Here is a 144,179-nt window from a genome sequence, read left to right as displayed (position 1 = left end):
CTAACATGGGAAGTGCTTGGTTGACTTGGGAAGACATTTTTCGGCTCAAAAACATCTTGCTCCTCACATACATCTCTCTGCTCAAAAACATCTTGCCGCTCAAATATATCTCGCTGCTCAAACACATCTTGCTGCTCAGATACATCTTGTTGCCTTGGAATACATCTTGTTGACTTTGGAATACATCTTGCTGCTCAAATACGTCGCGCTGCTCACATACATCTCGATGCCTTGGTAAGATATTTTGCTGCTCAAATATATCATTTTCTGGTCTTTCACTTTGTTGAGTTGAAGGTATTGACTTCTCTACTAAGGAGACACATAGCGGGCGCGATGATTGGGCAGTGAAGACGAGAGTTCTTGTAAATAGAACGCCACATCGCTATCTCCAATGATTGTTGCATGAGGAGAATTGATCATTAACATATTATACTTTACCTTGAACAATAAGTCATATCTTAGTTTGTCCACACCAATAGAATTATAGACAATTGAAGTTAACTCTTCATATGTAGCATTTCGGGGTACATTCACACCACGACACGAACTTGAGACAAAAGTACTAACCCCACAATCATCAGTTTTCCAGTCTCCATCAAAGAGGAGAAAAACACCAACATTCATGTGATCTGCAATTGATAAAAATTCACAGAAGTCAGTGACAGTGACCAGTCAGTGTTAATTGCAAGGAGGAAAATGCAAGGAAAATGCAAGGAGGAAAATGCATCTGTCGCAGGCGACAGTGCATTTGTCGCAGGCGACGATGTATCTGTCGCAGACGACGGTGCATCTGTCGCAGGCGGGAAATGCATTTGGCGCATGCGACAGATGCATTTCCCGCCTGCGACAAATGCATCGTCGTCTGCGACAGATACATCGTCGCCTGCGACAGATGCACTGTCGCCTTCGTCACCTTCGTCAGATGTATATTTCACTGTAAAACAAATCAGCCAAGCTCTAAAACCATTATTCCATGACCTAACCTACATCCTAGACTCTAAACGACAAAACTCTAAAACGACGAAGGTAGGTAGCGTCTAACCTGAATGTTGAATACGTTCCAGTTTTGTTGATGAAGGACGTTGATGATGAAGGAAGGATCCGTTGATGATGAAGAAAGCTTGATGATGAAAAACCTTGATGAAGGAAGCGTTGATGATGAAAGAAAGTTGATGAAGGAAAGGACGGTTGGTGGAGAGGAGGGAAAGGGGAGAAGAAAAAACTGAAAGGCGCACTGACATTTTAATTTTTTTTTAAATAAAGGGTAAAACTGACCTTTTGCCTTGGCAAAAGGTCAAAAATGAAAAAATTATAAAGCGCCTGCTAAAAGTGGTAATAACCCTCTTATGAGGGTTATTCCATCAAATTCCCCGCCTGATCCAATCATACATCAGTTAAAATAAAAAATAAAAAATAAAATAAAAAATAAAGTAAAACTAATAAAAAAATTGTAATTTATTGGTTTCTTTAAGTGCACTTTTAATGGAAATTTTGACGAAATGATACTAATGATTTACTTAATTAGTTGACTTTTTATCCCGCGTTTAAAATAAAAATTAAGCGCGGGTGACACATTTTTCTTTATTTGAACAATTTTGTCCATGTCGCAAGACGTCCTTAATCGCGAGACAATTTTTTTTTAATTTTTTTCAAAAAAAATTTTTTTACACGACATCCGGTTGTGTCTCGTAACGGGGGCATTTTCGTCCAAAAAAAATAAATGTGTCACAAACACATTTATTTTATGCGATGACCAAAAAGTCAAATAAGCTGATCTTTAGGGTCATTTCATCATATTTCCCCTTCTTAATTCTTAATATAATGGTTAACAGTTCAATTGATTGAAATAATAAAACTCTACATGAGAATAACATTCTTATTGTTTTATGATTAACATTTAAATTTAATAATATTTATAGTAAAAACAATAGTAAACAAACCATTACAAATAAATAATATTTAATGATAACTTTTCAATTTATGGATAGATGAAACTATGGTCTTTTGCTTTTTTACATGGTAGTTACCTCCATCCATTTTCTTTTGAGAAGAGAAATGATTGGGCGAGGAAATTTGAGTGAGGGAATGACGTGACGTAATCTGATTGACAAAAAATATAAAATAATTTATCACTCTTCTCTCTTTGCTCACACTTTTTACTTTTTTAACCAATGAGGTGTCGAGGTGATGACACGTCATTTCCTTTCTTATTTCCCCCTCAAAATTTTCTCCTCCTATCCCTCCCCTTTTGAGAAAGTAAAATCATCTAGGTATTTAGTAAGGGAAAAAGTGTGAATGATCTGGTTATCTAGTGGCCATATGACTCAATAATTTAATTAAAATAATAATAATAATAATAATAAATGAAGAAAGAAATAAAGAAACAAACCAAACTAATCCTAAATCTTATTGTTTGTTTTTCCTCCATAAAACCCTATATCTTACAAAATGAGATTTTGGTCGTCGTTGTTCTTTGCACCTAATAGCTAGGTCGTTCAGTATCTTAGTTGATATTCTCTAATCTAGGTTGCTCAGTATATCAACTAATATTCCTCTGATCTAGGTCATTTAGTATCCCGGTTAATATTCCTCCGTCGTCATCTTTTTGCACCTTAAATCTTCATTGTTTCAATTCGCATCTCATATATTCTTAATAAATTAAATTATAAAACTCTGAATCTCGAATGGAGATAGACTTTTGCCGCCTATAAGCTTATTCTAGGGCTACCTTCTACCATTTCTCCGTCGTAGGTGCATTCATTTCAATACCTAGTCTAGATCTTAATTATACATTGTACTCTTGGATGTTATCATATTCATTTCATTTCCTTTTATGTTTATGATAATATGTTGTATTTTCATGAATTTTTGTCATTGTACAACAATGCATTTCTTTGAATCCTCTAATCCCCATCCCATATCTATAGTAAATGAAGAAATTTCATTATCAATTTGACGAAAGAAAGGCACACATTTCAGTTGTTTCTTGCGAGAGTGACAAAGAGTGAACAGATTTGAATGCCTGTTGTTAGATTATGGTGACCTAGATGAGTTTTGACCGGGCCGTGGACCTAGGCTCGCGGTGTAATAAAATAAAATAAAATCATAATTGTTTGATATTGGGTCCACTAAGCCCAATTATGTGACCTATAAATATATGGTCTTAGTTAGAGTTTTATACACACATAATATTTGTCATTATTCTTCTCTCTCCTTAAGTTGTAATATTTTATTTTAACCATAATGAATTGTTTCCTCTTTTGTTCGTGGTTTTATTGTTTTAGGTTTTTACGTAAATCTTGTGTTATTTGCGTATTTTCTTAATTGATACTTTATCTCTTCTTTATCTTGATTAGACTCAAATTCATATCTTGTTTTTCAACAACTATTGTAACCTCGGAGATAAAGTTCTCCATATCAACATTTGGATGTGGGATCCAATCATACAAATCATTGAAAACGACCGAGTGTTGTCACGAAAAAGCGACATATTATCATAAACATAAAAGAAAAGTTATATGATAACATTAAAGTGTACAATGGATAATTGAGATCTAGACTAGTATTGAAAGGAACGTTTGTGACGAAGAAAGGGTGGAAGGTGGCCTTAGAATAAGCTTATAGGCCTTAGATTCCGGAGCTTCCGACTTATTCGCCTCCATTGACATCTACACGCCATATTCAGTTAAATGAAAATGATAACATCCAAGATTACAATAGATAGTTTGAGATATGGACTAAATATGAAATTGAAACACACATGATACGGACAAAAGGCGAAAGGTGGCCCTAGAATAAGCTTATAGGAGGCGAAAGCCTATCTCATTTCAAGATTCAGAGTTTTACAATTTAATTTATTAAGAATATATGAGATGCAAAATGAAACGATGAAGATTTGAGATGCAAAAAGACGAGAACAGAGAAATATCAACAGTGATACTGAGCGACCTAGATTGGAGGAATATTAACTAGGATACTAAGCGACCTAGATCGGAGGAATATCAACTGGGATATTGAGCGACTTAGATTTGAGGTGCAAAGAACAACGATAACGACGAGAATCTCATTTCATAAGATTTAGGGTTTTCATGGAGGAAGAAAAAATAGTAAGATTTAGGATTAGAATAAAGTTTGGTTTCTTATTTGGTTCGTTTCTTTCTTTCTTCATTTATTATCTCTGAGGTGTATGACCACCTAGATAGCCAGATCATTTCTTCACTTTTCTCTTATTAAATTATCTTTTATCATCGCTTTTGAGAAAAAAAATAAGATAAAGAATATTTAACATCGATGATATTATAGTCTCAATATTAACAAACTCCTTAATTATATTTGGTCAAACTAGAGTTCTTTAATTGAGATCAATTAAAATTTTGGACATTTTCTTTTAAATTTTACCATTTATGGCTCAATTGTTAAAATTATACCAAACAACGGTTCAAATGTACAAATGTAGTTAACATTTTATCTATATTTATAAATTAATAAAAATACATGTCACTAATGATTTTTATGTTATATTTGGTGTCAATTCTTAGATGAAAATGAATATATATATATATATATATATATATATATATATATATTATTAGAGTGGAATTATTCAAATTATACAATATTATGTAAATACCTTTTATTATAAAATATTTTAAAATTTTGTAATCTTTAAAGTAAAAGAAACACATTTAATAATTAAGATTTTCACGATTATTTAGTGAGAATTTTGAATGACAAATTGAAACAAATGAGGATTGAAAATTGAAGATTTATGGTACATTATGTTTTTAAGAATAACTAGCGAGGTTTTCGTACATTTGTACTGTTAAAAACAAAATAAAAATTTATCATCACCTACTTACTGACTCATGTGATTCGTCAATCAAACGAAATATTCCTTATTAGTTAATCATCTCTTTTTTACCGAGCTTTATCAACTCACTTTCGTTAGCCAACATATTCTATATTACATAACCATATTCTCTTTACTGGGTTTTATCAACTCATTTCTGATAAACAACAATATTATTCTCATCCACTTACCAACTAACTTACGTCTAGGGCTGCAAATGAGTCAAGCTACTCGTGAGCCACTCGTGAGCCGCTCGATCAAAACTCGGCTTGAGCTTAACTTTGACCGAGCTCAAGCCGAGCTCGAGCCGACTCGTTTAAAATTCGAGTCGAGCTCGAGCTCATATAAAGCTTGCTCGATGGCTTGTCGAGCTTTTTCGAGCCTAAGTATTTAATATATAATTTTCTTTTATTTAATATTAAAACTCAAATAATATATTTTTTCCCTCTTTTTCTCTTCAAAGCCATATAAATATAAAGGCCCACAATCCATAAGTAAAACCCTAATTTCTAACATATCTACGAACTTCTTTCATTCTCATCTAACATAAAGCCTCTTCTTTCATTCTCATCTAACATAATCTTCTTCATCTAATCGCCTCTTCTTTCATTATTGTCTTCATTTTCTACCATTTCTTTCGCTCACTCTTCACCATTCTTTCACTCTTAATTTTTTCTTCATTAATTATTCACCATTTCTTTAGCTCTTAATCTCTTATTCTTTAGTCTTCACATATTTTTCACTCTTCATCTATTAATTTTCTTCTTTTTTTCTTTTTTGTTTCACATCGATCTCATTCAGATTCAGAAGAGGCTTACAGGTAATTAAATTTATTTTCACTTTTATGATAACTATTGTTTTTGCTTTTTATTTAACTTTGATTTTTTTTTACCTTAAGGAAATCCAAGAAAGGAAAAAATTATTTTATTGGTGAACTCAATGGTAAGGTAAGTCTTGTTCATCTTTTTTTTATTTATTTAAAGAAATTTATACTTATATATCTTTTTTTCATGTATTGTATTATGATAAAACTTCGATTATTCTATACATAGGAGATAAAAAATGGTTAATATATTATATATAATAAAAATAATATTAAGATATAATAATTAGTTTAGTATAAAAAAAATAAAAATGGTTAATATTTTATTTATAATAAAAGTATATTATACTTTATATTTTATATTGAAAAGAAATAAAAAAAGGTTAATATATTATGGATATAATAATTAGTATATTATAATATATAATTATTTACGGATAAAAATAGTTAATATATTATATATAAAAAATGTTTATTATATATAATATTGAAAGAGATAAAAAATGTTAATATATTTTATATAATAAAGATATAATATATATAATATTTAAAGAAAAAATAATAAATTATTGTATAATGTTTGAATCTCGTAAGAAGACTAAAATAAGTTTTCATTATTAAATTCTTATGATACATACTTAATTTTATCACCTATTTATTTAAGTTTTCACTTTTTCAGAAAGAAGAAGACATATTAAGAAATTTTGTTGTTGGGTATCTATATCTTAAAGTAAGTTAAATTTTAGTTATTTGTTTTAAAATTTATTTTTTATATTAATTATTTTTAAAATTAAACATTTCATATTATTGAATGCAGGTAGTTGTACGTGTGCTATGATTGAAGAACATGAGTTAAAAAGATTAATATATTGAATGTTCAAACAATTTTTATAGTTTTGTACTTTAATTTTTGAATTTTATGTTTTAGAATTTTGAATAGTAATGGTAATTTAATATTTTAGATTATTATGTTTTTGAATTTTGAATAGTTATGATTGTTTCATATTTTAATTTTGAAATATCATGTTTTAAATTATTAATATGTATGAAAGTTTGATATTTTAATTTTATAAATAAAATTGGTTTGAGTTCGAGCTCGAATCGAGTTCGAGCTTGAAAATTAAATTTTTGTTCAAACTTTCGAGTCGAGCCGAGCTTGTAGGTAATATAGTCGAGTCGAACTCGAGCTCCAATTTATAAGCTCGTTCGAGCTCGCGCGAGTTCGAGTCGAGCTAATAAATACTTAATCGAGTCGAGCTTGAGCTTCAGCAAACTTGAGCTCGACTCGGCTCATTTGCAACCCTACTTCCGTCAACTAACCAACATATTTCTTAACCCTCTTTATAATTATTACTATCTCTTTTTTATCGAGCTTTATCAACTCACTTTCGTTAGCCAACATATACTATATTACCAACCATATTTTTTTACCGAGTTTTATCAATTTATTTCTGACAATATTACGTAGAATGAACACTTAACCATTACACTATTTAAGATTATTAATTTCTTTATATATATTTTATATGAGTAACAATTATATATATATAATGTTATATATATATATAAAATAAATTATATAAACGAATTTAAAATATTATTATTTTAATTATTTAAAATGTTAAGTTATATTATTAAAAATGTTGTAAGTTTATAATTTTGAAGTTAATTTTAAAATATAAAGTAGTATTAACTTAGTTGGTTAAAATGTTAAATTATATTATGAAGTTCCAAGTTTAAAATTTGTGTATATCACATTTTTTATTTAATTTTTCAAGTTTATGGGTGGGCAGTCAACTCACGATCCGAACCAAATATTCATTACTCTCACATACATTTTCAAATTAACCACAACATCTTATCTAAATACTTTAAAAATTAATTATTATTATATATATATTTATATTTATATTTATATTTATATTTCTCTCTTTTAATATATTATAATATATGTATTTTTTTATTTTATTTTATTTTCTTTTTTTATATATATATATATATATATATATATATATATATATATATATATATATATATAATATGAGATGAGAGATAAATTAATTAAAATTATTTATAAAAATTAAGATTTCTCTCCTATTATATATATATATTATTTAATTTTTTATATAGATTAATTAATTTATTTTTCTCTCATTATATATATATTGTCTTTATTATTAATTTTATATAAAATATAATTTATTTATGACTAATCATAATATATATATATATATATATATATAATAAAATCTTACTAAATAAATATATATAATTAATTATATATATATTATATTTAATTTTTTTTATATTAGTTAATTAATTTATTTCTCTCATTATATTTATATATATTACATATATTCTCCCAACATTATTGATTTTATGTAAATATATTTTATTTTATCACTGGTAATCATTTAAAATATATATTTTTCATTCATAATTTTTATATTTATATATAATATTCAATAATTTATAATATATATATATATATATATTAAATGTAATGATCTTTTATTTATATATATATATATTATTTTTCATCATTAATTATATATAAATACATTTTATTTTTTATTATTTTTTCTTATACATGTATATAATATTTTTTTATGAGCATAAATAATTTTTTAATTAATATAAAAATTAATTAATTGATAATAAATATTAAAGACAAAATATATATATATATAAATACACAAAATAATAAAATTATTTCAATAATCTCAAGTAGTTTATCAGTTAAAGTGTTAATATTTCATGCTTAAGACTAGTGTTCGAATATAAAAACATAAAAACATACAAATTTATATTTTCAAGAATGCATTCTTGACTATAATATATTATGGCGCAATTTTTAAACAAAGATACAAGGCATCTGAAAGTGTGAAGTCGTAATTAGTGGTTAGTTTGACAAACATTTAAAAGTGTGAGATCACGAGATGGGTGAGGTCGAAATTAGTGATTGGTTTGGCGAGTATTTGAAAGTTTGAGATCACTAGATGAAGGTCGGATGGTAAGTGGTTTTTCGGTCAAGGGGATAAAGAGGCATATGAGAAAAGTGTGAGTCACAAAATTAGGGTCAATTGTGGGTTAGTAGTTGGTTTGATATTAGATAAGAGATCTGTGATCAATTAAGATCAGTTGTTGATTTGTTGAAGTGAGAGTAAAAGAGAGGTCAGCTAAGATTGGTGAGTGGTTTCGTCGAGAGATAAAGAGACATATGAAAAAATGTGAGTCGCAAGATTAAGGTATGTGTGTGGTTTGTCAAGGGGATAAAGTGACATAAAAAAGTGCGAGTCACAAGATGAGGGTCAGTTGGGAGTTAGTGGTTGAGTTTTGATAATGAATAAGAGGTCCGGTGGTGGGTGATTTGTCGATTAAGGGGATAAAGAGATATATATAAAAAAGTGTGAGTCGCAAGATAATGGTCAATTGGAGGATTAGTGGTTGGTTTGACGTTTGATAAGAGGTATGTGATCAATTGAGATTGGTTGTTGATTTGTTGAAGTGAGAGTAAAAGAGAGATCGACTAGGATTGGTGAGTGGTTTGTCGGAGATAAAAGAGGCATATGAAAAAGTGTGAGTCACAAGATTATGATCAATTGGTGGTTTGTCGAGAGGATAAAAAAACATATGAAAAAATGTGAGTCACAAGATAAGGGTCAATTGAGAGTTAGTGGTTGAGTTTGACGAAAAATAAGATAAGAGGTGTGTCATCAATTGAGTTCGACTAAGATTGGTGGGTGGTTTTACTGAGGAGATAAAAGAGACATGAAAAAATATGAAAAAATGTGAGTTAAGAGATAATGGTCAATTGAGGAGTTAAAGGATAAAATATATACTAACATTAAGTTTAGATTAAACTTAATTTTTATAAATTAAAACCAATTTTAAATTAAATAGATTTGAATAATATTAATTTTATCTAAAATATTTATTGATAGAAATATTATATATTATATATATTTTTATCCAGATTCAGGCTAGTTTATAAAATTTGTAATTTTTCCTATTGTTATTTTCTAATTAGAAGTTTTAAGCTTCTTCCCCTATTGTTTTACTTTTTCAAAAAAAACAATTCTTATCAAAAACACACTACCATTTTATTTTGAGATAATTAATTAGATTGTTCGAATAATTATTTAAAATCTATATTTTACTAAACAAACTCAATTACATTAAAGTTTTACCATTAATTTTATTATAGAGATTGTATATTGAATCTTGTCTATATTTTTGTAATATTTCTTTTGTTTAATTTGGTATAATTTTTTTTTAATAATAACAAATAAGAAAGAAAAAAAGAGCTTATTATGGGCCCAGGATTGAATCTGCCGGCATAAAGAGATTCGCCGGTGAGGATTTATCCTCCGATATAAACGCTCCTATTATTATTCTTTCTGCATTGGTTCGTCTTTTTTTTCTTCTTCATCTCTCTCTCCTTCCTTACATGTAACCGTTTTTTCAGAGAATTTCGATATCTCCATCTCCTCATCAAGGTAATCATGGATTTACCGATTGGAGTGGAGAACGTCAATCTAGCTGACAGAACCATTTCAAATCAGAATTCAGATTCCTTTGTTCATCATGCGAGAGACGACGGAGAATATAACGTGAATGTGGATCTACATGAAGGAAGAGGAGACAAAGTTCCTCAGATTGAACGATTGATGTCGTCAGAAGATGAAAATAAACGTGAGGTTGAAAATGCGGACGTTTCCAGAGCTGATTTGAAGGCAAATGCGGAATTGGAATTGGAATCGGTGAAGGTTGTTGTTCATCCTCATTCCGAGCTTCCGAAGCCAGAGCCACCACCAGGTATAGCTCAGTTTACACATGAGAAACCTAAATCTATACAGGAGAAAACCTCAATCGACATGAAGTTATTTGGTAAATTCTTCCGTGAGAAGAGTAATAGCTTTTCAGCGGCGATAGCGAAACGTCTTTCGTCTTTAAATCTAAAGGAGATTGACGATTCTAAATCATTCAAATACAATTCGAATTTATTTCCAAACGTCACGGAATTTCATCTCTCTGGCCTTAAAGTTATCGTCAAGGTTAAAAGTGAGTACGAAAACAATGTCGTGATTGAAGGTCTGATTAAAGGAAGAATAAGCTTCTTCTCTAGATCAAACTGCCGTGATAGCACTGCCGTCCGTACTTTTCTTAGAGAGAAAGGTTTCAAGTTCGTGGAAATCAACATTGATGTTTATCCGATGAGAGAAAAAGAGTTGGTAGAGAGGACCGGAAAATCAACAGTTCCTCAGATTTTCTTCAACGAGAAACTCTTGGGAGGACTTGTTGCGTTCAATTCTCTTAGGAAAAGCGGCTTGTTAGAGCAGAGATTGAAGGATATACTATGCCGGAAATGCCCTGACGATGCTCCGGCATCACCTGTGTACGGTTTCGATGATCCAGAAGATGAACGATTGGATGAGATGGTAACTATCGTGAGGGTACTAAGGCAGAAATTGCCAATTCAAGATCGCCTGATGAAGATGAAGATCGTTAAGAACTGCTTCGCCGGCGCCGATATGGTCGAGATCATCATTCATCACTTCCATTGTGACCGGAAGGAGGTACGATTCTCAATTATTATTTTTTTTTTTTTTTTGCATTGATGAAAGATCTTGATCATATGCTTTGCGGACTAGGACAATTAACATGCATTCGCATCTATATTACCTATTTTAAATTATTTTTTTTAGTTGTAAATAAACTAATAATCTAGGTTATAAGTTTTATTAAATATGAAATTTATTTTATAGATCATGGTTCAAGATTTAGTGTGATTTTTAACTTAATTTAATATATATTATTTTCTAAATTATTATTCAAATGAACTTTTAGATTATTGTGATATTTATGTATTGTAATATTGTAGGATCTCATAAAATAGTATAAAATGTCTATTTTTATTATATAAAAAAACAAAATTAGAATAAAATAATGAATCATAAATGATGATATTGAAGGTAACGCGCACACACCCTGTGCAGCGTGACAATAGTACATGGCTCCATGATCTATGCATATATGGTTTAATGCTTAACATGTTCATAAATGAAGGGTGTTAGAGGATATTTCATAATTGGTTTTAATTTTGTATTTTGAAACTTATTTTGAATAATTATGTGAGTCTTTAAGCACATTATTTTTTTTTTCCAACGTGCGTGGTTTTGTGGTGGATAGTTTAATATAGGGCTGAAAGTAGTTTAGTTGTTCGTAAGTCAGTTCGGTCAAAACTCAACTTGAGTTTAACTTTAACTAAGTGTGAGTCAAGTTAGAGACGTCTCGTTGAATATTCAAGTCGAACTCATTTAAATATTTACTCGAAAGCTTGTCGAGCTTTTTTTAGCCCCATAATAAATAATATATTTATTTATTTTATTATTAAAACCTAAAATTTAAAATAAATATTATTTTTAAAGAAATTTAATTTTATTCAAGTTTTTTGAGTCAAGTCGAGTTAATAGGTAATAGTCGAGTAGAACTCGAGCTCGAATTTATAAACTTGTTCGAGCTCGAGCTCGAGTTCGAGTTGAACTAATAAATACTTAATCGAGTTCGAACTTAACTCGAGCTCGGCTTGACTCATTTACGGCTCTAGTTTAATATAATATTTATCTATCATTTTCTGATATGAGATTCATTTGAAACTCTAATAATAATTTCAATTTATTGAGTAACTTAAGTGTACAAAAATTTCATCAAATAATTTATTGATCTCATTTGAAAAGTGGGATTTATCCCAACCTTTTTATTGTACCTTGATACCATTTTAGCTGCTAATACCAGATGTTTTTTTATATTTGGTAAAATAAGTGAATCAAGGGATCACACTTCATTTGACAAATGATTAATTGGCAAGATTGTGATCCCAAATTTATGATATATAGATAATTTTCATTTTATAGAAATATGTAAATTGATTCCCTACTTGAGGTGATTACGCCTTTACTAGAATAGAATTATGACTAAACAATGTTGATGAGGCTGAACAAAATTTTATAGGCGGTCGAGATTGGGAAGAAGCTGGCCAGGAAGCATTTCATACATCATGTCTTTGGGTATGAACATTTGGTAAAAATAATTATCCAGAGTAGATTATTTTCTAGGTTATTGTCATTTTTTGAAACCATGATAACAAATGTAGAACTTTTTCACATCATGATCTGAATAGTCCCTAGTTTTAACTGCATTAATTCTTGATGACTTAATGTACAGGGAAAATGAATTTGAAGATGGAAGCCATTGCTACAGATTTCTAGAACATGAGTCATTTATTTCAAGATGCTTTAATATCCGAGGAGTTCCAAATGACTTAGAGCCAAAGCGTGCAGCTTCTGTTAGCCATAGACTGACTAAGATAATGGTTGCCATACTAGAGTCATACTCCTCCGAAGATAGGCTTCATCTAGATTATATGGGTATCAGCAACAGCGAAGAATTCAGAAGGTAATTAGAGAATTGATTGGTGGTGGTTTGAACTTTTCTGATAGTGATCATGTTATGGTTTAAAATGCATGCAGATATGTAAATTTGGTACAAGATCTTCAAAGGATGAATATTGGTGAATTCTTGGAAGAAGAAAAACTGACATTCTTTCTGAACCTTTACAATGCAATGGTAATTCATGCAATAATAAGGATGGGAGCTCGAGGTGGAGTTATTGATAGAAGAACTTTGTATTCGGATTTTCAATATGTAATTGGAGGATATCATTATTCACTTGGTGCAATTAAGAATGGAATCCTTCGAGGCAACAAGAGACCACCTTATTCCTTGACCAAATCTCTTGGCTCTGGAGACAGACGTCTAGAGGTAAATTTAGTGTTTTTGAACAAATATCTAGTAACAAAACTAACAAGTAATTTAATTAATCTTTTCAGTTTGCATTTGGAAAAGTGAATCCACTTATTCATTTCGGGCTTTGCGATGGGACAAGATCAAGCCCGAGTGTGAGATTCTTTACCCCACAAGGGGTTGAATCAGAACTAAGAAATGCAACAAGGGAGTTTTTTCAGAAGAATGGAATGGAGGTGGATTTGGGAAACAGGACAGTGTACAACATGACAAGAATCATCAATTGGTAGAGAAAATTAATTAATTTGTTGTCTTTTTAACTTGAATGAATGAATGAATGATCATGGATGTATAATTACATGAAAACCAATATATATTGCAGGTTTGATGTGGATATTGGACAATCAGAAAAGGAGATGCTGAAATGGTTGATGAATTTCTTGGATTGTTCAAAAGCAGGTCTTTTATCCCATCTTCTAGAGGATGGTGGCTCCATCAATGTTGTTTACCAGAATTATGACTGGTCTGTCAATTCATGAAACAACAAATTCAGGTTTTGTTTCTTCTTTTGTTGTATATAAATTCTTAAATTAAGATAGCAGTTGCAGAGAATTATAGTTAGTAGTACTAGTAGTATTAGCATATATCTATATCTATAGTTTAATTAAACTTGAAAGAACATATACAATTGTTGCTTATGATTGTTTGTCAACATTTTTTCTTTATTAGGAGAGGTTAAATAGTCTAGGATAAATTTGTATTGTTTAGTAAAGTTAGGAAGAAGAAAAGAGTTGAAGCTATATACTTGCCAACAAACTAATTAAAGTGAAGGAAATTATTGATAAGTTTGTGTAACGATGGAGAGCCAGAATTTGGTATCATGAATGATGTCGGAAATGATGTGTCAACACTAGATTGAATTTAAATATAATAGGAGAGAGAAAATCCATTTTTCAAGTTCAATCATCATTCTCGACACAATTCATAAAACTAAGGGCTTCTCCAACCGGATTGCAAACTCAAACGCAAACGCAACTCCAAAATTTGCTCCAATTCGAACTGCAAACTTCCCTGCAAAATGAGAATGTAAATTCTCTTTCTAAAAATAAACTCATATATGCTATATTAATTTAAATATTAAACTTATTTAAATAAATTATTTGAAACAATTTATTGGTTTTTTAATTTTTTAATTCAAAGATAAAAAGTTATAATATTTTTTAAATATTTAATTAAATCATTAAATTGTATTATACTTAAAATTTTATCTAATTTATTTTATATTTATATTTTATTATATATTTTTACGTTATATTTTATAACTTAAATTTTATAGATTATAAATTTATAATTTTAAACAAGAAATGTATAATATGTTTGTTTATTTAAATGTATTATTGAATTATTTTGTTGTTTATGAATTATTGATATATATACTTAATTTTATTTTAATATTATTAAATGAATGAAAAAAGATTGAGGTTAAATATGTATAGTTGATAAATATATAGATAATATTAATAATGTTAAAAAGTTAGTGAATATTCTTTTGGGTTTGGAAATGAGTTTTTAGGTTGGAGATGAATTACTGTTTAATGTGACGTTTACTGCATTTTGAGTTTAAGAATGAGTTTGTGGGTTGAAGATGGTCTAAATAAGTTCAGCACTAAAAGCACTAATCATAGATTTTGGCTTAAGTTTATACTAACGGATCAATTAAACAACTTATAAGGTAGTTTCCATTAATAGAAAACTCATAAGGAACTAAACTAGATCAATCATGAAGTCGTCATATTCAACATATAATATCTATGATCTCTTTTTAATCTAGTAAAATAATTTAAATGATAAAAAAGAATTATACTAATTTTTTTATTAATGAAAAAAATAGACATCTTTTATTATAAGTTAACTTAAGTTAACTTCTATATATTATGCAACTATTTCAATTATTTTAAGGATTGAAAATTCAACACTATTATAACTTTAATTGAATATCAAATACAAAATTCTAAAATATTAAATCATTTAAATCTTCAAAAGTTATATAATTTTAATTCACTTAACACTTAGTTTCTCTTTTAAAAACAAAAGACACTCAGTTTCTCTTTAAAAAACAAAGGCTTTATATATAGGGGCGGATTGACGATATAGTATCATATGAATTGCCTTTTTTTATTTAAAGATAAAAATAATTAAACAAAATAAATTTGACATAAATTAAAAATGAAATTTAAGAAGAAAAATTATTTAAAAAATAAAAGTAAGAGAACAGAAAAAATAGTTAAACTGAAATTAAAAAAATGAAAATAAAAGAAACTCAATAAATAAAAATAATTTTTAAAAGAAAGTAAATAAAAAAACTATCCATTAAGAAACTAAACATTAAAAACTAAAATTATTACAAAATAAGTTAGATTCTTTTTATTGATATAAGAAAACTAAAATTAAAAAACACATGTTTAAAAAAAACAACAAAATATTTCTTAAAAATTAATTCTTAAAAGACTATATAAATAAAAATAACTTGATAAAACTAAAATTAAAAAAATAAACTAAATAAAGTTTAAAAAAATTTAATTGGTGCTAAATTGACTTCAAATCAAAGTCTGAGTACAAATGAACTAATAATGATAAATAAGTTGGGAATTATAAATAATGATTATTAGCCAAATTTATTCTATATTAAATTTGTGATCAAAATTAACTTAATTTAAAATTAAATTAAAGAAGCTATTTAAAATAATTTTAAAAAATTGAGAAAAAAAAAATTGTATAAATAAAAATAAAATATAAAAATGATAGAGGATAAATATGACTTCTTTACCCTCACTTCAACAAATCAACCACTAATCCAATCGATCTTTCATTTCATGGCCTCACTTTCATATTTGGGTTAACCAACCATCCTAGTCACATATTTAACCACCGATCGATATTCTTTTTTCCTATGGACAACTCTCATTACTAATATTGTGAGCTCACACACTTTCACACGTTTCTTATCCCTCACCAAACTACCCACCCAAATCTTAATTGACATTTTCATCTCGTGACCTCACACTTTTAGACGTCTCTTTATTCCACGGTAAATGAACTACCAATTTCACTCGATCTCTAATATCATGACATCACACTTTGATCAATCAACATTTCATTCATATATATTTTAAACCACTAATCACAATCGACCTCTAATCTCATGATCTTAGGATCTTTTTTTACCAGTACCTCAGCAAACCAACCATCAATCTCAATCTTACATGCCTCTCATTCCTTGATAAACCAACCACTAACATCGATCTTTCATATCGAGACCTAATACTTTCACATGCTTTTAATCCCTCGACAAATTAGTTACCAATCACAATTGACCTATAATCTCGTGACCTTATGATCCTCTATTACCAGTCTCTTATCCCTCGACAAACCAACCACCAATTCCAATGAACCTCTTCATCTCGTGACATCACACTTTCACACGTCTCTTATCTCTCGATAAACTAACTATCAATCTCAATCACACTTTCATACGTCTCTCTTATCTCTCGGCAAACCAACCACCGAACTAAATCAACCTCTTATCACTCGACAAACCAACCATCAATCTCAATCACACTTTCACACAAATAAATCACTCAACTTATATTAAAAAAAATATTATTCTCAATACCCAATCCTTCTCACTATATTATTCTCAATACTTAATCCTTCTCACTATATCAAACAAATTAATTTATTTTAATATAAATATATTATGAATTAATTTTTAATATAAATTATATTTATTTTTTAAAATATTTTTGTTAAGTTACAAGTTCGAAACATACATATAAAATTTTTTTATTTTATTTTTAATCGTTTCAAATTTATGGAGGAGTTAACCCACAATTTAACTCAAATATTCACCAACCTGTCAAACCAAACAAATTTTTAAACATTATTATATATATATATATATATATATATATTATATATATATATATATATCAAAAATGCATAAAATCAAATATATTATAATAAACAACAAAATACAACACAATAAATAATGCATTTAAGTTCCCAAGAAATGGGGAATTGACTAAGATTTCTCTTAAGCAAACTGTTTGTTATTCTGTCAAGCATGTTTCTATCTCATAGTCATAGTGTAGAAAGAGAAACAAGTTTAAGGATTAGATCATCCAAAGCTAGCAGAGACGATCCTTTCCCATCTCCTCCATCTTCCATTGCAACTCTAATCGAATCCCTAATCTTCTCCGCCCTCATCTTCATCTCCTCCATCTCCATAACCTCCACAATTATCTTCTCCACCTTCTCACAATCTATCTCCCCTTTACCCCCTCTAGTCAATTCCACACAAACACCCATCTCCTCCACCATCATCTTCACATTATACGTTTGCTCCGCCGCCAATGGCCACCCAATCAAAGGCACACCTTGACTCAAACTCTCCATTGCTGAATTCCAACCACAATGACTCAAAAACCCACCTATCGAACTGTGTTTAAGTATCTCCAATTGCGGCGCCCATCCTCTAACCAACAAACCTTGTTTCTTCTCCCTTGTTATTCTCTCCTCAAATCTCTCCGGCAACCATTCATCTTTAAATTCTCCCTTCACATCAAACCCAACTGGAGGCCTGATCACCCAGATGAATGGTTTGCCACTCTTTTCCAATCCTTTAGCCAATTCCATCATCTGGGTTTCACCTATCGTGTTCTGTGAACCGAATGAAATGTATAAAACTGATCGTTTCTCCTTAGTTTCTAACCAATCGAGACAATCCTTTACCAAGATGCCGGATTTTCTCCCACTGTGCCGATTCGAAATCGGAACAGGGGAGCTAGTTCCGAGCATTTCTGGAGGCAACAAGGGTCCGACTGCCCAGACAGGTTTTTTAATATACTTTCTCAGGATTTCCATAGCGGAAGGTTCGATTTCCTCTGCTGTATTACAAACCCAACCAAATGATTGAAGAGATAAAGCAATCTGTGGTTGGAAAAACAGAGACCAGTCATCAGTCCCATCAGCGGCTCTTATGAAAGGATGGAGTTGAGATCGATGAAATCTACTAGAATCCGGGAAACCCGGAACATGGAATTCATCAGAATCAGTTTTACGGTGGGGGAGATTCTGCCAGATTGAAATATACGCAGCTGTACCATACGCACCGCCGGTAGTGAATGAGATGTTTACGGTGGAATTAGCTTCTGCAACTCGATTAGCCCATCCGAGGAAGATATCAGAGATGATACAAAGAGGGGGTCGGCCTTCGTCGGCTGTGATTTGCTCGATGAGATTGTTTACAGGGGTTTCGAGAGATGTGGATGCGGTGAAGAGGGAGACTATTAGAGATAAAGGAAGAGATTCAGTGTTTTCGCAGTTTGGAGGAAGGTTGTGGGCGGATGTGTCGAATGGGAGATCGATGAGATGGATCTGATTAGAGCTGTTTGTGATGGTGGATCGGAGGTAGGCGATGTTGAGAGGGGTGGTGGCGATGGTGATGGTGAAGTTTGTAAGATGATGGATTTGGCGTGCTAATGCTAAGAAAGGGATGAGATGGCCATGGGCCATGAATGGTAGCATCACTATGTGCGGCGGGGATGGTTGCTTATTGACGTTGGCGGCGGCGGTGGTGGCTTCTCCCATTTTGGTTTTCTCTCTCATAGACTGACCAAAAGTAACACTTTTGGTCTTTATTGGTTGATGCAAAGTGAATTGTGTTCACATGATTTGTGAGTTATTTATAAAGAATATGTGTGTTTGAATGAATTGTATCCATGTCATTTTTCTAAATAAAGAAAGGAAATTTTGTTTGATATTTGTTTAATAAGCATGAGTACTATTTGATTAATATTATCCTTAACAACCATTTGGAACTGGGTTTATTTTTTTTTAAGGTTTTTTATTTGGGAAATTTGACGAAAATAATCTAAAAAATTGGGGTAGATGAGTTTTTGATCTGCGCATAATTTAAAATGAGCTGGTGACCACTTTATATTTTTTTTGACGAAATTGTTTATGTCGCGAGATGCAATCGAATACCATGTGAAAAGTCCACAAGCCCCTGTGAAAAGTCTACAATCGCGAGATTGGAATTTTTTTTTTGGTAATTTTTTCAAAAATAAAATAAAATTGTGTCTCGCGATTGCTGGTTGCGTCTCGTGAATGCCGGTTGCGTCTCGCGATTATAGACTTTTCGCAATGCATCTAGTTGCGTCTCGCAACAGGAGCATTTTCGTCCAAAAAAAAGTGGTCACAACGCATAAAATTAAATGCGCTGGTCAAAAACTCATTTACCCTAATCTTTAAGGCCATTTTGTCAAAATTTTCTTTTATTTTATTTATTTTTGAATTATTTAAAAAAAACAATGATAGATGATAATTTTAAGGTAGATAACTATATTGTATATTTAATGTGAAAAATATGAATGAGCTATTGTGACTTTGGTAAATGAATTTAGTCCAAATAATGACATCAAACGAGTCCTTATTTTTATTAATTATTTTATTTTTAATTCCAAATTTTATAAAATTGAATCTTCTTGGTAAAGACCCAGATCGAGGCAAAGATGTAGAATTCAAGTTGAATTTGGCCGCCACTATTGAATTAATGAAGACGACTAACAACTAAACAAATAGGTACAGATAACTGATGTATTAATATTTTTTTTTATTAATGGATTAGGTATCCATGAGTAACTATCATCGTATTACATATTTTGTTGTTAATTTATACTAATTAATAGTGATGTGATAATAATAGTTTAAAAATTAATATTTTTTAATTTGACCTAATTATTTTGTTTAAAAATAGTAATTATGATTATATTAATATAAACTTCAATATTTTTTTAAATAAATTAGGGTTAGTAGTCACATAATTTTTTAAGTGATAAATTTGTAGTAAAGAGCTTTTGAGTATAAGTCTTTATTATAAATAATGTTTATAAAAAATATTTAAGACATGTAAAATTAATTTTTTTTTTAATTTAAGAAACTAGTTAGTATGAACCAACAACCAAATTATTATATTATTTTTAATATAAATAAATACTAATATTGAACTAATCTACCATTTAATAAAAAAATATTTTTTATTCCTATACTATAAAATATATACCATTTATACCTATATAATATACATCATATAACTATAGTATAACTTGTAATTTTTTTTTTATTATGTTGCTGATGTATTTTATTATTTTTATCATGTTTTATTTCTCTAGGCTTAATTCTTAAAGAAAAAAATAATGATAGGAGAGCTAAAGATTTGTAGCGAAGCGAACAACGTGTAGTGCTGATTAAACTTGATGACTTGATATTTATTTATTTTTATTTTTTTATATTCATTAATAATTTTCTTTCTCTTCTTATTACTTACATTTTCTCTCTTTATCTTAAATATGACCTATTCGCTATAAATCTTTCGCTCTCCTATCATTACTCTTTTTGAATTATATGATTTTCACCGTACATACTTCAATAATACATACTTCGACCTCTCTACTATTTTTTTTAAACAAAGCTTGAGAGGGTCTACTTTATTATTATTTTTTCTTGATAGAGAGGAGACAATATATTATTCGTAGAGAGTTGAGAGATGGCCAACCTTTCTTAAATACTTAAATAAACTATGTCCATCAAAGTGTAGTGTTTGGGGCAGGACTTTATTTAAAAAAAAATCATAACATTGATCCAAATTATATAAATGATTTTTCTTATTATATTAAAATTTAAATGGGTGTTAGGCTTATATTCTTCCACTGTCATAAATATTAATATAATCATAATGCACACATAATATAAGATAAATCAATAATCATATGATAACATCATAATGTCATAATTAAGCAAAAGTACTAATAAGAATCTTAGCGGTTGCATGTCAATTTACCGACATAGTCCCTTCTATGTATCACATACTAGATTTTCACGTACTCCAACAATAATGTCTTTGTCAAAGACAAGAAATTATGTTTTATTCACTAATTCATTAAGTATATATATATACAAACATAAGTAACATGATTTATGCCATTTTATCAGAAACAACAAAATACATGAGTTATGAGTTTAGAGTGTGAAACACATCATAATTGAACATATATTACGTGTTTAATCATTTTGTCAAATGATCTGCCATCATTAATTCAATGCTCATATGTTATATTTGACACTCTTTATTTTTGAACTTCTTCTTTAACGACAAGATACTTTAATTCCATATGTTTAGCACCTTTGAAATACTTGTTGTTTATAAAAAAGAAGACCACTACGGAATTGCCACAATAAATTTTCAGCGGCTTGGTGATAGTGTCGACAAGTCCGAGCCCTAAAATAAAGTTCCGCAACCATAAACCATAAAGTGTGACCTCAAAGCATGTCACAAATGCAGCTTCCATAGTGAATGCAACAATGACAGGCTGTTTCACACTTTTCTATGAAATTGTTCCTCTAGCTAACATGAACAAATAACCAAATGTGAATTTTCTCGTATCAACACATTCGAAAAAATCTGAATCTGAGCATCCAATCACCTCGAAATGATCAGACCTCCTATAAATGAGCATATAGTCTTTTGTTCCTTGTAGATACCTCAACACTTTCTTTACCATTTCAATGATTTGTTTTTAGATTACTTTGATATCTAGCTAGTATTCCAACAACAAAATTAATGTCTTGTCTAATACAAGTCTGAACTTACATCAAACTTCCAAGTTCCAACCATAACTATATAAAGAATACGTTTCATTTCATTACGTTCCGAATCATATTTGGGACATTGATTGAAACTAAATTTATCTCCTTTTTTGAATTGAAACAACACATGCCTTGCATTTTTCTATCTTAAATCTCTCTAAAAACTTCATTAATATATGTTTTATGAGACAATACCAACATCAATGTGATCTATCACAAAATATTTCTATTCCAATCACATAGAATGCGTCATTCATATATTTTATTTCAAAGTTTTTAGAGAGAAAATCTTTAGTTTGACTCAACAAACTAAAATCATTAGTAGCAAATAATATATCATCAATATATAGATTCTATATTACATACTTATTCTCACTGATCTTTAGGTATATACATCGAACAAAAATGTTTTTCTTAAACCCAAAAATGTTATGTTATTATTAAACTTAAGAAATCATTGTTAGGGTGCTTGTTTAAGTATGTATATTGACTTCTTTAATTTACACACCATGTGTTCCATTCCTTCAACCACAAAACTTTCTAGTTGATCCATTAACACATCTTCATATAAATTATCATTTAGAAATACAGTTTTCACATCCACTTCATGAAGCTCCAAGTCTTAATGATTCTAAAAGAATCCATTTTAGAGACAGGAGAAAATGTCTCTTTAAAGTCAACATCATCTTTCCGAGAACAGTCGAAATTATATATAGTTGGATTAATTAAGTCTTATTTTTTAGAACAGTCATTGTTGCCTATACCGACAACTGGCCTAAGAACAGTCAAAATATCATCAATAATTGTTTGACTTATTTCAGCCCACTTGGTCGATGAACCGACTTTGGAAGGCTATAATAGCCTCCCTTGAGAAAACTGAAGGCAGGAGATTTTCCCCCAAGCCCTCAATCAAGCACATACCAAAATCCGCCATTAAAGCTTTAAGATTTTTCTGAAAATTTTGAATTTTTGTCTAAGGCCTTAAGGCTTTGATTTAGGCATTTAGAAATCTCCTCTAAGAGTTAAGGAGTGTTCTCCAACTCTCACTAAGCTTCCCATCACACTTTATTTCAAATTACCATTTTAGAATGAAATTTTAATATTTCAGTTTTTCTAGTTTCATATACTACTTGGTTGTTCGATTTCTTGATTGTAAAACGATCATATGATCATTTTTGAGCTTTATGTTGAAGAGAAACAAAATCAATCAACCTAAATCAATCAACCTAAGACCGTTTTTTAATATGTATAGAGGACATAGCGCAAAAATCCTTTCTTAAGTATCACCAAATTACGAACCAAAAAGTAACGCTGGTGAAAAATACGTTTGTATACGTATAATTTTTATTGATTTTAAACTGAAAATCAATTGGAGACTCTTTACCAAATAAATAATCTTTAAAATCAATTATTTTTAATTAATTTAAATACATATTTCTAAAAATCAAATTTTAATTTGATTATTTCAAATCTAAAAGATTATTTATTTGATCATAAATTAATTATTGTCATAATTAATTTCAAAAGGTCAGGACATATTCATAAATCTCAAAATAATGTTTTATTGTTGATATGTAACTAGGGGTGTAAACGAGCCGAACCGAGCTCGAACTAGTCCTGGCTCGAGTTCGGCTCAACTCGTTTTTTATTGGCTCGGCTCGAGCTCAATCGAGCTTTCAATATTAAGCTCAAACTCGGCTCAATCATATATAACCATAGGCTCGAGTTCGGCTCGAAAGATTCGAATTTAAATATATTTATATATTAATTTCTTATATTAAAAAATATATAATGGAAATCGAGAGTCCATTCATCGGACCGTACAATCCTTCGCATATTTTTTTGTTTTACGCCCCGTAACTCTTTTTTGACTAGGACTTGATTCACATAGAATCTTTTAAAAAATGGACGTATTAGTTCGCGTAAGAATACACAGAATACCTAAGAGAGTTATTCATGTTCAAACAAGTTTGAGAAGAATACTTTCAAGTCGTGTATTATATATTTGAGATGAACTTGAAAACATATTAGACTATATTATGTTTATTTAAAAAATTAAACATTTTATAGTGAAATAAAAATAATTTTATATCTTATAAAATATAATACATTGAGATTGCATATATTAAATAATATTATAGTATAATTATATTTTGATTTGATTTCAATAATTATGTTTATGTAATTAAATTAATAAAAAAAATATATTTTATAAAATATAATACATGAGATTGCATATATTAAATAAATATGCATGCAATATAATTATATTTTGATTTGATTTAAAAATTTATATTTCTATACTTAAATTAATATCAAATCTATTTATTTCCTTATAAATATTATATAATATTTATTTTTTAATTTATAAGTATATTTTGGGGAGGCCCATAAGCCATAACCCATAAGCCCATAGATAGTCTTATGGGTATGTTTCAAATTTTGATTAAAAAGTAAAATATAATAAAAAATATATATATGATTAGGTTCGAAAAAGTTCGACGAGCCATCAAACGAGTCTTACCTAAGCTCGAATTCGGCTCGAATCTTAAATGGGTTGGCTCGAGCTCGACTCAAATTCGATTTTGACCGAACTCGAATTGAACTTTGACCGAGCCACTCACGAGCGACTCGGCTCATTTACACCCCTATACGCAACAAAGGTTGAAAAATCTCAAAGGTCAAGCTTTTTTTTGGGAATTAAAGGAGAAGTAACATGACACCCCACAGTCATGCCCCCTACTTAAAATCAAAACGCTTTTAGATGAAATCGAACCCGTGATATTTTGGTCTCTTAAGTCGACTCTTACCACTGGGATACCTTAGTGGGGGTAACATCGAGTTTTTTACTGGGGCAAGAGTTTTCTGGGGGTTATACAATACAAATTAAAGCTTATTGTGAGTTGGAGAACACTCTTGAACTCTTTATAAAACCTTAGGATGATCCATCAATGAACCTTTGAGACTTACACAAAAGTTTTGAAATTTTCAAAATCTTAAGAAATTTTATTAGCGGATTTTTGAAGTTTAGATTGGAAGTTTGTCGTTGCGATCCTTGGTTTCGTTTTTCTGAGTAATGCTATTTATAGCCAACTATGGTTGGTTGGGTGATCAAGTGGACCGAATTCGAAATAAAAGATCAATAATAACTATTGCTTGTATTCGGTCGTTCTTATCCAATTAGGGTATCATTGTGCCTATGATCGTAGGTGAAATAATCACCATGTTAGGAAGAAGACAAGTTGAGGCTTAAAACGTCGTCGTTTCAAGCCAAAGCACGAACGCGAGTCTAGGCGCAACGTTCCGCTTCGTCCGTTGGTGTTTGGGCATTTTGTCTGTGTCCAGGCTAACTGTGTTAAGATGCGCGTTAGTTAATTCGGCATTGCGTAGAAGTGCTCAACTTTCGTTCTAGCGGGTGATGCGGTCTTTTGTGATCCGTTGGATGAAGCCTGAGCGCTCATCCAATGGTTGTGTGGTCTTCTGCAGTCGATCATTTTATTTTCGATTGTACTAGATCACGATCCTTTTCCCACCTTGTAGCTTATTTGAAATTGATTTTCTTCACTCATTTTGACTTTATTTTCAACCTACAAAATACATAAAATATTTAAATAGACATAAATATTTATTTTGTCTATTTATTTATTTTTGTATATTTTGGAGTTTTATAAATAATTAACTTGGGATTTAAATGGGATACAACATTCCTCTTAAATTATTTATTTAATTTATTTAAGCCCTTAAAATCAATTTGAGATAAAATGAATACCACATTTAACTCAAATTATTTTATTTAATTTTTCTTGGTCTTTGTTTTAATTAATGGAGGTTTAATTAATACAATAATTAATCTAATTAATTGTTTTATCTTAGTTTGGTCTTTATTTTCATTATTTTGAATTTTTTATTTAAAAAAAATTATTTTAATATTTATAAATTGGGTAGGTAATATTCTAATTCTTACAATGACAATTATTTTTCACATGCATACTAAAAAACATTAAATCTAACTAAATCAATATCAAAACAATGCTAGAAAGAGACAACTAAAATAAAACATTATCATAACAATATAACAAATTATAAATCTTAACAAAACAATAACACAACAGCACTAAAATTTATCAATTAAACTACAAAAGTAATAAAAACGGTACATTCTGAGTTCAATAGACGATTTGCCTAATACTTTATCTTTTGCGACGTTGTATTTGTTTTATTTCTGAACATGAAACCTAAAGAAGTTCGTTACCTATACAAAATAATAATAATAATAATAATAAAACTTTTGTATAACTAAAGCTGAAAACCTACATCGACGAATATATTTGTAGTCTTTGAGTTCACGCAATGAATAAATCTATAATTTTGGGTTTGGAAACGATTTCGCTAGTGAGTTGAGAGAGAGAGACGAATTGACGACAATGAGCGGGAAATGAATTAGACATAAATTTTTATTTTTATTATTATTTTTCTCTTGTAACATGGCATGTCACGTCAGATTCGTGACATCGCTTTCGTTATAACGGCGTTCCTCTATCATCTCTATTATAATTGAAAGAAACAATAATGTTTACAGCCACATCAATTCTTTTAATTGAAAGAAACAATAACTATCTTTACGAAGAGAGTCAAAATTTATTATTGTAACTTGCTGATAATTTTGACTCATTCAATAGTTTAATTATTAAAAAAAATTAAAAAACGACTTAGTGTAATTTTATTAGAAAAACCTAAAGTAGTGAATGAGTTTGAAGAAAAAAATCTAGAAAAGTCTTAACTTTATTGAAAACAAGAAATATGTTTTAAACAAACAAACAAACTGATTTATAAAACCATTTAATCAAGTAAGTTAATAAGACTTTTATAAACATATGACCGCATAGCGCAGTGGATTAGCACGTCTGACTTCGGATCAGAAGGTCGTGGGTTCGACTCCCACTGTGGTCGTTTTTTACCCACCAATAGAAAAAATAGTTAGATAACATTTATCAGAAAATGATAGGTTCTTAAATCATGATTTTTAGTTTGAAAACATTGTCAAGAATTTTAAATTATATGACTTTCACGGTACATAAAACAGTAATATATACATCGACTCATAGTTGTGCGAATCTTTATGTTATTCGTGTGAAGGTTCTTAAATTATAATTTTTAGTTTGAAAACATTGTCACGAATTTTAAATTATATGACTTTCATGGTACATAAAACAGTAATATATACATCGACTCATAGTTGTGCGAATCTTTATGTTATTCGTGTGAAGGTTCTTAAATCATGATTTTTAGTTTGAAAACATTGTCACGAATTTTAAATTATATGACTTTCACGGTACATAAAAGAGTAATATATACATCGACTCATAATTGTGCGAATCTTTATGTTATTCGTGTGAAGGTTGTGCTTCTCTTTCTACATTTTTCTTAATTTAGTGTTCTTCCTTGATGGAGAGGAGAGAATCAATTATCATAGAGAGAGCTCGACCTTTTTAAATACTTAAACAAACATTGTCCACCAGGTGTTTGTAGGTAGTGTTTTATTTTAAAAATTCATAACATTAATGGTTCAAACCATATAAATGATTTATCTTATTATATTAAAACTTAAATGGACCTAAGACTTACAAATAGAAAAGGAAGAGAAATAAAATAAGTTAGTGTTTTTTATGTGTTTTTTATAAGTATTCATTGTTAGAATTATCCTAATTAGATCATAAATAAATTATGAGAAATTAAATATGCAGCGGAATCATACTTTAATTCATAAGTTTTTTAGTATTCTTTTTCTTTAGACTTTTCTTAGATGTAATTATTTTTTAATCTTTTTTTCTTAGACTTTCCTTAGATTGAATGGTTTTTTAATTGATGAGTAGATCAATTAGTTTTCTCTCTCTGTCTATGTTGGTTGATGGTGAAGAAAAAAAAAATGACCTTACCTTTAATGAGGACCATTACCACTACAAAATAACCAATATATTAATTATTTTGGTTGAATATTCTAATTTAGCACATTCATAAAATTAGAAATATCACTTAGGGTGTGTTTGATAACCCTGAAATTGGCATTAGAATTGGAATTGGAGAGTCCAATTCCAATTCTTATGTTTGTTAGACACTTTAATATTAAGAATTGGAATTGGAATTGGAATTAGAATTCCAATGGAATTCAATATAGTGTAATTTGATAGTTCTCAATTCCAATCATTTTAGGTCGGAATTGTAATTCCAAATTAACAAAATTTTCATGGTTTTGATATGTTTAACACGTTTTTCACACATTAAACACGTTTAACACGTTTTTAACACGTTTTTCACACGTTTAACACATTTTCATATTTAGGCACGTTTAACACATTTTTGACACATTTAACACGTTTTCACGTCTTTGATATGTTTAACACGTTTTTGACACATTTAACACGTTTTTTACGTCCTTGATACGTTTAACACGTCCTTGACACGTTAAGCACGTTTTTGACACGTTTAACATTATTTTCACGTTTTTAACACGTTTAACACATTTTTGGCACGTTTAACACGTTTTTGACACGTTTGACACATTTAACACGTTTTTCACGTCCCTAACACGTTTAACACGTTTTTGACACATTTAACACGTTTTTCACGTCTTTGACACGTTTAACATGATTTTCACATTTTTAACACGTTTAACACGTTTTGGCACGTTTAACATGTTTTTGACACGTTTAACATGTTTTGACACATTAAATATGTTTTTCACGTCCTTGACACGTTTAACATGTTTTTGACACATTTAACACGTTTTTCATGTCCTTCACACGCTTAACACGTTCTTGACACGTTAAACACGTTTTTGACACGTTTAACATAATTTTCACGTTTTTAACACGTTTAACACATTTTTGACACGTTTAACACGTTTTGACACATTATACATATTTTCACGTCCTTGACACATTTAACACGTTTTTGACACATTTAACATGTTTTTCACGTCATTGACACGTTTAACACGTCCTTGACACGTTTAACACGTTTTGACACGTTTAACATGATTTTCACGTTTTTAACACGTTTTTGACACGTTTAACACGTTTTTTACATTATGACACATTTTGCACGGTTTGACACGTTTAACAAGTTTTTCACATATTTAACATGTTTTTGACACGTTTAACACGTTTTCACGTTTTTGACACATTTAACATGTTTTTTTTACGTTTTTGACACGTTTAACACGTTTTCATGTTTTTGACACATTTAACACATTTGTTTACGTTTTTGACACGTTTACAACATTTTTGACATGTTTAATACGTTTAACACGTTTTTCACGTTTGGGCACGTTTAACAAGTTTTTCACATATTTGGAACGTTTAACACGTTTTCATATTTTTTACATTTTGGCACGTTTTGGCACGTTTAACAAGTTTTTTAAAAAATTTAACATGTTTTTGACACGTTTATCATGTTTTCGACAAATTTAACACGTTTTTTTTCCATTTTGACACATTTAACACATTTGTTTTCGTTTTTGACACAATTAACACATTTTTTTACGTTTTTGACACATATACATCATTTGACACGTTTAACACGTTTCACGTTTTTTACCATTAAACACGTTTATTTTACGTTTTGACACATTTAACACATTTTCACGTTTTTGACACCTTTAACACATTTTTTTACACTTTTGACACATTTACCTCATTTTTGAAACGTTTAACACAATTTTCATGTTTTGCCACGTTTGACAAGTTTTTCACATGTTTGAAACGTTTAACATGTTTTTGACAACTTTTCTTGTTTTTAATACGTTTAAAATGTTTTTAACATGTTTAAAACGTTTTTAACACATTAAACACGTTTAACACGTTGTTGACGCGTTTCACATGTTTTTTATGTTTTTGAAACGTTTGACACATTTTTAGCACATTTAACACATTTTAAACACGTTTAACACATTTTTCACGTTTTGGCACGTTTAAAAAGTTTTTCAATTATTTGGCACGTTTAACACATTTTTGATATGTTTAACACATTTTTACGTTTTGAGATGTTTAACACGTTTTAAACCTATCAAAACGAGTGAAAAACATGTTAAACATATTAAAAATGTCAAAAACGTGTTAAATGTGCCAAAAACGTGTGAAAAACGTGAAAAACAAACCAAAACGTGAAAAACATGTAAAACGTGCTAAAAACGTGTAAAACGTGCCAAAAACGTGAAAAACGTGTGAAAACGAGTTAAACATGCAAAAACGTGAAAAACGTATTAAACGTGTTAACAATGTGTAAAACATGTGAAAAATGTGTTAGACATGCCAAAAATGTGTTTAATGTGCCAAAAACGTAAAAAAACATGTTAAACGTGTGAAAACGTGTTAAACGTGGAGAATTGTAAAAAACGTGTTAAAACATGTGAAAAATGTGAAAAACGTGAAAACATGTGAAAAACATGAAAAACGTGTTAAAACATGTGAAAACGTGTAAAAAACGTGTAAAAAACGTGAAAAACGTGCCAAAACGTGTTAAACGTGTCAAAAATGTGTAAAACGTGTTATACATGCCAAAAATGTGTTTAACGTGCCAAAAACGTGAAAAACATTTAAACTCATGAAAATCGTGTTTAATGTGAAAAACGTGTTAAATGTGCCAAAACGTGAAAAAACGTGTTAAACGTGTTAGACATGCCAAAAACGTGTTAAACGTGTGAAAACGTGAAAAACATGTTAAACGTATGAAAAACGTATTAAACATATTAAAAACGTGTCAAAACGTGAAAAACATGTTAAACTTGTTATAATGTGTGAAAAACGTGTTAAACTTGTTAAACGTGAGAAAACGTGTGAAAATGTGTAAAAACGTGAAAAACGTCTTAAATGTGCCAAAACTGGGAAAACATGTTAAACGTGTCAAAAATGTGTAAAACATGTGAAAAACGTGTTAGACATGCCAAAAATGTGTTTAACGTGCCAAAAACGTGAAAAACATGTTTAACGTGTGAAAAACGTGTTAAATGTGAAAAACGTGTTAAACGTGAAAAACGTGTGATAATGTGTGAAAACGTGTTAAATGTGTCAAAACGTGAAAAAACGTGTTAAACGTGTCTAAAATGTGTAAAACGTGTTAGACATGCCAAAAATGTGTTAAACGTGTGAAAACGTGAAAAACATGTTAAACGTGTGAAAAACGTATTAAACATGTTAAAAACATGTTAAACTTGTTAAAACGTGTGAAAAACATGTTAAACGTATTTAAAATGTCAAAAACGTGTTAAGCATACCAAAAACGTGAAAAATATGTTAAACGTGTGAAAATGTGTTTTAAGTGTGAAAATATATTAAACATGTCAAAAACGTGTTTGAACGTGCCAAAAACGTGTAAAAATGTGTCAAACATGTCAAAAACGTGTTAAACATGTCAAGAACGAATTAAACGTGCCAAAAACGTGAAAATATATTTAAAAAGTTAATATTTTGAACCGATATTTTATTTTACAAAATATGAATTAGAATTAAATTACAATTCTATCATTTTCCCAAACATAGGAATTGGAATTGAATTACAATTCTATAATTTTTCTAAATATAGGAATTGAATTGTAATTCAATACCAATTCTCATGAAATTGGAATTAGAATTTTAATGTCAATTTCAATTTCAATTCTCCCTCATCAAACACACCCTAATTGAAAAATCATAATTCTTAGCACTTATTCTCTTCTAAACTCAAACACATTAGTTCTATATTGATTTACTTACTGTTCATAAATGATAAACCAACATATTATCGAAAATACTATGAAAATTAATAAACTTACCGATGAGTTTCAGCTGAAAAACAACCGTAAATCTGACTAACAACCGTAGAACTGGAGAACATCCGAAGATCTGAAGAATAGTCGTGATCTAAGGTGAGTTAAAAAAAAAATAGATAGATATGAGGAAAGTCGTCTTTTTTCTCTCGTCTTCAAGCTTTTGTGTTTCAAAAATGAAAGAGAGAGTTATGAGAGGGAACTGTAAAAGTAAAATTAATGAAAAAAATAAATTAAATAATATTATAATAATAGTTTATAGAATAACATTTCCAACCGGAAAAAACGGTTTTATTTTTCGATTAAACCGGACGGTCGGACCGGATTTTGACCGGTTCAAAATGTGACCGTTTTGAAGACAAAATTCTGACCGCTTAATAAACCGTTTCGCGGTCGAACCGCGTATTTTAAAAATTTACTTGTTTTTTTGCATTATATCATATTTACAAAATAAAACAAAACCAAAATCAAAGCAAATTTTCAACTGCCAAATCAAACCGTTCAGGGAAAAGAGCCAAGGCAGCTGGTCTTTTTTTTTTTTTTTTTTTCTTCAGGTTCCATCGATTTCTTATTTTTCGTATGTTTAATTAAGCTTAGTATCAGAAAACTAAGGTAATTTCTAAAATCTTTATATGTGTGGGTTTGTTTGTTTTTCAAGCAATTTTAACCCTTTTAACTCTTGAATTTTAGGTTATGTTTGATGTTAATATACACGTGTTTTTTACCTTTTTAAGTTGTATATTTGTTAACTAGTAAATTGAGAGTTTATTTCAAATAAATAGTAAGAGTTTATTTTTTAAAAATATTAATTAAATATTATTATTTATATATAGCTCAATTATTATTTTAAACTTCACTAAATAAGTTGTAATTTTGAATTGAGTTATTTAATACTAGAACTATCACAATATTAGTTATTTGATATTTTATTAAAAAAAAATAAACATCACAGGTGTTTTGACCTATCATTTTAATTTTTTTAATTAATTCGATTTTATATTATTTTTAACAAATATAAAAAGTTAAATAAGCCCAGAAGTATGGTGAAGAAAGTTCTAATCCAATATATTTCATTCAAATTCATATTTTTCAATGGATTGGATTACAATCCATATTGTTCTTTTACCTATGTATTGTTTTTGTTACTCTACATTCTATTGTTTTTTAGGAAAACTAGAAAGGCGTATTATTTTTAAAAACACATAAATGTTATTCTTATGCCTAAAAAATGAAAGCAGCAAATTAGTTAACGAAGACTGGTTTTTCTTAGTTGTAGTTGTAGAGAAAAAAAAAACAATAAATTATGGTCATAAAGAGGTGAGTTTGAACTTTGAACATTCTTGGTCATTTTAAAAAGTGAATTAGTTATTCTCTTATTTTCAAAAAAAAAATATATTATCCACGTGCAAAGCCTAAAATATTAGGCGTAACACTAATAATATTGGTTGGTTGTCGATATTAAAATAGTCACACATCTTTAACCTAGTGAAATTTCTATCCACGAATCTGATTTTTATTTTACTAATCGACCCCGACATTACGAGTATCTCTCTATTCTCCGTCGGATACTTAATTACTCGATTCGAGTGTGAATTTATTTTTATTATTTTCTAAATAAACTAAATATTATAAAAGTTGAAAAATAAAAATAAAAATAAAAAAATATTGAGTATTAGTTTCACACACTCCTAATCTCCAAAAACTCAATCATCTTGCCACTATCATCTCTAATCTCGATACATTCTCACTCTTTACATGAATAATGAAAATAAGGAATATATATAATAACTTTAGTTCAATCATTAAAAGAGATTCAAATCATTTCTAACATCCAAGTATTTATTTTGTTCTTGCAAATATTTTCTTATTTCTTTATCCTCTTATATCTTTTACCGAAATTTAAATCATTTTCTCAAGTATTATTGTGCTCAATTGTTTTTGTTCAATCAATTCATTGTTTTCTTAATTCTTGGGGTGTGTTTGGATGAGTTGAATTGAAATTGAAATTAGAATTCTAATTCTAATTAGATGAGACTTGGTATTAAATTACAATTCACTTCCTATAACTAAAAAACTATAATTATAATTTAATCTCAATTTCTTTTCTATGTTTGTAAAAAAAAAGTATAATAAAAATAATTTTAATATATATTATTTATTTTATTAAAATATTAGTTTGACACAATAAATTAGAATAACTCAAGAGTAAGAGATGTTTTTAAATTTCAATTTTCATTAAAAGAAATATCAGTGCAATCGGTTAACTTCAAATATTAAAAATCAAATATCGGTTCAACCTCTTAACTTCTTAAATTTAAAAAGAAAATATCGACTTAACATGTTAACCTATTAAATTAATATATATATATATATATAATAGTTCAAAATGTTAATTTACTAAATTAAAAATAATAAAAAAACATTAATTCGATATTTTAACCTCCTAAATTTCAAAAAAAAAAAATTATTAATTAAAATTTTAATCATGTTTTAAATGATAAAATAATAAGTTATTTTGTTTAAAAAAATAAAAATATAAAATTACGATTAAGATCTAAAAAGAATAAAATTATAAAATTATAAATTTACACTAAATTAAATTGAAATTCTAATTTAAATTCAAATTCATCCTATTAAATGGTCTACAAAATTTAAGAAATAAAATTTAACTCTTTAATTCTAATTTGACCAAATACAACCATTAATTTTGACATAATACAACAAAATCTGAACACATTTTGTTCAAAATCTGAACACATTCATGAACAAAATGTACTATATAATTGATTGATTCTTAAGAACCTTCCCAAACAAAGTGTACTGGCCAAGAGTCACACAACTTTTTGCAACTTAAGCCAGGCAAAACCTCCTCTTTTTTTCTTCTTAATAGTTGACCCTTACAAAAATAAAAGTTTTGTGAGTGCTCAGTTTTTTTACTAAATCTCCTCTCACGTGAAGCCATGTCCTAACCAGAACAGGCCTAGGGTGAGGCAATCCAAATTTGAGAATTTTTTGTATGGTTCACTCACTCACTGATGCCTGAACGAACCCTTCTTCTTCTTCCCTTTTTTCCCTTTTGGTTGTTGTTGTTGGCAATTAAGTTTAAGAAATGGAGGAATCTTCCATGAGGGAAAAAAACAAAAGTGAATGGGGAAGAGGCAATCTTTGGAGTTTAGTATGAGGAGAACACTGAACTTAACTGAATATTTCTTTAGGGTTTTTAATTACCCATGCTAGCATTGACCATGAGGAGGAGAGGAGAGTAAAAAACATCCAATTTAATATTGTTCAGAGAAGACACACTAGCTGCTGCTTCTGCTGCTGCTACCATTTATTATTTGTTATAAATAGAGTGAAAGGAAAACATGAATAAAACTTGTAAAAATTAATTGTCCTGAATTTACTTACAACAGTTGGCATTGCATGGCCTCTTCTGTCTCCCCCCTCCCTCTCTCTTGAATTATTGATTTCAGTCATTTCAATGGGGTTATGGGGGTGGGGGGTTTTCTTATGTAAACAAGATGATGATGATGATATATGTTTTCTCATGTTTAAGCATAGTTGAATGAATATACAGACTGGATCCAATGCTACCATCAAATGATCTTGAAATTCCAACCAGATTCTTAATTAATTAACTCTTCCTCCTGTTGTTGTTTTCACTATTTTTTTAACACCAATCTTCTGACTCATCATCATCTTCTTATAAAGATAGTATATTTGGGTATCTGAAACCTCCCTCTGCTTTCACGTGAAAGTACACAAGCTGGGATTGATTACCCGTGAAACAACACTCTCAATTCATCTTCAGATCGCGACTGCTTTTATTATCTTCAAAGACTCACTGAAATAAAAGAAAGAGAGAGAAAACCCATTATCTCTTATGACTGTCTGTTGCAAGCATTCATCTTTCTCTGCTCATCATCATCATCATCACTTCAGCTTCTGCTTCATTTCCATGCCATGGTAACAGCAATATTTAATATGGGGGAAAACCCAGAAGCCAGTATTTGGAAAGCCATTTGGCGATTGAATCGATGAAGGAAGGAAGGAAGGAAGGAATCAATGAATGAATGATTCTTGCCTCATACTATTCCATTTCATTCTTTTTGTTTCATCATCTCTGATTCTCATTTCATTTGCTTGCTTGACTGGATGATTAGATATATGGAGTTCCCAAGAAGAACTTCATGTATTCTACTTCTCCTTTTCTCTACATCCTTCTCTTTTCTCCTCCATTGCGCATTGTCAGACGATGCTGACACCCTCTTATCTCTCAAATCAGAAATTGATAACTCAAATCACCTACAATGGCGCCATGGAAGTGATCCTTGTCAATGGAAAGGAGTCAAACAATGCTTAAAAGGAAGAGTCATAAAGCTAGTCCTCGAACACCTCAACTTAACCGGCCAACTTAATATCAATATTCTCAACAAGTTAGATCAGCTCCGACTACTCAGTTTCAAAGCAAACTCACTAACTGGTCAAATCCCAGATCTCTCAAGCCTACCAAATCTCAAATCAATCTATTTAAACGGAAATCATTTCTCCGGTCAAATTCCGGCGACTCTTTCCCTTCTCCACCGTCTCAAGGTCATTGTCATATCAGATAACAGAATCTCCGGCGAAATACCCAACTCCCTGCTCAACCTCAGCCGCTTATACGTACTATCTTTAGATAACAATCAACTCACAGGCGAAATCCCTCCGTTTAACCAACCCAGTTTGAGGTTCTTCAATGTATCCAATAACCACCTCCACGGTCAGATCCCAGTGACTCCTGCCATGGTTAGATTCTCTATCTCTTCGTTCTTCGGCAACATTGGCCTTTGCGGAACCCAAATAGAATCGACATGCGATTTAATGTCGCCGTCGGCGAGCCCCAGTTCTCCGATTAAGGAGAAGAAGAAGAAACATGGGTTGAATCGGAAACAGATTACCGCCGTCGTAGTCGGCAGCGTGGGGGGTTTTGGGTTACTGATTCTCTGTCTTATAATCATGTGTGTTGTCTGTAAGAGAAGCGGGAGGACGTCTTCTAGGACCGTCACAACGACGGCGGAAGGAAACAACAACGGCGGCGCCGTCGGCGCCGGTGGAGGGAAGCAGTTTTCATGGGAAGAAACGGAAGAGGGAGGAGGGACGGGAAATCTGGTGTTTTTGGTAGGAGAAGGGGTAGGGGAAGAGAGGATGAACTATACAATGGAGGATCTATTGAAGGCGTCGGCGGAGACATTGGGAAGAGGAACTGTGGGTAGCACTTACAAGGCGGTAATGGAATCGGGATACATTGTGACGGTGAAGAGGCTGAGGGAGGCGCGATATCCACGCGTGGAGGAATTCAGAAGATATATGGAGATATTGGGTAGATTAAGGCACCCGAATCTGGTTCCAATTCGTGCCTATTTTCATGCTAAAGAAGAACGACTCCTTGTTTATGATTACTTCCCAAACGGCAGCCTTTTCTCACTCATTCACGGTCTGAAACTATAATCATGTAGATTTCAATGAAACCCATTAATGATTTAAGCTTAATTTGTTTCCTGTTCCATATTCAGGATCAAGAGCACCTCCGGGAGGAGGAAAGCCTCTTCATTGGACATCATGTTTGAAAATAGCAGAAGATGTAGCTGCTGGATTACTCTACATTCACCAGAATTCAAATCTCACCCACGGAAATCTCAAATCCTCAAACGTACTTCTCGGATCCGACTTCGAATCCTGTCTCACCGACTACGGTCTCTCTTCCTTCAAAAACCCAGATGACATAACCGTCGAATCCAGCGGCGGCGGCGTCTTTTACAAAGCACCGGAGTGCCGGCACATGACAACAACAGCAACCACCAGCACACAGGAAGGCGACGTGTACAGCTTCGGTGTTCTTGTTCTTGAACTTTTAACTGGGAAGACGCCGTTTGAGGATGTTGTTGAGGAACATGGATCTGATATTCCTAAATGGGTACGGTCTGTTAGGGAAGATCATGAGACGGAGGAGTCTGATGATGGACCTCCGAATGAGGATAAACTTGGGGCGCTGTTGAATATTGCTATGGCGTGTGTCTCTGTTTGTGGTGATGAAAGGCCTGTGATTAAGGAGGTATTGAGGATGGTGAGGGAAGCGAGAGCTGAGGCTCATGTTTCGTCTAATAGTAGTGATCATTCGCCGGGGAGATGGTCTGATACAGTTCAGAGCTTACCTAGAGAAGATCATCAACATCTTAGCATTTAGATTATTTTGCTGTAGGAAGAGAAGATGATGATGAAGAGGGGATTCATCTATTGCAACTCTCAAGTACTAGTGTTATTTTCTTTTTGTGTTGATGGAAGATTTTGATTGATTGAATGATTGATTACAGTCTTATGAAAATGAAAGTCCCAAATTTGTTTGATTTTCTAAGAAATTATCTAATCCATCAACATTCCCTCTTACAAAAATAATTGTAATTCTTTGGCTGGTTTAATTTTGAGTTATTCTAATAATAAAAAAAATTTAAAAAATACTTTATTCCTCCTTTAATTCATTAAATTAATTAAATTATTAATCAAAATATTATTTTTTAAAATATTATTTTTTATTTTATTTATATATATTAATATATTTTAAGTTTAAAATATATAAATATATATATATATATATATATATATATATATATATATTTCATATCCTCAAAATTATAAATAATCATCCATTTTTTACTTTCTAAATTATTTCAATAACACACAGAACAATGTCTCTCTAATAACTACAATTCTTGTTGTTTGCAAAATTAAGTTTACTTATGATAATATATATTAATTAAAAAAATCATAAAAAAAATTAGAAAATAAAAAAATCTAACTCGTTTGTTTTTTCATTACAATAAATTATTTTTAGGGAGTATCTCCAAATTTGTTTGTATTTTTAACCGCTTAAGTTATTAAAATATTAAACAACATATAAAAACAATTTATTTGATCACAAAAAATTAAAAGAATTATTTCTTTAATAACATTGCCTAAAGATATGCCTCATTAATAAAAGTTTAATTTAATATATAAAATATGTTTCAAATTTACATACAAGCTAGCAACATAGAGACATTCAAAATATGTATATAGGTTGAGTAATTATTATTGACTTGAATCAAACACTTTTATAACCGTAAAATTATACGATTTTTTTTTTCTAAGTTCTAATATCTTATTTTAACTTGGAATACAAGTTTTTGCGATGACATAAATGATAACGACAATGGTAAATCCTTATCACAATTCGGATATAATTGTAACAAATCAGAAACAATTAAATTAATCAATTTATTGAGTTACAAACAATGTAACTTTTGATTCGTCACCAACCTCGATATCTAATTTGTATTTAGAATGGGTAAAAAAATAATTGACGTTAAAATAAAATAAATATGATTAAATATATCAATATAGTTGGTTAGTGATAAATAGACAAAATATAAATATTTAACACATTGGAGTAGATTTTTTAAAATAAAACATTATTTTTAAAAGATTTTGATAGCACCTGTCAGCTTTTTAAAATTAATTATGTAAAAATAATTAATTTTATTCAAATTTAATAATATGAGAATTTTTTATAATCAAATGACGATTTGATTTTTTTATGAAATTCAATTTAAATCAATTAAACATAATTAATTTAAGAAGAGATTATTTATTTGAAGAAAGAGTCGCCAATTGATTTTTAAAAAATCAATAAAAAAGTGTACGTGTATGAACATATTTTGCACCAGAATTTCGTTTGGTTCGAAATTTGGTGATACTCGGGAAAGGACTTTCGCGCTTCATCCTCTGTACTCATTTTAAAAACGGTCTCTACTTATAAATATGACTTTTGAAAATTAGTTGTATAACGTTTGAGTCTTAATCAATTATTCTTTCGGTCCTAGTAATGCTTCTAGATTTAGCGTTATTAAAAGTATTGAAACAATAATATTTAAATGTTGGTACCTGTTGCGAATGATAACTAAAGTGGAAATACCTGAAGAATATTAATCATTTTTAAAACATTAGAGTTTACAAATAAACACCAAACAAGACCTTGTTGAAATATTTTTGTGGAAATATTTCAAAATATTTAAAATGCATTTTCTAATTTTTCGAGATTTTTAGAAAATGATTTGGTGTCCCAAAATTACAAAAATAATTTTTTGGATTTTGAAAATTGAATTTTTTTTTTATGTTTCAAGTATTATTTTTAATTCATGATAGTGTATTGTCCTTAAGTAGATAGAAAGTGTAAACACTTATGTCTATAATAAAATTAAAACATAAAGTAAGAAGTAATGAAATCTTGCTTGATCTTTAATGGGAACTTGAGTAGGTGCTTTAGACAAAGTTTTATTTAGAATGTTTGAAGACAAATCTATTGGTAATCGTTCAAAATAATTTTATTTTTCTAAAGTTTTAAAACACATTTTAAATAATTGACATTCACATTATTATTTATGAAACTATATGTTAAAATTTATATCTACACATCTTACATATTTAACATATTAGTTAGTATTTTAAATAACATATTTAACTCATTAAATTAATTTAAGTTTTCTAAAATAAAATAAATAAACAAAATAAATAATCATTTTTTATAATTTTTACTAACAATATAATTTTATACAGATATAAATAAATAATTAACATAAGTGTGTCAAGACACGAAATGACACACATTAAAACGGACATCGACACAACGCGATTAGGTTGAAACTATTGTCAGAATAACACGAAACACGAATTTAAATACGAGTAACCACAACACGAATAAACTCGTGAACACGAATTAACATGACATAGAAGAACTTGTGGATCATAATATTTTGATTAACTCAAGACACAACACGCATAAGATTGAGAAACGACATAACACGATTGAAAGTCTAACACAACTTGTCTAAGTCGAATACGACCTATTATGCACGATGCTCAGTTCTAGTCTAGAGTCAAAATAGAGGCAAGTTGTTTCAACGTCTAAATACATCTAGGACAATCTATATTCATATCAATGTTTTCCATTAAAAGTTCTCAATTGTCGTCCCAATGAATGTAGTTGAATTTCTTCGGACATATTGACAGACAAAGTTTAGTATAAATGATGTTATACTTTACATTAGGGAGAAGCATCTTGCAAAGACACGACGATAACACAAAATAGATTTGCGACTAGAAAAAGTAGTGGCTAGACCACTCAAAAGCCACGAGCTAAACGCATCATTAACTAAAATGTGAGGACATAAATAGTTATATGATGTCGTTTTGTTACACACAACTTTAAAGAGAAAAGAATGTAAGGATACTTAATTTGCTAGTTAAAGAACTTATCAACACCGGTCAGAACTCGCGCCATCCTACAAACAACAGTGTCGAACTCAAGGAGGGTATTACATTGCATTCCAATCAAATTCGGAACTCGGCAATGAAAATTCCATAAGTCGAGATTTTTTATGAACGATTTATGACCGCAAGTCACCTTGAAAACCTTACTTCTGCAACAATAGTAATTTGTTTGAACTATGAAATAATTGAACATTATAACTATATAAGACACATAAAAATATGAAAAGTTTAATATTTTTTTAATGTTTCAAGTATTATTTTTAATTCATGATAGTGTAATGTCCTTAAGTAGATAGAAAGTGTGAACACTTACGTCATAATAAAATAAAAATATAAAGTAAGAAGTAATGAAATCTTGCTTGATCTTCAATGGGAACTTGAGTAGGTGTTTTAGACAAAGTTTTATATAGAATTTTTTAGGAAAAATATATTGGTAATCGTTCAAAATATTTTTTTTTAAGTTTTAAAACATATTTTAAATAATTGACATTCACATTATTATTTATAAACTATATGTTAAAATTTATATCTACATATCTTACATATTTAACATATTAATTAGTTTTTTAAATAAGATATTCCACACATTAAACTTATTAATTAATTTAAGTTTTCTAAATTAAAATAAATAAACAAAATAATAAATTATATTTTATAATTTTTACTAACAATATAATTTTATACATAAATAAATAATTAACATAAATGTGTCAAGACACGAAATAACACACATGAAAACGGATATCAGCACAACACAATTAGATCGAAACTCTTGTCAGAATAACACGAAACACAAATTTAAATACGAGTTACCACAACACGAATAAACTAATGAACACGAATTAACACAACATGAAAGAGCATTTGGATCATAATAATTTAATTGTGTCAAGACACAACACGACACACATAAGATTGAAACACGACTGAAAGTCTAACACGACTTGTCCGAGTCGAATACGACCGTTTATGCACGATGCCTAGCTCTAGTCTATAGTCAAAATAAAGGTAAGATGTTTCAACTTCAAAATACATCTAGAACAATTTATATTCAAATCAATGTCTTCCAATAACAGTTCGTAGCTACCGTCCCAATGAATGTAGTTGAATTTCTTAGGACATATTGGTCGACAATGTTTAGAAGCATCCTGCAAAGACAAGACGATAACACAAAATAGTTTTGCGACTAGAAAAAGTAGTGGTTAGACCACTCAAAAGCCACGAGCCAAACCCATCACCGATTGAAATGTGAGCAATTGCAACGACATAAATAGTTATAGGATGTCGTTTTGTTACACACAACTTTAAAGAGAAAATAATGTGAGGAGACTTAATTTGCTAGTTAAAGAACTTATCAACACTAGTCAGAACTCGCGTCATCTTACAACTAGTATTGTCGAATGCAAGGAGGGCATTACGTTGCATTCAATCAAATTTAGAACTCAACGATGAAAATTCCATAAGTCGTAATTTTTTATGAAGGTTTAATGACCCAAATCACCTTGAAAACCTTACAACTGCAACAATAATAATTTGTTCGAACTATATGCAATTATTGAACATTATAACTATACAAGACACATACAAACATGAAAAGTTCAATATTTTTCTGATGTTTCAAGTATTATTTTTAATTCATGATAGTATATTGTCCTTAAGTAGATAAAAAATGTGAACACTTACGTCTACAATAAAAGAAAAATATAAAGTAAGAAGTAAACGAAATCTTGCTTGATCTTCACTAGGAACTTGAGTAGGTGGTTTAGACAAAGTTTTATTTAGAATGTTTAAGGTAAACTCTATTGGTAATCGTTCAAAATAATTTTTTTTTTTAAGTTTTAAAACACAATTTAAATAATTGACATTCACATTATTATTTATGAAACTATATGTTAAAATTTATATATACACATCTTACATATTTAACATATTAATTAGTTTTTTAAATAACATATATAACACATTTAACTTATAAATTTAATTTAAGTTTTCTAAATGAAAAAAAAAATAATAATCATATTTTATAATATTTACTAACAATATAATTTTATACACATATATATATATAATTAAATAATTAACATGAGTGTGTCAATACACGAAATGACACACATTAAAACGGGCATCGACACAACACGATTAAATCGAAACTCTTGTCGGAATAACACGAAACACAAATATAAATACGAGTTACCACAACACAAATAAACTCGTGAACACAAATTAATACGACACGAAAAATCCCGTGGATCATAATATTTTGAGTGAGACAAGACACGACATGACACACATAAGATTCAGACACGATACAACAAGATTGAAAGTCTAACACGACTTGCCCGAGTCGAATACGACTTTTTATGCGCGATGCCCATCTCTAGTCTAGAGCCAAATTAGAGGTAAAATGTTTCAACGTCTAAATACATCTAGGACAATCGATATTCATATCAATGTTTTCCACTAAAAGTTCACAGCTACCGTCCTAATGAATGTAGTTGAATATCTTCGGACATATTGGCCGACAAAGTTCAGTATAAGGGATGTTATACTTTACATTAGGGAGAAGCATCCTGCAAAGACAGAAAGATAACACAAAATAGTTTTGCGACTAGAAAAAGTATTGGCTAGACCACTTAAAAGCCACGAGCCAAACTCATCACCGACTGAAATGTGAGCAATTTCAACGACATAAATAATTATAGGATGTCGTTTTGTTACACACAACTTTAAAGAGAAAAGAACGTGAGGAGACTTAATTTGCTAGTTAAAGAATTTATCAACATTAGTCAGAACTCGCGCCATCCTACAACCACTAGTGTCGAACGCAAGGAGGGCATTACGTTGCATTCAATCAAATTTAGAACTCGGTGATGAAAATTCCTTAAGTCGTAATTTTTTATGAACGATTAATGACCCAAATCACCTTGAAAACCTTACAACCGCAACAATAATAATTTGTTTGAACTATATGCAATTATTGAACATTATAACTATACAAGACACAAACAAACATGAAAAGTTTAATATTTTTTTATGTTTCAAGTATTATTTTTAATTCATGATAGTATATTGTCCTTAAGTAGATAGAAAGTGTGAACACTTACGTCTACAATAAAATAAAAATAAAAAGTAAGAAGTAAACGAAATCTTCCTTGATCTTCACTAGGAACTTAAGTAGATGTTTAGACAAAGTTTTATGTAAAATGTTTGAGGCAAAATCTATTGGTAATCGTTCAAAATATTTTATTTTTTTGTAAATTTTAAAACACATTTTAAATAATTGACATTCATATTATTATTTATGAAACTATATGTTAAAATTTATATCTACACATCTTACATATTTAACATATTAATTAATTTTTAAATAACATATTTCACACAATTAATTTAAGTTTTCTAAATTAAAATAAATAAACAAAATTAATAATCATATTTTATAAGATTTACTAACAACATAATTTTATACATATATAATTAAATAATTAACATTAGTGTATCAAGACACGAAATGACACACATGAAAACGGGCATCAACACAACACAATTATGTCGAAATTCTTGTCAGAATAATACGAAACACGAATATAAATACGAGTTACCACAACATGAATAAACTTGTGAACACAAACTAATACGACATAAAAGATCATGTGGATCATAATATTTTGAGTGAGTCAAGATACGACACGACACGTATAAGATTGAGACACGACACAACACGGTTGAAAGTCTAACACGACTTGCCTGAGTCGAATACGACTTTTTATGCACGATGCCCAGCTCTTGTCTAGAGTTAAAACATAGGTAAAATGTTTCAATGTCTAAATACATCTAGGACAATCGATATTCATATCATTGTCTTCCAATAAAAGTTCACAGCTACCATCCTAATGAATGTAGTTGAATTTCTCCGGACGGTTCGGTCGACAAAGTTCAGTATAAGGGATGTTATATACTTTACATTAGGGAGAAGCATCAAAAGACACGATGATAACACAAAATAGTTTTGCGACTAAAAAAAGTTGTTGCTAGACCACTCAAAAGCCACGAGCCAAACGCATCACCGACTGAAATGTGAGCAATTGCAACGACATAAATAGTTATAAGATGTCGGTTTGTTACACACAACTTTAAAGAGAAAAGAACATGAGGAGACTTAATTTTCTAGTTAAAGAACTTATCAACACCGGTCAGAACTCGCGCCATCCTACAATCAATGGTGTCGAACGCAAAAAGGGTATTACGTTGCATTCAATCAAATTAGAAACTCGGCGATGAAAATTCCATAAGTCGAGATTTTTTTGAACGATTTATGACCGCAAATCACCTTAAAAGCCTTAAAATATATGGAACTTAAAAAAATCTAAATAAAAGAAATGATAATAAACGGATGTAATCCTTTATCTCTCCTTGAAGGTTATAAAGTTTATATATGAATTAATCAATTAGAAGTTATAGAATATTAAAAAAAATTATTTTATTCATAATCTCGAATTTCAAACACTAGCCTTGATTGATTCAATGAAATAATTGACTTAGATGGGCAGATGACCAGCTATTAATGAAAATTGCACAAATGACTAAATTATTATTAATTTTTTTTTTTTACAAAAATACCTTTGTCGCGTAACACGACATTGCGTCGCACCCTAATACGTTGAGTGTGCCGTCGCGTGACGAGCGTGCTGTTGCGAGACACATCTGTGCTGTCGCGTGACGCGACCGTTATCGCGTCACGCGCAGCGTCGCGTTACGCGACGGGGGTATTTTTGTCCAAAAAATAGGAAGTGGTCATTTGCGCAATTTTTATTAGGCGTTGGTCATAGAGATGACAATGAGGCAATTCGGGGCGGGGAACCCTAATACGTCGAGTGTGCCGTCGCGTGACGAGCGTGCTATCGCGAGACACATCTGTGCTGTCGCGTGACGCGACCGTTATCGCGTCACACGCAGCGTCGCGTTACGCGACGGGGGTATTTTTGTCCAAAAAATAGGAAGTGGTCATTTGCGCAATTTTTATTAGGCGTTGGTCATAGAGATGACAATGAGGCAATTCGGGGCGGGGAACCCTAATACGTCGAGTGTGCCGTCGCGTGACGAGCGTGCTGTCGCGAGACACATCTGTGCTGTCGCGTGACGCGACTGTTATCGCGTCACACGCAGCGTCGCGTTACGCGACGGGGGTATTTTTGTCCAAAAAATAGGAAGTGGTCATTTGCGCAATTTTTATTAGGCGTTGGTCATAGAGATGACAATGAGGCAATTCGGGGCGGGGAATGCATTTCATTTACCATCCCTGCCCCGTTTTTATTTCGAGATTTTTTTTAATACTATCCCCGTCCTGTTCGATTTTGTTCGATTTCGGGGAATCTCCGCGAGACACCGTTAATAAAAACATTTTTAAAAAACTAAAAAAATTATAAGATAATATTATATATACGGATTTTTTAATATAATATATATGTTAATTTATTGAAATTTTATATTATTATAAAGAAATAAACTTACAACTTTTTTCATAAAATATAGTGAATAAATAAATATATTGGTGATTTAATATATTTAATTATATTTTATAGTGTTCAGGCATAATCGGAGCGGGAGACATAAATACTATTTCCGTTCCATCCTCGTTTGGTTTCGAAGAAAAACCGTCCCACACAAGAAAATTCAATTCGGTTTTCGCGGAGTAGTTTCAAATTGTCATCATTTACTAGTCATCTCCCTATTTAAATCAATTACTGGTCATTTCATCCAATTTTCCTTCTACCCTCACATGAAGAATGAAATGGTAATAATCAAATTTATTAATGGATATTTTATTTATTTATTGATAGAATATTATAATTACATTATTAAAACCTCTCTTCATTGCTTATTTACATAAATTTATTCCTAACGCATCCAATATAAATAAAACAGTTTATATTAATGCAACTTCTTAACTGTATTATTTAATTAATTTATGAAATAAAATAGTTGATGTTAAAGCAACTTCTTCATATTGTACTTTAATATCCATTTGATTATTGTAAAATACTTAGTAAAAGTTTAAAAAATATAACCAAGATGTTTTTAAATGGTCGGATTAAAATTGAGACTCCTACTGAGATTTAATTTGAATTTCAGATATATTCTTCCAAACCTTATAATTTGAGAGTTTTGTTGTAAAAAAATAATTATCGATTTAAAAAAAATTAACTTATTATATATGAAACATTTATAAATAAATAAATAAAATATCTATTTCCTTAATTTTATTATTAAATTTAAGTGAAGGAATGATTTTGACTAAAATTCTATAGTCAAAATTTTCGATTAGTTAAAATTTTATTTATTTGGAAACGTAGATAATAAGTTAATGCCGTTTAAAATCTTTATTAATTTTAACAATAAATAGCTCAAATGGTAAAATTTAAAAGAAGTAATTCGAAAATCCCATAATCCTAATAAATAATACAAATAACAATTCTACCGTTTTTAAATTAAAGTTTAGAGTAATGATAGAGAAAAAAAAATTATTATTATAAATGGTGTCGAGAATGATATAATTGAACTTAAATTTAATAGGAGATTTCCGACACCATTCATAACACTCAAATTACGGTTTATGTATAAAAAGATTACCATAGTTCCGTTTAGTTATCTAAAAAGATCAAGCCCTAAAAATAATACCAATAAAAGGTTTAAGGATCTCTACAACATTTAATCGCGACTAAGCCGCGACCAGGTCTCGATCTGAAACGGGATTCTCTTCAATAATCGTTAACTGAATCGAATCGAGCGAAGAAGAGAGAATAAGGAAAGCGCGGAAGGATTTATAGTTCATAGATACAATTCCTTTGATGCTAAGTATCAGCTTTCCGAGCTAAAGGAAGAAGAAAGAAGAAGCTTGAGTTGTTGAGTTTAGCAATGGGAGCCTTTATCAACCTCGTTGATTCTCCTATGTTTCAGAAACAGGTTATAAGTAATTTCGTCTTCAATTCTTTTTCTTTATTGTTGATTGATTTAACGGGAGCTTCATTTGTATAAAAGTGATAATTTGTTTGTCTCTGAAACAGATACATGCTTCAGAACAATCAACAGAGGACCTGAAAGAACGTTGTCTACAATTATATAAAGGGTGTAAGAAGTTTATGTGAGCTCTCATCCATTTTCTCTTTAGATCATTGTTTGGTTGCATACCTTGATACTCTCCAGAAATTTCCTTGGCATTAATTTGCATGTAACTGAATGTGATAAACATTGCAATATGTTATGTCTGTTCTATGTTCAATTGCACTTTCAGTTGTTAAATGAGTTTGAACATTCATATCAAACCTCATATTGGTTCTGTAATCATTTACTTTTGCTACTTTATGTGGCTTGATGCACTGCCAAACTTCACATATATATCACCAGTAGATTTTTTTTTGTATTCTCATCTGTTGAAATGTCATTATGTGAAGACCAGTTTTGAAATCTGAAATACTGAATCTTTCAGAACAAAAGTTAATACTTGAGAAACTTGGTTTCTCATCCAGAGTGGACTTTGGGTTTTTATCATATCTCTGCTTCCAGATTTTCATGAATAGTCTGTCATTAGTTCTTTCCTGTGATCAGATGATGATGGCAATCTCCTGAACCCACTATAGTTTGTTGGTTGAGTTCTGTATCAGAGTAAATATCTAATATGAAGGGTGTATATATCTTTAGTATGTTGTCCTGTGCTTCACTACTAAATGTAGTGAAAATAACAATAACAGTTCATCCAACTGAATCCATTTATAACCATTGTGCTCTTTCTTTCTATGAAATTTGACCTTTTAAAAAAAACAGTTCATTCAACTGAATGCTATTGATGTGTCAAAAGATGTCTTGTTTCACCATTCTAAATCTCCTGTGTCATACACATGTTTTCTATTGCACTGAGATGTGAATGTGATTGCAAACGATACCTACATTAAATTGAGTGTAATAACTTAAGCACAAGTACTACTAATCTCGAGCCTATAGGTGTACCTAGCAAGCACATGTTTGTTCCTACAATGTTGTTGTTGGCACAAGCCAAAGTTTTCTGATATGAGTGGATAGGATATATCTGTCCTTTAGTTAATGATTCTTTTAGCTGCATCCTCTTCATTTTGTTATTTAGAGGTGGAATTTGAAACACCATTGGTTTGCAATATTATCTAAAAAGGTGCAAATTCATTTTGTTAACTGAGTTCATTCTCCAGGGATTCTTTGGGACAATCATGTATTGGAGATACCATGTTTGCAGATTCCGTAGAAGCATTTGGTGGTGGCCAAGATGACCCTATTAGTGTTTCAATAGGAGGTGAGTTTCCTCGTAAATTGACTATCTTGGGGAAAATAATGTTGCTGGAATGTACTGACATGGCTGTTCACTTTTGTAAGTGTTCTAGTATTGATGTTGATGAAACATGAATCACAGAGAAGGAATAAACTCTAAAAACTACTGCCAAAATGTTTTAACTTCCATTGGCTCCATGAGGATATTCTCAAATGATAGACACAATGCTGGACTTTGCAGAGAGGGTTGATGCAAATCATTTAGGTTATTTTTACTTTTAGAATGTAAAATGATGGATTTTAGAGAGAAAAAAAAGATTGGTTGATATTACTCAAAGGTAGAGACCCGTGTATATAATGACAAGATCCCTTTATTTAGGGATAAGATATATCAAAATAATCCAAGGATAATCACATAGAAAACCCTAACTAATTCATAAACTTTAGGGGTTATCTATATGACCTAGTTTGAATATTTCCACAGAAAGCATTTGTTTTATTGTTTATCAAGATCCTCACATCATGTTCAATCTAGCTGCTTTCTCCTTGTCTCCTTTTGTCTATGTTGTAGATTCATCATTTGCATCTTGATAGGAAAAACTTGATTATTTGTTTCTCGATAATAAAATCTTTTTGCCTAATATAAAAGAAATCCATATAATTTTCGGACTTAAGAACTACCAAGTACTTCTTTTGCAATTTCTTATGAATATTTCTACTCCAGTTGCAATTTCTTGCTATTTTTCCTTTTCTTCATCTTTTTCGGGAGAGTTTCCTTTCCAATTCATATTGTAAATCTGTGATCATCGTTGAGTGGTCTTGTTGTTTGAGTTTTAGATGTAAATTTTGGGTTTGGTAGTGTGTTGTTGATGCTCACATTTTAAATTAGGACCTTGGACTTTTATTAGTAAGATAGCTTTATCAATCAAAAGTGAAAGAGAAAAATAAAAAGAGAACAGACTTGTCTGTTTCAAATGCTTCTATTTAGATCTTTAAATGTAGCATTTGCATATTGGAAGTTGTAAGTAGCAGCTTTATATCTTCTCATATGTTCCCAGGTCCAGTAATGTCCAAGTTCGTTTCTGCAATTCGTGAACTTTCTACATACAAGGAGTTCCTTCGCTCTCAAGTATGTGCACACTATTAATTTATCAAAATTTTACACTTGCTGCTTTAAAGCCTAATCATGTGAAGTTTCTATTCCTTTTACAATGACATGTCCTCTTATACCAGGTTTGTGTATGTGGCAGTTACATATTAATTGATGCTTCAAGTTCATATAATTTATTTGCAACTTTCTACTCTTCTCCTAATGTTACACATAAACAGTACACATAAATACCAGTCCTATACTAAGGCCAAATCATGGTAAACAAATAATGATTTTATTTTTTTTAACAGGTACTACTACTTCTTAGACACTGTTTTTTCATTGTTTACTGATTCTTTGTTGACCCAAAACCAGAATAAGTGGTTTGGGATCTTAGGATCCAATGTTTTTTTGGTAGAAACTCATAGAAATCCTTGCTGTCAATTAATCTGTAAAACAGATAAAATGGTCAATGTGCTAATGTTAAATACAAAATGCTTGATCATATAGCTATTCTTTTGAGTGGGCAGATCCATGTCCTTTGTCTAGGCTTATGATTTCCTTAAAAGATATACTTTCTTCAGTTTGAGGGTTACAAGTTAATTTTTGCAGGTAGAACATGTATTGATTGACCGACTCAATCACTTTTTATCCATTGATATGCAAGATGCCAAGGTACTAACCCATTGCTCTCCTGGTACCATATTACTTTCTTTTAACAGTGTTGTTATTCCATGACCTTTTGCAATGTCTTTATATTCATATGCTGATAGGACGTAAATGTATTCTCTTTTGAAGAGATAGTATTCCATAACATTGGTAATATGATATTACCAATAATGATTACCTTTCCCTTAAAAAATGATGTAAAAGTATTCCAACTTAATCACCTTGATTTAACCAGTCCAACTATTACCATTTGATGTTCTAAATAGCAATGCAGAAATAAATTTTCTCCATATTACAGTATTATTAATGTATCATTCTCTTGGAAAGGAGTTGATTCACCAAAAACATTATAAGTCAATTGGAATACCCATTTATTTATGTATTTGAAAGGGCTGATTACATACTAAGCTGTCCACATAATTTGCCTATTTGGAATGAAGCACGTGTTTTTACTATTTCTCTCACATAAGTCAATATTATTTATTCTTAATTGATTCTCATGGGAATCACCTGCTTCGGAATTGCGTAAATGAGGATCATTTAAGATAAAGATTGAACCTCTCTATGTTTGATTTTTTTACTCCCTTCATACCAAACACGTGGATAAGGTTTCCAAGCAATCCTCATCAAGATGTGAAATAACCTTTTTAGGTAGGAACTGTACATTTCTTCCATCTCTCCTTGTGATCTTATTGTTCAGTGGTTTATATATTCTGACTAATGTCAGTCTCTACTTTTTAACTTTGCTCCAATGTACTTTTATTGTTTTCTGTAAATAAAAGATGACTAACATCTATTTCAGTGAGTGTTTAGTCTGAGGCATGAAACAAATGAGGATTGAGATTTCATAATCGTATAACCATGGAAATGTTATTGTTAATTCTGGACAGTAGTATATTTCCTATTGTTTGTCAATACAATATTGTGATATAAAAAAGGGCTGTATTCAATACTGATTGATTTTGATGGTGTTTATGGTTTTGTTTGTTGATGTGCAGGATTCTCGGCGACGATTTGACAAAGCAATGCATACTTATGATCAGGTCTCTTGAGATTCAAACATGAATGTGAATCTGATCTTTTCAATCTTAGCTTGGTGAATCTGTGATATTGTCATTGTGTTAAGCTTTTTCTTCACAATCTAGATAAATATCAGTGTTTGAATACTTGTTATAGCTAACCTTGATCTAATCTACCAAAGTGACCGAGTATATACATAATAACAATATACACTTTAGTTATTAGTATGTATGGAATTCTTAGGGTTCTTTTGATGATGCAGAAGGTCAAGTACTAAATTTTAGTAGTGCTAAATATCTTGCATGAGGGAATATTAAGTATTGATAAAAAAAAATGTCAGACTTATAAACACGTATTAAGCATCTCATCTTTTGTTTAGCTATAATATTTTTGCCTAGAGTTGTAGGGAAATAGTTAAAAAAAGGTTATGCCACAATGCCAGTTTATTAATTGAAATAATGAATCTTAAAGGGTAGCAGTAAATTTACTAGAAAGACCAATGTAATGAAAAATTTGTTGATATGATAGAAAATAGTAATATAAATAAAAAATTATGAGTGTCCAACGAAATGGGACTAGAGAAAACATAAGTTCAATTCATTACATTTCTTATGTGTCCATAGGTGTGCTATATTGGATTTGAAGTAGATTTTGGATCATTAGAATGGAATGGAGTTTTCTCATTAACTGAAGATTATGCGTTGTTGTAAATTCTTCTTAATTAATAAAATGATTTTTATGCGATGACAACATGTGCACGCAAATACAATTTTTTTTAAATCTTTATTATCCATTTGTCTCTTTAGAGTGAATGCCTTGATTCTGCTTGGAAGTATGCTTATATTTCATTGAGAGAAATGCTGCAATACTTAATCAAATGAACTTAAATAAGCTGGAAACTTTGCCTACCGCCCTTATGTGAGAGAAGGGGGATGCTACATATTCTACCTTGCACTTATTAGTTATTCCTACTAAGGGATCGAACTGAACTGACTGATAAACCTATAAGTAAAACTCCGAAAAAACAGGTCTAATTAATTGCCTTCTTTCCCATTGCTTAGTGTCCATTCTTATGGAAATGGGAACATAACATGAGACATTTTTTCTCAAAATAAACATTGAGTATAAAATTAGTAAGGCTTGTAAGGCGTCAAGCTAGTTTGTAAGTTCTCTTAACATTAACCTACTTGTACTTTTATGTGATGACATCAAGTTTGAAAATATATAAGTGTGCTTGTGCTTTCTTCTTTATGTCAAATTTCTTATTTTCCACTCCGTCATATTCCAAATAATTAATATTAATGGAACAATATATTTAATTAGGCTCGAGAGAAGTGTTCCTCTTTGAAAAAGAGCTCACGTGATGATGTTGTTGCCGAGCAAGAAGAGGTGGGTGGTAAAACTCTCTAAAACTTTTGTCTGTTATCCTGCAACTATTGGTGATTCTTCAACTAAACATTGACTTCCTTGTTAGCATCATGCTCACTTCTTTTCAGTTTACCCGACTTCTTTATAATTTGCACAAATTCCAATGGGATTCATGAATATGGTCATCCACTTTGTTCTTGATGTTGAATAAGTGAAGTGTGAGAAAGATTTGTGGACCACCTACTTGATGTGCATTTTTTCTTGCAAAGTCTTCATTTAAAGAAATTTTTGTTTGTGGTCTTCAACCTATAGAGATCAAATAAATGGAACCAAAATCATCTTTCATACTGGTCATATAGTTGGACACTGAGGGAATATCACACTTGTTGTACATATATCGTCATATAAATTTCTCAGTTCTGTTTATGATGATAGAGCAATACATTAAATTATTGTTACTTTTACTTAGACTCACATTACAGTAGATTTCATTTGTTCATTGTTCCATATGGAGTTACAGAACCTAAAATATGCTGAGGATTGGTGAGATTACATCTTAAAAAAAGACTTCATGTCAATTCACGACAAAGAACAAGATATTCAGAAGATCTGAAACATGATTGATCTATTTGACATATTTAAAGAGCACACACATTTTCTCTGGTGAAATTAAATATACTTATTTGTTAGCTTTTTGTACTATGCCTTTTCTTCTAGGTTTCCATCAATCTTTGGCTTGTTGGGTTATTGGGGAATACCAAATATTATTTTTGGGAAAGGGACTAATTGCTGCTTGTTAAAGTATATATGGGAAAAGCCAAAATGAGAAAGCCACACGTTAAATGATGTGTCACATGTGGAGAACATCAAATGCAAACCAAGCTCAAATAACAAAGATTTAACATTACAAACCCTAGTACTCACTAAGAAAGTACAAAGACAAGCCCTGTTGACTTAAATGTAGCAATACAATCTTGTCGTATGTGCCAATTGATACTTCAATCATATTATATATATATATATATATATATATATATATATATGTATGATTTTTGTATTGATGCAGCATGAAATCATATATTATCTGCTAGGATTTGATGCTGCTAACTTTTTTGGAATTTGCTATATAGGTTCTGGGACTTTTAGACTGCATCAAGACTGTTTTTGGTGGTAGAATAATCTTACATCTCAAGATTGATAAAGAAAGAACTATTAATCTTGTTCCTTTGAATCACTGTTCATGTAAGACGAATTAGTCATTTATGATTTAACTAGGTGTGGAGTCAAACACGAAAATCACTTAGCTATTGCAGATGCAGTCAAAGGAACTCTTTAATGGTGGGTAATTGGATTTATTGTGTTAATCTTCTATCTTATTTTATCGACAGGATCTTGTGAACTCAAAATCAGCCTTTGACCGGAGTCGTTTCAATCTAGTATGTCCTGAGATATATTGTTCATTGATCGTTTCTTACCTTTTCAACCTTTGGGTTCTAATCATCTTCATGGGGTCCCTTCAAGGACATTAGGTTAATGCTCTCATGAATATTGAAACAAAAAAGAAGTACGAGTTTTTGGAATCTTTTAGTGCTATTATGGATGCTCACCTTAGATATTTCAAGTTGGTGAGTTTTATAGTTCATGCAATGTTTCTTTGCAATTGAACATGGTGTTTTTTCCTAGTAAAGTCAGTTGTATTCCTGTTACAGGGGTATGAATTGTTAAGACAGTTGGAGCCCTTCATTCATCAGGTATGACATTTTGCTTTCATTCATATCGAATATCAAGAATAAAATATATCTCCATAGCTCTAGATGATATTTATTTATTCGAAGTTACTTTAAGATATTTATTTACGCAAAGCTTATCAGTAATAATCTGTTCCTTTATCGCCTGATGTGGTTATCAACCTTACAGAAGCTTCCCTTTAACCTTAAAACATGGCTCAGCTTGATCACTTGTTTTCTGTAGCTAATGTTATACCAGATGATGATTTATGTATATTATAAATTAACTCCAAGTAGAATATCATTGAACTTGCCTCGGGCCTACTGGAAAACACTGCAGAACTAGGACAAGATTGCTCTATCTTGCAGATTTGTTCTAATCTGATTCCGTCAATCTCTTAGTTTCTCCTACTTTTCCATTTCTTTTTTTATCATTTTGACTCGAGAATTATAAAACATATATGTAATAATTTCCTCACATCTGTTCATAGGTATTGACATATGCTCAACAATCAAAAGAACTTGCCAATATTGAACAAGACAACCTTGCAAGAAGAATTCAGGATTTCAGAACACAAGCAGAACTTGACCAATTACATGCTTTGAGTGATGTAAAAATTCCAACGAATATAGTTGGTCATAATGGGATTGGCATGACTTCCTACAAGAATATAGACGCAATTATACAGTCCACAGCTAAAGGAGAGGTAATCTATCCTATATTTTGTCTGTCCAGGGTTATAAGTGCCTTTATCCTGGAGTTTAATTATCCAGACCAAAATAACAGTTGAATTTTATTTGTTCTGCAATAGAGGGAACTTCTCTTTGAATTTCCATCATGCCTTTTTCTTGGATAGAGCAGGAGCTGACTGTTATTTTCAATAGGTCCAGACAATCAAACAAGGTTACCTATTGAAACGTTCTTCCAGTTTGAGGGCAGATTGGAAAAGGCGGTTTTTTGTTCTTGATGGTCACGGGACCTTATTCTATCACATGCACACGGTACATATGCTTATTTTTGTAAATACATTGTCCAATTTGTGATGTAGTGGATATGTCCAAGATTTGTGCTAGGAAATATCTGGTAAGCATTCAACTGAAGGCTACTAAACCATTAAATCTATGGATGCACAAAAATCAACCGGATGATAAAGTGGGATACTCCTAAAAAAGGCGTCAGTGCTCTTCCGGTAGGGTGCATTTGGGCTTGGTTAGGGCTCAAATATTTTTTGTAAGAGATCTACAAACTGTCCAAATTTGAGGGTAATTGGACGGCTATATTTTCAGTGGGAGGCGTTTGAAGGTGGCGTGATTTCTGGTGTATCCAAGCAGATGCTCTTATATCAAATACATTTGAATTGTATCCCAAAAAGTTTTGGCAGATCCCAGTGAAATACACATCCTGATACAACACCATTTCCAATGGAAGCCCCTACCGTTGTCAAGACTTACCTAGAAATCAAAAGAAGAAATTTTAATCGAATGCATTGATTGGGAACAAAATTGTTTGCAAAGATTGTTTAGTTGACATTGTTAGTTTATTTCAATGAATATCCAGTTTCTGAAATATGTTTAGTAAAGAAAAGAATATCCAGTTCCTTTATTGGAATTTGATATGAATATCCTCATTTGTCCTTCGCTTTAATTTTTTGGAATGGTTTAAACTTTTTTGTAGGGTCCACCATCACACAATTCTGTGAGTTCAGTGGAACATAATAATCGTGTATTTGGACGATTTCGGCACCGACATCAAAGAACATCATCATTTAGTGAAGAAAAATCAGGACTTCATACTGTGGATCTTCAAACTGCAACCATCAAAATTGATGCAGAAGATGCAGATCTACGCCTTTGCTTCAGAATAATTTCCCCATCCAAAACATACACCTTGCAAGTAAACATCCATGTTTGGAGAGACTATAGTAAACACATTATGTTGGATTACCTCAGTTGGAGAAGCAATTGTCTTCTTATATACTCTTTGGTTTGTGCAGGCAGAAAATGAAGCTGATAGGATTGATTGGATGAATAAAATTACAGGTGTCATTGCGTCATTGTTGAACTCTCATCTGCAGCAGGTGGAGCCTGAGCATTGTGGTTCCTTAATAACTTTAATCTTATCTTTTCCATTTTCTAATGAATATATCCTTTAGAAGAAACAACAATATACATAACTCTCTCACATGTTGCTGGCTGCTAAAACCATTTGACAATAGTTTATGGATGTTGTCAGCTCATATATAGAAGACTTGATTCAAAATGTGATATCTCCTACTGGCTTCATTAGGAAGGAGCAAGTTGGACTAGGAATACAACCTACTAGTTGCAGAACATAAATAATGTCTTTGAAAAAATTGGTGGGAGGTGTGCTGATATTGTTTTGAAATTTTTGGGAGTGAGTATCATGGGGAGAACGGTAGTGCTGTGTTTTGATTCTCTCATCACGCTTTCAGATTCACTTTTATTTTCCATTCTTTGATCAGAACAGTCTATTCTATAAAATCTTCTATAAGCGTCTTATTGGCCTTCCAAAAAAGCAACCTCGTGTTAAAGCTTTACTACATAAAATTTGTAGTTGGTTTTATTAGCAAGTGACAGAGGTCATGGTTTTGGAGTTCATATTTTCCTTGTGGCATTTTCTTGGTAGTGTTATGGGTATTGTAACATGGCTTCCAATTAGACTTTAATCTTTTATGAACATTTCAGTCAATTTAGCTGGATTTTTTTTTTGAAAAGATCAAATGTCATTAAAAGAACGCTATTTGCGTTCAAAATTACAAAGGGATGGGGGTGTGGGTGTGGGTGTGGGGGAAGGGACTAAAACAAAATACAGAGACAAAAAGGATGAAATAAGTTTAAATGCCAATAAGATCGAAAAATTCTCGTCCCAGTCAATTTAGCTAGTAATTATGAAGAACTTGAAAATGCAATGGAATTAGGATTAGTCACATGGGATATTGTTACCATCTTGCTTGAAGTATTGTTTGGAGATTATTAAGTTGAACAAGATTTCCTAGAATGATGTTCCTTCTGCTATTATTAGGTCGTTGGGCCATAGTGTAGAAATCCCACAACTTGAAGATCGTATATTGAGTTGAATTGATAATTTTTTCACTGGGATTGCCTTTAATTTTGCTAAGGAAGATATGTGTTTGAAATAGCTATGGAAAATCTATTTATGAGGCTGTGGTGTTATTTATGACGCTGTGGTGTGTTCAGAGTGCCTCCCTTTTGGAGGACAGTTTGTAATGAATCTGACCATGTAGGTCTGTGAAGAGTTACTGTGAAGGCTAATAGATAGTGCATGCATAGGGGACACGAGAAGGCGGCAGATCAGTTATCTTTAATAATATTTTTGATGTAGTGATTTGTAATCTGTACCTAGATAGTTATCGGTTGAAAATTTGGAATCTTCTTTCCTTGGTTATGTAATGGATCGATTTTTGTATGAGAGTTAAGAGCTTATGGATGAGAACCTACGTCCATTATTGGAATATAATGCTCTCCTAGAGGTATACTTTTTTCATTTTCTGTATAGATGGTGGAAAAACATACTCCAAAACATCTTCAGTTATTCGTACTTTCGGGTGTCAAGACTAGAGTACAGTGTTTTCTGTCTGAGATACATTTTTTGTGCATGGAGTAGTACATTTTCTGTACTTTAAGCTATTCTCAGCTTCTAGAAGGGGGGAAGGGAAAATTGTAGTTTAGCCTAACTTGATGAAATAAATTACATCAATATAAGTCTCAAAAAATGCTGCTTGTTGGTTGCTATATTTGAAAGTTCAGTGCATTTCTTGTGTTTAAGATATTTTCAACTTCTAAAAGAGGGAAAGGAAAAAATTCCCTTAACTCTAAATTAGTGAATTAAATTACATCAATAAGTCTAAAAACAATATGGCCTTGTTGGTTGCCTGTATTAACATCTTGCATATTTAATATTTTCTGGCCTCAAGCTTTGTAATAGTGATGATACATTATCCTTGTATTTCCATGTTTAAGATTGAGAAAAATGTTTAGTGAACATTTGGGTATTGTTTCCCCTGTCAGCAAAAAATAATATTCCTTGCAGTTGTGCACTTTTTAATAAAATAGGACTCTCCCTCAGGAAACACTCTCGGCAGTCTCTTATCTGTATATTCTGAGGATAGTCAAGAGGACCTTTCAGTATTTATTGACAAAACTCAGTTGTATCCTCTTCAGATGAATCCCAGGGAAACAGTTAATGAGAATACTATCACAGCTTCTGATGTTTCCGCCGATATGCTACAACTTGGGATCCATGAAAGAGCACCCAATGACAAGAAAGGCAACCAGGTGGAATGTGTTTCGAAGATTCTCAGAGGAATTTCTGGAAATGATGTTTGTGCAGAATGTGACACCTCTGATCCTGAATGGGCGTCTCTTAATCTTGGGGTTTTAATATGTATTGAATGCTCTGGTGCTCACCGAAATCTTGGTGTTCATATCTCAAAGGTGCAGTTGCTAGCCTTTCTGACATATGTATTCTAATAGAAAGCTGATGGTACATTGTATGCTCCATTTTATCATTCAACTGCAGTAAGGTCTTCAAGGAAAAAAAAAATTGTTTTATCATATACAAAGTGTTTGAAAATAAAGCTGACCGAATCTTCCTAACTAACAACAGGTGAGGTCTATAACATTAGATGTCAAGGTTTGGGAACCTACACTCTTGGATCTGTTTCAGGCGTTGGGCAATTCTTATTGTAATTCTGTATGGGAGGAATTGCTGTTTCAGAATCATGGGTACGATTTTTTCTACTTTTCCCCATTAATGGTTGATATGGTTCTTTGCAAATCTCATATCCATAGCTGTTTATATCACAAATCCAGTTTCATGGGATTATTTTTTCAAGCGAAATCCAGTTTAAATAGATTGTATTGCTTGAATGATTTGTGTAGCAAGTTAATCTTGCCTAGGAAAACTTCTTAACTGAATACATTAGTTAAAACTTGTAGAAATATTGCACAAAAGTCCGCAAATAATTTAACAAGGAAAAATGCGGTTTCAAATCAATAAGCTTCAGATTTGATGCCAATCAGAATAATTAAAGGAGACTATTTTATTTTATTCTATTGTAATTTCTTTCCATTTATGTAGAAGCAGAGTTGTATATAAATTGTAATGCCACTATGTACAACTATTCAATTTGAGAATACAAAGAAAATATATGCCTCCAAAACTCCTCTACCATTCGTGATAAACTTTGTCTCAGATATTGGCAAATTCTACATAACTTGTATGCTTTTTATTGATTACTTAAGAAATAATTTATTCTAAACTCCAGCTGATTGAACTAATCTTGTATAGGGGAGAGGAGGAAGAAAATACTTCTTCATCAATCAGAAAACCATCTCCAAAAAATACCATCCAACAAAAAGAGAAATTCATTCATGCCAAGGTAGGTCTTCTATAGTAATGTGCATTAATGCCACTATCTCCTGCATGATTACATGTTATTTCAAGAAACTTTGGTGATTTAATGCACTTGGTAGACAAAGCTTTTTTACGTCCTGTATGTCTTATAGGACTAATTGTCATATTCTTATCTAATCTAAATTAAATTACAGTCCTTAAGATTTTGCATAAAGTCTAAATGTCTAATCTATAACCCGACATATGATCTGTTATCCTTAGCTTATAGCCGCTTGATTCAGATTTTAAATTTAAAACTTCGCAATAAAAAATAATTTTGATATAATAGTTCTGTTAAGTATTACTTTGAGATTAACTGTTTTATTGTCTTTCTAAGATGTTCCCTGGAAGAATGTTTTCTGATTAGAATTTGATTTATTAGCAGATTGAAAAAAAAAATGATTTCATTTTTTTTCATTTTAGGATATCATTTATATGTGATTCATTTTTGTTGGTGTGGAAAAATCAACCTAGACCTATTGATATACCTTTCCAAAGCCACCTTTTGGCTTTCGAAGAGCCATTTACTTAAAGAGGTTGTGAGTTGTTTGTCTTCCCAAAAACTCATTTAAGCATATCTACATATCTAGGTAGTGGTTTTATCATTTATTTAGTTTCTTCTCGGATTGTTTGTAAATTGTAGTCCCTTCCTAATAGTTGTATAATCCAATTATATGATGAAAATTATCTTCCCTACAAATTTCTACATGGTATTAGAGCATTAGGTCTCAAGTTTCTTCCTCTGCCTCCACCATTCGTTGTTGAGTAATTAGTGGAGAGCTCAAATTGTCCATTTAATCTAAGTTTCCTTTTTCCATTTCTGTTCTTGTCTCCCAAATGAAAAGCTTAAATGCAGAAGAAAACAAGCCTACAAAGGACCCTTTGGGCCATATTTCGATTGAGCCATCTCACTTGGAGGTAGGGCATCTCAAACTGACCCACCCAAAATTTTAGAGGTCACTTTTTAGAATGGGCCAACTTATCAAACATTTGTATGATATCTCTGCATACACTCAGTGTCCCCACTAAGAGAAACTCCAGAGGCGACTGTCAATTCACCTTACGCTACTATGCAAACTCTCCACGGAACCACTCTGTGATAGTCTCAACATCAACCCTCTGTTCTGCGATTATCCTCAAAGGCACTAATTTTGTGTTGAATTAAGATCTTTCGGGCCTCCTTGTTGACGTTAGAATTTTTACCACCTAGAGGGGGGGGGGGGGGGGGGGGGGGGGGGGATGGAGAATATCAACCTAGGCTTATGCTTTCCAAGATCCATTTACTCCAAGTGGGTAGGAGTTGTTTGTCTTCCCAACAAAAGTTCATGTATGTTTATCCAATTAGTTGTTTTTAGCATTTGTTTAGTTTTTTCAAAGATTGCCTATAAATTATAGTCCCCTTGTAATAGTTTTTTTGTTGAAAATGGTCCGGGTATGAAAACTCGAACCAATGGCGTTAGGGACATGAGTTTTTGCGCTCTAGCACTAAGCTAAATGAGTCTTCCCCGTGTAATGGTTTTAAGTTCCATTATATGAAGAGAATCATCTTCCCTACAAAATTTTACAGTTAGAAATGGATTGATTCGTAAGTGTTTTTGGAGAATCAGATGTCTTCATTATCTTTTTGCTCTTTTATTCTTCCAATCACTTCGGTTCAAGGGTTTGAATTTTTATTTCTGTGTTAATCTTCTGACTTGCCCATCTTATCTATTATACTGAAGCTTAGTCTTATTCATATTAACAACATTCTGGATTCAGACTTTATTGACCTGCAATGAGATCACATTAGTGTTGTTGACATTGGCTCTTTTCTTCTTCTTTTTTCTTGGATTTGCTTTGCTTTTAACCTGTTTAAGCAAGGCTGCAACATTAATATCATACCTGTTGCAGAGTTCAATTTTTGTTATGCTGACCATATTTCTGATGCCTAAAAAATATGTTTAAATGCAGTATGTAGATAAACAGCTTATTAAAAAAGATGCAGCTGTATCTATAATTTCTGAAGCTACCAGCATATGGGAAGCAGTAAAGAGAAATGACTTGCGAGAAGTATATCGTCTTATTGTTAAATCGGAGCAAACTGTCGTTAACATAGGATATGATGATATTATCGATGCCAATTTACTCCATTTTGGGAATACTGAAGAAGATAAAAGCTCATCATCTTCTTTAAAAATGAGAGAGTATGATCCAGGATTATGCAAAAAAACGAAGACTGATAGTTTATCTGAAAGTTGCCTTCAAGGTTGCTCATTACTACATCTGGCATGTAGATGTGGAAATAAGATGATGGTGGAGCTATTACTGCAATTTGGTGCCCACATGAACAGTTGTGACTATCATGGGAGAACTCCTTTACACCATTGTATTGGCAGAAGAGACAACATGTTGGCAAAGTTCCTACTTAGAAGGTAAAGGGGAAAAAGCATAATATTTTTAATTTTTTTTTTGTAACCGGGGTTTTTCCCCAGGGGAGGGCTAGTACGACCCTCACTTAAATTGGAGTGTTCTTAGTGAAATCGAAACTGAGACCTGGTCTCTTAGGTATGTAGGGAATTTCCCTCCTAATCAATCAAAGAACTTAGAAATATAACAGCAAGAAACCAATAAAACAACACAAGATTTGATATCGGAGTTCGACCCAAAAAAGATGGTCTACGTCTCCGTCGAGCTCTGTTATGAACTCGATTCCACTATCACAATTTTAAACGTTTCAGTTACACCTCGTTCTTTATATATATCCCTCACACCTCTAAAATCTCTTACACTCTTGTGTGAATTACTCATATATATATATATAAACAACTTGTCCTAACTAACTTAACAAACTTAACAAACTTAAGCCTTTGACACTTTAGTTAGTTGGGCCTATTAAATTTGGGCCTGACCCATCAACTCAATTTCAACAATCTCCACCTTGAGTTGAAGGGTCCTTCTCTTGTTCTAGTGAAATCGAATATGTTCATCACTTCATTGCTCGAAGCCTTCATTGCACTAAATCTCTTGAACTCTAAGCAAATCCAAACAATGCCTGAATTTACTTAGAGGTAGTACCTTGGTTCCAACATCAGCCGGGTTATCTTCTGTTCCAACCTTGTTGATTGAAACCACCCCTTGTGCTATCTTCTCTCGAATGAAATGGTGCTTGATATCCACGTGTTTTGTTCTGTCATGGAACACGGGATTCTTGCACAAGTGTAGTGCACTTTGGCTATCTGTGAACACCGTCGCAGGTCCTTCGAACACCTTTAGTTCTTGCAGCAGACCCTGAATCCACATTGCTTCCTTTACAGCTTCAGTTGCTGCGATATATTCGGCTTCTGTTGTTGATAAGGCCACTACTGATTGCAACTGGCTCTTCCAACTGATACAGTTACCGTTCACCAAAAAATAGAAAGCCGAAGTTGATTTCCTTGAGTCTTTATCTCCTGCATAGTCTGAGTCCACGTAACCAATTACACTAACATCTGCTCCACTTCTTTTCTTGTAACATATCCCCACATTAGTAGTCGAGGCTATGTATCTTAGTAACCACTTCATTGCGAGCCAATGTTCACGGCCTGGACTTGCCATAAACCTGCTCAAGACACTAATCGCATGTGCCAAGTCTGGCCTGGTACAGACCATTGAGTACATCACAGACCCAACTGCACTTGAATACGGAATCTTTTCCATGTAAGTCTGATCTGACCTGGTTTTTGCCGAGTTTACAGACGACATCAGATACTGATTCGTGATCGGCAACTTTGCTGGCTTGGCTCCTCGAATTTCGAACTTGTCAATCACCTTCTCGAGATACCCTTGCTGGCCGAGAGTCATTACACCATTCTTCCTGTCTCTCTTAATCCTTATCCCAAGAATCTTAGCAGCTTTGCCTAAGTCTTTCATATCGAACTCGGAACTTAGAACAATTTTCAACTTCTTCACACTTGAAGCTTCTTTGCTGATTAGTAGCATATCATCTACATATAGCAGAAGATAATCAGCTTCAAGTATATTCTTCCCTCTAAAGTATAAACAAGTATCATAGCTACTCCTCATAAAGCCTTGTTGAGTAATAAACGCATCAAACCGTAAATACTACTGCCTTGGTGATTGTTTGAGTCCATACAACGACTTCCTAAGCAAACACACCATGTTCTTCTCTTGCTGAACTTTGAACCCTTCTGGCTGCTCCATGTAGATGGTTTCCTCTAAATTTCCATGAAGAAACGCAGTCTTGACATCCATCTGTTCTAACTCAAGATCGAACTGAGTTACCAGCGAGAGCATTATCCGAATTGTTTTGTACTTAACAACTGGTGAGAAGATCTCATTATAGTCCACTCCTTCCTTTTGAGAGAACCCTTTAGCAACTAATCTTGCTTTGTACTTGACCCCCTCCTGAATCGAAATACCTTCCTTGATCTTATAGATCCACCTGCACTTGATTACAGATTGTTTGACAGGCCTTGGAACAATCTCCCAAGTTGAATTCTTATAAAGTGAATTCATTTCTTCCTTCATAGCTTCCATCCACTTGGATCTATCACTAGAACTTAAAGCCTCTTTGAAATTTTCCGGCTCAATTTTGTCTAACTCAACTGCTGTCATAAACGCATATGCCAACATATCGGTATAAGCTGAGAACCCATACCTCTGGATGGGTTTTGGTTGCCTCCTTTCCCTGTCCCTTGCGAGTTGATAACTAGCTTCCGATTGAGCTGTAATTTCCTCGTCTTGTGTCACAACAGGTTCAACATCTGTACCAGTAAATTCCTCCTGATTATCAGCAACCATTTCAGTGTTTTGATCTGAAATCAATGGCTCCACCTGACCATGATCCCCTGCATTAATCTCCACTTGACCAGTCCCCTGCTCGCTTTTACCCAAGTCACCTTGATTAGATTGATTCTGAGAGAGACACACAAACTCCTCTTCATTGAATACTACGTCCCTGCTGTTTATGGTTTTAAAACCACCAGACTGTTTTAACCACAGCCTATAACCTTTCACTCCTTGAGGATACCCAAGAAACACACACTTCACACTTCTTGGCTCTAATTTGCCTTCTTTTTGATGAGCGAAGGCTGTACATCCAAATGGTCTAAGATGAGACAAATCTGGAGGTTTACCTGTCCACATTTCTTCAGGAGTTTTGAACTCAATTGCTGTCGACGGACATCGATTCACCAAATATGCTGCTGTCATTACAGCTTCTCCCCAGAAAGACTTAGACAAACCTGCCCCGAAAAGCATGCATCGAGACTTATCTAACAAAGTCCGATTCATTCGCTCAGCAACGCCGTTTTGCTGGGGTGTGGATCGAACTGTTCTATGTCTTTGAACCCCTAGCTCACGACAATGACTATCAAACATTTCGTTGCAAAACTCTAACCCATTATCTGTTCTTAGGATCTTTAATTTTCTACCTGTCAGATTCTCAACCAAAGTCTGCCATGTTTTGAACTTCTCAAAAGCATCACTTTTGTGTTTCAATAGATAAACCCATACTTTACGAGAATAATCATCTACGATTGACAAGAAATACGAGTTACCTCCATGCGTCGATGTTTTCTCAGGACCCCATAAGTCTGAATGGACATACTCCAACACGCCCTTGGACTTATGAACCCCGGTCTTAAATTTCTGCCGATGCTGCTTGCCTAACACGCAATGCTCGCAAAAGTTTAGACCCTTGACTCTATCTGAGCCTAATATATTCTTGTCGCTGAGAATCTGCAAACCCTTCTCACTGATGTGACCGAGCCTCCGATGCCATATCGTGGCCTTCCTGTCTTCATCTGAAACTATAAGTGCAGACTGTCTCGACACAGTTTCACCAATCAGCTGATACAAACCTTCTTGCTTGATACCTTGCATCATTAACCTGTTTTCCTTCATTATCTTCATCTTCCCCGACACTATCTGATTTGTGTATCCCAAGTCATCAAGAATCCCGAGAGAGACGAGGTTTCGTGACAGCTGAGGCACGAACCTGACTTGTTTCAGAACCCTTACAACACCATCGAACATTTTTATGCTGACATCTCCAATACCTTCTACTTGACATGCATTGCTATTTCCCATCAGCACCTTGCAACCATTCAGTTTCTGGAAATTAGAGATCCAATCTTTTCTGTACGTCATGTGGAAAGTACAACCGGAATCAAGAACCCAGTCCCTCCTAGTATCTTCCATTGACGCCATTAAGACCTCTCCACTATCATAGCCATCACCATAATTCGCTGATTCTTTAGTCTCCACTTGCTTTTTCTTGTTATCTTTTAGCCAGCTATAGCAATGGTTTCGAAGATGACCAACCTTTCCACAATGATAGCATTTTCTTGTTTCCGTAGATTCTGATTGTGATGTTTTGCTTTTCTTGTCTTTCGATTTGTTATTGGTGCGAGGTTGCCCTTTGAAGAAGTTTTTCCCTTTGGCCATGTAATTCTCACCATTCGAACTCGCTTTCTTTTCTGTTCTTAATTCCAACTCTCTCGACTTCAATGCCGAAATCACCTCTTCAAGAGTGATACTTGTTCGTCCATATTTGATCGCATTACGGACTTCTTTGTAGGATTCGGGAAGAGAGTTGAGGATGATTATTGCCTGGTTTTCATTGCTCATTGCTTCGTTCTCGCCTGAGTTTGCCAACTCGATATTGAGTTTCAAGAACTCATCAAGATTTTGAGTAAGAGTCTTTTCTTGCATCATCTTGTAACTGAACAGCCTTTCCTTCAAGTAAATCTTGTTAATCAAAGATTTGGATTGGAACAGCTCGTCTAGGCGCCTCCACATCGATGCCGGAGTCTTCTCATTGTCTATCAACCGAATTACAGAATCTGAGAGATGGAAAATGATTGTACCAATCGCTGTCTCCGTCATCTCGATCTTTTGATCTTTATTCATCTCCATTGGCCACGAGACTGGTTCTTCTAGAGTTCGCAGAAGATGCTGCTGTGCCAAGAGAGCCCTGATTTTCCGCTGCCAAATGCGAAAATCTCCATTGCCATCGAACTTGTCAATGTCAGTCTTCATGCTTGAGATGGACTGCCACTGGAATTCCCAAGGTGCTGTTTTCTGTGTTGATCTCTTTCTTGTATAATATTGAACCTTGTCCACTTTGTCTCTTTCTGCGCCTGAGCCGGAATCTTCCTTATCCGTATCACTAGCCAGCATTAAAGACCTTTCCAAGATTCTTCAAGATTCTTCAAGATTGATTCTAATCTTGCCCAAACCGAGCTCTGATACCACTGTAGGGAATTTCCCTCCTAATCAATCAAAGAACTTAGAAATATAACAGCAAGAAACCAATAAAACAACACAAGATTTGATATCGGAGTTCGACCCAAAAAAGATGGTCTACGTCTCCGTCGAGCTCTGTTATGAACTCGATTCCACTATCACAATTTTAAACGTTTCAGTTACACCTCGTTCTTTATATATATCCCTCACACCTCTAAAATCTCTTACACTCTTGTGTGAATTACTCATATATATATATATAAACAACTTGTCCTAACTAACTTAACAAACTTAACAAACTTAAGCCTTTGACACTTTAGTTAGTTGGGCCTATTAAATTTGGGCCTGACCCATCAACTCAATTTCAACAAGGTAAGACTCTTTTCCACTCGAGCTATCCAAGTGGGTTAACATGTTAACATGTTTAGCTTTTGTTATTACCTAACGGGTGAAAAGCAAGTCTTAACCCACCCAGCTCTAAGAGGAAAGATGAAAAGAGGTCTTGTATATTAATTGTCCTGACAAATTTACTACTTTTTCTGTTTTCATTCATCTTAGCTAAAAAAATGTGAGAACCTGTCAGTTTGTTGCTTAGGTTATTATGCTAGATAGTTTCTTGATAGCAAGATTTGATGATGTTTGTAATGATCGATTACTATGCATAATATATAGGGGTGCACATTCATCTATCAAAGATGGTGGGGGCTTTTCCGCTTTGGAAAGGGCAATGGAAATGGGAGCAATCACAGATGAAGAGCTTTTTATCTTGCTCACTGGATCTGAATAGGCAGCAGCAGGTAGACACTAATCTGGATTATACTTAAGGACTTGTTTGCTACAATTGAAGATGTAAGTACTGAATGTTGATTTGTTCTAAGTGTTGAAAAAAATGACTTAATGAATATTAAGTATTATGAAACATAAGTATTCAGATATATTTTAGCTACTATTCTGTACATTAAGCATATAGCAATAGTAACATTTTATTTCTGCGTGTTCGATTCTCTATGAAAATGAAAGCACTTTGATTAAAGTGAAAAGTGATAGTGGTGGGTTGTTGTGCTAGCCTATTCCAGATCTTAATTGAGGTGCTTGAAAAGCTGGTCCGAACACCCTAGTTACTCAATATGTATGTATGTATATATATATATATATATGTGTATATGTGTGTATATACCTATATATATTGTGGATTTATTTTGAACTTTTTTTTTATCAAGATTTTTTTTCTCAGGAGTAGCTAGCAGATCATCCCACTGCCATGATTTATTTGATTAAGACTAGGGTCTTTTTGAGACAGATTTATTTTTAACCTGTTTTTATAGACTGATTTTTCTCTAGGGATGAGGTTAGCACAACATATCAACAACATGAGTCACCATTTCATTTATTTTTGAACTAATGTGTATGGAACAAATAGATTTAGATGAAAAATAGACTTAATTTCATGGAAACTCTAGGGTTGAGATAAAATCTCGAGATGAGAGAGTGATAGAAACTCTAAGAAGAGATAACATAATATTGAACCACTTTCAGCTTAGCTAAAATATAACCACTACTCTTTTGTTTATACTATTCTATTACTAACTGCCACTCTTCATAACTGTCTTTGCTTGTAACCGCTATCCTAACTGCAACATTTCAATCTTCGGTCATTATCCCTAACCTTGACGATGAAATCAGTTATAAGTATGCTATTTCCTTGTGGTATCAAAACATATATGGTATTGATGATTTTTCTGTTGACAGTTGGCCCTCTGAACCCTAATTGGGAGATAATTACTCACCATGCTTCCCGGAGGGCTTAAAATAATGGAGCTTTTGACCCTGTTCAGTAGCAACAGGTAGCACGGGTGCAGGCTGTTGAATGTCAAACAAACTAATGATTGGAATACTTTTGTTATCTTCGTAATTAATGCATATGGAAATCAGTCTAATGGTTTATTTATTGTTAGTTGAAATGTAAAATATATGTTTTCGTCGAGATGTTATTTCACTGGCCTTAATTTGTTGTGTTTTTTAGAGGCAGCAAGTTTCAGATATGTTCCAATTGAAACCGTCCTATATTTGGTTTGGGCAACATAAATGCAGAGAGTTTGCACTTTGAATCCTTTAATGCAGCAATCTTTGTCTGGTTTTCTTGTCTTTGCATTTTTAATGTCATTTGTCTGTGTTTTCTTCTTTCTGGTTACATTATCTATTCATGAAACAACATTGGGGAAAATAAATGTTTCCTCCAACTTTCTTTTGCATTTGTATATGTCATGTTCAACCTACCACATGGACATCTTCATTCAAATCTTATTAGAGATACAAATTTGAATGTTTTAAATTGAGAAGCACAACAATTTCTTTTTTTCTTTCTAAAACAACAATTAATGAGTTTTTTTAAATACATTCTTTAATTTATTTTGGGTCCTCAACCTATTTTTTATCTATCAATTTCAACCTAGACTTTAGTTTAAAATTAAAATGGCCTAAATTTATCTTTTATAACTTAGTTTATTTTATAAAAAAAAAAATAGTTTTATTATATAGTCTCCACTATGGGTACCGATTATAAAAAAATGTGCAAGAATAATATGTTGAACCGTTCTTCAATTGAACATTATTTAGATATTTGTAATTTTCTTTTTGAGTGTTTTAAATTTTGTATACATGAGACGGCTAATTATTTATTATTTTTAATTAATTAATTTCTAATATTAATATATATATATATAAATTTAATAAAAATATTCTTTACATCCCCACATATTTCTAGAGGTATTAGGCATATGTTGATATCAATTTCAAACAATCTCGATTATATTAGATTAAAAGTCAAAATTTAGATACATCATACGAGGAATGATTTTGAGTCTGATGATGAGAGAATTATAAATGTAGTTGATGATGTATATATATATATATAGATGATTTAGAAAATTAATTATGTTTATAGTTTTATTTTTGTTAAATGTTATGAATATTAATTTAAACTTTTCGTAAAATGATAATTATAAAATATTTTATTATATTTATATTTAAATTTATTTATACACTTATACTAAAAATATTTCAACCACTTAGACACCCGAGATAGTTGTCATTTAGAACATTGACTATAATAAGGAACTAGCATTTAGCCGTGCATTTGCACGAGTAATAATATAAAAAACCGTAAAAAAAATTACAGATAATATTTTTAATTTTATTTTTAACCGTTTTAAGTTTATTGGTGGGTCAACCCACAATCCGAACTAAGTATCCATTTAGTCAACATCATTATATATTAGTTAGTTAAAAAGTTGAACTTATATTATTATTAAAACGTCCCGCGTTTATCAAATTTGGTGTTGAATTTAAAATATAAAGTCTTTGTAGCCTAGTTGGTTAAAGAGTTGTACTTTTTTTTGTTAGGTTGCAAGTTCGAAACATACCTCTAGCATTTTTAATTTTATTTTTAACCGTTTTAAATTTAAAAACGGGTCAACCCACAATCCGACCCAAGTATCCAAATTAACCACATCTCTCGACCCGACAATCCGGAAACTTTAAAAATTAAGCATCATTATATATATATAAATAAGTGTGACGAGAGAGAAGTGAAAAATTGTTTTTATATAAATAAATTTCACAGCCTTTATAATATTGTTTTAATCAATTAAAAAAGAAAAAGAAATACTTTTCTTTAAGTTAAGGGAGTAACATCAGACATAAATGAGTACAGGAACCAAAATTAGAATATAATCAAAGTTCAAGGACACAATACGAATTATCCATTTTCTGAAAAACCTCATCTTCACCAAGCAAAACCTGCAAATTCTTCCGTCCTTTCGCCAGACGACGATGGGGGCTCTGAGACTACCTTCTCTCTCCACTATCTTCACATCTTCATCCTCTACAAGATTCTCATCCCGTTCTTCTTCGGTTTTCAGGCGATCCAGCCGCCTTCCTCATCTTATACGACCTCTCAACTCAGCCAATTTCTCTGCTCAGAGTACTGTGCAGAAAGCAGCCACCAATGAGGTAGGATCATCGGGGCAGAAATCCAAAAACCAAGACAGAGTCATTACACCTCGTTCTCAGGACTTCAATGCTTGGTACCTTGATGTCATTGCCAATGCTGAACTAGCCGATTATGGTCCTGTTCGCGGTACCATGGTAATTCGCCCTTATGGTTACGCCATTTGGGAAGCAATTCAGGTATATATATACTTTTACTTTTAATGTTTTATTTTAGTTTAAGCAATTTATTCTTTTGGCATGGATGAATGACTTGTTGTTGTCACTGCTGGTTCAATTTTGCAGGATTATTTGAATGTTAAGTTCAAAGAGACTGGTCACAGCAACATGTACTTTCCACAGGTATCTATTATTATTAATTAATAGCTCTTTTTGTATTTGAGAGAGAATTGAAATTACTCAATTTCAATTCAAGGATATCAAGTATTGCAAAACAAACAAACTTAATCATATATTTTCCTTAACATTTGCTAGAAAAGTATAGAGTTGACTGAATTGTATCACATACATCTCGTTGTCATGTTTGAGCCAATGTTTGAGAAAAAGAAGTGTAAATATTATGTGGAGATGATTTATGAACTTTTAAGAATTAACAAAAAAAATTGACACCGGAAGTATTGAGCCGATTTTAAAAGTTGGGAAAGCAAAATAAGCATATGATGCAAGTTCATGAAGTAAAAGTGAGCTTCTTTCCTAAATTGTTTATACAAGCTTGATGAGTACTTAGATTGTGATCTAGCTTCAAAATCTTATTATTTGGTTAATTTGACATGGTTTGATTATTTATTTTTATATTTGGTTAGATTAAGTCCCATCTGTGCTCCTACTATTTTAGTTTTGTTATGCAGTTTATTCCATACTCATTTATTGAAAAAGAAGCTAGCCATGTTGAGGGTTTTAGTCCAGAATTGGCTGTTGTGACCATTGGAGGAGGGAAAGAACTTGAAGAAAAGCTTGTGGTGAGTTAGCATTTCCCTTTATTCCTTGAATAAGTATGTTTGTATAGTTTGAGATGAGAATTTTATTTTCGATGCAATTTATGAAAGTACATGAGATAAACACTTTCTTATTTTTGTTTATGAATTTGGATCCATATTAAAAAACGTTTTGAAACTAAACTTAGTTAGACAAGTTCAAAAGTTTATTTCTGTTCACATACAGAAACATAGTAAAAAACATGTTTCCAAATGGGGCCATGACTTAAATTTTCTCTTCATTGTGATCTGGCAGGTTCGACCAACTAGTGAAACCATCGTCAATCATATGTTCACTCAGTGGATTCATAGTTATCGTGACCTTCCTTTAATGGTCAACCAGGTACATAATTGGGCATTGGTTTAGTTGTTTCTATATGTTGTGATGAATTGGTTGTGCACCTATTTCATTTATCTCCCAGTGGGCAAATGTCACGAGGTGGGAAATGCGTACAAAACCTTTTGTGAGGACACTAGAATTTCTTTGGCAAGAGGGCCACACTGCTCATGCTACTCCCGAAGAGGCTGAGAAAGAGGTTGGACTTATATATTTACTGCAACATTTTATTGGAAATAAAAAATCACTTGTTTATCTTTAACAAATTGATGCTGCTGAACTGCAGGCATTACAGATGATTGATGTCTATACAAAATTTGCTTACGAGCAAACTGCAATACCTGTTATTGCAGGTCGAAAATCAAAAGTGGAGACATTTGCAGGTGCTTCTAGGACCTATACAATTGAAGCAATGATGGGTGACAAAAAGGCTCTTCAAGCTGGAACCAGTCATAACCTTGGACAAAACTTTTCTCGTGCATTTGACACTCAGGTCTCTTTCTTACTCTTCCGGCTTGTCTTGTTCAGCAAAATAACTTGCTAATTTATTCCCTAGAAGAAGTCTCAATTCGACACTTGCTAATTTATTAATTGAATGTGGTGTGGTAAAGATGCATTCCTGGATAAAGATATTCTAGGGTAATAAAATTTGGTGCGGTGGGGTAATTGAATTATCAATAGTTTCACATCTTATCGAAACAACTTACATAAGTACTTAAGATTTAGATTTTTTTATTTGGTTTATTCAACATTTATTATTTATAGACTCAACTCATTCACATTTGTAATTTGGTATTCAACCCTTAATTTTCAGTTTTATCAAACACATCCTGAGTCTAGTATGTCTCGTTATGGTTTCACTATAATCAATACAATCATTTATTTTTGCTAGAGTGTTTCTTGTTTGAATTTACTCAATTCTTTTTATTGAATAGTTCATGGATGAAAATGGGGAAAGGCAACACGTATGGCAGACATCCTGGGCTGTAAGCACCCGTTTTGTTGGTGGTATTATCATGACCCATGGGGATGATGCCGGTTTGATGCTTCCTCCAAAGATTGCACCCATACAGGTGGGTTTAACATAAATTGATGACACTGCAGTTCAAGTTGATCAGTCTTTGTAGTGGTTGCTTCTCAATTGCTCCATTGAAAATGTCTATATCTTTTCTTGCAGGTGGTAATTGTCCCAATATGGAAGAAGGATGATGAGAAAACTGGAGTTCTTGAGGCTGCTTTCACTGTAAAAGATATTTTAAAGTCTGCTGGTATCAGAATAAACCTTGATGACTCAGACCAACGAACCCCGGGATGGAAATTTAATTTCTGGGAAATGAAGGTGTCTTGATTTACCCTAAATTAATTGTAATACTACAACATAGTAATCACGCTGACAAAAGCATAGTTAAGAGATTTCTCAAGTGTGATTCCTACTAAAAACACTTTGATTGAATTGGGGTCATGCCAGTGAGATGTTGTGCTAGCTTTCTCTAGGAAAATAAACCTTGTTTTCAGAAAAGAAAATTTACCCCAAAGAACACAAAAAATAATAATTGATCTTGGTTTTTTCAGGGTGTCCCTCTGAGAATTGAAATTGGCCCACGTGATGTTTCAAACGGGAGCGTCGTAATATCTAGGAGAGATATTCCTGGGAAACAAGGAAAAGTTTTTGGAATTTCCATGGAACCTTCAAGTCTGGTAGCCTATGTTAAAGATAAGTTAGATGAAATCCAGTCATCATTACTAAACAGAGCTTCTACATTCCGTGACAGGTTTGTTTCTCTAATGTTTCTTTGATATGAAATGTATATAACATACTATATTGCATAATAAATTTGAAAAGGAGATCTAAAGATGTTATTTGCTGTCAACTGTTCCTTTTCAATGCAAATAAATCTATACAATAAGTATGTTGGACTGAGCCATGTGTAAATTTGTTGTTTGTTTTTCATTTGCTAAATTAAGAGGCATGTAGTTGAATATTTCATGGTGTTATGCCCTTTCATTAATATGTATATTGTCTTCTTATGCAGCAACATTGTAGACGTGGGATCTTATGAGGAGCTCAAAGATGCAATCAATCAAGGGAAATGGGCAAGGGGGTCTTGGTCAGCTAGGTAAACTATCCCACCTTACCTCTTCTTTTGGCTAATAACTTCTTCGTTCACAGGTTTGATAATACAACTTATCACTTAATCTAAATGATTTTGTGCTTATTTGAATTAAGTTTGTTTGATAATTATTATTTAAATTCAACTAAAATCTAGCTTAATCCTGTAAGCTAGAGAATAACTTAATTCGGTAATTAAGAAAGAGCGTTCAAATGGCGACTTTATCCTCGGAAATTAATCAAACTACTTCACTCTATGTTGAGATTAAAGGTTTGGCCCGACCCTCTTCTTCTTCCTTGCGAGACACTTATCCTCCCCTGTGGTGTTTCTCATCATATAGTGTCATTGATAATTTGTATGTGACTAAGGTAAATTATAGTTAAACAATCAAGAAAGCATATAAAAAATACCAATTTAGTTGGAGTTTTATACAAAAGGAGACCTCATCAAATGAAACATAAGAAATCAACTACACTACATTATATACATCAAAGAAAAAAATGTATATTTGAAATCTCATTTTCATTACAAGGGGTAAGGAGTCTTTAAGTACTTTTTCCGACACTAGTTTCACATTCTATCAAATTAACTTAAATATCAAGTACTTACAATTTTATATTTTCATTTGGTTTATTCAACAATTATAGTCCGTCACTAAAGATTCAATATTCAACATTATATTAGTAGAACCAAATATACTTTCTAGCACCTGGTTTATTAAAAACACTGATCTGTCTTGCTTTTTTTTATTGTTACACAAGTGATAAAGACGAGTTGAAGGTGAAAGAAGAAACAGGAGCAACCCTCAGGTGTTTCCCTTTCGAACAGCCCAAGGACAGACAAAAGACATGCTTCATGACCGGCAATCCAGCTGAGGAAGTTGCACTTTTCGCCAAATCATATTGAGAATCTGAATTCTGAACAACAACCACCATTCTCCTGAGGTACGCAGTAATATTCTGCTCTGTAATGCTGTTTCATATTTATGGCCAGATTGAAAAGGAGAATCTGTTGTATAGAACAATCCCACCATTGCTAGGTTTAGGAAATAATCTATCTTTGTATACTATAAAGTTAATTTTTCTTTGGTTTAATTTAGATTCTTGTACCAAATATCATATTAATTCATTAATTTGCACACATATCCATTGGATCATTTATACCACTTTAGAATAACGGCTTCTTTTTAACTTTTGTCGATTACAGAATAATTGCACCATTTGGATTTATGCTTTTATGATATGGAAATAGTTAAAATTTTGCAATCTTTTCAGTATATCCCTCTGGGAGTCTTCTAGGATTTCAAAGATTATTGTACTGCTTTACTGGGGAATGTCTTTCTTTTACTGATTTTAGTTTTGATTTGATTCAGCCATGTAGAAAGATATGTAACTATGTTTGGTACCAAGGAGTTGAAATTACTTTTACCCATAGTATATACAAAGAAGATTTTCTGAAATCTCAAACTTGCATTTAAAAAAAAAATAATAGGGATTTGAGCTGGAAGATCATTCAAAGGAAGAAAAAGTTGGAACATGAAAGTTTCTTGAAAATATTCTCCTAAAACTTTCATTTGTATCTGAAGTTCAACTGTGTAGCCCAATGTCAAGATAATCATCATTTTCTGTTTTATAGAAACTGTTTTAACTGAAAAATGAGATTTATCTTGAAATTTCGAGGATAATCTCTTCAAAAATACTTTCGTGTTATGGCCAAACAATAATATAAGTGTAAATTAAGAATAATCGAACTTACTAGTGTTATTCGTAAATGCCTTCTTAAGGACTTTGTAAAGAATATGAGGTTTTATCTCAAATGAGAACATTTTTTTGTTTACCTTACTATTTTTAAACGAGGAAATATCAATTCTCTTCTCTTTTTGAAAATTTTCAGTTGTTTTAAACACATCACTCAGATTTTAAGGTATCCAAAAACTGCATTCACTAATTTAAAACGTGTTACATATTGATAAAATACTAAATTTTTAAAAACAAATATGTTCAAATTGGTAAGCTTTACAAAATAAAGTTAGGTTGTTGTTATGTAAACAATAAATATCAATCTCTCATTAAAAATTTCTAAATATTTTCTCGCATCACAATTTTTTATTTACTTCAAACCCCACTTTCAACAATTTAAAATACGTAAATCTCGAAAAAAAATTATTTGTGTTTAGGCTGCAGCAGACCACGCGACCATTAGATAAGCACCCAGGCTTCAGCCGATGGACATCAAAGGAACGCGTTGCTCGCTACAACGAAAGTCAAACGCTTCCGCGCAACTAGGTCAACTGACGAACGCCTCAACGTCGTTAGCCCGAACGCGGATGGAATGCCCGAGCACAAACGGATTAAGACGGAATGCTGCACCCAGACGCGCGTTCACGCTTTGACTAGAAACAATGACTTTTTAGCCTCGGCTTGTATTCCTTCTCGCGATGAACTAGATGAACATCAGTCGATACTCAACCAAATCCTGTGATTCAAAGACTGAAATGGTCAACCTGACATGGTATCATTTCGCCTACGATCATATGTGCAATCATGCGTAATTGGATGAGAACGATCGAATATAGACAAAAGTCATTAATGAATTTTTGTCTTGAATTCGATCCATTTGTTCATCCAACCGACATTGGTTGGTTATAAATATCCCTTCTCATACAAGACGGAGCGAACGAACAAAATCCCAAGCCTCCAATTCAAACTTCATAGAATCCGTTATTAAAATTTTCTCAAACTTTTGAAAATTTTGTGTAAGGCTCTAAGGTTCATTTTCGGATAATCACAAAGCTTCATAAAGATTTCATGAGTGTTCTCCAACTCACTATAAGTTTTAATTCACATTGTAATTCGAATTACATATTCAAATTGAAATTTTTACATTTCGACTAGTCTTAAATACTGTTCGATTATCTGTTTTCTTTATTTGAATTCAATTCTAAGATCATTTTAAAACTTTCTGTTGAATTCAATTTGAACGAATCAAGCTAAGTAAAAAACACCCAAGTTTGATTTTGAAATTTTTTAAAATTGAGTTTTTGTTTTTGTTCTTGAGCTCTAGCTCGAAAACAACGGTTTAAAAAGCTTTGAGTAGTTTTGAATCAATTATAATCGGTTTAAGGTATGTTTACACAAAAAACCAAAATTTCCAAAATTTGGAAAATTCATGTTCTTGAATTAGTTAAAATCAACCGTTAGTGTTCATGTTTTGGTCTTATTTCATTCTAACATACATATGGAAGTTGTTGGTAAGCTTTAATGGCTGAATTAAATCGTAAAATCAAAATCCTAATTTTTACTCGATAAATGTTTTTGAATCAAATGGAACATCCTCCCGATCAATTAATACATTGGGGTGATGTTAAAAATAATCCATGAGATTAGACGAAGCTTCCCATGCCTTCAGATCGAAGGATGAAAGTTCCAATCAAAATCTCAAAACCTACATCTTGATGTTCTTGGCGTCCAATCGAGGATTTTAGCCTTTGTCTTGTTTTCGGCCGAGAAAACCATCCATCCCCGACATCCAATTGAGAAATCTCACAATCGACCGAGAAATCTCGCATTCGACCGAGAAATCTCGACCTCGACAGAAGGATTCTGCATCCGACCAAGTAGCAGCGCGCTGCCGAGGATCTTTTTTCTACATTGACCGGGTGCCCAGATCCGTTGACCCGGGCTAAATCGGACTCAAACCTGCGCGTCCGACCTGATTCGAGACCCAAACACCTGCCTTAAATCTTGTTTGTTTGGGGTTTTAATTTAACTGTTTTTTTTACAATTAGAAGACCTAAACTATTTTTCTTTAAATCCAAAAAAATATATTATAATTTAAAAATATTTTTATTATATTTTCATAAAAAAATATTTTATTAAAGGTCCGTTTCAATTTAAATTCTCACACTCTAAACTAATATTTTTTAGGTACTTTTCTTAATAATTCTAGACAATAATCACATATATCATCATTTAAATATTATTTTATAATTTTAAATGCAAAAAAAACATATACATGTTTAGAACTTAAAAAATAATTGGTTAAATTAAACGTAATAAAACAAAACTTTCAAACAAATAACCAAAATTTTATGAATTAGAGACCGTTCTTTAATGACAACAGAGGATATAACGCGTAAACTATTTTCCGAGTATCACCAAACATCGAACTTAATAGAAGATAAAATTGCGTTTATACACGTATACAAATATTTTTATTAATTTTAAATTAAAAAATCAATTAACGACTCTTTAATCAAATAAATAATTTTTTAAATAGATTATTTCTAATTAATTTAAAATATAGATTTCTTTTAATTAAATTATAATTTGATTATTTAAAATTTATAAATTATTTAAATTTGATCAAAATTTAATTATTGTTATAATTATTAAAAAAACGTTGAAATACATTTTTATATAAATCTTAACAATAACTTTATATAACTTATTTTAATATTTTAAAATTATTTATAATAATATTTAATTTTATGATCAATTTTAAATAATCTTTTAGATTTAAAATAATCAACTTACAATTTGATTAAATGAAATATGTGTTTTAAATTAATTTAAAATAATTAATTTAAAAGATTACTTAATTAATGAAAGAGTCGCCAATTGATTTTTAATTTTAAAATTAATAAAACGTTTTTTATAAATATATAAACATATATTTGATTAGAGATTCTTTTAAGTTCGTTGTTTGGTAATACTCGGAAAAGAACTTTCGCATTATATCTCCTGTACCCGTTAAAAATCGTCTCTACTTTATAAAATATTGACTTTTAAAAAATTGATTTATATTTTATTTAACCAATTATTTTTCAAGTCCTAAACATGCATAAGTTTTTCTTGCATTTAAAATTAGAAAATAATATTTAAATGTTAGTACATGCGATTGATGTTGATGATTATTAAGGAAAGTACCTAAAAATATCAGTTTATAGCAATAAAATTTAAAAATAAATTCAAACAGGACCTTATCAAAATATTTTGTATGAAAATATTCTAAAAATATTTTGAAATTATTTTATATTTTTCTTTTAGATTTTTAGGAAATGGTTTAGGCGTCTAATTTAAAAAAACAAATTTTAAATTAACATTCCAACCAAACATGCCCTAGAACTAGTCACTAGTCCTCTCGGTTGTGGGCGCTAGACCCTCGTTTGGGTACAAGGCTAAAATCTCTAGGTTGGATGCGAAGAGTCCTCGGTTGCGCGTGTTGATCCCTCGGTCGGGTGCGGGGATCCTCGGTCGGGTGCTAGAATTCAACGGTCAAGGATAGAATTTCTCGGTAGAGTGCGAGGAGCTCTCGGTCAATGTTAGATTTCTTCGGTCGAGTGTAGGAGAGTTCTCGGTCGGGTGTAGGGGAGTTCTTGGTCGGGATAAGATTCCTCAGTCGAAAACCATTCCAGACTTGTTTCCTCGGTTGAAAATCAAGCCTAGGCTAAAAAATCCTCGGTCGGGTGCGAGTTTTCTCGATCGGATGCAGGAGAGGGTTCAATTTTGTCGGTCAAAAATCAAACACAAGTAGGACCCTCGGTCGGACGCGTAGAGAACCAAACTACAAGTTTGGTGATTTCGATTGGAGCATGCATTCTTTGATCTGAATGGATAGGGAGCATTGTTTGACCTATATGATCGTTTATAACATCATCTCGATGCATGATTCGACCAGGATGATGTTCCATTCGATTCAAATAATTTTTGAACAAAAATTTTTGTTTTTTATTTAAATGTTTTATTGACTTTAAATATCTTACCAATAGCTTCCTTATATATATTATGACCAAATGAAACCAAAACATAAACACTAACCATTCATTTTAAACAATTCAAGAAATGAAATTTTTATAAAACTTTAATGATTGGGATTGCTTGGAATTGATCTGAATATACTCCTAACACCCTACTATTCTTGAGTTATAGAACCAAAACCTGATTTTGAATATTTTTCAAAATCAAGTTTTGGTACTTTTGATTTGGATCGATTGATTCAAATTGGTTTGACCGGAATCTTACAAATGTTCTCAGGATCCTTTTCAATCAAGAAATTGAACTAACAAGTTGTTGAATAGACTTGAATAGTTGAGCCTTCTTAATGGGCCGACCCAATTCTCTATTTGTTAAGGTTTATGTATTAGGGTTTCAGGGAACCGAGTGTTATATAAACTCGTATTATAACCCTAGTTTGTTATATCATCTTTGTAAACAATCTTCTCAATAATAATCTCTCTCTTCTGGGTGGACGTAGCCAAGTTCTATCTTGGTGAACCATGTTAAATCTCTTTCTTTTTATTATTTACGTCAATCTCACACGTTCAGTTATAACAAACTGGTATCAGAGCTTCAGGTTATTCGATTGTTTGTTCTTCAATTGAGATGGCAGCAGTGAACATTAAAATCAATAAGTTCACGGAGAAAAACAGTTTTAGCATATGATAGATCAAAATGCGGACTTTGCTGAAACAACAGGGACTATGGGGGGCACTGAAAGTGTCATCAAGAGTAGATATAACCGCTAAGATGGCCATTCTAGAGGAGAAGGCGCATTCAACAATAATGTTGTGTCTTGCAGACGATGTTATCATAGAGGTCTCAGAGGAGGAGAATGCCATTGGGTTATGGTTGAAGTTAGAGAGTCTCTATATGAAGAAGTCACTCACCAACAAGTTGCTTCTAAAGCAACGTTTATTCACTCTACGAATGCAGGAAGGTATGCAAACTAGAGAACACCTAGATCAATTAAATTCTATTATGTTAGAATTAAGAAGTATTGATGTTAAGGTTGATGATAAAGATGCTTCATTAATCTTGTTGGTATCTTTGCCTCCATCATATGACAATTTTGTCCAGTCTTTCATTTTTGGGAAAGATACAGTAAGTCTGGAAGATGTCAGGTCTGTCCTTCATTCAAGGGATCTACGTCATATTGCGTCTGGTACAATTAAAAATAGTCAAGCTTCAAGGTTGTTTACCAGCGGAAGTAATGGGCGAGGGAAAGAGAAGAAACGCGACAAGTCGTTTACTTCAAAGGGTCCTAAGCCGACTGATATCTGCAATTACTGCAAAGAGAAAGGACATTTGAAGAATGAATGTCCTTTGAAGAAAAATCCACAGAAATTTGATTCTGGTTCTACAGTTGTTGCAGAAGATAATATATTATCTGATGATGACACTACTCTAGTGGTAAATGGTTATACCCATCAAACTGATGCATGGGTTCTTGATTCTGAAGCTTCGTATCATATTTGTCCTCAAAGAGAGGGGTTTGAATCTTACAAACAGGTAGATGGTGGTAGTGTTTCTATGGCCAATAGTTCTGTTGGTAAGGCAGTTGGGATTGGCTCAATCAAGATCAGGACACACGATGGTAGATTCTGTATACTAAATGAGGTTAGACATGTTCCACTTATTACAAAGAACTTGATATCTCTAAGTATGTTAAATAGTAAAGGATTTTGGTTCAACGGTGAAAGTGGAGTTCTGAATGTCTGCAAGGGTTCTGATATTATTTTGAAAGGTGTCAAGAATGGCACTCTATATTTCTTACAGGGTTCTACTATCTCGGGTTCTATTTATGTTGCATCCTCAGAGATTCACAAGGATGATATGACTAAACATTGGCATATGAGGCTTAGTCATATGAGTGAAAGAGGGATGCGGATTCTAGCAAAGGAGGATCTTCTTGGAGGTCATAAGATCACGAGTCTTGACTTCTGTGAGCATTGTGTTTTTGGGAAACTACATCGCAACAAGTTTCTAAAGGCTATTCACATGACAAAAGACACACTTGATTATATCCATTCAGATTGTTGGGGTCCAGCTAGCGTTGAATCTATTGGAGGTCAGAGATACTTCTTGACAATTATTGATGATTTCTCAAGGATGACTTAGTTGTTTGTCATGAGAAATAAAGGAGAAGCCTTTAGATACTTCAAAGAATGGAAAACGTTGGTGGAAAATCAAACTGGAAAGAAAATAAAAAGGTTGTGAATTGACAATGGTCTGGAGTTTTGTTCATTTGATTTCAATCAATTCTACAAAGATGCAGAGATTGCTCAACATCTCACGGTAAAGCATACGCCACAGTAGAACAATATATCTGAAAGAATGAATCAGAAATTACTGGAAAGAACAAGGTTCATGCTCTCTAATGCAAAGCTTGATAAAAGTTTTTGGGCAGCGGCGGTGACTACATCATGTTATTTGATAAATCGTGGGCCTCACACCGAGATTAACTACAAAACACCTTACGAGGTATGGTCTAGAAAATTTGCTGAATACTCGGGTCTAAAAGTCTTTGGTTGCACAGTTTATTATCATGTCAGTGACGATAAACTAGAGTCAAGAGCGAAGAAAGGAGTATTTGTGGGCTATGGAGATGGTGTAAAAAGATACAAAATATGGTCTCCATCTGAAAAAATAGTTATTCTGAGTAGAAACGTCATCTTTGATGAAAACTCTATACTTAACTCTATTGAGAAATCTGTAGCAGAAAGTAGCAGTGCTAACAAACAGGTGGAATTAGAAACTACTTTACAAAAGGAAAAAGAACCTCATGTTGAGGGTCAGCTGCCAGAGTCTGAACAATTAGATTCTTAACCGTCTGAAGTTATTCATGAGAGTATAGTTGAAGGTCGGTTAAGGAGGATTGGAGTTAGACCACCCCAGAGATACGGTTATGAAGATATGGTTGGTTATGCACTACAGGTTGTTGAGGAGGAAGTGAATACGTCTGTACCATCTACTTACAAAGAAGCTGTATCCGGGTTTGAAGCTGTGTAGTGGTTCACAGCAATGGGAGATGAGATGGAATCACTTCACAAAAATCATACTTGGGAGTTAGTCTCTTTGCCTATAGGGAGAAATGTTATTACCCGCAAATGAATTTTCAAGAAAAATGAAGGTATAACAGTTGTTGAAGGAGTTAAGTTTAAGGCTCGAGTTGTTGCAAGGGGGTTCAATCAGAAGGAGGGAGTAGACTATAACAAAAATTTATCACCAGTAGTCAAACATACTTCTATTAGGATATTACTAGCAATAGTGACACATCAGGATTTGGAGCTCGAACAACTTGATGTGAAAACAGCCTTTCTACATGGAGAGCTAGAGAAAGAAATATACATGACTCAGTCAGAAGGTTTCCAAGTTCCAGAAAAGGAAAAATATGTTTGCAAGTTGAAGAAGTCTTTATACGGACTTAAATAGTCTCCAAGACAGTGGTATAAGAGTTTTGACAACTTTATGATATTTCTTAACTACAAGAGGAGTGCATATGACTGTTGTGTGTACTACAACAAGTCGAATGATGATTCATTCATCTACATAGTCTTATTTGTAGATGACATGTTGGTAGCAACAAAAAACAAAATAGATGTTCAGAAGCTAAAAGATCTTCTAAATGTTGAGTTTGAGATGAAAGATCTAGGAGCAACTCGGAAAATTCTAGGAATGGAGATTCTTGGAGATAGAGGCCAGAAGAAACTTTTCTTATCACAAAAAGGTTACATTGAGAATGTATTGTCAAGGTTTGGGATGTCATCAGCTAAACCTATAGATACACCTTGTGCTGCTAATATTCATCTTACTACTTTGTTTTCTTCTCAGACAGATGAATAGAAAAAATATATGACTCGAGTTCCTTATTCTAGTGCAGTAGGGAGTTTGATGTATGATATAGTTTGTACAAGACCAGATCTGGCACAGACAATGAGTGTTGTGAGAAGATTTATGGTACAACCAGGGAAGGAGCATTGACAAGCTATGAAAAGGATATTCAGGTATCTACGGAGAACTTTTGATGTTGGTCTCATATATGGAGGTGATACACAATGTCTGATTACTGGGTATTTAGATTCTGATTATGCTGGAGACGTTGATAGTAGGAGATCTATGACTGGTTATATATTTACTCTTGGGGGCTCAATTGTTAGTTGGAAAGAGACTCTGCAACCTACTATGACTTTGTCTACAACAAAAGCAAAGTACATGACATTAACAGAAGCTGCTAAAGAGGGAATATGGATAAAATGACTAATTAGTGATCTGGGCCTACATCAGGATCAAGCAACTGTCTTATGTGACAGTCTGAGTGCTATATGCTTAGCCAAATATCAAGTTCATCGTGAACGGACTAAGCATATTGACGTGCGATATCATTTCCTAAGGACTGAGAAGAGGATAAAGGTGAAAAAGGTAGGAAATGCTGACAATCCTGCTGATATGTTCACCAAGACAGTTCCTCATAGCAAGTTCCAACATTGTTTGGACTTGCTTAACGTCAGAAACTATTAGTTGCCCTAGGGGAAACTTTAGAAGAGATAGATATAGAAGATTGAACATATGGGCATTGACTAATGCTTCTGGGCCATCTGGGCATTGACTAATGCATCTAGGTCATCTGGGCATTGACTAATGCATCTGGGCATTGACTAATGCATTTGATTCATCTGGGATTGACGAATGCATCTGGGCCATCTAGTATTGACTAATACATCTAGGCCATCTGGCACCAACGAGTGCATATGGGCCATCCGGCATCGATGAGTGCATCTGGGTCATCCGGCACCGACGAGTGCATCTGGGCCATCTAACATCGACGAATGTATTTGGGAGATCTGGGCATTGACTAATGCACTTGGGACATCTGAGAGAATTCAAGTCAAGGTGGAGATTTGTTGAATAGACTTGAATAGTTGGGTCTTCTTAATGGGCCGACCCAATTATCTATTTGTTAGGGTTTCTATATTAGGGTTTCAGGGGACCAAGTGTTATATAAACTCGTATTATAAATCTAATTTGTTATATCATCTCTGTAAACATTCTTCTCAATAATAATCTCTCTATTCTGGGTGGACGTAGCCAAGTTCTATCTTGGTGAACCACGTTAAATCTTTGTCTTTTTATTGTTTATGTCATTCTCACGCGTTCAGTTATAACACAAGCAGTATATAAAACTTGTCGAACTAAAATAAAAAAATTTCAATTTGAATTCATAAGTTGAATTACAACATGAATAGAAGTTTACAATGAGTTGGAGAACACTCCTGAACTCTTTTAAAAGTTTTGTGATTACCCAGAATCGAGCTTTAGAGCCTTATACAAAATTTCAAAATTTTCAAGAAAAATTTGAAAAAATTTATTGGCGGATTTCTTATGAAGTGGATTGAGGGCTTAAGATTTCGATCGATGCCTTCGTTCCGACTGAAAAAAGCTAATTATAGCATCCTTAAGTCGGTTGATCGATCAAGTAGATCGAATTTCAGACAAAACGTCATTAATGACTTTTGTTTGTTCTTCATTCAGTTGATCATTATAGGGCATGATTGCTCCTATAATTGTAGGAGAAATGATCACCACGCTAGGGTGATAATTTCAGTCTTTGAATCATCGTATTTTGTGAGTATCGGCTGAGTTCCACTTTTGAAAAATCAAAATTTTTGGCCGAACATCATCGTTATTCGGTCGCGAGTAAGAAGACAAATTAGAGCGGAAACGACGTCGTTTTCTTACTCCACGTTTGAGCACTAAGGGGGTCTTGAAACGACGTTGTTTCTGGCCAAAATGCGGACGACTCGGCGTTCTGTCTGCGTTTCGTCAGCGATGCACGCTCCGTGTGCATTTTGACTAACGATGTTGATGTGTGCGTTAGTCGATCCACTACTTTTAGGACTCATCTCTATTTCGTTGCAGCGGGCGACACAACTAGCTATTGGGCGTGAGATGAGTTTCTAGCGCTCATTCGATGACTGTGAGGTCTACTAAACTGATTTCTTTTAATTTCGGTTGCAACAGATCACAACCTTTTTTCAGCCTTAAGGGCTTGTTTGAATTTGATTTACTTCAACTCTCTTTTGCAGTAGGTTACATTTTCAACCTACAAAATATTTTAAATAGGCATAATATTTATTTTATTTTATATAGTTTTTGGGTTTTAAAATAATTAATTTGAGATAAAATGGATACAACTTTTATTCTAGATTATTTATTTTAATTTTTTTAACCCCTTAAAATTAATTTGAGATCAAATGAATACAACATTTATCTCAAATTATTTTAGATATTTTTTTTTGGCCTTTATTTTAATTAATCGATATTTAATTACTACTATAATTATTCCAATTAATTATTTAATCATGACCTTAATTTTTAATTATTTTGAATTTATTTATTTAAAATAATTATTTAAAAATTTGGTAGTTAAAATTTTAGTGTTTATAGAGTTTATAAATTATTTTAATTTTACAATTATATACAAAAAAAAAATTCATAAATAAAGTTAATTTATATTTATTCAAATAAATGAACATTTTTTATTTAATTTATTATGTTTTTAAATTATTATTATTATTTTAAAATACAATGTAAAATATTATTAAACTTTTGTGCTTGATCTATTATTGCCTAATTAGTTAAATATTTTGTAAGAAAATTTCACACTAATTGAATTTCAACTTTGAATTATAAAAAATCAGTTTATTTATTATATTCTTAGAAATTATTTGGTGCGTAGGAGATAAACATGGCTTCTTCTGAACCACCGCTGCTAGGCCTCAAACCTCCTCCTCCTCTCTCTCTCTCTCTCTCTCTCTCTCAATCTCTCTTGCAATTGCTGCATATGATTCCTAACCTTAATGGCATTCAGAACAGATGATACAATCCTGCAGGCAGCAGCAAGTTAAAACAAGGTGTTATTAGATCAAGTAATATCTTCTTTCTTCTCTATTTGATTTTTGTTTCTATATTTCATCCAAGCACGAAATCCACGCTTCTTAAGCTTTTACAAGACATATATCATCAACATTGTAAAGGAATTTCGGTTGTCAGATCTCTTCTTTATGCACAGAACAGAGCGGAATTGCGAGTGAAGTTATTATAGTCTAATATATTTTTTAGGATGCTACTGTTTTATGGAGCAACAGCCTGCAGATTTGTATATCCTCCAATAGAAAGATCAACAAGAGTTGTAGTAGCAGCAGAAGTTACGACGAAAAACAACATTTATAGTACTAGTAGTAACACTAACAAGATTGTAATCGTGAGCAACAAGAGTGAAAAGACAGAATTCTTACCATCAGTCGGAAAACCCAGTTACGGCACTAGGTTTACTACTGCTTTAGTAGTTGCTGCTGCTGCTGCTGCTGCAGTAGCAGTCATGATTGTGGCGGTTGGTGTTTTGGATTCAAATTACTATGCATACGCCTCTGAGCGACAACAACAACAACAAGAACAGTCATCATCACAAGAACAAGAAGAGACATTTGCTAACATTCCACAGTTGTTGTCTGGTGATTGCTCAGATTCTTCCTCGTCCAAGGACTGCAAGAAAGTAAGGATTCAACGGCCTAAGTCGAGGAAAGCAGAAACGTGTACTATTAAGTGTGTCACTACTTGTATAAGAGGAGGCCTTGGTTCCCCTGGTGAAGGCCCTTTTAACATCCGAAGGTACTTACTTCATTCTATCAAATATCTCATTTCCATTTCCAATGACAGACAAATCATCAGATTATAAGATGTTGATAGTTCTTGTGAACTCTGTTGTTGATCAATATTGGTTTTGTAAATTGCCCATTTTGTCTACAAATTTGTGGGTTATTTGAAACAGCAATATCTTGATGAAAGTTAGTTCTTCCATTCCATGTGCAGACCACTAGTTGTTTTCAAGGAAGGATTTCGAAGTCGTCGATACTGGTAAGAAGAAGAACATATATATATTCTTTGATTTCATAATGTATTTTGAAGAATGTTTTCAATTAGGTTCTAAAGATTCCCCTAAACTTGAGACTTTGATTCAAATTTATATGCAGTTTGGTGGAGTGTTCTGATATTTGCAACTTAATCAAAGATAGTGAAGATGATGGTCCTTGATTTTTTGCAAAGCTCTTCTTTCCTTCCAATTGCAGATCATCACTCTATTCTATTTTATTTTATTTTATGTATGTCTTAACCAACCCAATAGGCATACAAATATGTAATATTGGGATTTTGTTTTCTCCATTTTATATTTAATCTATATGTTTTCTTTTAGTATGTTCTATTCAATTGAAATTTCAACCTTTTAAGAGGTTTCTCTTGTTGTTTCAATTTTCTTAGTTGCAACCATTTTGAAATACTATTTGAAGCTTGGATAAAGGTTTAAATGTGAAAATGTGAATAAATTAATGAATATATATAGTTAAATTATGCTCTTCAACATTATTTCATTTAAATTAATATCATAAATCTATCTCTATGAATGTTTTCAATTCAAAATTAAAAATTTACTTAAAATAGTTGGGTATTTATAAATTAAATGAGAGTTTATGAATAGTTATAAATAAATTATTTTTAGGGTCTGTTTCATCATTTTAGAATTTGAATTAAGGAATTCAATTCCAATTTTTAAGTTGGGTAGATTTTTTAATTTTAATTATAATTATAGTTTTATATTTCCTAGTTTTATTTTTTTAACTTTAAATTGTAATTTTAAATTTTATTTTTTCTATGTTTTTTTTTAAACAAAACAAATTATTATTTTATCATTTAAAACCTAACGTTTTCAATTAATAATGTTTTTTAATTTAAAATATTAAAATATTATATATATATATATATATATATATATATATATATATATATATATATTTTAATTTTAAAAATTAAGAACCAATATTTTATTTTTGAATTTAAGAAGTTAAAATGTGTAACCTATTTTTTTTTAATCTATAAAGTTAAATATCAAATCAATATTTTTTTTTTATTGAAAGTCTAAATTTAAACAAAACTTTTAACACTTGAGATATTTTAATTAATTGTGTCAAACTAATATTTTAATAAAAATAATATATATTTAAATTATTTTTATTATATTGTTTTTTCAAATATAAAAATTGGAATTAAATTATAATTTTATAACTTTTCTAAATATAAGATTTGAATGGTAATTTAATAACAATTCTCATGGAATTAGAATTAAAATTTAAATGTTAATTTCGATTTCACATATTCAAACAAATCTTAAGAGAAATTATAATTACAAAATCAAATTATATGAATTTATATATTTGAATAAAAATAATAATTTGTAAATATAAATTTATTTTGTTTATTTTTGTAAAATCAAAATAATTATAAATAAGATAGTACATTCATAAATTTAAAATCGTAAAATTATAAATGTGATGAATCTTGATCTATGGCAAACAGATAGACGAATCATAAGATAAAAAAACGAAACACATCAGCCAGAGGTTCAATCATAAATTTATCTATAAGAAGAAATAATATTTGTTTTTTTTATTAAAAGAGAAATGATTGGAAAAAGGAATGACATTGTGCAATTTCGTTGAAAAATTAATAAATTTTATCTCTAAATTTAAAAATATATATGATTAAAGACTTGAAAGTTAAAAATAATTTGACAATTTGAGAACAAGTGTTATTAAATTTATTAATATATACATAATTAAAATTAAAATATATTTTAGAATATACATAATCTAAATTAACACTTTAATAATATTTTTAAAAAATATAGAATTTAAGGAAATTAAAAAAACAGATTTATATCTAAACAGATTTATATAAAAAATCTCTATCATTACATTTTCAATTCAGTTGACATATTTTAATAATAGAAAGTTTTAAAACTGAGGCAGTACACATTCATATTTTGTTATGTTTAGATTTTAAAACAACACCCAAATGATATAACAAAGTTAACTTATATTTCCAAAATGCAACAAGTATATATGTATTCATCAATGTGATGATGGCCTTCAATTCAAATTATTCAAATAGGTTTTGACTTAAATTTCTCTAGTCCTCAACCAATTTCAGGCAGGTAAATGGAAAAAGAACATTATTGATAAATGGATGAGAGAACATATTACATTCATTTACACTATTTTGTACTCCTGTCTGCCAAAAATGAATCTCATCTTGTAGCCTATCTATGGTACAAAAAAGAATATGGAGGAATATATAACCCACAAAAGCATATTTCCACACATATTCAGGATTAAACATGGAACTCATTGCACTTGTTTGCATCCAGTGAAGAAGTGTAGGCAGCTCTAATGACGCAAACTGAATAAAACATTTCCAATCAAGCTCATTTGCTGATGATATGTTGTTTTGTTGTGTATAAGTCATCCTTCGAAAGAAATAACATGAAAAAAAATCAGATGTTACAAAGATTAAGATTTCAATAGATGTCTATTTGAACTATATATATATTACACTATTAGATCATGATTATCTATGTCTCTATATATTACACTGTATTTTTTTTAAATAATCTGATCATGGTTTTGTTATGTGACCAAATTAAGAAAGAATCACTATTAATTTTTTAAGTTTGGTAAGTTTTCAATGGAATGTAACAAAATATTTGGTGGAGAACAGAAACAAATAATTACAATTACCTGCATTTTAAATCTCTCTCAAAGGATCTCAGGGGTTGAAAAGATTAGAACCGCCCATGCTTAGGGCAATAAGCAGCGTGAGACTTGTGATTACAGTAAGCCATACCAAGGGAGACCCTACACATCAATAGTTTTCTTTATCCAACACAAAGAAGAAACTGAAAGTGATAAAAGAATATGAAAAAACTTAACCGGAAAAAGAACAGGAGATAAAAGTGTAGCATAATACCTATAGAAAGTTTGGAACCAGTGTCAAGAACTGAGGCCGTGGATTCAAGACCAAGAACAGGTGCCTTAGACGACGCCTTAGAGAACTTAGAGACTACATTTCTAGAATCTTCAGTAGATTTGCCTGTTTCAGATGACACGATCCCTTGAAATTCCTCGCTGATAATCAAAGCAGCTAAAACATCCATGAGTGATTCTTTATCTGCTCCACTGAAGTCCCGTTCATTCCTTGAATCAGATTCATCTGAATCAGATAACTCGTCATCTGAAGCATCTGTATCTGCCTCAGTTTTCTCATCTTCTTCATCCTCCACATAAGCTTTATATGTTAATCGAACAAGTATTTCTCCGGAAGATCCTTTTCTAAATAGTCCCCAACCACCACGAAGAACTACAATCCTATCTGTTGGAACTGTATCCTTAAGAGATGCAATATCAACCTGGATATAATCAGAACACAATATAAAAATGAGTTTAGTACAGAATACTTGGAATCATAAACATAGTGGTCTAGAGATCATAGGTTCAGACATAGAAGTAGGGAAGCTTCCTGTTATAAATATAGTACCTTTTGGGGTTTGGTGGTCTAGTTGCTTTAGCAAATGTTTGGATATAGATAAAAAAAAATATCTGATTTGGAAAAGGATGTATAATAAAGGAAAATTTACATGGATAAGGATTGAAACATTATGTCGTAAAAATCTAACAAATTAAAATATATTGCATCTTTGTTAAATTCTTTACGACCTAGATGTGTTTCATAGCATGCAGCTCATATGAGCAAATGACAACTTTTGTATATGATGTTATTAGAATGGTGATTTCAAAGGTATTAAGAATTTGTATAAAGAAGTTTGTTTGATTGAATTGGAATTTGGTGAAGGAATATCTATCATACTGAATAAGATGAGATCACATCTAATATCCTATAAAGTGATAGAAAAAGTATATCAATTCGATCAACTTCACAAATTGTGGGATTTATTGAGAAAATAGATTTTTTGCTGTATAATCTCATAATAGGCCACATCTATGTATACAAATATTGAAGCTAATTTCCCTCAATTAGCAACCAAAATTCCTTAAATCTCTCACCTATTTGTTCCAATATATAGGGAATAAAACTATTGAGGATAAGGAGTTAAAATATTGTGTAGGATGTTTTAAGATCTTAATGAACTTAACAAAAACAACAATAAAGGGAAGTAATTTAGTCATTTTTAAAAGTTCAGGAAGCAAAACGAGCCTGACTCAAGTTCAGGATAAAATAAAATCAAAGAGAGAATTAAGCCTAGATAGCTATTTTCCAAATTAATGAATGGTGCATGACATTGAAAACTCAGCAATGACTCTAGTAAAAGTTTTACCAACTTTACCTCTCCTGTACCAACTGTCAAATCTGTGAATCCAAGGGAATCTTTTACTTGTATATACAACTTCTGTTTTCTAGGGTTTGTAACTAGCATATGAAAATCCTGCCAGCAAGATGATATAATTCTCTCATTAGTTCTACGCATTTTGCCACAACTAAACACAGATGAACATTTGCAAGAAAGAGATAAAGGAATATGTCCAGAAAAAAAAACCTGGTTCCAAATTGGTTTCCCTGGAGGGCCGGTGACAGTGGTTTGACTGTTTTTTTTACTACGTATAAGCTGATCTCCAAGGCTTAAAGTCACATATGGATCAGTTTTCCCTGAAAACAATATGACCAGTTAATAAAGATTAGGTAAGGTATATCTGTGAGGCAACTTAAAATAGAAGCTAAGTAATATTACACAGAAAAAAGGTTAGTATAGAACAAATGCTGCATCGTCAATTGTAAAAACAAATTTAATGCAGAGAGGAAATATGCAATCTATGAAATCGTTTAGAAGTAAGGAACAAAGATGGCAATTGTTTAGGATTGATTTTTACCATAAAAAATATAAGAAAGGTTTCTAGCATCCACAAGTGTGACAGACAGTTCTCCAACAAAGTCCTTGCTCTCTTCTATCAACTCTCCAGTTTTGAGATAATTTGGAACAGGACCAACTGCTTTTCCCTTCTCAAAATCAAGAACAATCTTCTTTGGACGTACAAAAAGTCTAGGCAAATCCTCTGTGAGAAGTTTAGTCAAGAACCTGACACATCAAATTTGAAATTTTACTGAAGAACTAACAATAAAACCTTTTTGTACCAACACAAATTTTCCACCCTAAACAAGTAAACATGAATAGAAGGAGAAGTAAGAAAAAGCTGAAATCAATGAGCATGTTTAATATAACATAAATACAAAATATCAGATGTCTCAAATTTGTAAATCATCTTTTATTTTTTTAACTCTCAAGGAGTATTGGAAGAATACTGATCTTACTGAACATGAAAGAATAAATACAGATATTCAACAAGGGTTAAGTATAAACATGTGCCAAGAGCAGTCCAATGAGTAAATGACAGCAGAAAAGCTCAAGGAGTATTACTTATTTTCTCGAGAAAAAGGACTTCAGGAATATTAATAAATATACAACTTGTTAACTGTAAATATGGCTAAAACCAAAAACGTGACAACATTTAGTAATCTGGCAAATGAGATTAGTAGCATATTAGAGATTTGAGAACAAACTAGAAATAAATGATAGCCATTTAGGAGGGAGAGAAATGACTTACATAGAAAGAACAGGAATTGCTGGTGGTACCCATACCCATGCATGAACAAAAGCAAACAAAAAGAAGCATTAGAATGATTATGCACAACTTTAAAATACCAAAAGATTCTCCAACTGCAACCATGATTTGAACAAGAAGCAAATTCAATGAATTTTATGCCAAAAAAAACTAGTTTCAGCTCTTTTTATCTTTAGAGTAATGATTTGGGTAGAGGAAACCACTGTTTTATGCATTCGGTAAGTAAAATAAGCCAAGGTGAAAGATTGAATCAAGGAAAAGGGTTTTCTTGAGGAGATAAAAATAAAAGAAAATGAAAATGCATAATAGGACTCTATATATGCAACTTGTGAATGAAGACTGAGATCTTTGAACTAAATCATACCCATAATGTTGAACAAACGAAATGGTGACAGCTCAAACTTGATCTTCGGAAGTGAGACAAAGGCCCATGAAGCAGCTCCTACCCAAGGCTGTGATGGTATTAATCTTAATTTTACCCACAGTTCACCATCAATGTCAAAATCTCGTACTCCAACTGGCACCACAATGGGAATAACACTAAATTTCAGAGAAAGCATTAACAGCATACGAGCACCACCTGTATAACGGAGGCCTATTTGGTACCTTCATCAAAATCACAGAAATAGATAATGTTAAAAGCCATAAAATGTGAGTTTATCCAAACAGACAATGAGTATCATATGAACCAAAAGATTCAAATTAAGCACTCACTTCTGTTATTAAATAAACTCTTCTCTATGAACCATGAAATGCAGTCAAATGCATTTAAATGAGATTTTCAAAAGCAAAACTAAGAACTTTTGGGGGAAACCCATAAAATTCCCCATAGGCATGACTTACTGTAGATCGTTGTCTCGGCGAGAAGTTCTGCGCTCCACATTCCTGACTGACAATGGTTCGTCTCCCAAAGAAAACTGCTTTATTTCAACTCTCTTTACATAATCAGGTTTTTTCAGATTATCAATTATAGGCTGAAGCAAGCCAATAATCCAGTTTTCAATCTCAGCTCTGTAGACCTTCCACAACTTCCCCAAAACCATGTTCACCCATTCAACAGATTCCTTTCTCTGCAAATCCTTTTCTAGAAACAATGAGAAGCTAGTAGGAACCTGGGGCCAAGCACCTGGACGAATCTCGTCAGCTGACTTCTTCTTCCTCTTCCTTAATGACCAGATTTTGTCAAATGCAACCCCAACAAAGAAGAAGAAAACAAATAGGCCCACAATATTTCGATTAATTGGAGGTGATGGAATAGGGTGTATAACCCCCAGTTGAGTTCTCAGGTTATAAACTATAGGATCTTCTTGAAAGCTAGTGAAATTGTTCGAATGACTCGACACATGGATGTTACCCTCGGATTGTTGGGATAAATCTTCTTCCTCATCATATTGTTCCTTGGAGAACGTCTTCACTACGAAATTCTTGGCTCCCCTTGCTGCAGAATTGGCGACTCTCAGGTTCAAATTACTATCTTGAGGGCCATCAGTTGGGAAAGAGCAAACAAAGACAGATATCTTGGGCAGAGAATTCTTCTTCCAAGGAACAATTCCAGCAGCCGATCTTTTTCTACTCTTAGCACAACAACTAAGAAAGAAAAGATTCGATATCTTTTGATGCTGTAAGCCATCGAATTTACATGGGCAAAATGACAAAGGGGCACAGGCAGAAATTGATTGTGAAATCATCTAATCCTGGGTCCTGACGAAGAGAAAGTAAATAGCATGTGCATGAAAACTCACATTGAAATTGAATGAGTACGAAGTAGTAAACATGAATTTCTTCAAGGTGGGTCGCCGATAACAGTAATTGATTGGTTGATTCAGCGGCAGGAATGATGCAAGGAATATTCTTTTTTGGTGAATCAAGATTGGAGTCTAGAAATCGTTGGATTGTAGAGAAGTTCAGCAGCAGCGCCGCAGAATAATGAGAAAGAATGTGAGAGAGTTCGCAAACAAACCAATATATAATCACAAATTGCAATCTTTCTCTGATTCTCTAGAGGTCGGAGATTGCGTGTTTGAAAGCCTCAGAAAATACAGGGAAAGGGGCCCGAGGTGGATGATGATGATATAATATCACCAAAGTTAATACTCATAAATAGATAGTCATACTAAATTTGCATTTGGTAACATGTATAAAATATGATCACAACTTACAACATATTACAATTTTGAAAAGTCATTTTTTTAATTATTTTTCAATAAAAAACAAGTTTTATCTAATTAATCACATATTTAATATCAAATTCACATAAAATAATTCAAAAAAGAATAATTTTTTGATTTTTTTTTAAGATGTGATTCGTTTAATCAGAAAAAAAATAAAAACAGTAGACCACGTATAACAAAATAATTAATGTGCACAAATGTCTTCAAGAAGGGCGATGATCTTCTCAATCGACTCCACGGACTTTCCAGAACGAATTTCAGATAGTGACATAATAATGGCATTATGAATTATACGCATCGGCCGAATCGAATCATTAACATGCGTCGATTCCTTTATAGCCAAATAGTCCATCAAAAGATAATAAGGATAGTAACCCAACGATTTAGACCTACAATATATGTTGCTTCAATCCAAACCTTCCAACAACTATTGAGAGACTTATGCATCACACAATGAATTTTTGTCATGCTCCAAAGAAGACTCCAAATGTCCGCCACCCTACGACAATGCAGAAGAATGTGAGATGTTGTTTCAACTTCCAAAAGGCACAACTGACCAAGACTAGTCATAATATAATAACAATTTTTTTCACACATGTATCATCCATCAAAACCCCACCATTAATAATACTCCAGCCAAAAAATGATATCTTAGACGGCATCTTGGACTCCCACAACTTCTTCCAACAGTAATTGTACGGGGACAACTCAGCATGCAAGTTATAGCATCGTCCAACATGAAAACAATACATGTCTTGCCAGCACATAACATCACGTATGGTCGATTTTGCCTCTTTATGCCCCCACCTTGATCAAAACCTTAGAATGAGAAGAGATCTCGATTAATGGTGTTCAACATTCTTCTATATACGTCCCACCTTGATCAAAACCTTAGAATGAAAAGATATCTCAATTAATGGTATTCAACATTCTTCTATATTGATGCGTCTAGCAAAACCGCTAGTGAGAGGATCAAATTTTTCCTTAATAGTGACATTCTTGCAAATGACAATAGAGGCGAGCTCAGGAAACTCCAAAGCAAGACTTTTAACCCCGCACCAAGCATCATCCCAAAAATTAATTGAGGCTCCGTTCCCCACCGTGAATCTACATTGCTTGCAATAATTCTTCCATAAAAAATATATTCCATACCAAATGCTATAGCCCGTAGGGCGATTAGACTTTTTAGTGAACAATTCAGATTAATCTTGACCATATTTATATTTGATCAATAATGCCCAAACACTATCCGCTTAGATACTAATCTACTACACTATTTTAAGAGCATTGTTTTTGTTAAAAAAGTTATATCCTATATACTCGGTCCACCATGATCCTTGTATCGCTTGATGATCTCAACTGACCAAATGAGGAATTAGACAATCACTAAAGAAATTTACACATAATTCTCTCTAATTTAATTGCCACACTTTTAAGGAGAACGAATAAAGATATCATATAGGTGGTCATAGATGCCAAAGCACCCTTGATGAAAACTAAACAGCCCCCTTTCGAGATCAATTATTTTTCTAAATTGATGTTACCTTCCATCTTAGTGATGATCAGGTCCCAAGAGCCTTTAGAATTAGTTTTAGCACCCAATTACATACCCAGATATAACGATAGAAGGACACCAATACCGAAACCCAGAATATTGGCGAGCCTTGTTTTTCTCCTCAATGAAACAAAGTCCAAGAAAGAGATAACATATTTACCAAGATTTACCCGTAGGCTAGATCATTCACCGAATAACCAAAGGATGTCACGAAGATGTTTCAAACTCATGTATGTGGTTTGAATCATGTAGAGCGAATCATCGACAAAAAGAAGATGAGATGTGGAAAATTGAGTCATCCTTGCCCCACAATCTACCCTGCGGATAGGTGGAAGGTGAAGAGGTCGAGTCAGAGGTAAGTCCCACATTTTCTGCAAAAAAAACATCATTTATGATGAAGCTTTCATGACAATAACAAACAGAAAATGAGACAATGGATCACCTTGTATGATTCCTCAAGAGCTCTCAAAATAACCATTAGAACTCATATTCACAATAACTTAAAACTTGTCTGTCGAAACGCAAAATCTTATTTAACCAATCCACTTTTCACTCATTCCCTTTAAGCCCATGACGTTAAATAAAAATTCCCAATTTTATGTGGCCATAAGCTTTTTCAACGTGTTTAACAAAACCACAATTATTCCTCTCGAATTAGCCAAGTCAATACTATATAAAAAATCTAACATTCCTCAATGAATTATATCTGATTCCCAAAGACTAGCGTTTCTAGCACCCGTAGAGTCTATTAGCCAAAATTTGGACACAATCTTATAAAAATAAGAAATCTGATAGCCTAAAATCAACATAAGAATTCTAACTTTTATCCAATTATGATAAATGATAAAAGTGGTCGATTGTTTTGATAATATCATTCTTAAGAAAATGTCATAGTAACGCCAAAGTAAAATCATCGGACTCCAGAGCTTTATCACTACTACACTCCTTAATAGCCTCATCGACTTCCTCCACTGTAAATCGAGCCTCCAAGTTCTTTTTTTTAAATCAAATTTTCATGTATTCTTGTTTTTTATATTTGTATTAAGATAGTCGTGTATTAATTATAAGTTATAATATATAATGTATAAATTATATATAAAAAATTATTATCTTAAAAATATAATAATAAATTATTTAAAAATATTTATTAAATTTGAATCTAAATAAGAAATAGTGAATTAATTTACACATATCAATAATAAAAAAATCAAATCTCAACCCACAAAAGTACCTTTTAAGTGTAAAAAAATTATTTAAAAAATAAAAGATTATAAATTTATTCTCATTAAGAACCTTCTAATTTAAAAGGGTTATATTAACATCTTCTAAATTAAAATGGGATCATAAAAAAATTACATCTTATTTGATAACATTTGTAGAGTTTAAATTGGATTAAGACTATAAAAAATAAATTATTATTTTTAAATATGTTTTTTTAAATATCACAGTTAGATATTGATATAAATGTAATTATGTTTTGAAAAGTAATTAAATTAAACTTATATTAATAAATATATTGATTTTTTTCATTGAAACTCAATTATAAAAAAATTATTTATAAGCTCGTATATATTATTTTAAAATGTGATCTAGGATCCAATCTGCACAAAAATCTCATTTAATTCAGTTAAATTTTAGAATTAATGATGTAAAATAAAATGTTATTTTCTTCATTTTGTTTGAATTATTATGAAGGGATAATTATTTTTCTAGAATTTATTTGTTAATACATAATCATGATTAATTATTATTTATGTAATTTATTAAATAAAATATTAAATTATATTTATTTTATTTTTTAATATTTTAAAATGTTCAAATTATTTCCCTTAAATAATACAAACAATAAAAAATACTTTCTTATAATTAAAATAAAATTTTGTTCAAATAAATTAAATTAATTCCTAAGCATTTTAAAATCGTTTATTTTTTTTTAAATTAAATCACTTAATTAATTAACTAACTGAAATATTAAAATAATTTTAATTTTTTTAAAAAATAGATAAATTTATTTTTTCATAGAATATTAATATCTTTTAAATACTTTTATTAAAAAAATATTCATCATCAAAATCACAAATTCACGATATCTCAATATTTTTAAATAAATCATATTTATTTTCAGTCCCCAAACTTAAAAAGTTATTCTTTAGTTACATGATCTTATATATATACAAGAGTTATGAATTATAATTCAAACAAAAAACAAATATTGTACTTATTATTCTCTCATTTATAATATTATTTAATTTATTAATTAAAATATTTTTTATTTTAAATTATTATTTTTTATTTTATATATATATCAATACATTTTAATTTTTTTTTAAAAATAATCATTACCTTTTTAAAATTATCAACCATAATTATATATTTTTCCTTTTAAATTAATCAAATAACTACCATCCAAACAAGCCCTAACAAAAACAAGTTTTAGAACTAAATTATGTGAAGGAAATCGCACGTGGGTCGGAGGGGACGCGTAGCCTCTTTTACTTTTCCTAATTAACAAATACATAAAATAAATATGGTGTTTCAAGAATGTCATGACAATGACCTTACAAATGTTATTTTTCAATAAATCAGTATTGGTTTTGAAATTCAATTAAGATATTCACACTATAGTGGAAAGGTCAAATATTGGTTTATCCAACAAAGTTTCTTTTAAAAAGTCATAAAAATACCCAAAATCAAACAAGCTCAAACACAAAGTAGTTGACCTGAAATAATAACCTTGTTATTTTTTTAAACAATAAATTCAACATCAATGCCAAAATCAAATTCAGCAAGTCATCTATAATCCTATAAATTATTTAGGTTTTGCAAAAGTTCTAAAAACAGTCTAACTTTTAAATAAATTGAAATGTAAAAACACAAAAGAATAGTTTGGTTTTGGGTTATTCAAATAACTCAAAAAAAAATCAAACAAATTTCATTAATTAAGTTAATCAATTCATTAACTAAAATATTCAAATATTTTTATTTTAAATAAATATTTTTTATTCAAATATTAATACATTTTAAGTATTTTTACCCAAAATATATTTCTTACTATCTCAAATCATTATAAATAAACTCGTATTTTAATTTGTTTCAAAGAAAATATCAAATTATAGTATATTTTAATTTTAATTTATATCTTGTTAAATCTTTTTATTTTTATTTATTCTTCCTATTTTAATTTTGTTCTTAAATTTTAATGGATTTGATCAAAAAGTTATTCAACTTTTTAATTAATTTTAAACTTTTTATTTTAATTAAAACATAAATTATTTAGACATCTTTTAATTTATTTTCAAATCTTTATAACTAATATTATGACTTTTGTAATTACATGTTTATCATATATTATATAATTTTATATTTTTTAGTCAAATATCTATTCATATATATATATATATAATTATTAATCCATTATAATTTAAGAGTATTAAATGAAATATTTTTTTATAAAAAAAGCTCAACTTTTATTAAAAAATACGCAAAGTACGTTAAAACGTTATAAAAGAGTAATAAAAAATAAAATAATAAATAAGAAAACAACATAAGAATTTTAAATGTCAATATGATCAAAAAAAAAATTCTAATCTCGTACAAGCCCCTCTTTTTCGGATTGAGGCGAACGCGTGTAACATAAATTCTTTGAGACGCTCGTATCTATAATTTTTCCCTTCGAAAACTCTTCTATTTCTTTCTTTCCAGATTGTCCACCACATGATGAGTGAGATTAGTTTCCAGTCGTCCACGATTTTGTTGCTAGAACACAATTCAATCCATTTGACTTAAAAATTAGCGACTTTAATTTTATGGTGTATCCCATTTAAATTGAAGAAGGTTATGCAGAAGAGCCCACATGCTATTGGAAAGCAAAGCCACAATGTAGAAGAATGTGATCAATAGATTCTTCACTCTTCAAACAAATGTTGTATCTGCTAGCGAGATAAAATCCTTTCTTTTTCAGTTTGTTAATTGTCAATACTCCTTCATTAATAGTTTCCCAACCAAAAAATGAGATTTTTGATGGAATTTTTTATTTCTACATCTCTTTACAAGAAAATCGGGATTGAGTATTTTGGAAAAACGCATGATAAATGTAGTTAGTTTTAAAATCAAGAGAGTCAGATAGAGAAAATTTGTTGTCAGTCTTTAGGTCAATCGAAACGTTGGTAAAAACATTTATGAGGAGAACTCGTCTCCCCTCCTATTGGGTAGAAAATATTAAATGGAAGCCTTCATACTTAATATAAAAAATTATGAACTTATATTAAATATACTCAATACAAATTTGTAACATTTCTGATGTTTTTGATTGTTAATTAAAAGATTAATCTTCAGATATTACATTAGTTGAAAAAACTATTGAACTTGGCTCTAATTTAGAGTCAGGTGAATGAAATGCAAGAGTTCACATGTGAGAATTGAAAATTTACTCGTTCATTTGCAGATCAATCCTTGAGAATATTTGCTCTTCTCTTTTTTTATTTTTGCTGCCCGTGTTCTTCTTCTTCTTGTACGTCCGCATCGCAAAGCTGGTCGATAAAATAGGGGCAACCAAGACCCCCTAATAAAGCTTTGATTGTGTAATTGAATGATGCTGTGTTATTCTAGAAAAAAGTTGACCGCTTAAGATTGTTTAATTGTCTTGGGTTATCCTAAGTACTATAGTCGAGTCTAAATACTTTTGAGATGTTAAAGAATAAGACATAGTTTTGAGTTACAGTTTTAACCGATTGGAACATCAATAATAAGATTAAACTCAACTCAATGTACTCTCAGCGATATCAATGATGATTCAATAGTTGATGATTCAGTCGATGATTCAATGGCTGATGATTCAAATCATTTTTTTTTATAAATGAATGAAGATAACAAAGAGAATCATTGATCTTAGTTAAATAGAAAAGATAATTAAAAAAGATATAAACAATTTTTTTACACTTTCATATTAGCTTTTCTACAATTTTTTTACACTTTCATATGTAAGTATTATTATCTTAAAATAACTAATTATCATTCCCAACTGTGGTGTATCTCTTCTATTTCTTAAGAAAAATAAATAACTTTTTTTTATGTATAAGGTTAGGATAAGTAGAGAAATATTGTATTGAATTATTTTTTTAATTATATAACCGGTTATATCTATTGTATAAACATTATAATCAACGAAAATAATATAATATGATAGTGATATTATCACAATATTAGGCATTTTTCTCCTTGGGGTTTTAAAAAATCTATCCAAAATCAAATTTTCAATCAATCACTTCTCAACAATCATATCACTCATTTCATTAACCAAAATACTAAAATACCATTTATTTTAAATTATTATTTTTTATTTTATTCATATATATCAATGTCATTTAAATATTTTTACCAAAAATAATCATCACTTTCTCAAAATTATCAGTAATCATTATTGAATTTGAGTAAACTACTATAAATTTGTGTCTTCTTGTGTTTTTTTGCGCCTTTACATATCATTTCAAGCATGTCGAATTTTTGGGATCCAAATCCTAACAATTGGAATCAGAGCAATGTTAGGCTAGATCAGAACATTGGAAACAATGGAAAATGAGAAAAGTATATGACACGGGATTGGAAGATTTGATGGAATATATTATGCATTCTAGAGGATATAGATTGATGATTATCTATATGGAAAGAAGCTTTATGTTCCTTTGAGTGAGAAACTAGAGAATATAAATGAAATTGAATGAAAACTTCTTGATAGACAAGTTTTGGGAGTTGTCCGATTGATGCTAACCAAGACTGTTGCTCACAACGTAGCAAAGGAGAAGACCATCATGAGTCTGATGAAAGCTCTATATGATATGTTTGAGAAATTATATGCTAACAACAAGGTATATTTAATGAAAAAACTCTTCAATTTAAGAATGGTTGATGGTACTTTTGTCACTACTCATTTGAACGAACTTAATACAATTATGAATCAACTGCAATCTGTTGAGATTTATTTTGGGGACGAAGTTAGTGCCTTGATATTATTAGCATCTCTACCAAATAGTTAGGACCTATGAGGGAAAAAATTAGTAACTTTGTTGTAAATTATAAATTGAAATTTATTGAAGTTAGAGATCGAATTCTTGTTGAAGAGGTTTGTAAAATTGATTCTGGTGAAACGTTCAAAAGTTCGGCTCTGAATAATAAAAAATGGGCATAGGTAATGATAGAAATTTCAATCGAGGTAAGAACAGATATATGTCAAAAAACAAGAGGAGTCAATCCAAGTCTGGGCGTATATTTGATTGCTGAATTTGTGGCTAAACAGAGTCATTTGAAGAGGAACTACCAAGAACCGAATAGCAACGGTGATGATAAAAATGATGCAACCAATGTTGTTATAGAAAATGACACTAATGCGTTACTTATGTCAATATTTAAGAATACAGTTTTTGCATAACTGATGCTCAACAGACAAAAGCAACGCATTAGTGTCATTTTTTATAACTACATTGTCTACATCATTTTTATCATCCCCGTTTCTCTTTAGTACTTTGTAGTTTCTCTTCAAGTGACCATGCTTACCACAGTTTTTGCAATCAAATATCCTCCAGACTTGGACTAATTCCTCATATTCCTCAACATATATAGATATGCTCTTACCTTTATTGTTATCTCTGCCCACGTTTTCAATATTCAGAGTAGATTTTTGAATGTTTCACAAAATCAATTTTATGAACCTCTTCAGCAATAATTCGATCTTTAATTTCAATAAATTTCAATATAGAATTTTCAACAGAGTTACTAATTGTTGCTCTAATAAGTTCCCAACTATTTGATAGAGATGCTAATAAAATTAAGGCACTAACTTCGTCCTCAAAATCAATCTCAACAGACATCAATTGATTCACAATTGTATTAAATTTGTTCAAATGAGTAGTGACAAAAATATCATTAATCATTCTTAAATTGAAAAGTTTTTTCATTAAATGTACCTTGTTGTTAGTAGATGGTTTCTCATACATATCAGAAAAAGCTTTCATAATACTCATGGTCTTCTCCAGAATGCATAATATGTTTCATCAAATCTTCCAATCCCGTGTCTTATACTATTTTTGTTTGTCATCATTTCCAATGTTCGATCTAGCCTAACAGCTCTGATATCAGTTGTTAGGTATGAATCCCCTAAATCTGACATGTTTAGTTGCTACCAGATTTCACTATAAAGAAAAAGAAATACAAAATTTTTAACTCATATTTTATCTCTCTAAAATTCCGTCTTACCCTATAAAATAATAATAAGGTAAACCAGTTAAGTAATAAAACATAAATAATTCTTGGTAATGTGTAGACTCCACAATTGAACACTTGAGCTTTTAAAGAAGTTTTTCGCACCATGGAAGACATTCATGGATTGATGGCATGGTTAAAAAAAACTCCAAAGCCATCTCTTATGGTTGTTTATTATGCAAAGCTAACAAGAAATTTTGTGGGTCTCTTCCAGCCAACCATCTTTACAATGCTATTGCATATGGTTTAAGCTTTTTTCTCTATAGAAAAGCTTTAATAAGAATCTGAGTCAGAAAGATTTACCATTATTAACATCTTAAGTTGTTTTAGAGGCATTGTTAGTTTCCCATATGATAATTCCCATGTTGGTTCTTGAATATGAGAAAGAAAGGAACTCAAGGATGACTAATCTCATTGGTTTTTCTGTTGATCCGACAATCTATTATATTTAATAAAATATAGTATAATAATATAATATTAATATTATGATAATATATATCATCATTATTAAATTATTATTATTTTGAAGGAACTGAGGCTTATTTGGAATTTTTCACACAATTCACTTTTTTTTTCAAATATTTTATTTTAATATTTGAATTGTATTTTATTTCTTTTTACTTATAATCAACCGATAAAGAAATTAGTATAATATAATATTAATATTATAATAATATATAATAATATGTTACCGATATATTATTTTATATTCTAATATATAATATTATCATTAAATAATTATTATTTTTTAAAAATTTCCTGGCTTATTTGTATAAAATACTGATTTTCCACACAATTTATTTTTTTTTTTCAAATAATTTAATTTTAACCTTTAACTTGTTTGGGTAAGATATATACGACTTCTTAGATATTTATGTAATTAGTTTTATTGACTTGTAATATATAAAATAAAATAAAATAAAATATAGGATTAGTTATATGATAAGTTTATTTCTTATTCAAGTTTATATTTTACTAAATATATTCTAAATTCAAGTTGAAAATAATGACTTTTCAAAGATTGTGTTAAATTCATCAATTAAATAAATAAAATATTTAGTATACAATTAAAAAAATAAAATATTTGTATGTACAAAATTTTTATCAAATTGCATTATATTATATATATATATAATTTTTTTTAAATGGTAAGTTTTTTAGTTGGTGAGTATTGTAATATTTTGGATTAGTATACAGCAGAATGCAAATGAGTTAAGTGGAACTCGACTCGTTAAGTATCTTTTTAAAATTTGAGCTCGAGCTTTACTTAACTATTTACTTATAAGTTCGATTCGACTCAAAAAAATTTAATAAAATTAAATTTTTAAATATTTAAGTAGAAAAAATATTTCTTTTAAATTTTAAGTTTTAATATTAAAATAATTAAAAATATATTATTTATTATCCTGCTCGAAAAAACTCGACAAATCTTCGAATAAGTATTTATATGAACTCGAAATCGACTAAACGAGTCGACTCAAACTCGACTCGAACTTGGTCAAAGTCAAACTTAATTCGAATTCTGATCGAAATAACTCGCGGCTCACGAGTAATTTGACTCATTTCGAGACCTATCATAACACTCGAAACGACATCGTTTGTGTCGTCGTAAAAAAAAAACTCTTTTTTCCTACTTCTGTTTAGGGATGGCAATTTGAAACCGCCCCGCGAAAACCGAACCGAATTGCCCCGTTTGGGATGGTTTTTCCCCGAAACCGAATGGGAATGGGGCGGGAATGATATTTGTGTCCCCCGCCCCGACCCGTCCCGATTTCACCCCGAATCTACCCCGAATCTGCCCCGAACACCATAAATATAATTAAATATATTAAATTATCAATATATTTATTTATTCACTATATTTTATAAGAGTAATAATGTTATTTCTTTATAATAATATAAATTTTAATATATTATAATATATTATATTAAAAAACTTGTTTATATAATTTTATTGTATAATTTTTATTTTATTTTAAATAAAAATAATTATTAACGGTGCCCCGCGGAATTCCTTGAAATCGAAAAAAACTGAACGAGGCGGGGATGGTATTAAAAAATTTCCCGAAATTAAAACGGTGCGGGAACGGTAAATGCATTCCCCGCCCCGAACCGACCCATTGCCATCCCTACTTCTGTTTGATTTTTCTCTCCGTTAAGCCACAGGATATGAAAAAAGGAGGTCCATAAGAACAAGTGAGAAGAAGAAGAAATAAGGCAAATTATTGGTCCATGTTCCATTTAATCTCAAGATAGGCATATGAAGTAGAGTTCTTGAGCTCAACATATCTTCTATAGCGATTATGGCTACATTACCACCATCTTTTAACCTCTTCTCTTCCCTCCCCTCAACTCCGCCGCCCAATGACTTCAAACCCAATTCTCAACCGCCTCCTCAATCTCCCATTCCCATTCCCAAATACCCTCCTCCTCTCAAATCCCGTAAACATACCCAACAATCAACCAAACCCACTTCCACTTCCACTTCCACCCCCTTCAACACTTTTCATAATCGCTCTAAATACTATAAACCCGTCCGAGAAGGTGTCATCTCATCGGACGGAGAACGTTCTGTCATCGTGGGTGAATCTGGTGTCTCCTATCTTCTTCCTGGTGCTCCTTTTGAGTTCCAATTTAGCTATTCAGAGACCCCAAAAGTGAAGCCTTTGGCAATTCGAGAGCCGGCTTTTTTGCCTTTTGCTCTTCCTGAGATGCCGAGACCGTGGACGGGTAAGGCCCCTTTGAAGAGTTCTAAAAAGAAGAAGAAAATTCCTCTTTTTGGGTCTCCTCAGAATGATATTCAGACAGAGGTGGAGGAAGGTGTGAGGCATTTTGAAATGCCTAGGCCATTTCAGCTGGGGAAGATTGAGAATAAGCCGAGGGAGAAGTTTCTTGGCAAACCATTGACAAAAGAGGAGATTCGAGAGCTTCTTAAGCCTCATATTTCTAGTAATCGACAGGTTAATTTGGGTAAGATTTAGCATTTTCCCTTTAATTGTCATATCACTAACTGATGGAATTTGAGGGTGACTTTGCAAACTTGACAGTTCAAATGGAGTATAATGTTGTTTTCTTTCTGTAGGTAGGGATGGATTGACACATAATATGTTGGAATTGATCCATACCCACTGGAGAAGACGACCTGTATGCAAAGTCAGGTGCTTAGGAGTTCCCACATTAGATATGAACAATGTCTGCCGTTGCCTTGAGGTTTATTTCTTTGTACTATAATGACTGAATGTGTGTATATTTTTGTCAAGGTGGATTCTAATTTATGTCATGTAACAGGAGAAAACTGGTGGCAAGATTATCCATAGAGTTGGTGCAACCGTTTATCTTTTTCGAGGTAGACATTATAATCTTGAAACTCGGCCAAGGTACCCAGTGATGCTCTGGAAACCAGCCACACCGGTTTACCCAAAGCTCATTCAAGAGGCCCCCGAAGGATTGACAAAAGCTGAAGCAGATGAATTACGTGAGAAAGGGAAGAAGCTTCTGCCTATTTGCAAACTAGGTATAAAATCAGTACTATCATCATGCAAGTTTTTTCTCAAATTATAATTAAGAGTTGGGTTTCTGTTCTCCTGGTTATGGGATTAGTTTGGTGAATGTGTTCGTCTGGAAGATTTTAAGTTTAGAGGTGTTCGATAATATGCTTTTTCATGTATGTTTTCTGAAATAATTGGGATTAAGCATATGAAAACCTACTAAATGCATTAATGTAGACGGACTTTGAAATGTATCCATAGTTCATTTAGACCCCTTTGAATAATTGCCAAAGTTTTAGTTGTAAGAGATTTTTTCCTTTTCGTTTGGTAAAACAAGTTTGGCTGTGTGGGATCACAGTTCTGGTGTGCCAAAAATTTGAGTGAAACATAAAATTGTCGTGTAACTACGCAATCTGATTTTAGGCTGAATAATTATGATATAGTTTTCCTGATAATTCTGTGCTTGTTTCTTGTATCATAAACACAATTTTATCTGGATAATTTTTTTTTTTGTCTTTTTAAATGTTTAACATTTGTATTAATAGAGTTGTGGCGGAATGACTTCTAATATTAAAAATTATTAATGTCCATACTAAGTTCCTTAATTGTTGTTCATTTCTGGTGCAGGAAAAAATGGTGTTTATGTTACTCTAGTAAAAGAAGTGAGGCATGCTTTTGAAGGATGTCCATTAGTTAAGATCAATTGCAATGGTATGCATGCAACTGATTACAAAAAGATTGGTGGTAAACTGAAGGTAATCATGTCAGCCATTCTATGACAAAATACTAAATAAACCATAAAAGTTTAATTTTGTTTATTCAATTGGCCGGCAGTTTTGTTCAACAAATTGTTACAAGTATCGAAGTATTCTGGTTCAGAATGAACACATTTGAGAAATATTTCCCCAATCTTTTGAGTTGTCCATTTACCTGTAACGACTTACTTTTTGACACAATTTGGTCACAATCATGATCCCATTGGAAAATTGCCTAAGTTGAAATTGAAACCATTTTATTATTATTATTATGGTCCAGATTATAGTGTGATTTTTGTTTATCCATTGGTATACAAATTATTCTCTGATATTATCCAAATTATAGTGTAATTTTTTGCTTCAACTGGTATAGAGATTTCAAATCATTTTTTGGATTATGATACATATTACTTTCTAGATCATGATTTTTGACAAACATAACAAATGTAGATTAATTTCTGAATTATGACATGAAAAAAGTTTGTTAACAAAACCAGCGCTTTGTTTTACTCTTGTGACAGGATCTTGTTCCATGTGTGCTCCTATCATTTGACGATGAACAGATACTAATGTGGAGAGGAGAAAAGTGGAAATCAATGTACTCTAAATATTCTTCAACTCAAAGCTCTTCCAGCTTTATCAATGGAAATGACTTAATGCACACAGGTACTGTAGAATGTTATCCATCTTCTATCGATCAAACGCTAGAGCAACATGGCCTAGATTCTATAATACGAATAGAATCTTTGGCTGCTCAATTCCCCCAAACTGAGTAAATGCATAGTTCTTAAATGGCAGAAAAACAAAATCCAGAGTTGTGTATATTATTTTTTGGATCATTATATAGATTATTGTGTGATTTTTGGCGTCATTTGTTATCTTGATTATATTTAGAATCATGTGATTCTTGGCAAACTTAACAAATATAGTTTTTTTCGAATCCATATAACGTGATAACAAATAGACTCAATTGTCTCCATTTTTACTGTGTCCAGGAAGCAAGGATATTAACAATGGCGAAAAAGACCATACAAGAATAGTAACAACTTCAAGTCCTAAAATGATGTCATTGTGGAAGCGGGCAATTGATTCAAACAGCGCATTGTTGCTTGATGATAAGACTGATATGAGCCCCGATGCCCTTTTAAAGAAGGTGGAAGAATTCGGATATTCAACACAAGCAACCGAGCACTCCTACCCGGCACTGCTTGTGTCCAATAAAAATGGAAATGAGAGTGTGGAATTGGACTCGGACACAGAAGATAACTCGAGTCTTGATGATGATGACGACGATGACGATGAGGAACATTATGATTATCTAAGTGACTCAAACTTACCCCTCGGTTCATTACCTATTGATTCAATTACATATCTGTCAAGTGAGGAATGAAAGTCGTGCCAAGTGGTTGACAATAATGTACAGTTGTGAATGTATTTATTTGTATTATCTAAACCTTATTTTGACCAATTTATATACGCAGGGGACGGTGATCTCCACCAGCTAATTATAAACATTATAAAAGTATGAAACTATTGAAAAAATAATGTCTCAATAACTCTTGACAAAGGTAAGTAGATTCTATCTGGTACTGTTGATAATTTTCTCGAAACTATAGGTAAATATTATATCAATACAGCTCAATGATAAAAAAAAAAAAAATAGTTATTTAATAAAATGAAGAATTTTTTTTTTTTAACGGTTTTCCAAAAAAAAATAAAGAAAAGTCTTCTCCTTTGTTTCGAGACATGTGAAATCACAAATACTTTAAAGTTTTATCGTCTTCCGTTTGTGATGAAGTGGTTACTAAAATAGCGAACTAGACAAAATTATCTAAATCACAATCATTGAATTTCAAAAGAACTAGTCGAGACAAGAACTCGAAGAACGCTAAAAAAGATAATGAAAGACTTTTAGAATTTTAGAGTGAGAAATGATAAGATGTTTTATGGAGAGAGATTAGAGTGAAGGAATATATTATATATATAATTAAAAATTAAACTCTAAAATCATTGTGAATTCTTTATTCCACGGTCAATAATCCAATCATCCAAAATCCAATAATTATCCCTGCTTGCCTTTTTTATTACATTGACATTTCATCTTCATTAAAATAATGCAAGTTACATTTACAATAACAATTAACAATATTTGATAATTACATCATTCAAGACATTAATGTTAACTATAACAATTAACAAATTTATTTTCATTTGGATTAAATTTCACTTTAATTCACATTGAATTTGGTGTGAATTTCATTTTGATTAAATTTACCTTAATTCATATTTAAATTTGGTATGAATTTCATTTGAATTAAATTTCACCATTAATTCATATTTAAATTTGGTGTGAATTCCATTTGACCAAATTATCATTTCCATTTAACTAATGAAATTAGTTTAATTCCAACAATCCATCACATTAATAGAAATTGAAATATAACCCGATGAAATGTTTAACAGTTGAATTCTATATAGGGTATGTATGTGTAAACATTTAATATTCTCTTATGAAAGTATATAACTTTATTAGCCGATTAGTAAATTCAATGTCCTTAAACTATTATGCCTTTTGTGTAAACGATTACACACTTTCACATAAAATTCTTCTTGATACATGTCAGTTCTCGTGATTGTGTTCATTTTTGGCAATGAACACTCGTCTGATTCAGTGAGAGGGTCTAAATTGAGTCGTGCAATTCTTTCGAAGTGATCCCACTTATCTCTCACATAGGTGATCTCTTTGTTCACAAAGAATCATTAAAATCTTATATTCTTATCCTTTCCCGAAATATTATTTTATCGTAGGATTTTTCACCTATAACACTCTACCAAGTTTAGTATAATTAGGCTGTCCCATTGAATCTAGTTTTTGCGATCTTCAGTAATCATAGGTTGCGTTTCCCTTCATACTAACTTATTGTAGGCTTAAGTCTCATTCCTTGTGAAGACTTTAATACTAACTCTCTATTTAATCATTTGGTTAACGAATCCGTAATATTATCTTTTGATTTTACGTAATCAATTGAAATAATTCTAGTAGAGAGTAACTATCTAACGATATTATGTCTACGACGTATATGTATAGACTTACCATTATACATGCGGCTCTTAGCTCGCCCGATCGCAAGTTGACTATCATAATGAATAAAAATTGCCGGTAAGGGCTTAGACCACATTGGAATATCTTCTAAGAATATATATAACCATTTAGCTTCTTCACCACACTTGTCAAGAGCTATAAATTCATATTCTATCGTGAATTTGAAAATAACAGTTTGTTTAGAAGATTTTCATTATATAACTGCACCTCTGAGTGTAAATACATATCCACTTGCTGACTTAGAATCTTTCATATTTAAAATCCATTTAGCATCGGTGTATCCTTCTATATCTGTAGGATGTCTCGTGTAGTGCAAACTATAATCACGAGTATCTCTTAAATATCTAAGTAATCGTACAATGAATTTTCAGTGTAATAAGTGTTTATTACCCGGATTACTCGTGTATCTACTTAGTTTACTTACTGCATAAGCTATGTCTGGTATTATACAACTCATTAAGTACATCAGACTCTCAATATTCGAGAATAATATAATTGAGAAATACTCTCTTCACATTTTTCTAGATAGATGTTGACTTCTTATCCAATGCAGAATCATCTTTTTTAAATTTTTAAAGGATCTTATCCACATAATATGATTGACTTAGAATTATCCCTTCTTATGTTCTAATCACTTTGATTCCAAGAATCACGTCAGCCAATCCCATACTTTTCATGTCAAAATTTTAATTCAACATATCTTTAGTGGATTTAACAATTTTATCATTACTTCCAATGATAAATATGTCATTTACACAAAGACATAAAATGATGTAACTATGTTTTGTGTCTTTAATATAAATACATTTGTCATATTCATTGATATTGAATCCACTTGAGATCATATCATGATCAAATTTCTCATGCCATTATTTTGGAGCTTGTTTTAAGACATACAAAGACTTAACCAATTTATAAACTTTATTTTCTTACCTTAGAGAAGAAAACCCTTGAGGTTGATCTATGTAAATTTTTTCTTCCAAGTCTCCCTTTAAGAAATTTGTTTTTACATTCATTTGATGAACTTCTAGATTGCGCAAAGAAGCAATCACAAGAATCAATTGAATAAAAGTTATTCTCGTAACTGTAGAATATGTATCAAAATAACGAAGACCTTCTCATTGGCGGTATCCTTTACCACCCGTCTTGCCTTATATTTATCAATTGATCCAACAACTTTCATTTTTCTTTTAAAAACCCACTAACAACCTAGTGGTTAATTTCCCGGAGGTATATCCATTAGTTCTCACGTATGGTTTTGCAAGATAAATTCTATATCACTATTAATTGCCTCATTATACGTTTGAGGTTCACTATCCATCATGAAAGTAATAAAATCTTAACCAAATAATTTTTCCGTTCTAGCTCGTTTACTTCGTCTAAGTTTAATATCAACTTCATTTTCTTTTTCTTATTCATTTAGTTCAAGAAATATTTTTGGAGAACATTGTTCTTCATTAGACTTACATGAAGTACATGTTCAAAGAATGATGCATTTCTCAATTCCATTATCGTATTATTATGAATATCTTGAATGTCCGATTAAACACAAGAAAACGATAATCACTATTGTTATGTGCATATCCAATAAATATATAATCAACAATTTTAGTCCAACTTTTATCTTTGTAGGTAATTGTACGACTATCTTAGCTAGACACTCCCACATTCTTTATGAATTGATATTTTTTTATGCCATAACTCACATTGACTCTTATCTAGCTTCTTTTGTGAAACTTTATTTAAAAGATAATTAGTCGTTAAAACATAATAGAAGTGAATTCATCATTTATTTTAATGTTTTATTTTTCCTCTCAGCCATACCGTTTTGTTGAGGAGAATAAGGTGTTGTCGTCTCATGTTCAAGACATGGCTCAACAAAAGGTGATTCACATTCACCTCCTCTATCACTTCTTAACACCTTAATCTTTTTACCAAGTTGGTTTTCAACCTCAATTTTATGGATATTGAATTTCTCTATATCTTCATCTTTACTTTTAAGAATATACACATAATTATTTTGTGTTACCATCAATAAAAGTAATGAATTATTTGCCTCCACAACGTGTTGGTGTTTATTTTAAATCACACACGTCTATATGAATTAAATCAAGTGGTCTATTATTTCTTTTAACGTTTCGAAATGGTGATCTCGTCCATTTCGCTTCAACACAAATTTTACACTTGTGTTTTTTATTTATTTCGAATGTAAGTATACTCTTCAGTTTTATTAATCGATGCAATCGAATCATAATTAATATGATCTAGTCTACCATGCCAAAAAATGGAAGACTCCAACAAGTAAATAGAAGAGTTATTCTTTTCATTCATACTTGACTTATCTTTCATTATATTGAGCTTAAAGAGCCTATCAGTAGCCTAACCTTCACCCATAAACATTTCACATTTGGATAAAATAATTTTATTCGACTCAATCACAATTCTAAAACCATGCTTACTTAAAAGAGAACCAGATATCAAAATTTTCTGAATTTCCGAAACATACAACACATTAGTCAAAGTTATGTCTTTCCTTGAAGACAACCTTAACACCACTTTTCCTTCACCTTGTATGTCGAAAGTGACATAATTCCCCATGAATAACTTTCACCGTTCTTCACTCCTTCGAGTCTTGCAATACTTCTTTATTGGAGCAATTGCAGCTTCTGTGTCAACCCATCATTCTAGTGGATTATGTTGGCTTTGACTATTAGATATTTCTAAGAACAGCTGTGAAGATATATATGAAACTCTGGAAAATAGATATTTGCTAAAGAGAAAAAAATTTGAGAATCTTAAGTGTTGTATATTCAACATTTACAAACAATCCTTATATAAGAGTAATTAGCCTAGAAACCCTAAATTACTTATACATACAGTCCCAAGCCCATTAATAATTAAATAAACTCTAATTGTATAAAAGACAATAAAGACCCACCATTTTTAATTTTCTGACAATCAATGCTTAAACTCACAATGGATTAGACCCCACCAAGTTAACCTCAGATATCACCGCACATAGATATATGTCCGACAATCCTTGAGTAAGTTAACATATCAAACTCTTCTCGGCCTTTTGCAATCGAAAGATCTATGGACATGCGACTGCAATTAAAACACTTTCCCGCGAACTTCTAGAAATTTCGCCTTTAGAATTAAGGTTTCAGTTTTTGAAAAAGAATTATGTTTATTCTTGTCTTTACCATGTTCCACCACATTTGTTTTAACATATGTTGACTAAAATATTTCTTTTAGCCGTTTTTATTTTTCTCTTTAATGCGTAGACGAATCAACATTTTTTTTTACGTTCATCCTATTTCACTTGTTTTTGCATTGCTAATGAGGTGACTGTGATTTAGAACATGATTGACATTATGCGGATGATGCCTAAATCAATCGTCGATTGATATCAAAATGTTCAAAATAAGAAAAAATCAATAGTCATGAGTTCTAAAGATCGAGTCAACAATTTTTATTATTATTTTGGAAGTTCTATCAATTCCCCGTAATTAGCATCTCAGTCCTCAAAAACATTTCCGCCATAGAAATTTTCATCCATCTTTATTTACTTTGTATATTTCTTCTATAGAAAATCATAGTCTAAATATTTACAAACAGAAGATTTATACATTTTTTATGAACCCTCGTCTAATTTTAACTGATTTTAATTTATTGGATATTTGGAATATTTTTCAATCTCAAAACCTACTTCATAAAATCACTTGTTTAAAATCTCAAAACAAACAAGGCCGACAAATGTTTGTAGAAGAGAAAAGATAAAGACAACGGGCTAAGTATTGTCGTCAGATGGGCCTAATCTATATTGGGGTTGTTTGGTTTGAAGATCCTATCAAAAGATTAGAGAAAAAACATCTAAATTAATTAATTAATTAATTTTTTTTGGTAACAAACACTAGAACAAATGATGTTGTGAGTTGTGACTATAAATCCAGCCTTCAGCTATTGAATTAAACTAGCATTTAGCCCGTGCATTTGCACGAGTAATAATATAAAAATCGTGAAAAAAAATTACGAATAACATTTTTTATTTTATTTTTAACTGTTTTAAGTTTATGGGTGAGTCAACCCACAATCCGACCCAAATATTCATTTACTCAACATCATTATATATTACATTATATATTAGTTAGTTAAAAAGTTGAACTTATATTAATATTAAAACGTCCCGCGTTTATCAAATTTGGTGTTGAATTTAAAATATAAAGTCTTTGTAGCCTAGTTGGTTAAAGAGTTGTACTTGTTTTGTTAGGTTGCAAGTTCGAAACATATCTCTAGCATTTTTAATTTTATTTTTAACCGTTTTAAATTTAAAAACGGGTCAACCCACAATCCGACCCAAGTATCCAAATTAACCACAGCTCTCGACCCGGCAATCCGGACACTTTAAAAATTAAGCATCATTATATATATATAGATTAGTTAGTTAAAAAGTTGAACTTATATTAATATTAAAACGTCCCGCGTTTATCAAATTTGGTGTTGAATTTAAAATATAAAGTCTTTGTAGCCTAGTTGGTTAAAGAGTTGTACTTGTTTTGTTAGGTTGCAAGTTCGAAACATATCTCTAGCATTTTTAATTTTATTTTTAACCGTTTTAAATTTAAAAACGGGTCAACCCACAATCCGACCCAAGTATCCAAATTAACCACAGCTCTCGACCCGGCAATCCGGACACTTTAAAAATTAAGCATCATTATATATATATAGATTAGTTAGTTAAAAAGTTGAACTTATATTAATATTAAAACGTCCCGCGTTTATCAAATTTGGTGTTGAATTTAAAATATAAAGTCTTTGTAGCCTAGTTGGTTAAAGAGTTGTACTTGTTTTGTTAGGTTGCAAGTTCGAAACATATCTCTAGCATTTTTAATTTTATTTTTAACCGTTTTAAATTTAAAAACGGGTCAACCCACAATCCGACCCAAGTATCCAAATTAACCACAGCTCTCGACCCGGCAATCCGGACACTTTAAAAATTAAACATCATTATATATATATAGATTAGTTAGTTAAAAAGTTGAACTTATATTAATATTAAAACGTCCCGCGTTTATCAAATTTGGTGTTGAATTTAAAATATAAAGTCTTTGTAGCCTAGTTGGTTAAAGAGTTGTACTTGTTTTGTTAGGTTGCAAGTTCGAAACATATCTCTAGCATTTTTAATTTTATTTTTAACCGTTTTAAATTTAAAAACGGGTCAACCCACAATCCGACCCAAGTATCCAAATTAACCACAGCTCTCGACCCGGCAATCCGGACACTTTAAAAATTAAGCATCATTATATATATATAGATTAGTTAGTTAAAAAGTTGAACTTATATTAATATTAAAACGTCCCGCGTTTATCAAATTTGGTGTTGAATTTAAAATATAAAGTCTTTGTAGCCTAGTTGGTTAAAGAGTTGTACTTGTTTTGTTAGGTTGCAAGTTCGAAACATATCTCTAGCATTTTTAATTTTATTTTTAACCGTTTTAAATTTAAAAACGGGTCAACCCACAATCCGACCCAAGTATCCAAATTAACCACAGCTCTCGACCCGGCAATCCGGACACTTTAAAAATTAAGCATCATTATATATATATAGATTAGTTAGTTAAAAAGTTGAACTTATATTAATATTAAAACGTCCCGCGTTTATCAAATTTGGTGTTGAATTTAAAATATAAAGTCTTTGTAGCCTAGTTGGTTAAAGAGTTGTACTTGTTTTGTTGGGTTGCAAGTTCGAAACATATCTCTAGCATTTTTAATTTTATTTTTAACCGTTTTAAATTTAAAAACGGGTCAACCCACAATCCGACCCAAGTATCCAAATTAACCACAGCTCTCGACCCGGCAATCCGGACACTTTAAAAATTAAGCATCATTATATATATATAGATTAATTAGTTAAAAAGTTGAACTTATATTAATATTAAAACGTCCCGCGTTTATCAAATTTGGTGTTGAATTTAAAATATAAAGTCTTTGTAGCCTAGTTGGTTAAAGAGTTGTACTTGTTTTGTTAGGTTGCAAGTTCGAAACATATCTCTAGCATTTTTAATTTTATTTTTAACCGTTTTAAATTTAAAAACGGGTCAACCCACAATCCAACCCAAGTATCCAAATTAACCACAGCTCTCGACCCGGCAATCCGGTAACTTTAAAAATTAAGCATCATTATATATATATAGATTAGTTAGTTAAAAAGTTGAACTTATATTAATATTAAAACGTCCCGCGTTTATCAAATTTGGTGTTGAATTTAAAATATAAAATCTTTGTAGCCTAGTTGGTTAAAGAGTTGTACTTGTTTTGTTAGGTTGCAAGTTCGAAACATATCTCTAGCATTTTTAATTTTATTTTTAACCGTTTTAAATTTAAAAACGGGTCAACCCACAATCCGACCCAAGTATCCAAATTAACCACAGCTCTCAACCCGGCAATCCGGACACTTTAAAAATTAAGCATCATTATATATATATAGATTAGTTAGTTAAAAAGTTGAACTTATATTAATATTAAAACGTCCCGCGTTTATCAAATTTGGTGTTGAATTTAAAATATAAAGTCTTTGTAGCCTAGTTGGTTAAAGAGTTGTACTTGTTTTGTTAGGTTGCAAGTTCGAAACATATCTCTAGCATTTTTAATTTTATTTTTAACCGTTTTAAATTTAAAAACGGGTCAACCCACAATCCGACCCAAGTATCCAAATTAACCACAGCTCTCGACCCAGCAATCCGGACACTTTAAAAATTAAGCATCATTATATATATATAGATTAATTAGTTAAAAAGTTGAACTTATATTAATATTAAAACGTCCCGCGTTTATCAAATTTGGTGTTGAATTTAAAATATAAAGTCTTTGTAGCCTAGTTGGTTAAAGAGTTGTACTTGTTTTGTTAGGTTGCAAGTTCGAAACATATCTCTAGCATTTTTAATTTTATTTTTAACCGTTTTAAATTTAAAAACGGGTCAACCCACAATCCGACCCAAGTATCCAAATTAACCACAGCTCTCGACCCGGCAATCCGGACACTTTAAAAATTAAGCATCATTATATATATATATAGATTAGTTAGTTAAAAAGTTGAACTTATATTAATATTAAAACGTCCCACGTTTATCAAATTTGGTGTTGAATTTAAAATATAAAGTCTTTGTAGCCTAGTTGGTTAAAGAGTTGTACTTGTTTTGTTAGGTTGCAAGTTCGAAACATATCTCTAGCATTTTTAATTTTATTTTTAACCGTTTTAAATTTAAAAATGGGTCAACCCACAATCCGACCCAAGTATCCAAATTAACCACAGCTCTCGACCCGGCAATCCGGACACTTTAAAAATTAAGCATCATTATATATATATATAGATTAGTTAGTTAAAAAGTTGAACTTATATTAATATTAAAACGTCCCGCGTTTATCAAATTTGGTGTTGAATTTAAAATATAAAGTCTTTGTAGCCTAGTTGGTTAAAGAGTTGTACTTGTTTTGTTAGGTTGCAAGTTCGAAACATATCTCTAGCATTTTTAATTTTATTTTTAACCGTTTTAAATTTAAAAACGGGTCAACCCACAATCCGACCCAAGTATCCAAATTAACCACAGCTCTCGACCCGGCAATCCGGACACTTTAAAAATTAAACATCATTATATATATATAGATTAGTTAGTTAAAAAGTTGAACTTATATTAATATTAAAACGTCCCGCGTTTATCAAATTTGGTGTTGAATTTAAAATATAAAATCTTTGTAGCCTAGTTGGTTAAAGAGTTGTACTTGTTTTGTTAGGTTGCAAGTTCGAAACATATCTCTAGCATTTTTAATTTTATTTTTAACCGTTTTAAATTTAAAAACGGGTCAACCCACAATCCGACCCAAGTATCCAAATTAACCACAGCTCTCGACCCGACAATCCGGACACTTTAAAAATTAAGCATCATTATATATATATATATAGATTAGCTTATAAAAAGAACATCAAAATTATTAGGATTAAATCCAAATGAGTCATTTATTGAGATAATTATATTTAACTCCCTCTCATTTATTTATCACTACTAAGTACTAATTATATGAGATATTTTTAATGAGTTATTTAATTTTTTGATTCAAAACTTATATATATTATTATAACTAGCATGTAACTCGTGCATTTGCACGAGTAATAATATAAAAAATCGTGAAAAAAATATTTTATGGGCGGATCAACCCACAATCCGACCCAAGTATTCATTTACTCTCACATATATCCAAATTAACCATAACTCTCGACCCGACAATCCGGACACTTTAAAAATTAAGCATCATTATATATATATAGATTAGTTAGTTAAAAAGTTGAACCTATATTGTTAAAATGTCGCGCGTTTATCGAATTTTGGGTTGAAATTAAAATATAAAGTGTTATTAGCCTAGTTGGTTAAAATGTTGTACTTGTTTTGTTGGGTTGCAAGTTCGAACCATACCTATTAGCATTTTTAATTTTATTTTTTACCGTTTTAAGTTTATGGGCGGGTCAACCCACAATCCAACCCAAGTATCCATTTACTCTCACATATATCCAAATTAACCACAGCTCTCGACCCGGCAATCCGAACACTTTAAAAATTAAGCATCATTATATATATATAGATTAGTTAGTTAAAAAATTGAACTTATATTGTTAAAATGTCACGCGTTTATCAAATTTTGGGTTGAATTTAAAATATAAAGTGTTATTAGCCTAGTTGGTTAAAAGATTGTACTTGTTTTGTTAGGTTGCAAGTTTGAACCATAATTTTTAATTTTATTTTTAACCGTTTTAAGTTTATGGGCGGGTCAACCACAATCCGACCCAAGTATCAATTTACTCTCACATATATCCAAATTAACCACATCTCTCGACCCGACAATCCGGACACTTTAAAAATTAAGCATCAATATATATATAGATTTTTTTCTTCAATAGATATAAAATGACGTTATAGTAATTTAACTAATTAAAAAGTTAAGTTTTGATTAAATCTTATGTAATGATTTGAGAATACATTTGTTATTTATATCTTTAATAACTTATTAGAGTTAAGAAAAATAAAATCATTAAATCAAGACATAATTTTTTTTATTTTTTTTTCTCATGATCTCCATTTTAATCTAAGGCGTTTTAACTTAATTTTAAGTGAGAATTGATTCCGTAATAACTGGTCTCTTATGAACTAACTAATGTTATTTGAATTATCTTAGTAAGTTAACAAAAATATCTAACCAACTAAACTAAAAATAAATAAATAATTATAATAATTTGTTCATCATTGAAGATTATCCACAATCTAGAAGGTCCAACTTTATTCACCATATTGGTACTATTTGAACAAAGATAATTGAATAAGTTGAAAAAGCTCTATTATTTGTTAGATAATATAAGAAATTTAAAGCTAGAGAATATATATATATATATATATATATATATATATATATATATATATATATATATATATATATATATATATATATATATATATATATATATAAATTGCCTATTACAGGATCTGAAAAGAAAATTTCATATGAGAATTGAAAAGTCTTGATAATGAAATTAGGTTCAATTTCATGTATTTTTGCATTTTCAGTTTCTATGTGCCCAAATATTGGCCTCTCACATTAAATATATCAATGATTAAAAATTAAATAAATAAAATAAAAATTATTGATATATTTCCTGTTAGAGGATATTTGGACACAAAAATCTATTTGATACGTTTGTCTTAAATAAATTGCACACGCTTTTGTCATACAAATATATATAATATCAAAGTAGAAAAACAAAATCATAATTATTTTTTAAAAATAAATTATGTCTTTCTTTATACGTTTTCTTTTAACGAAAATTTGCAAAAACAAATTTGTTTAAGAGTCACATTTATTATTATTATTAATGAACCAATTATTTAGTACACGAGGATACGATGATTCATAAGACTGACTCACATTTAGATGCTTATAGCATTAACCACTATGTTCCATAAGACTGTCTATTTCTTCATCTTCTCTTTTATAGCATTAACCACTATGTTCCAAATTTGTAGTTTTACCGACTTCTTTTCCGCAGGAAACACGCTCCCACCTTTTGTTGAGTGTCGAACCTCCTCCAATTCACCTTCGACGACCGACTTTTTTCCATCGCACCCTTTAGATTCTCCTTTGTTATATTCCATATATCTCGCACACTCTTTCTTTATTTCTTCTCTAAGTAGTTAGCATATATATCTTACAAGATGAGATTAGCTGAGCTATTTATAATGAAAGAAGTCCTCTAAGAGATAAATATTCTTAACTTACTTCTTTCTTCTAGATAACACTATGTTTGGAATCTAGAAACATTTGCATTTACAATCATATAATTAATTAATGGCTAGTGGCAATGGTAATGACAATGGAAAGCTAAGTCAATGTCAAATATTACTAATTAATTATACATGTTTCATGAGTTCATTAGTGCAAAAATATGTCAAAAGGAGAGGGTTGTGGTCATATATATGAAGAATATATTCTATAAATTCATATATTATTATACCCACAAACATACATAGTGAATAGAACTAAAACACAATTATAACCTTATTGCATATTTGCTCCACTAATTACCAATTTCCTTGGTCAATTCTTGACCGAAAGGTAAAAACAATATATAATAATTTTGTTTGAAAATGCATGTAGTGGTATATATTTATTTGAAAAGAACTATATTTATTTACAAGTTATAATTAGTGTTGTTTAATCAAAATTAAAATAAATAAAAGAACACTCTAGTGAGAATAAATCACTATTGACTTTGGAGAATACACTAAAATGACAGAAAAGAGTTTGTTTTAAAGTCCTACTTATTGCTAAATTTATTTATTTTTTGAAAAGAATAAACAGATTTCATTAATTCATAATTGTAAATTGTGGGTGTCAAGTACTTAGGGCTTGTTCAGATATAATTTTTTTTTAATAAATATTAATTAGATGATTAAAAAATGTTGATCAACCATCATGATTTTGATAAAAGTTTTTTTTTATAAATAAACTTAAAATATTTTTAATATATAATGATAAATAAAAAATATATATATTTTAGTTAAAGACGAAATATATTTTTAATTTGGGACATTTTTTGAACTTTAAAATTTAAGGTTCTTTATTGAGGTCAATTGTAATTTAGGACTTTGTCGTTCGAAGTTCACAATTTGGGGTTCCTTATTAAGGTCAATTACAATTTAATACCTCTTCTTTTGAACCTTACAATTTAGAACTTCGCATTGTCAAGTTTGTACATAATGAGATTTACCCTAACGGACATGGACGTCCATAAAATAAATGTATTAAGTGACCTTTATAATTAAAAAATTAATATTGACATGTACTTCTAAATGTCACATATTTTTTTTAATAAATGTCAATTCATTAAAAACAAGAAAATGAATAAGAAAACCCTACATCCATCCCAACTAAAATTAAACTTCATCCCTTCCACCCTAGTATGACTTTCCTACCCTTCACCTCGCGACGCTTGACTACCCTAACCCTACTCCGACTCTCCTCCTCTTCACATCGCGATGAAATAAAGTTGAGTCGGGCTTAGGTCATTTAGAATTATGTGTCACTATTAACTTTTTTAATTATAAAGACAACGTAATACATATTTTGACGAATGTCTATGTCCGTTAGGGCAAAACTCCATTTTGTACAAACGTGTCAATGTAGAGTCACAAATTGTGAGGCTCGAAAGAAGAGGTCTCAAATTGCAATTGGCCTTAATAAGGAGCCCCAAATTGTGAGGTTCAAAAGAAGATGTTTCAAATTGCAATTGATTTCCAATAAAAAGCCTCAAATTGTGATGTTCAAAAGAAAAAGTCTCAAATTGCAATTAACCCCCCAATAAAGAGCTCCAATTTGTTATTTCATGAGAAGCGAGTGAAATTATATTTGATTTTATTATTATTAATATTAAAGAAACACAACACAATTTGTGCATTCTAAAATTAATTATTATATTTTTACTTTATTCTCTAAAATAGAGAAAAACAAATATGGTTAAATTAATAAATTATATATATATATATATATATATATATATATATATATATATATATATATATATATATATATAATTTAAAAAGTAAACAAACATTACATTTTACCATCCTAAATAGAGATGAAATTAATAAAGATTAATTTATTATTGTTTCTTATGATTATGAATAATAAATTCATTTATATATAATTTGATTTTATATAACTTTTTACCTTAAAGTTGTATATATTATGAATACTATAATTTAATAAGATAGTTCAAGTTCTTAAAAGATCAAGTTCGACCCTGAAGTTTGGGGGTATTCTAGGAAAAAAAAGAAAAAAAAAAGTAAGAAAGTGTTTGTTATATATATATATATATATATATATATATATATATATATATATATATATATATATATATATATATATATATATATATATATATATATATATATATATATATATATATATATATATATATATATATATATATATTTAAAAAAAATTGAGAACATGTATGACACCACACAATTATGGTTATTTGTTTTCATTCAAAACACTCTCAGTGAGAATCGAACATGGTATCTTATGTCGACTCTTTTTACCGGATCACTCTAGTGAGGTTTAATTTATTATATTTTATGTCATACTGAAAACATTAGTAATTTCCTATTATATTTAAAATAATTAGTAGTTATCAAATTTTATGATAATTTTATTAAGTCTTATGTGTATGATCAATAGTTTTTCATTTGTTTTTTAGGGCTGGGAAGGACAGTCTCTAGCTTGCCTAATCCACATGACAATAAGAAGTTTGATTCTGACTTTGGAATGTATTAAGTTGGAGTGGAATTATTATGGATAATATATATATATATATATATAATATATATATATTTGTGAAAATCTATCTACTAAATATATTTTATAAATAAAATAAAGTTTTTATCTTAAAGGCAATAGTTTATAAGTGAGTTAGTCAAATTATTCTAGAAGGAAAGTGCATCAAACAAAATAATGTTATTATAAGATAGTGATTAGTAAATAAAAAAAAACTTGCTGAACATATAAAAAAAATGAAACACTATAATAAAATAAAACTCAAAATCTCAATGACAAGAAAAAGACATGGATCAATTAATTGTTGTAATAAACAAACTCAAAACGTTAGGATACAAATAAACTGGACATAAGACCTAATAAATAGTAATAAAATTATCAAGATTAATGAATAAACTGGATTGAAACAAACCGTAAATAATAAATTGAATCAATCTACCATGTTAAATTAGTCAAATTATTCTTGTTTTATAATGGATGGACCACCATTAAATATTGGAAAGATTCTCATATAAATTATATATATTGGTAAATGCATGTAGATGCTTTCCTCATAGAATAAATATCCAAAGGTTTTTTACAAATTGAGAATTTATTTAAAATAGTTAGATATTTGTAAAATTAAAAATTTGTTTATATTGAAAAAAAATTAAAAAAAAATTAATTATATATTATTATTATTATTAATATATATAATTAAATATAAAATTAATTTAATAAACAAATAACACTTAAAATGGTTATAGTTACCAGATTAATTAAACTAGTCCATTTATTTGATATTTTTTAGTTAAAAAAATAATTCACTTTGTTTTTATAAAATCGTAAAATCGAAATAGAAGTGAATTCGTTAATTCTTTTAATGTTCTATTTTTTCCTCTCAACCGTGCCGTTTTGTTGAATAGAATAAGATGTTGTCGTCTCATGGAACGACAAAAATGATTCATATTAATCTCTTCTATCACTTCTTAACACCTTGATATTTTTACTAAGTTGATTTCAACCTCATTTTTATAGAGAGTGAATTTTTTATGACTTCATCTTTACTTTTAAAAATATATATACATAATATTATTTTGTGTTATCATCAATATAAAAGTAATGAAGTATTTGCTTTCATCACGTGATGATGTTCCTTTTAAATCACACACGTTTGTATGAATTAAATCAAGTGGTCTATTATTTCTTTTATCGTTTCGAAAGGATGATCTCATCAATTTCACACTTGTGTTTCTTATTTATTTCGAATGTAGGTATACTCTTTAGATTTATTAATTGATGCATCGAATCATAATTAATATGACTCAGTCTACTATGCCATAAAATGAAAGACTCAACAAGTAATATAATAATTATTCTTTTCATTCATACTTGACTTAATTTTCATTACATTAATCTTAAAGAGCCCACCAATAACATAACATTTATCCATAGACATTACAATTTTGAATAAAACAATTTAATCCGACTCAATCACAATTTTAAAACCATGTTTACTTAAAAGATAACCATATATAAAAAAAATTGGATCTCCAGAACATACAACACATTAGTCAAAATTATGTCTTTCCTTGAAGATAATCTTAACACCACTTTTCCTTCATCTTGAATGTCAGAAGTGGCAGAATTCTCCATGAACAATTTTTCACCGTTCTTCACTCATTTGAGGCTTGAAAATACTTCTTTATTGGAGCAAACATGTCTTGTAGCTCCTGTGTCAATTCACAATTCTCGTAAATTAGACCCACCAAGTTAACCTTAAACATCACCGCACACAAATCTATGTCCGACAATCCTTGAGTTACGTTAGCCTCTCAAACTCTCCTCGAATTTTTTGTAATAAGAAGATCTTTGGCCCATGCCATTGAAATTGAAACATTTTCCCGTGAACTTCTTAAAAATTCTGCCTTTATGATTAAAGTTCTGGTTTTGACAAGAGAATTGTGTTTTTTCTTATTTTTACCACGTTTTACAACATTTGTTTTAACCACATGTTGACTAAAATATTTATTTGAGGCGCTTTTATTTTCTTCTTTAATGCATAGACGAATCGCTAAATTTTCTACGTTCATCTCCTTTCGTTTGTGCTTAAGGTAGTTCTTGAAATCGTTTCAAAACGGTGGCAACTTTTCAATAACAGTCGTTACTTGGAAAGTTTCTCGACATGAATTTCTTGCAAAATAACTTGGATCTTTTGAACTTGTTTAATGACTAGTCTTGAATCTGCCATTTTGTAGTCTAAAAATTGACCGATCATAAACTTTTTTGCACCCGCATCTTCAGTTTTGTATTTATGTTCAAAGGATTGACATTTGATTGTATTATTTTCACTGTACACATTGTACAATGAATCTGACAAACCATTCAATACGTAATTTCTACTCAAGAAATCTAAATAATGTCAAACATCAATGGTCGAAGCCTCTTACACATCAACTTTTCGGATGCACATTTGCATCCGATGATGAATGCACATTTGACTAATAAATCTTAGGAGTGGGAGGATCCTCCATGAGGAATTGTGCGAGACTCAAGGTCATGAGGTAGAAGAATATTTTATGCTGCCATCTCTTCAAGTTTGAACCATAAAACTTTTATGCCTTATCCAGATGGTTAGTGGGAACCGACATCCTCATGTTGAAAGTAAGTGTTTCGGTAGTAATTTCTGAAACAAAATTAGAAATATGTAATAATCCAAGATAAGTAATATTAAAATTGTTTTAAGATTGTTGGTAATCTTATCTCGAAACAATTACACGTAAATATTATATCAATACAACTCAATGATAATAGAAAAATACAATATATATATTATTTAATAGAATGAAAAAAATCTTAAAACAATATATGCACGTAAATATATTATTTTTAGAGTGTTGAAATTGAGGAAAAGTGGGATCGATGAATGAGATTTGTTTAAATATAGACGTTTATCCCCTATTTTAGCATAGTAATAACAAGAGGTGAATATCTTTATCCTATCTGAGATTCTAGGTTCGAACCCATTAGTCAGCAAATTTTGCGCTTGATTAAATGGTTAAGTGTATTTGTTGCCTATGTGTTTAACCTGCGGTTATTAGTCACAATCTAAAGGAGAAGCGAAAACCAGCATTCTAAAAAATATCGATTTCTTTTTTCTTTATTTTTTAACAAGTTGAAACTATTTTGTCCAATGGGGATTTCCTTTAGGTCGGAGATCTCTACACCGCTTGTTGCAACCCTTCATTTGGAGGTATATTCCCATTCAATGTGCATTATTTGGATTAAGGGTGTAAGCGGTTCAATTTGGTCGATTTATTAATCGAAATGCACATTCAAACCATTGACGTCGATTTGATCGGTTCAGTTTAAACGGTTAGAAAATTGGTTTGTTCGGTTTGATCCATCGACATAACAACTCATACATATTTTCATGTATATAAACAAATATAATATTAGGAATAAAATCCAGTAACATAATTTATGAATCACTATCATAATTTTTAACACACAAATGCATTTTATTAAAAATGTTTTTTTATTAAATATTACAGTAAAAATAAATTAGCAATTTTAAAATTAAATTTGTCTACTAATAATAGTTAATATATTTGATAGTCTATTATGAAGTCTTTAGGTTCATGATATTATCTCATTATTATTTTAAATATGTATTATGACATAATATTTATAATACATTATTCATCCTCTATCGATTTAATCTTTGATTTTAGTTCTCGTCTTATTTAAATATTACTTTTTAAATATTTGTCCGGGTTGAACATTTTGAACGATTTCAGTGGCACCGAGCCGTTGTGATTGACTTGATAAAAAGGAAATCGTAATGAATTCGATTTGACCAATTCAGTTTGATATTCACTTTAGTTTAAGCGGTTTCAGATTGGTCAACAGATTGGTTGATTTACTTACTCCCTTAATTTAGATTCATGAGGAACTAACTAGTTCTTATGCCCTTAATTTGGATTCATGATGAACTAACTAGTTGCTATGTTGTCACATAAATAGAGTTGTTAGTCTATATAGAATGATATCAATAAAAATGAATGAAGAACAATTATCTTGGTCTCTCCTCTTGGATTCTCTCTTAAATTGTTCTCAACTTCTCTCTCAAATTATCCTTTCTTTTCTATTGTTTTGAATCCTAACCCTTACAATTACATATGCCTTGGTCAATTTGTGTTGTGTAACATACAAGCCTAGAGAATAGAGATCTAGTGTGTTGAAGGATTATAGATGAGACCAATTGCTTAAACTTTTAGAGGAGATGAACCGTTTTAATACTATTTATAAACTATTAACCCACTAACCTACTATACCCTATATCATACTACTAAACTTAGTTACATATTGTTGACTCGAATCCTTGTCCTTGAATGTCCATCCTATTGTATTCTTCATTTGTTATGAAAACAACTTAAACTTGGAAGTTTTTTAACTAAAAGCTCTTACATGTGTCATCAAATTGTCAACATCATCTACACAACCTAAATTTAAAATTGAAATTAAAGCTCACATGTGAACATTGAAATTCAGCTTCTTCACCCACATAGGGTAACCTGGGTGGTAAGTGTTTTTAATTATGAAACTGTGATCTCAATTCAATCCATACTGGAAACACCTTGATTCAACTCTAATCTAGAAGGTCGGAAGAGAGCCCTTGTGAATTTAGGGGTGAGCATTAGGTGAATTAATTTGAAATCCAATCCAATCCGAATCCTAAATACTAATTCGGATTGGATATTTTGGATTGGATTGAGATCGGATCGGATTGAGTCCGGATTAAATTAAATCAGATTGGATTAGGATTATCCAAATTATCCAAATATCTAAATAAAAATATATATTTTAATTTATTTTACTTTAAATTAAATTTTATCTCAATATAATATATATTTTACTTATCATCACCTTAACAACGATATTTATTTTATTTTTATTATTATTTTTTTCAGATTAAAATTTATTAATAGTAAAAAATTCGAATTAAAACAAAAAACTAAGTTGTTGACTAATTTCAAGTTGATATATATAAATATTTTTTAGTTTGGATTATCCAAACCATTTTCAATCCAATCCATATTAATTAGTAAAATAGTTTAGATTACGAATTTGATAAATTAAGTTTGAATTTAATACGACAAAACGGATTGGTTTTATCCATTTCCCTCTGGTATTGTTATTGTGGTTAGAGGAGAATTGTGAGTTTCACTTATGTGGCACCCATCTATTGGTATAATTAGAGCTTTTAAGGAGATGGTATGTTATATCTTGATTTTCGAACTTTTCGAATGTACTGAATTTGAACCAAATTTGATTTTTTAATATATTATATAATTAATTGTATATAATTAATTATATGTAATAAATTATATAATATATAATAAAATATATAACTAAAATAAATAATAAAAAAATGAATTTGGTTTTCGTTTGGTTTTCCAAAATGTACCGTTGTTTAATTCAAATTGGTTTAAAATTCGAATCGAAGACCGAAAATGAAATTCGAATTCGGTCGGATCAAATATTGCTCTAGTTATATCTATCGATCATATTTGATTTTAGAATTATTTTTTCTCTTAATGTGGAATGTTATACCCTAAACCCATAATTTTAAAAAGGCACGTGCAGTCACAACATATCATCGATTTAAAACCAAATATAAATTCATAACATTCAAATTTCTATCATATAATTCAAAATTTCACGATAGCAGTTATTGACTTCAAAACTTATATAACACATCTATTATATTTATATATATATTTAATCGAGCATTGGATGAACATCAACATTAAGAATACATTGAACTCAATCATGTCAACATCAAACAACCGATCTAGATATACTTATTCCATTAGAACATGAGTTTGATCACTTGAGAGTAGTTTAAACTAATAAAGAACTGACGTTGCAGCCAAATTAATTCTGCAAACACCTATAATGAATTCAATTAAAGTGGGAAAGTTGCATTCTCAAAATCAATAGGGTTTTCAACTTTATATTTTATTTTAAGGTTTAATTGTACCATAATTTGATAAATTGAATCATAAGACATTTCCCTAGATCTTTCTCTATTGCATTAGAGTAGATCTAAATTCAATTACATGATAGAACACTATTTAAGCACAAAGAATCAAATTGAAACAACAAGTTGAAAACTAAATTTAAATATGTACAATTTTGAAGAATAAATAAATCCAAAATAAAATTCTAAGAACATGAAAGTTGTTCACTATAATATTCATGTTATATGTCGATAATTTATTTTCACAAGTGATAATGAGATAGAAATATCAAACTTAAAAAATGCATTAACAAGAGAATTCGATACTAAAGATATATGATACATCATACATTCCAAGTTCTTCATTGGAATGGAAATTCATGGCTCGTCTAGTTAGTTCATCAATAGTCCTACTCAAATTCATATGATGTCGTTTATAGAATTTTATTATACTTAAAAGCACACCAAAGAAATGATTAACGTTTCTGAAAAATTATAAAAAGAAATAATAGTGAAATTAAGTTAAGAGCTCTCCCCTCAAAAGGTATATGAATTTTCTGAATTAAAAAACATAGAATTATTGATATTACAACGAATAAGTTTCATTTTAACAATATTGCAACTATAAGTATTTTCAAGAATTTGATACATCGCGATAGAACAATGAAATTGTTCAGATTTCTCATTCTATCTCGACTTCAAATTGTCACATTCTTGCCAAAATTTGATAGAATGTGAATATTAATATAATTTGAAATCGTACTTTGGTGGAGTGTTTTTTTTTTCCGATATAACATATATTTCAATTTAAGACGTTTTAAGTGAGAATCAAATTTATAACTTTTCTCTTAAGAATTACTTTACCACTCCAATTGGGTTAAATTTTTGTTACTAATGTTTTAATTTTTTTTAAATTTTAAATTTTATTTTTTTCATTTAACAAACCATACAAAATTATTCTGAATTGATAAGAATAACATAATTGTTCTTTTAAATATATATAAACAAAAAAAACAAAAACCTCAATTTTCACTGTGGTACGTGTTCTTGGGGGAAATTGTATAAGCAAAACTAGATTCCAATTCAAAGCATCTTCATCTCTCCATCTGGATCTTGTTCTTCCTTCCCCGTGAAGTTGGCAGCAGTAAAGCAGACAACTTGAGAATGGAATGAAGAGATTCATTGAATAACAAACAATAGAAGCTTCTGTGAATGGAGAAGCCGCAACAGCTGAAATCGCTTTCACCTCAAGACTGGGAGACCCTTTTTGATGATTTCCAGTTTGGAGGAGCCCGTCGGGAGAGATGGGTTTCCTCCAATTACAATGGGTTTTCTCTTCTAGAACTCGCTCTCTCTTCCATCCTTCGAAAGGACTTTCCTATCAATGGTAAGCTCCATATTATCGTTTTCCTAGAGGAGTACTCATACCTTCTCTTCTGTCAAGAGGACAGTTCCGATCTTCAGTCATCGATTTCCGATCAAGTACTAACTCGCTTTGTTGAATCCCTAATCGTAATCATTCAAGCCCCAATTGATGGAGTCTCCGTTACCTATGCTCTCAAAGAGCAGATGATGATATCCACAACTTCAATTCTCATTACCCTTAAAGAAGATGATGAATTTCTCGATTCCAACAACCTGCGCCAGCTTGAGAGCTTGACTGAATTACTCCTGACTGTTATCAATCGACCAAACCATGGACCCGACCGGCAGATTAGAGCGGCGGCCTGTGAGTGTCTCCGCCAATTGGAGAGAGCTCACCCTTGCCTTCTCTCTGAAATATCTGGCCGTCTTTGGGGATTATGCCAGAGTGAACGAACTCACTCAGCTCAAAGCTATATTTTGTTATTAACTACTGTAATCCACTGTATCTTGATCTATAAGCCTAATGTCTCCATCCTTAATTCTTCGATTACTTTAGTCCCTTTCAATGTTCCTCAGTTCTTAACCAGTGGTGGCCGCGGTTTCAGTTCAGAGATATCTAACTCAACCCACAAGGAGTTGAGGAGAGTGATGTCTTTCTTATTGGAATGGCCTCAGTTTCTCACCTCTTGTGGTGTTATGGAGTTCATGTCTATGATTGTACCCATGACTTCGGCTCTGGACTTACAAGTCTCGTTGTTGAAGGTGCAGTTCTGGGGCCTCCTTCATACTTACGATCCTTTGCTATGGCACACTTACTTAACTCTGTTTTCTCATTTTCTGGTTGCTTTTGATGGGCAAGAGAGTGAAATTGCTAGCCGCCTTGTCTCAATCTCAAGAGAGTCGCAACATTTATTGGCTTTCCGGTTGCTGTCATTGGAATGGCTAATAGGTTTCATTGTTTTATTGAAAGAAGAGGGGAAAAGGAAAGCAATTATGAAGAAGATGAGCTTGAACTTCTATCCAGCTGTTTATGATCCCCTTGCTCTAAAGTTAATGAAGCTTGACCTGATTTCTTATTCTTTTATTCTATTTCACGATTATAAATCCAAAGACACGGAAGCTTCTTCATCGCCTGATCGTGTGAATTCTGATGCATCTGTGGTGAAGTTGTTTAAAGATGGTTTTATTTCAGTTTCATCTTTAAAATGGTTACCTGCTTGGAGCTCTGAAACAGCTGTAGCATTCCGTTACTTCCATAAATTTTTGATAGGTTCTTCGTCTCATTCTGATGTTGATCCTTTTCCCAGTAAAAATCTAACTGAATCGACAATCTTCTGCAACTTACAGGTACTTGCAGATTCTTTTTTCTCAATGGTGGTTTATAGTTTCTTTAATATTTTTGAGGAATTTTCTTGATTTAAACCATATATTACAATCTCTGTTAAATATCTTAAACAAAAGTCTTTCATATGGATCGTGAAAAATGAGGATAGAGACTTTTGAAAATGAACTATGATGAGGTTTGAAAGTTGAGAAAAATGCAAATGATGAGGTTCTTGAATAATGAACAATGATCATGGTTATTTTTCCTTTGATTGAATTCTAGAAAGAAGGCTATAGTTAGTTAAGTACTAGTCTAATACAAAAAGGACTAAGATTGCATATGTTCTATGTATACATTTCTTATCTGAAATCTCTTGGGCTATGTTTGGTTGGGGTGGAATTGGAATTGGGTGTCTAATTCCAAATCTTTTGTTTGTTTCATAACTTAAAATAAGGATTTGGAATTGGAATTCACAATGAAATTGAGTGTATATACTTTTTTAAGTTTCAATTCCATCGTTTTCCACTGTGGAATCGCAATTCTATGATTTCTCCAAACATAAAAAATGAATTGTATTCCAATTCTTATAGAATTGTAATTCCAATTATACACGTACAAACATATGCTTGAGGTTGATTGGTATAGCTCTGTTTGGGCAGCTGAGACTCTTTGAAGACCAATTATTTCATACCCCCATCCCTTTGTTAGTTTTTGGATGCAACATCTTGCATGAATTAGACTTTTATGCTTCCATCTTGAAATTGAAGCCATTTGATGTGTGCTATATACTTGGCATTGACTTCATTTGGAAAGGATTGAGCTAGATCCCTTTCTCAAATTCAAATTTTATGTGAGTGTTTTAATTTTAATTTGAGAAACCGTTACTCAAACAGTTACGGTAGATGATGATGACAAGTGTTTCCAAATAGTACAAGATTGTTTATGATCCAGATTATAGTATGTTTTTTTGTTTTATATGGTATAAAGTTTATTTTCTGGATCATGATCTAAATTATTGTGTAGCTTCTTGCTTCATTTGACAGATTATTTTTTAGATCATTGTTAATTTTGACAAACATAATAAATGTATATTTTTTCGGATCATAAAATCTCGTAACAAATTGACCCATAGTATGCATATTATTGATTTTCACTCCAAGCTCTTGCATAAGTCAGTATTTTTATTCCCACTGTGATTCTATGATTTAAAGCCCAGATGGGCTAAATGACAATAGAGAAGGCTGATTAATCTCTCACCTTTTTTCTTTAGTAATCAGTTCAGCTGGTCAATTTTCTTTCCTTGCAGAAGAACCTGGTGGCATTAGCACTAGAGTCTAAAGGTCTGGTTCCTGTGATAGTTGCACTGATAACTCGTTTGACAGTATGCCACAAACATCACTTGTTAGGCAACCACATGCTTCAAACGCTTGATCGTGATTTGCTTCCTAAACTTCGGGTGGACTACCAATTGACATCTTACTTCCCAATCTTTAATGAGATTGCGAAGAATGTCACAATTTCTCCTTGCGGGCTGATTAATGTGTTGACGCGTTTTGTGATCTTCCTAATTGAAAAACATGGACCAGAGACGGGACTTAGATCGTGGTCTAATGGAAGTCAAGTTCTTGATATCTGTCGAACAATGCTGGTGCATCATACCGGCTCTAGGATTTTCCTCAGTCTATATCGACTCCTTGCATTCACTTGCCTTTGTTTTCCCGATCTCGAAGTTCGTGATGACGCAAGGTACACCAACCACATTTTTATTTCCATGTTTAACTAAACATGCCTTTAGACCCACCAATGGCAGCTCAACTGGTAAGAGTCTTGAATTAAGAGGCTGAGGTCTCATGTTTGATTCCTTAGATTGAAGTAGGGAATAATGTGTGATGTTCTGTTAGCCTCCTCCTGGAGAAAAAACCGCGGTCTCAAAAGAAAGTTCCATTGGTAAGCAATTTATATTTTTTTACGACCAAAGTTAATTCCCTGGAGGCTAGCACAACCTCACACACTTAAATCAGGCGTTCTTAGTTGGAATCAAAACAATTTGTATGACTTTTTTTAGACTAGGCCTTTTCTTTCCTTGAAGAGGCTAACACACAATTTTCCACTTTAATTTGTATGCTTTAAGAAAATAAATATTAATGAAGAACGACATTGCAGGATATATCTGCGGATGCTCGTATGTATTCCAGGTAAGAAGCTCAAGCTCCTACTTAATAATGGTGTTCAACACACCGGCATAGCATCATCTACTCAATCTGGTTCGTATTTCAATGTACATTCTCCTCGAGTAGCTCACGATCCAAAGAAATCAAGGACTCTTTCGTCATACGTATATATTGATAGGACAATACCGCTTCTCGTCACTCAATTGTGGTCCTTGTCTTTACCGAGTTTCGGAACCATGAGCGAAACACAATCTCTTTTCGAGGGCATCAAGGTGATCGAACTCCCGGTTGACCAATTGGAGCATGACGGAACCTCAAACGAAATAATAGCACTCCCTTTGGAAATTAAAACTATCGATTACCCCGGCCCTGGGATCCCATTACGGGTGATGGATTCCAAGATATCAGGCATTATTGAAACGTTGAGACAACATTTCTCTTCCATTCCCGATTTCAAACATGATCGGGGTCTCAAAGTTACAATACCTTGCACATTGAAATTCACATCGGAGCATTTCAATCGCATATGGGGTATTAACGATGTGGAAGAAGAGCCCGCTATGTACGCAATTGTGGTCGCGTTTTCCTCTTCTGCACCGTACGGAGTTATTCCGTCGTGCCATATACCTTTCCTTACCGGATTACCCGTAGAAAACGACAACTATACTTTCGAAGTACGTCGAACGAAGGGAGAACCTATAACGATCGAATTGGAACCACGAGAGCCTGTCCCAGGGTTGATTGACGTCTCGCTCGAAGCAAATACAGAAAATGGAGAAATAATTCGGGGGCGACTCGAGAACATAACTGTAGGCATGGAAGACATGTTTCTTCAAGCTACAGTCCCAGCTGATCTCCCAAACGAGGGCTCGGTCTCTGAATATTATCTAGAGCTGTTCACGGCTCTATGGGAAGCATGTGGATCCTCGAGTAACACCGGGAGAGAGACCTTCCCTTTAAAAGGTGGGAAAGTTGTGGTGGCGATTAACGGAACCGAATCCGTCAAACTAATGGTAGTTTCTGCGATTTCTTTAGTTCGAGCCGTCGAGAACCACTTGGCACGATTTGTTGTGTCAGTTAGTGGGGAGTTTTTGATCGGCATGGTGAAGGGTTGTGGAAATCTTAGCGATATTTTTTGGGAAGATGTGTGTTCTTCTTCGGGTGGTTATGAACTCGAAAGCGTTAAGGGGCCTCTTTTCTTGAAATACACGGGATTGGAAGAGGATGAAGAAGAGGAAGAAATGGGAAAGTATGCATTGGTTAGTAAGAAAGACCCGGGTTTGATGAAGATTATGATATTCCTTCCTCCAAGATATCATCTACTTCTTCAAATAGAAGTTGGCGAAAGATCGAGTTTGGTTCGGATCCGAACTGATCATTGGCCATGTCTAGCTTATATTGATGACTATCTTGAAGCTTTGTTTTCATCTTAGTGTTGATATGTAACTTTTGTTGGAGTTTTGAAATCCTTGTATCTTTTTTGCTTACATACATTTATCATGTATGCATCAAGAATGAGGTTTTTATACAAACTTGTCATCATATTTAATAAGGAAAAATGTTGATTTTTTTTTCAGCACATGTTTATTATGATTGTCTCAATTCAGCAATCAATAACATTTTACAAACTTGGATAGCTCTTTGTTGATCAATTTTTAGGAATTTAACACTATAGTTTGCAATTATGGCTCCTTCAATTTTAAATCAAATTTGAGACTTTTATTTTCTAGGGCAAGACCATTATTTACATTTAATAAAGTGAATCTTGTCTAAGATGACAACTCGATGGGATATGTTAGATCATCCCATCTCCAAATCCATGAATACCCAAAATTCAATTGCAATTACAGTTAGTTAGAATTTTACGGAAAATTTTAAAAAATATAGGATAGTATCATATCGAATACAGGAATACGTTCAATTTTGAAAATATCGGATACAATACGTTGTGGATACGTAAATTATATATATAATATTTTTATAAATTTAATATTTAAATAAATAAAAATATAAACTTATATTCATTTTTTATAATATCCATTACATTACAATGGATGAAGGTTCACGAAAGTAAGAATTTGCACACAAATTTGCAGTATCTAATTAAGATATTTTCAAACAGAATTCGTGCTCTAGATCATATTAATCTATAGGTGCATTATCGACTAAACTTCAAATATATTATGAACAATCAAACAAAGAATATAATTTTAATATAAATGACTATCTAAAACAACAAAAAAGAAAAGAAAAATAATTTGAACATTGTGATTTCAAACTAATCTAAAAAGAAAAAAAAAAATAGAAAAATCATAATCTAAACCCTAAATCAATCTAAACCTAAATCAAACTAAACTACACTAACAAACAAACCAATAATTAAACCTAAATCAAACCAAAATGTAAATACCTGAATCATTATGAAGATTTTTTTTGAGATGATCAAAGAAGCGAATGATAGTAGAAGAAAGAAATTGAGGGAGAAGAGAGAAAAACGAAAGTGTGAATTAATAATGACGTGTACACAGTTAAAAAAATATTTTATTGTCACATCAATTTTAAAATAAACGGACCTAACCTTGTTCGGTAAAAAAACCCTAAATAGACAAAACTTTGATAGTTCGAACATCATATGGCTCAAATTAAAGTTCGAAAATTATATATATATATATATTATGGGACCGAGGGAATTTCATTTTCATTCCCAATCTCAAATCTTAATTATAACTATCCTTCCGACCTCGATCATTACTTATCAAATTCCACCTATGTGTTCTCTGCTTCCATTTAAATTGTGGTTGGTGGGAATTAAATTTATGATCTTTTATTTTTTATGTCTATTTTTTTCACACTTTAATGGGTCCTGATGTTATTTTTTATTCATTATAAAATATAATACTATAAGATAACATAATTTTAATTATAATGAAAGTTAAATATTAATATAATCTCATAATATAACACAATATCTTAATTGAAGTTTAAAATGTGCAAATTAATTAAGGTTTTAACAAAAGAAATAATTTTATACTTGTCTCTTTCTTCTGGTTTATGGAAACTTTATTTATTGATCTATTAGGAAGTTCCTTTTTTTACTGCTTTGTATCTTTAATTTTTTTTGTATTAGTTTTATACTAACTTAATCTTGAATTGAAGTCTAATTTTTCTTCTGGTTTTTGATGAATTAAACAATTTATTAGGTTAAGTGAAAACTGTAGGCATTTCTAAAAGTGACTAATTTCATAAGATTTTTAAATAAGGGCCTTATTTAAGGCTATGTTGTATAGAGTTTGAATTGGAAATAAAATTATAATTCCAGTTTTATATCACTTCAAATAGAAGTACACTTTTTTTATTTTTCAAAAAAATTATAAAATAATTATTCTTAAAATTTGTATCTATCTTGTTCTTTATTTTATTACCGTCCTATTTTATTCTTTTCACTAATACAAGAATAACACAATTATTGAATCATAAGTTATAAATGCTACAAAAATTTCAAAACATTCCAATGAAAAGTAGATTTTGATATAAGATAAAATTTCAAAATGTTGCCACTTCTAGCTCTCTATAAAGAAAACTCATAAACTTCTCATCAGTTTTAAAATTGGGTAAATATTTGATTGGAACTTTGTTTTGGAAAAATTGATTTAAAAATATTTTATTATTTAGTTGAGTTAGAAAATATTTATTTAAGTAGTTCAACTAAAAGAATGATTTTTAAGAAATCAAGGGGAAGTTTGACCAAATGACCCTAAAAAGGGCCTTAAATGAGCTGGAGACCACTTTTATATATATATATATATATATATATATTTTTTGGACTAAAATACCCCCTTCGCGTAACGCGATGCGATGGGGAGGATCGTCACACGATAGGAAATGATGTGAAAAGTTCATAACACCCTTACCATTTAATAAAACTTCGGCCTCTTTTTTCATTTCTCTTCTCCTGTTTCTCTCTCTTCCCGCTCTTCATCTCATTCTCTCTAAACGACGACCATCTTCCTCGGACACCATCATGAGCACGACGAGCGCGAGCACTGTGGAAACTGGTACTCTCGATCTGTTTGTTGTTTTTATTGTTTATTTAAATGCGTGCAGATAAGTTCATCTTGTCTATGATGATATTTGCAGATGATGATGCTCTGAATCAATTTTGTTTCAGGGACGATTCATGTGATTCTCGCGATGGGCTTCTCGCGAAGGGCTTTCCCTTTTCGCGAAGGGACATCTTGATGCCTTCCCTTTTCGTGAAAGGCCTTCTCTCAAAGGGTCGTCTCGTGAAGGTAACGATTGTCTCACGAAGGGCACGATCGTCTGTCGAAGGGCACGATCGCCTGTCGAAGGGCACGATCGTCTCACAAAGGCAACATATTTAATGAATAATTGCATGACTTCAATAGTATTATTTATCCATTCATGTTTTCTATTGCAGCTGAAGTATTCGTTTTGTATAATGGAGAGTGGAAATTTGTTGCTAATGGTATACTGTTTTTCCATGCAACTTCAATCAAAACTTTTGATTTACCCCAAAATACTACGTATGCCGAATTAGTTGATATTCTCTATGATAGACTTGACGTGCATAAATCTACATATGATTTCGTGCTTCAAGTCAACTATGATGTTCCGCGTATGACAAATCATCCCCCTCTTGTTATTGATCAAGATGAGGATGTAGACACATATTTATCACGGTTGATTTCGGGTCGAAGTGTGTCACCATTGCGTGTCTCTGTAGTAGAGAAGTCACCACATACTCAAGAAAATATATCACTACTTACATACCCAACTCAAAAAAGTATACCAAAAGTTGTACCCTCGGATGTCTTAAATGTCAAAATGAAGCAGGAGAAGAAAACTCTTTGCCTCATTATGAGCATGCTACTACTAGTGTCGCACCAGCAATTGCACGCACGCCTTAGAGAACATCAATACCTACACCACATACTCTACGAGCTTCATTTCAATCGACAGACCGAACATCAATACCTACACCATCGATAGACCTGACAGACCCATCACCGACAGACCTTTCATTTGGGATGACATTAAGTAGTGAAACCATATTGGAAGTCGGTGCGTTGTTTTATAATAAAAAAGAACTTCAACTGAGGTTATATAAATATGCGATAAATAATCATTTTGAATTCAAAATGGAGAAGTCAAGAAAACATCTTTGATATGTGAAATGTTTGGATGAGACATGCAAGTAGATATTGTGTGTTGTGAAAGGTAAATTATATGATATGTTTGAGATTCGGAAATTTGACCAACAACACTCATACTCAGTTTTGTCGAGGCCAGAGAAAATGATGCAAACACCAGCATGTGTTATTGGGTAGTGCATGAAGAGTAAGTACATGGACCATCACCATGACCACTTGCCTAAGGAAACAATTGAAGACATGAAGACAAGTTATGGGATACATTTGAGTTATAATAAGGCTTGGAGGTCAAGGGAAAGAGCTTTAATGACGGTGCGAGGAACAGTAGAGGATTCCTATGGAAAATTGCCATCATACCTTTACATGTTGGAGAAGAATTCTGGGTACCATAACAGACATCTATACAGACACCACTTCATGTATATGTTCATGTCCCTAGGCCTCTCAATTAGGGGTTTCAAAGCCTCTTGTCGTCTTGTATTGTGCGTTGATGCCAGTTTTCTTAAGCACAATGTGGGATGTCAACTATTGGTGGCTATAGCATTGGATGCGAATGAGCAATTATATTCTATTGTATTCGGCGTTGTTGATTTAGAGAATAATAACTCTTAGACTTATTTTATGCAAAAACTGAAAGATGCAATTGGATTAGTTGATGATCTCGTCTTCGTATCCGATAAACACCCAAGCATCGCCAATGCGTTGTGTGCAGTTTTTCCAGAAGCAGACCACGGTGCGTGCACATATTACATAAAGATGAATATTATGACCAAATTCAAAATTGATAACTGTCACGCGAAGTTTGATTTGGTTTCTCGTGCGTACACAGTCTCCAACTTTAATCGTTTTTTTGACAAGATCAGGGTTAATGATTAAAGGATTGTTGCCTATTTGAAATTGGGTTCCAAAGATGGAGTATAGCATTTTCCCCCGATAAACGATACAATCAACTCACGCACAATTATATTGAGAGCTTTGATAGTCAAAGTAGGGAAGCTAGAAAGTATCTCATTTCAACAATGGTTGAGTATTTAAGATTCACAATACAACATTGCTTTAATGATAGAAGAAAAAAAACGTCCAACCACCAAGAACGTTTATCTCCAACTTATGAAAAGTTATTACGTGAGAAATTTGAGAATGCTAGATTCTATATCGTATCCCCGCTTAACCGATTCGAGTTTTATGTGAATAACAATGAGTCCAATTTTAAAGTTAGTTTGAAAGACAGGAACTACACTTGTAGGGTATTTGAAGTATCCGATCTTCCTTGTACGTATGCACTGGCTGTTGTCCGTCAACGAAATTTGGTTTCTTATGACTTCTGCTCAATATATTATTCAACTCACATGTTCAATCTATTTAACCAATTGTTTAATTGTTCTATTTTCCTTGCTCACAAGTATTACACAACTGAATCTTGGTTGAATGCATATGTAGAGACATATTATCATGCTGATGATGAAGTCAATTGGGATGTTCCCAAAACTATCAAACAACGTGTGTGCCTAAAACCACCTGTTAAGGTTAAGAAAGACGACCACAAACAAAGCGTAGGTCATCCAAAGGTGAGGTCCGTAAGGTCCTGAGACGATGCAGATCATGTGCTGGACAAGGACATAATAGGGAAATATGCAAAGCAATGATGCATGCACCATCTACTGCAAGAGCATCATCATCTCAGCATCATGAGTCATCATCCAAGTAGCATGAGTCATCATCTCAGCAGTATGCGCCTTTAGCTTGAACCATTTATTGTAACTCATCTAATGTACTATATTTTTAAGATTGTGGTGGTTTGGGATAAGTTGTAGTGTTCTTATGTTGGTGTTCTTATGTTGTAACCTCAAACTAAAATTATACACAAATTTATTCATTATCAAACTTTTCTTAAACGCCAATCTTCAAACTAAAGTTAAAGTATAAAATATAAAGTTAAAGTTACACTTCTTTTTATGTTTATTTTCTTTATAAATAGAGATAAAGTTTCTTTACATGCAATGGTTTTACATTGAAGGTTATCTTCAAGTCTGAAGTGCAGGC

The 144,179-nt window shown here is 31.3% G+C and overlaps 9 protein-coding genes and 1 non-coding gene across 11 annotated transcripts; 8 read left to right on the top strand and 2 right to left on the bottom strand.

Moving 5' to 3' along the window:
• Positions 1-10,315: 10,315 nt before the first annotated feature.
• Positions 10,316-14,070, top strand: LOC124910253. Its single transcript, XM_047450876.1, has 6 exons — positions 10,316-11,251; positions 12,687-12,742; positions 12,900-13,130; positions 13,205-13,496; positions 13,565-13,764; positions 13,861-14,070. Exons 1-6 carry the CDS (start codon positions 10,343-10,345, stop codon positions 14,015-14,017), a joined length of 1,845 nt encoding a protein of 614 aa, XP_047306832.1. The 5' UTR covers positions 10,316-10,342; the 3' UTR covers positions 14,018-14,070.
• A 3,404-nt stretch (positions 14,071-17,474) lies between these two features.
• Positions 17,475-19,193, bottom strand: LOC124945614 (UDP-glycosyltransferase 92A1-like). The gene has a single exon (XM_047486075.1). The coding sequence runs from the start codon at positions 19,143-19,145 to the stop codon at positions 17,619-17,621; it is 1,527 nt and encodes a 508-aa protein (XP_047342031.1). The 5' UTR covers positions 19,146-19,193; the 3' UTR covers positions 17,475-17,618.
• Positions 19,194-27,060: 7,867 nt separating this feature from the next.
• TRNAR-UCG lies at positions 27,061-27,134 on the top strand. The gene has a single exon. It is a non-coding gene; the product is annotated as a tRNA-Arg (tRNA).
• Positions 27,135-35,456: 8,322 nt separating this feature from the next.
• Positions 35,457-38,373, top strand: LOC124945414 (inactive leucine-rich repeat receptor-like serine/threonine-protein kinase At1g60630). The gene is made up of 2 exons (XM_047485843.1): positions 35,457-37,462; positions 37,542-38,373. The coding sequence occupies exons 1-2, from the start codon at positions 36,142-36,144 to the stop codon at positions 38,210-38,212; spliced, it is 1,992 nt and encodes a 663-aa protein (XP_047341799.1). The 5' UTR covers positions 35,457-36,141; the 3' UTR covers positions 38,213-38,373.
• A 9,711-nt stretch (positions 38,374-48,084) lies between these two features.
• LOC124945413 (ADP-ribosylation factor GTPase-activating protein AGD2-like) lies at positions 48,085-70,309 on the top strand. Of its 2 annotated transcripts, none has more exons than XR_007099983.1 (20): positions 48,085-48,294; positions 48,396-48,472; positions 49,551-49,651; positions 50,685-50,755; positions 51,329-51,391; positions 52,384-52,428; positions 53,729-53,794; positions 55,162-55,209; positions 55,303-55,398; positions 55,483-55,524; positions 55,992-56,207; positions 56,386-56,502; positions 57,176-57,394; positions 57,495-57,578; positions 59,704-59,976; positions 60,149-60,267; positions 60,833-60,923; positions 62,888-63,348; positions 68,837-69,013; positions 69,914-70,309. XR_007099983.1 is itself a non-coding variant. In XM_047485842.1 (20 exons), exons 1-19 carry the CDS (start codon positions 48,247-48,249, stop codon positions 68,949-68,951), a joined length of 2,352 nt encoding a protein of 783 aa, XP_047341798.1. In that variant the 5' UTR covers positions 48,085-48,246; the 3' UTR covers positions 68,952-68,961; positions 69,914-70,309. The 2 variants fall into 2 exon arrangements, 1 of the variants encoding a protein (XP_047341798.1); XM_047485842.1 differs by having other exon boundaries at positions 68,837-68,961.
• Positions 70,310-71,963: 1,654 nt separating this feature from the next.
• On the top strand, positions 71,964-76,736 carry LOC124945078 (proline--tRNA ligase, chloroplastic/mitochondrial). Its single transcript, XM_047485450.1, has 11 exons — positions 71,964-72,352; positions 72,458-72,514; positions 73,021-73,131; positions 73,403-73,489; positions 73,569-73,682; positions 73,770-73,976; positions 74,419-74,556; positions 74,661-74,822; positions 75,056-75,255; positions 75,517-75,600; positions 76,356-76,736. The coding sequence occupies exons 1-11, from the start codon at positions 71,996-71,998 to the stop codon at positions 76,498-76,500; spliced, it is 1,662 nt and encodes a 553-aa protein (XP_047341406.1). The 5' UTR covers positions 71,964-71,995; the 3' UTR covers positions 76,501-76,736.
• An 11,373-nt stretch (positions 76,737-88,109) lies between these two features.
• LOC124946128 lies at positions 88,110-89,627 on the top strand. The gene is made up of 3 exons (XM_047486694.1): positions 88,110-89,042; positions 89,244-89,288; positions 89,405-89,627. Exons 1-3 carry the CDS (start codon positions 88,495-88,497, stop codon positions 89,463-89,465), a joined length of 654 nt encoding a protein of 217 aa, XP_047342650.1. The 5' UTR covers positions 88,110-88,494; the 3' UTR covers positions 89,466-89,627.
• Positions 89,628-91,316: 1,689 nt separating this feature from the next.
• LOC124944656 (synaptotagmin-2-like) lies at positions 91,317-96,761 on the bottom strand. The gene is made up of 9 exons (XM_047484968.1): positions 95,741-96,761; positions 95,262-95,503; positions 94,880-94,898; positions 94,148-94,353; positions 93,817-93,926; positions 93,607-93,705; positions 92,232-92,670; positions 92,003-92,119; positions 91,317-91,731 (listed from the first exon to the last, which is right to left on the bottom strand). Exons 1-8 carry the CDS (start codon positions 96,583-96,585, stop codon positions 92,031-92,033), a joined length of 2,049 nt encoding a protein of 682 aa, XP_047340924.1. The 5' UTR covers positions 96,586-96,761; the 3' UTR covers positions 91,317-91,731; positions 92,003-92,030.
• An 11,303-nt stretch (positions 96,762-108,064) lies between these two features.
• On the top strand, positions 108,065-111,584 carry LOC124945411 (CRS2-associated factor 2, chloroplastic). Its single transcript, XM_047485840.1, has 6 exons — positions 108,065-108,847; positions 108,960-109,087; positions 109,166-109,391; positions 109,993-110,120; positions 110,642-110,786; positions 111,116-111,584. The coding sequence occupies exons 1-6, from the start codon at positions 108,181-108,183 to the stop codon at positions 111,508-111,510; spliced, it is 1,689 nt and encodes a 562-aa protein (XP_047341796.1). The 5' UTR covers positions 108,065-108,180; the 3' UTR covers positions 111,511-111,584.
• Positions 111,585-133,137: 21,553 nt separating this feature from the next.
• LOC124945943 lies at positions 133,138-138,538 on the top strand. Its single transcript, XM_047486480.1, has 3 exons — positions 133,138-134,817; positions 136,101-136,540; positions 136,958-138,538. Exons 1-3 carry the CDS (start codon positions 133,318-133,320, stop codon positions 138,396-138,398), a joined length of 3,381 nt encoding a protein of 1,126 aa, XP_047342436.1. The 5' UTR covers positions 133,138-133,317; the 3' UTR covers positions 138,399-138,538.
• Positions 138,539-144,179: the final 5,641 nt, after the last annotated feature.

This window comes from Impatiens glandulifera, chromosome 7, assembly GCF_907164915.1.
Source record: "Impatiens glandulifera chromosome 7, dImpGla2.1, whole genome shotgun sequence".
Lineage (NCBI taxonomy): Eukaryota > Viridiplantae > Streptophyta > Magnoliopsida > Ericales > Balsaminaceae > Impatiens > Impatiens glandulifera.
Note: the sequence above shows the minus strand (reverse complement) of the source record. Positions and strands in the feature narration are given on the sequence as shown.

What these genes read in the sequence shown, in the direction of transcription:
- LOC124910253 (XM_047450876.1), top strand. Translation starts at nt 10,343, where the DNA reads ATGTCGTCAGAAGATGAAAATAAACGTGAGGTTGAAAATGCGGACGTT. An exon ending in TCCATTGTGACCGGAAGGAG is followed by an intron (nt 11,252 to 12,686) that starts GTACGATTCTCA and finishes AAAATTTTATAG; the next exon opens with GCGGTCGAGATTGGGAAGAA. An exon ending in AACAGCGAAGAATTCAGAAG is followed by an intron (nt 13,131 to 13,204) that starts GTAATTAGAGAA and finishes AAATGCATGCAG; the next exon opens with ATATGTAAATTTGGTACAAG.
- LOC124945614 (XM_047486075.1), bottom strand. Translation starts at nt 19,145, where the DNA reads ATGAGAGAGAAAACCAAAATGGGAGAAGCCACCACCGCCGCCGCCAAC.
- LOC124945414 (XM_047485843.1), top strand. Translation starts at nt 36,142, where the DNA reads ATGATTAGATATATGGAGTTCCCAAGAAGAACTTCATGTATTCTACTT. An exon ending in CCTTTTCTCACTCATTCACG is followed by an intron (nt 37,463 to 37,541) that starts GTCTGAAACTAT and finishes TTCCATATTCAG; the next exon opens with GATCAAGAGCACCTCCGGGA.
- LOC124945413 (XM_047485842.1), top strand. Translation starts at nt 48,247, where the DNA reads ATGGGAGCCTTTATCAACCTCGTTGATTCTCCTATGTTTCAGAAACAG. An exon ending in ACCTTAGATATTTCAAGTTG is followed by an intron (nt 55,399 to 55,482) that starts GTGAGTTTTATA and finishes TTCCTGTTACAG; the next exon opens with GGGTATGAATTGTTAAGACA. An exon ending in TTGCTGTTTCAGAATCATGG is followed by an intron (nt 60,268 to 60,832) that starts GTACGATTTTTT and finishes AATCTTGTATAG; the next exon opens with GGGAGAGGAGGAAGAAAATA.
- LOC124945078 (XM_047485450.1), top strand. Translation starts at nt 71,996, where the DNA reads ATGGGGGCTCTGAGACTACCTTCTCTCTCCACTATCTTCACATCTTCA. An exon ending in CCATTTGGGAAGCAATTCAG is followed by an intron (nt 72,353 to 72,457) that starts GTATATATATAC and finishes TCAATTTTGCAG; the next exon opens with GATTATTTGAATGTTAAGTT. An exon ending in CCGAAGAGGCTGAGAAAGAG is followed by an intron (nt 73,683 to 73,769) that starts GTTGGACTTATA and finishes GCTGAACTGCAG; the next exon opens with GCATTACAGATGATTGATGT.
- LOC124946128 (XM_047486694.1), top strand. Translation starts at nt 88,495, where the DNA reads ATGCTACTGTTTTATGGAGCAACAGCCTGCAGATTTGTATATCCTCCA. An exon ending in GGCCCTTTTAACATCCGAAG is followed by an intron (nt 89,043 to 89,243) that starts GTACTTACTTCA and finishes TTCCATGTGCAG; the next exon opens with ACCACTAGTTGTTTTCAAGG. An exon ending in TTTCGAAGTCGTCGATACTG is followed by an intron (nt 89,289 to 89,404) that starts GTAAGAAGAAGA and finishes ATTTATATGCAG; the next exon opens with TTTGGTGGAGTGTTCTGATA.
- LOC124944656 (XM_047484968.1), bottom strand. Translation starts at nt 96,585, where the DNA reads ATGATTTCACAATCAATTTCTGCCTGTGCCCCTTTGTCATTTTGCCCA. An exon ending in GGAAACCAATTTGGAACCAG is followed by an intron (nt 93,706 to 93,816) that starts GTTTTTTTTTCT and finishes TCTTGCTGGCAG; the next exon opens with GATTTTCATATGCTAGTTAC. An exon ending in TGACAGTTGGTACAGGAGAG is followed by an intron (nt 92,671 to 93,606) that starts GTAAAGTTGGTA and finishes GATTATATCCAG; the next exon opens with GTTGATATTGCATCTCTTAA.
- LOC124945411 (XM_047485840.1), top strand. Translation starts at nt 108,181, where the DNA reads ATGGCTACATTACCACCATCTTTTAACCTCTTCTCTTCCCTCCCCTCA. An exon ending in TCTGCCTATTTGCAAACTAG is followed by an intron (nt 109,392 to 109,992) that starts GTATAAAATCAG and finishes TTTCTGGTGCAG; the next exon opens with GAAAAAATGGTGTTTATGTT. An exon ending in AGATTGGTGGTAAACTGAAG is followed by an intron (nt 110,121 to 110,641) that starts GTAATCATGTCA and finishes CTCTTGTGACAG; the next exon opens with GATCTTGTTCCATGTGTGCT.
- LOC124945943 (XM_047486480.1), top strand. Translation starts at nt 133,318, where the DNA reads ATGGAGAAGCCGCAACAGCTGAAATCGCTTTCACCTCAAGACTGGGAG. An exon ending in CAATCTTCTGCAACTTACAG is followed by an intron (nt 134,818 to 136,100) that starts GTACTTGCAGAT and finishes CTTTCCTTGCAG; the next exon opens with AAGAACCTGGTGGCATTAGC. An exon ending in GAAGTTCGTGATGACGCAAG is followed by an intron (nt 136,541 to 136,957) that starts GTACACCAACCA and finishes ACGACATTGCAG; the next exon opens with GATATATCTGCGGATGCTCG.